This window comes from Phaethon aethereus (assembly GCF_964289735.1).
Source record: "Phaethon aethereus genome assembly, chromosome: 3".
In the NCBI taxonomy this organism is placed as follows: Eukaryota; Metazoa; Chordata; class Aves; order Phaethontiformes; family Phaethontidae; genus Phaethon; species Phaethon aethereus.
This window is the reverse complement of record NC_138576.1, coordinates 92,313,562-92,457,740: the sequence shown is the minus strand read 5'-3', so window position 1 is coordinate 92,457,740 and position 144,179 is coordinate 92,313,562.

Below are 144,179 nucleotides of genomic sequence, written 5' to 3'. Positions count from 1 at the left end.
GAGCTGTTCACAGGGACTGAGAGTTTAAATTCACAGTTTATACAAGCACATTTTAAAGAGGCAATTTATTTGAGTGCAAAGTACAGTACCTTAGGTTAAACATTTCTCGCTTGTTATCATTACCAAATGCACATTACACTAAACAAATTATCATGCTAGACAGAAAGGGTATTTGCATTTTGTTAAGAGACAAAACGAAGACAAAGAAATCACATTCCATCACATCTGTGATGCCTCCATCCTTCTCCCAACGCACACCGAAAACTACTTCTATGAAATTTCTCATGGGCTGTTGATTATACTGGACAGATCAGCCATTGCCATTGTTGTGCATCGGTGGGGAAAGCAAACGTATGTAATATATGTTAAAAAATGCAAGGCAGATGAGAAGGCTAAAAAAATTGTCAGAGAATCACGCTGTGCTTTCATGGTGAGATTTCTACTCCAGACATATATGTTAATGATACCATACAAACTGTACAAAGGGCTACAGGGAACCTACTCCTGTTTTCCAAAATAACAGCGTGCCAAGGAACCGTATAGACTATGTCATGCATTATAATTCATAGGCTGCACAGTGGGTTTCTGAAGTAAGGGTAATAACCTATTCTTCAGGATCTTCTCTTGTTTTGGTTTTTTTCTTTTTTTTTTAATGACTAGTCAATTTACGCTATTCCACATGGCTCACTGATAATGACAGATTTTTTCACAATCTACTACACCCTTAGGGTTTAGTTGTACAGAAGTGTTAAAGAACCTCTTTCAGGTGCACCAAGAGATAGCTGACTCCTTCTGGAGCTGAGAGGGATGATCCTGGAGATGCTGAGTGCCTCTAATGCTGCTGAAGCCCTTCAGCTCCTGATGAACTCGGTAGCAGATGAAGGGACTCAACATACCGAATGTCATGCTCTTTCAAATCTCTAGGGAGTTGTGGCCCAGTTGTGATCATCATTGCTCTCCTTGATCATGCCAATAGTCACATTGACTTCATGATACTATTTCTGTAAAAATTACTTGCCAGGATAAATGATGTTTTTACAGGCTGTTAGAAAACTGTCCTTGAAAAGGTTTTTCTTGGGTAAAAGCTTTGATTTTTGCACAAGTTGTCAATACAACTCAGGCAGAAGGTATTTTGAACCTGAAAAGAAGATGGTAAGTCGTTATTAATAAAGATTTTTGATAATTTAACAACAGAATAAACATAATAGGATACCATATTACATACAGTGTTCTCATGCTATTGATGCTACAAAACTCTATAAAATCAGTGTAAACATGAAAAAAGAAACCGGATGATTTTTTGAAACTGCAGAATGAAACTTCAGGTCATTTGAAATGAAAATCTAGGCAATGTCAGTGTTACTTCTGTAACTAACTTCAGTACTTTTTGTTCAAAATATTACTGTTTCAAATAAATCCAAAGCTCTCAGACTAGACCAGCTCTGTTCTCAAGCTGGTCAACGAGACTGTGATACCATCGGGTGGTGACTCTGACTAGAGATGCTGTTAAAATACTTCATGCTAACATAAGATGAGAGGGCTCACTGAGAGCCATGGGGCCATCTGCAATGGGCACAGGATGAATGGGCTTTGGGAGGCAGTGGACTGAAGAGCGGGGTCAGAAGGACAGCTGTGGCCTTTTCCATGTCCCTGAGATCTTTCCACCACCAGCACAGGGTCCTGGAGTGAACAGCTGGAGAACCTCATGGACCTTGGCACAGTTTGTCTCTCCACAGTGACTGGGGAGGGAACAGAGGAGTACCTCTGTCTTGGTGAAGATTAATTTTATTAATTTCTTCTTCCTCCTGAAGCAGATGAGAAGCCTGTTGTCGACATTACTGAATACAAACCCTGTAGCTAATGGATGCCCTGATTAGGTTTTTCTGTATTTTCCCTTTTCCATGCCTCTGAGATTCTTCTAGAGATTCTCACCAATGACCGAGATTTTGTCTTCTCAACGAAGTGTAATTATGTAGTTTTTCCTGAAATGATATTTAGGAGACTTCTTCCATAGCCCTCATTGCATAGTAAATGCGTCTGAGAGTCAGAAATGTCACCCATTTATTTAGTGGAATACAAAGGAGAACAAGGCATTTAGGTCTGTGGTAATATAGACTGTGTATTCACTTTCTTAGCAGACTATATTCGTGACTTCAGTCCTTTGTTACACTTAAAGATCATCTAAGCCTTGCTAATTATTCTTTTCTGCTTAAAATGCTGTTGTAATTTTTCTTCTTATTGTGACCAGAATCACTGATTTCAGTGAAGGCCACTGTATGAATTACCTTCCTTGCTCCATCTTGTATTATTAAAAAAGTCTTTCTAAAAATATTGCATTTAATCTGTTTCTCCATGTTTATCAAAAAGTAGTAAAATAACTTATTTAAAGTAACACAAATATTTCCCTCAGTATTTGCAATTTCCCATTTATGCTTATTTCCCCAGTATTTCTTACTTAGTTTTACTTCCATTAGTAGCTTGATTTTCAGTATTACTTTCTCAGAATTTAGTATATTTTTCTAATATATTTGATACCATTTTAACTCTTCCTTCTTGGAGATTCATACCATGTTTGGATTCATTGATCTGATGACACCTCATACATAGTGAAGTTAAAAACAGACCTCTGAAGTGCCAGAAATTTAACATTTATTCTTGTCACTTCTGCTTAATGTACTTTTGTTCTTCCATAATTGCCATTTATAATTACCCAGATCTCGGACTTATAGAAATTCTCAGTTTACTTAATCATGTCACAGTTCAATCATTTTTAAATACAGTAGGTGGCCTATCAATCTACTACACTGTAGCTGATTCACTCTGTGCAACATTTTCAATCCTGGGCCATGTGGATTACCAGCGGACCATAAATCAAAAGTGAACAGCGGAGCAGTGAGTGAGGTGAGTGTGTGTGTGTGTGTGTGTGTGGGCAGTGCATCTCTAGTGGATGCAGCAGGACTCCTTCTTACATACATTTGCATTCAGTATACCAATTTATGACCTGATAGGGAGAGCCAAGATGGCCAGACAGGAATCGCAGATAACGCCCCATGACTCCCACTGCTGCTTTCCTAACATGTAAACAAACATGGGTAACTCCTCTCTAGCAATCTAGGTCTCAGGCTTATACATCACCATGAAGTTTATTGTTCTCAGTGATCTACCTTAGCTCTAGAGTGCCACTAATTGTCCTGGCAAGAGATCGGTAGCCAAGGGGTCATAGGCCCATGTTTGCTGGGGATAGCAAATGGTTGCTTAATTGGCAATAATGAGCTAGTAGAAGATGCAGGTGCTGAGCAAACAAGTGCACGAATACGAACTCCCAACCCTCTTGACCCCGGGCCAGCAGTGAGTGCATTGGTGCATCTCCCAGACGACATTGCAGCACTTTGCAGACCACACCAGCACCAGCCAGGGAGCTCAGCAAGCCCCCTCAGAGCCGAAGGACCAGCCAAACAGAAGGGCAGCCTGTCCTGGTCACTGAATTTGGTCATATTCATTTGCTGGCAGCCAAGAGGCAGCAGTGTGGAAATTATGGCACCAGTCCTGTAACACCAAAAGCTTTGCCTACACCAGAGCGGTGCAGTGGACACAACTGCAGTGCAGGATGCCATTGAGACTGGTTGTTGTTTTCTTTAATCCAAGGTATTTCTATTGTTGCGCTCGCTGCTACAGCAGCCAAGAGACGATCACATCAGTATCTGTATTATGGGTCACCTGATACTCCATCTGATAGACCTAGGTGTGTTTTGTGGCTTTCCTGGTGATGTTTCTAGGAAGCAATTCCACAGAGCCTCACTATATCTTTCCCAGCCATCGCAGATGGCTATAGACTAACCCAAACTGTCGTTGTGACCTTGCCAGTCAAACAAGATGAATCTTGTGTCACTCTTCATTGGCACATCATTTTTTCTATGAGAACCTCAGCAAGAGGAAGGTACCAAGAGGTCAAATCACAAATTACAGAGCATCCTGCAAGCCTTAGGAGTCTGACTGTATAAGCTATGATCGATTGGCTCATTTCTCTGTTGTCTCTTGCTGTAACACAGAAAGACAAAAAAGTGGACGATTTCCACTGTTTTTTGAATTATACACATTTCTACATACAATTTTAATGTATGTGTTATGTGATTTCATCTGTTATTAAGAAGTCAAGTAGGTGAGGTCCTTGTGATTAAATATGTAATGCATATACTAGTTTCAACTAGTTTATCTGCCTGCTACACTCTTTTCCAGAAACTTCATTCAACATCCAAACTTTTGAGCAGTTTCAAACTGATGTCTTTTTTCCCCTGTTTGTTGCAATCTAACCTGCCACGCATTTGTTTCCTTTCCTGAACAAACACCTATATTTCTCCCTAATGGTTTAGTAGTCCTAGTGCCAGAAGATCAAGAAAGAGTCCTGCAAAACTGACAGATTGCTTATATATAGGCGCTGAATAGTCTGCAGATCGACAGAAATGAAACTGGGTATTTGGTATGACAGGAAGGGGATAATCCCAGAGGGACCCAGCATTCACTATTAGCCCTAGAAGGGCCCAGATCAGAGAATTTTGCAGTCATGAGACTCATATGCAAACTGAGGTTTCTAAGCATATACTCCTCAAAAAGTTATTTTTTGTGGCTTTCAGAATTGCTCTTTTTTCTCACAGCTGTGCCCAAGACATGACAGGCGTAGGAGTATCACCATCACCCTGCTATGGTTGCTCAGCATTAGGGCCCTAGTGGTAAGAGGTCTCTGATCTCTGCCAGCACCTGGTGGAGTCAGAGGAGACAGGTAACCATCCCGTGGAGACAAATCAAAGCAGAAGCCCAATATGAAACCCAGTATCACCCATGCTCTCCAGGTTGTCTAAGTGAGAAGCACACGTGCTGGCTACTTCTTTTTCAGAAATATGTCTCACTATTTTTGTACATGTGTTTATTTTTTTCAGTGTATGGATGTCTGTAGACACACATGCACGTGTTCCTGGCCAAACACTGATGTATATTTACACAGAATATGCAGAAAATATAGAAGTTTTGCTTTGTCAGAACTCACTTGGATGTAACTGTAACACTCTTAAATCTTTGCTGCTTGTGATAAATATGATGTCCCAGATGCTAAAGATTATAACTATAATGTGATATACTCCATCATTCTGTATATTCATAAGTCATGCTTTGAATAGCAGTAAATAAAAAGAAGTGATCCTTTTTTTTTTTTCTGCCAATTAAGAATGTTAATATTACCTCTACAGCAAAACCAAACCTTTTAGGTTTCATTTATGCAGTCTTTAGCATAGTAGTTCAGGAAGATTTTTCTTCCTAAATGTACCCAACTTTCAGACCATATGAATAAAAATGTATAATGCAAAGGTAAGGATTTTTGAGGGTTGCGATACCTGAAACATTTACATAGCTTAATTTATGAGCAGAAATCTCTTCAGTATATTTAACCTGCTTGCTTACTTTTATGAGAAACTAGGTTAGACTGACAATTTAATGTTCCCATAAAGGACAAATTATTAAACAGATTTTTTTTTAAAGGTAAGTAATTTATCCCAAATTAAAAGAAAAAAACAAAAAATAACCACAAAAATTTTACCTAGCTTCTTCATACATAATGTTCTAACAAAAGGTAACCTTTAAGCAAGAATGATTATGGAAAAATAGGGGAAGAAATGCTTTTCTTCCTTCGCATAAGAAAATAGCATGTTTGTGATTTTTTTTCTACATTACAACCCATTTCAAGAACTAATATTCAGTTGAAATTCAGACATATCTTAGTGTGAAAAAAACCCCAAACATTTAACTGTGTCTAACAGAGATATTTTTCAGACTTGCATCTTGGCAAAATCACCTCACTTTAAACCTTGTATATCTTGCAGCTTCATGTTTAAAGGAATGTAGAAACCCAGCCAGTTTAGAAGGGGAAAAATCAGTAATCTGCCTTGTCTGACCTTTGGCTCCCACGCTAACTATTTATTCGTCTCTGTCTACAGTAAATTTCTATCAGTTCTTTGAATTAAATCCGTGCTATTGATGTTGGGTTTTTTTCTCGTTGAGAAAAGATATGTTCTTAGGGATCTGATATGATTTTCTTTTGCCACTGGTTTGTTTCTGGTACATTCCTGGGGACACTTGTAGGCTTTCCAGTTGTTGTGGTTTAGCCCCAGCCGGCAACTAAGCCCCACGCAGCCACTTGCTCTCTCCCCGCAGAGGGATGGGGGAGAGAATCGGAAGGGTAAAAGTGAGAAAACTCATGGGTTGAGATAAAGACAGTTTAACAGGTAAAGCAAAAGCTGTGCACGCAAGCAAAGCAAAACAGGGAATCCATTCACCACTCCCCACGGGCAGGCAGGTGTTCAGCCATCTCCAGGGAAGCAGGGCTCCGTCACGCGTAATGGTTTCTTGGGAAGACAAATGCCATCACTCTGAACGTCCCTCCCTTCCTTCTTCTTCCCCTTGCTTACACAGAGTCAAGGAAAGGCCTTTTTCTCTGTTTGTTGCAATCTAACCTGCCACACTTCGGTTTCCTTTCCTGAACAAACACCTGTATTTCTCCCTAAAGGTTTAGTAGTCCTAGTGCCAGAAGATCAAGAAAGGATTTGACTGTGTGTGAGCACTGCTCAGCAGCAACTAAAACATCCCCATATTATCAACACTGTTTTCAGCACAAATCCAAAACGTTGCTCCATATTAGCTGCTATGAAGAAAATTAACTCTATCCCAGACAAAACCAGCACACCAGTTTGCCTGTAATTAGCCCCTGTTTGGCTGATTGGTAACACTTCTCTCAGTAGAGGTGCACCCCTTTTCTGTTCGCATCCTCCTAGCTTTTGATGTACAGACAGGCAGGACATCAGCTCTTTTTTCTTGTCACTTGTAACACATGAAATACTGTGCCAGATCAGATTATTTATCCAGTGTTTTCTTTCCAGCAATAGCCATTTTCAGGCATTTCATGAACATTGGTGGACACATGCTTAAAGCTGAAATGTCTTGCTGTACCCAAGAAGGAAATAGTTCGGTGATATCCTGCACACTAAGTGTTACTGTCCTCCAAGTTATTTTAAATCAGTGTAAAGTTAGTTATTAACCTTGAGCCATCTTAACCCCAATGGAGACACAGACCCTGAAATATTTTGGTGCCTTACTCAATGCTGAATTTTCTTTAAGGATCTGGACCAAGGGGATGAAGGTTGGAGAGAGAGAAGATCCGTGTAGATATAATACACTTACATAATCATATAAGCACATGTTTTTATAGGAGAGCATGAGCAACAGCAATCCCCCACCCCACAGGATCCATGTTTCCATGAAAGCATATGCAAGGATAAACTAGGACAAAAGTATGCTCAACTTTCCTTGGCTCCCTTTGGTCGCGGGGGAGGAGCTCATTGAGCATCTGCTGAGTATGAGGTTTGGGTCACCCTTTTGCCCCACCAAACAGTGAAGGAGAGATTGGCCATGGCCTTCTGGGGTCATTCAACAATGTGGTTGTCCCTTCCTGGACAGTGCAGATGCCTAGCCTTAATCTGGGGGTGAACTAGCACCTTGTAATTTATTTCTTTATTTTTTACTTCTGGCAACTGCTTTGTCCCCTGTCCTCCATCTCAAGGTCCTAATTCCAGGAGGCAAACTGTTCCCTGAACACCTGCAGGTTGACCCAAAAATTAACTATCCCCTAAATGAGGACCAGCAGACTCCTCCATAAACTAATCCAGTCTCTGGGAGCAAGTCTCCAGAAAAACATCTGCCTTTCCTCATAGATATCAGCTACAAGTGTATTTATCCTCTGGACAGAGATGACCAGCTAATCTGTTTATCCATGCAGACAATAATGAAGTACTAAAAGAGACAGATAGTCACAATAAATAAGGGTCTGGATCCTCCCTGGATGTAAACTAGGGTTGTTCCTTTGAGATCGAGGTGGTGAGAAACTTTTATACCAGCTGAGAGTCTGGTCTGTACAGGTCCTGCAGCAATATGGATACAGCTTCTCAAACTTCCTGACCAAATAAAAATGATTTGCTCCGCAAGGTGTGGGATTGTAGTCAGATAATTGCTTATATTTGTATGGTGCCTTGACCTTGACTGGATGCCAGGTGCTCGCCAAAGCAGCTCTATCACTCCCCTCCTCAGCTGGACAGGGGAGAGAAAATATTACGAGAACCTTGTGGGTAGAGATGAGGACAGGGAGAGATCATTCACCAATTACCATCTGTGGAATTATTGCTGGGGGGCAACTTAGAAATTAAACTTATATTCACACTCTAAGAGCAGCATTGAAACAGGGTAGAACGCAGCTAATGTACAATGAGTCTGTACCACGGCAATTCCCTAGGCAATCCCAGATGTTGGCACCGTCAGGGGAACTTGGTGTGCTGACTCTGGGAGAAATTGCGTGGAGGGTGGAGCGGAGCGGAGACGTCGCAGCCACGCTCTGTGATTACAAGGGAACCTAAAGGTACACAGTATAATTAATTAGCTGCACATTCGATACCCTGGGTCAGCAGTCTGCCAACTTTTGATGAAATGCTGTACTCAGAGTGAACTTTGCTTATTATAATATCATTATAAAACCAAAACGCACACCTCTCTCAAAAGTCACCACCTCCCAAGGTGCGACCACCCCTCAAGGAGCATGTGCACTGAATTTTCCTTGGTCTGTGCCTTTAAACGCGAAGCGAGAGAATTCTGCACCAATCCTGATAAAGGTACATACGGCTGGAGTCGCTCAAGCTCCACCTGCAAAATAAAACACTATAAAATAGTTTGAAAAGAGCTGGATGTCAGGGAAGATACCGTTGCTCCTGACCTCTAGGATCTGCCGACGGGCTGATCCTCTCTTCCCCTTCCCCCCGACTGGGACGCCTTTGGGAAAGAGTCGAACACTCGGCTATCCCGAGTGAATCCCCGGGAATTTTAGGAATATCTATAGAGTTGCTTTATTACCCCACGGGTGTGTAACCCGGGTGTATTTAATTTATTGCACGTGCTTTGCAGACAGTGAATTTATCACCGGCAATCTAAAAGAGTCTGTGCATCTGTTGCTTCAATAAATCGCACTATTGATTGACTCAGCCGCGTGTGTTGTCCCTGAACGCGACCGCACCTCTGAGCGCGGCCGTGTGAGTTCAGGAGGTGTCCGGCCGAGCAGGTCGTGTGTCGTTAGTAGTGTTATCCGGACCCGTGAGAGTCCAACGAAGGTGTTGGGTGCGACCAGACTACTAACGCTGACTTTGGGCATCACTCAGAACCTAAGCCCAGCTGCCCCCAGTCCCTCTGATACCTGAGGATTGACTGGAACGCAAGGGGGTTTAGTTTCTGCCAAATTGCTCTGCCTCTTAACGCAACACCGTCATGGGCAAAACAGATTTGACTCAGGGAAATGAATTTAACTTATTGCCAATCCAAATCAGAGCAGGATAATGAGAACTAAACCCAAATCCTAAAACACCTTCCCCCCACCCCTCCCTTCTTCCCAGGCTCAACTTCACTCTCGATTTTTCTCCACCTCCTCCCCCCCGAGCGGCACAGGGGGTTGGGGAATGGGGGTTGTGGTCAGATCATCACACGCTGTCTCTGCCGCTCCTTCCCCCTCAGGGGCAGGACTCCTCGCACTCTGCCCCTGCTCCAGCCTAGGCTCCCTCCCATGGGAGACCGTCCTCCATGAACTTCTCCAACGCGAGTCCTTCCCACAGGCTGCAGTTCTTCACGAACTGCTCCAGCCTGGGTCCCCCCACGGGCGCCGTCCTTCAGGAACAGGCTGCTCCAGCCTGGGTCCCCCAGAGGGTCACAAGTCCTGCCAGCAAACCTGCTCCAGCCTGGGCTCCTCTCTCCATGGGTCCCCGCAGGTGCTGCCAGGAGCCTGCTCCAGCGCGGGCTGCCCACGGGGTCACGGCCTCCTTCGGGCATCCTCCTGCTTCGGCGTGGGGTCCTCCCCGGGTGCGGGTGGAGATCTGCTCCCCCGTGGAGCTCCATGGCCGCAGGGGCACAGCCGGCCTCCCCGTGGGCTTCCCCAGGGGCTGCCGGGGAACCTCTGCTCTGGCGCCTGGAGCCCCTCCTGCCCCTCCTGCTGCACCGACCTGGGGGTCTGTGGGGCTGCTCCTCCCACGTGTTCTCGCTCCTCTCTCCGGCTGCAGTTGCAGTTGCCGTGTCATCCCCTTAAATGTCACCCCAGAGGTGCTGCCACCATCGCTGGTGGGCTCAGCCTTGGCCAGGAGTGGGTCCCTCTTGTAGCCGGCTGGCACTGGCTCCATGGACACAGGGGAAGCTTCCAGCAGCTTCTCACAGAAGCCACCCCTGTGGCCCCCCCGCTACCAAAACCTTGCCACGCAAACTCAATATAATTTGCTAACAGTATCTTTCTACCCTGACTTGACTGGATTTAATATAACAAAGCAGGTATCGGGCTGTGTAAAAAGGGGAGGTGGTAATAGTGCGCATCTTTTAAACCACCATCTTTTATTATTGCTATAAATACTACCTGAGTATTATCTTTCATGAAAGTGTCCACAAGCCTTTTGCTTCTTTGAAGTATTTCCTTTTGTTAAAAAGTTTTATATTGGCCCAGGAAATATATTTTGTGTGTGGTTTTTTTTTCCCTAAGAAGTGAGAAGCCCATGAAATGTAACAAGATGACTGTATTTTTGAGTTGGATAAAAGCCATTTTTACGGGGAAGAGGTGTTTCATTCTAATGACGTGCCACAAGCTGATTCATCATTCACTTTTGTAGTTTCAGTGACAAAATACTTTTCTGAATAGCTTTTTCCTTTTTCATGAAGAGTTCACCTTTTTGTTTTATTCCTGATGGTTAAGTATGATTTCTTAAATTGTACCTTTCATATGTGTAATTTTCAGCACGAAACTTAACACCTGCTAAGTATTTTGAGTTCAGCTCTGCCTTTTGTTTCAGAATTTATTGTTACTGCTGTTATTATTATCACTGGAAGTGTGTGGGGTGCTCAGCACTCAAGAATGAAAAAAGGTTAAATGCCTTACAACCCGAAGACCAGATTTTCCTGCCTTTTTCTTTAAACTGGCATTTTTTTATCCCTCTTGGGATAACGTGTTTTCAAAACCCAGGTAACACTTTGCTGGTATTTTGCATGGCGTTTTGCAGGCAAACATCAGCTCTCCGTGCTCACGCTCTGGGCCAGCTGGATGCTCCTGCGCGGCGAAGGGGAAGCCACGGCATTGCGGCGAGCACAGCCCTGGGCCCGAGGGCACCACGAGGCTGAGGTGGCTACGTGGTTGTGGGCTGAGGCTCAGCAGGCGAAGCCTTCCTGACCTCTCTCTGCCAGGGGTTGTAGGAACGTACCCGCGGTCGGTCCCTGCCCAGCCCAGGCGTAACAGGCTCAACTCTGCTTGACTGAAAACTATGGTTTTGCAATCCATTTTGGAAGGTGGAACCCCAAGTTCAGGTTGAAAGTCCAGGTCTCTCTTGGCTTCAGCAGGCACCTGGAGGGATGAGTGATGCATGAGTCTTCACTGCGGAGGGCCTAAGCCTCCATCACGTCCTGCACTGCTGTTGGTGCAATGTTTGGGAGTGCAAGAAGGAAAATGTGCTCCTCTGTTAATGAGCTGTCCTGCCCCAACTTTTCCCTGCAATTTGAGCATGATTAATTGAATAAACAAACGGGAACCAGTCGTATATTTTTGCTTTCTGCATTCGTCAGATTATACCCGAGACTGTTGTATTCCCAGCAAGACAATTGCCTTAAGGTCATAAGTTTTATTTACAGAAGAAAAACAATGTCCTAAAAGCAATGAAAAATACTCTGTGCTTTGGCTCTTTTAAGATAACTACAAGGTAAGCAGACATCTAGGCTGCACTTGATTTCAACTGTTTTAACAGATTTCTACAATGAACACCTTGCTAAGCACAGAGTAGTTATTCAGCATTAATGAAGTTATACACAATGAGATTTGCAACATTAACTTTTTATCTTGTTTTCTGTAATGATTTTTCTTCCCTAATGGAAACACATGCTTACATAAGCAGATTTTTTGGACTGTTATTTTATAATTAAACTATGAGTTCCACTTGTGGTAACTCCAGCCTGAGCAAGCACTAATATATCTGGAAAGAGTGGATGCATTCTTAAAGCTCTCTTAAATGTCTAACCTTGAATAATTTGTCTCTGATGCTTTTCTTAATTATAATCCATTCAGAATAAAAGAGGATGAATTTTTCCCCTTGAGCAAAGCCAGGCTAAATTCTCACATATCTGCTCTATATAAAGATTTCTTTTTCACTCTGCCAAAGTGGATACTGCATGCTAAACTACTTCATCGTTCATTAGTGTACAATTAGGCCCACGTTCACTGGTATGTGCTGCCTGCTTTGAGCCATTCTAGTGATGCAAAGCAGCTGTAAACTCGATTTAACAGCCTGGTTAAACCAGGTTTACAGCTGTTTTGTGTGGCTGGAGAGGAGCGACGTATCCGGGGTGTACTGGTAAATCTGGCCTGTCGAAAAAGAAAGAACTTGCATTATTATTTTATCAGATCTCAAACTGTCTCTGTCATAAAACAGCCTTTGCTAGTTTTTGTTTGGTAAAACCTGGCTCTCTACTCTGTTGCATGCCATTATGGCATTTTCTAATTACAACAGAGGAAAAACACATCATAACGCTATGTGTAAAAACAAACATAAACGCACCATGTTAGAGAAATAGGTGGTAGTAGAGAGCATGTATTAGGAATTATTCCTAATTATGGCAGAGAGGCAGAAAAATTAATGGCAGTGAGATTACATTACAGCACAGGAAAAAAAGACGCTAACCCCCACACCTCCCAGATTTTCCCAGTGTAACAGCAGTCTCCTTGTCCAAGGGTCACTGGGAGGCTCTGCTTCACCCTGGCAGCCTCCAAGCAGGTGCCAGCTCCTCTGGGCTGTGCGGACCCATCGAGATAACCAGACTGTGGCGATACACCAGCAGGACTGTGCCTTCTCAGACACGGCTCATCACACCTCTCCTACCAGCCAGTGTTGTCTGTGCAGCCCCTGAAAGGGATGCTGCCTTTCTGCCCAAGGCCTCCTTCCTCGTCCATCATGCACGCTGATGGAGGGTCACCCTAGGATCGGGTGAAAGAGGATTTCAGTAGCTGTCTCCAATCAGGTGAGAAATCCTGCTGTGCTGGTCTCACGTTAGTGAGAAGCTTTAGAGCCCTCTTCCGCGGCTGCAACATCGGGCAGGACTACAGTGCAGATAGACTGACTTTACCTCAACCTCTCCAACGCGTGACACAGTTTGAAAGACAACCGCAATCAAACTGCCACTGAAACCAAACCAGGTTACGTCCTTCCATGTTTTCCCTTTCATTCTTTCTCCTTCTGTGTTTGCTTGGGGCTTTGTCACACTGGGTTCCCTGCCCTTCTTGCCGTACCGTGTACTTTTTTTCCATCTCAGTCCTTTCTTCATGCCTTTCTTATCTTAGCAAACATCTCTAAGCAAAATATGAGTATACCTAAATCAAAAACTAATTCAGAACAAGAAGTTGAAAAAACTAAGAGCTTTTTTGGAATTAAATTACTTAAAAATCAAAGGGAACTGGCAATATCAGTGCATCTAGCTATGACCTTGGTATCAGTATGCCTGGGCTTCTTCAATGCCTCTTTGTAATATGGTTCTAGGTTTCCTTTTTCTTTCATTCCCATTTCTGAGTTCAGCTGGCACTCCAAGGATTCACCAGAGTAATCATCAATGGGAAGCTCTGGTGCACCAGGTAGATGCAGATCAAACAAAAAGCTAGGCTTACTGGGGAGAATAAGGAAGAGTATCCTATAGATACTATAGATATCCTATCAGGTACAATGCTGGCCTAATTGGATGCAGAAATTAATGTCAACATAAAATAAAATATTTAATTTAGATTATCATGATGGGAAAATTCCATAAAGATTGATCTTTCTCTGGAGATATATTGATTTACATAACCTCTACCTTCCCAACAAAAAATCTTTCTCTAGAAATTGTTTCCATCAGCCCTTTTCATGCCTTTTGCAATGAGCAAACAGGTTTAAAATGCAGAAGTCTTTTATTTTTGATTAACATAAAGTAGTGAACTAAACCATGAAAATAGTCAATGCTGTCTCTCTCTCACCATCCCTTTGTGCCCAAGCTTACATAGCAATGGTGTGAATTGGGCTAAAATCTTTGGAAACCCGTGCTTTACTGGTGCATGCCAGTTTTGGTGGAAAGGACACTTCCAGTAAGTTATCTGGAGTGACGGAGTGCTGTAAAGGCAGATTAGACCGAAATTGGGCTCTCCTGTTTCTCAGTGCGCAGACGGAGAGGAAGACAGATGCTGCCTTGGCAAGCGGTCTGTCTACACACACCAGCAGGCAACTGGCAGCGAGGGCAGCAGGCGTTTAAGGAGAGGTTTGCTCCCAGCAGATCAGACCGAAGCTGACTTCTGGTAAGAGGTGGGGCACCATCCACTCAAGCACCCGGTGGCTGCCCCTGCAGTGCCCTCGGCTGGCATCTCCTGGCTCTGCTACCGTCCCACCGCAGCCAGCGACTGCGGCCGTCTGAGGGAGATGGAGGGGGAAAGGGAGGAAAAAGAGCTTTTTTTTTTTTTTTCTGTTTACAGAATTAAAAACTAAAATGAATGTTTTTGTGCCTACCACCTTTTGCAGTGTGAAAAGCACCCGTAGGGCTGAAGGGCCGAGCGAAGTGTCCATTAAGGCAGTCTCCTGGAAAGTGCATCCCAGCCGTAACCAGCTGTACCATGGCTGCCAGGGAGGTAATTTGGCAGAGCCTCATGCTTTTGTGCCTCTGCTGTCTTTTGAGATTCACCAGCTGCAGTAATATTTCCATGTAATTCTCCTTCAGGCCAATAAAAATCATAAGCATTTTCATTTTCAGTAATTACATTGCCATCAACTTTGCTTCCAGTGCCTTTTAACCTTGCTGAACCCTTTTCTTTTGGTAGCAAATGGTCAATTATCTCTCCCTGTACCTCTACAAAATGTGTAACTACTTCTACCATTTTCCCTATCCTATATTTTCTCCAATTTCCTTTTTATTTGATAAGGCACCATCAAAACCCTCATATATAGGCATAAAATGCAGTGAAAAAAAGAAAATCTCTGGACCCATATGTAGGTTTCTTTGACAAGCATGTATTTGGTCTCAAAGAAGAAGTTATCTGAATTCAGTTTGACATAAAAGAACCACACATTTCTCCTCACCTTAAAGAGCCACTTCGCTCATATTTTGTGGCACTGGTCAGTCCCTCTCTTGCGCTGTAATGCAAAGGGTGCGTACCTGGTTGAAAATTTGGTAAAAGAAAAGGAATTCAAACAATGCTTTTACACTATGTCACAAATATTTGCCTCTCATATTTGTCCTGTCACAGACAAATCAGTCATTCACTGAGAAGCAGAGAGGAATTCTCCCTGCGGCTGCCCCAAGCTGAGACATATACATTTGTCCGTCAGAAGAAAATAATACTGTCTTTCCCTTTTCATCTGAATGCTCTGTAAAACATTTCTTTGGCTCTCTTCCAGTACGAACAAGAGAAAAGAATCTAGCTACCTGGCTGTTTATGGATAACCAGGTCCTTTTTCTTCTTCATTTTACTTCAGTGTTTCTTCAGATCTGATTTGAAATGCTGATGGAGAAAGACATAACTGTGTCTGTCATACAACTGACTGAACAGTCTCCCCAGGACAGATAAAAAGAAAGAAGTTACATTTTCACCAGTACTTTTAATAGTAGGACAGGTATGACACTAGGTTTCGCAATAATCCCAGTCCTTAGTCACAACACCTTTTCCTCAGGAGTGGAAAATGTGGTCTACCCTGGCAACATCATACTGTGGCAATCATTAAATACATGCAAAAGTTCCAGTAACAATGCCAAAAACAATGGAGTGTAGTTGCACGCTTGCAAGCATCTTACTGTCCGTCTGTCCCGGTTAGGACCGTTCGAGGGGCAGCGTAGCTCTGTGAACTTCGCATGGCTATTCAGGCGTTCGCAGCATCCTCCCTACGCTTTCTGACATCCACAAAGAAGTGCTTCTTTTCTAGGCTTCTGTATGAAGACACCTTCTTCCAGGAAGAGTTTTTCAGAAACGTGTCCCACCCCACTCTTTCCTTCCTCTCCCTATCTCCAGTGACTTTCTCCCACGTGGTATGTGGCACTACCCCCTCAGCATTTTGCTCCAAAGCTTATTGAGCGTGTTGAGACCCAGTCCCGTGGCCAGAGAGTGGGACCGTCTTGCCCGTGTGACACTGACAGGCATGCTAGAGTGTCCGTATAGAAGCACTGCAAACCATTTGGTTTCCTCCAGGCAAGTGTTCAACAGGGTGACGAGAGGCCCAGGAAAGGTGTTTCTGTGATGGGAAGGTAAACATTACACCCTTCCTAGGCAGCTGCCTTTGCCTCCCTCCTTGGCATGTGCCAAGGCTGTGTTGCAGCATGTTAAAACACAAGAGCTCTTAAGAGTTTTTACCCTTCTTTTTGCTGCACATTGCACACATTTTATAGGCTGATATGTATTGGTCATTTTTCCAAAAGCCAGAAATAATCAAGGGCTTGTCTCTGTCATGCTGCAGTAGATGCAGAGAGAACTGTGTTTTCTGTATCTATCTGCAGCTCCGGTAGCAGTTTTGTCGCTTCCTGAGGGATAAGGAGGGGAACCCCCCTGCAGAGGGAAGGATGGTATGTTGGGTTGTTTAAGGGTTGGTGATCAAAGGTGTTTGGGAATATTCAAAAAACTTTACAGGACAATCTAAAAGACTGAAGTTCCTTTAGTACTGATCTGCTTTATCTTGCTCTTTAAATCTTAGTAAGGGATAAAATTTCCAAATGTCATGATGACCAACAATGAGATGTTCAGAAGAGACCTGCTCTCTCTCTCACCAAGTTATAAAAGTTAATTGTGTGGAGTTTTAGAGACTCCCAAAGCTCTGGATGTCACAATGGGAAGAATGGATCCATGGAAAAACCCATTGCAGTCAACAAGTGAGTGCTTGGTGGCATTGTGATCACAGTTCCTTCCAACACAGCATGCCATGTTCTGGAGAAGGATGAAAGGCACTAATTCAATTCTAGGACCTTCACATCTTTTTCTTTTGTTTCATTCCAGAATTTTCCATAGCCATAGAGAACATCACATTGTCTTCAAGCTAATTTTAATAGCTGAAAGAAAGGGTAACTGGAGATTTCCAATAAGGAATTCCTAATTTATACAAAGCGTTAAATTTCCACCTTAAAGTTTATCTTGGGTATTTTTTTCCCAATCTAATTATTCTTTGTGTTATTAAGAAAAATGTTGTTAGACAATTTTGGCATTTGCACCCTTTTAATGTCTAATTTGGCATCATTCTCTCCCACAGCAATAACTTAGCCAATCTCTATACGTTAATTGACTACTAGCCCCCTAGCCACATTTGTCATTCTACTCTAATTTCCTTTTTAATTATCCTTATCTTATGTTATTAAGAAGCACAGATATGTTTGCAGATTTCTGTGTGGAATCATAATAAACAGACTCTGCATTTACCTCCTAGATAACATCTGTAGCTTGATGCAAAGTCCTCGTCTGTTTGCCATCACCAGTCATACACTTATACCTGGCTTGGAGCATGGCCCAAGGTCTGCTGATGTCAGTAGAAATCTTTCTAATTATCCTGTTGATGACCTGTGTTATGCTTCAGGAATTAGCAGCAGGACATGTTAAAGCCCCATAGCTGTTAAATGTTCCCTCATATACCTTTACGTGCCCGGAGCTTTGCCCTATGTAGGGTTGCCATTTCTCCTTGCAGGATAAGACAGTCCTTCCTTGGTGGAGGTTTGCAGATGCCCTGAGGTCCTGAGTGGAACGAACCTTTACTGCCTGGCTCCCTGCCTGCACACACTGCTAAAACTCTCCCAGTGTTGCCACCCGGAGATCTTCCTCTTCTTGAGGAGCTGATTTTAATTCTTGTTACCCACCTCCAGCTCACCTAATTAGTTATTTTGATTTTTGCTTGGTTAAATCTAATGGGGGATTTTTTATTATTATTTTTCTGCTGTTGTTTCCAGTATTGCTTGGGGAATGCTTTTCTTCGCACTCACAGGAATCCAGGCAATTAAGAACAGCATTTGTAACCCCTCTTAATGAATTTTACCAACATGCATCCTGTAGGGGAGTAATGAAAGGAAAACATATGACATATACCCCTAACTTTCATCCAGAGAGAGTAAAGAGACGACTGTGTCATAGCCAATATTTAAGACTGAAAAATATCTTAACGATCTGGAAAATTGCCAGGCTAAAATGAATGAACTAGACAACATTTATGTAGAAGAGGGTTATAATATCTACTATCTTAATGAAGGGAGATAAAATTCAGGTAAAAGAGAAAGAACAAAATTATTACCAAAGATAATTAAATGAAATACTAAAACCTTCTTTGTTATACTTCAAGTTTTGGAACAGTTTATATTGTTAAAATGTACAGCATTTGGTGGAGTCCATAAAAAGGGCAGTCTTCAGTGTTGTGTTTTTTTTTTTTCTTTCTCTATGGGCCGCAGCGTTTTCCAGAGACCTTGGGATTGTGCAGGAAGAGTTGGCTACAGTGGCCGTCAGCATGGTTCTCACCTGGACAGTGTACGTCACCGTAATGGCCCTTCTGCAATGCGGACAACACAAAAATGTTAGGAGAGGGTCCAGGAACAGCAAGAAATTATTTCTTTTGTTCCTATAAGAGTGCAGAGAGTACACATCATTACAGACAATCTGCCTGTTGTTTCTTCGCAATTTATAAATTGTTAGTACGTAAATTTACTTATATGGGTGAGGTGCCATTAGTCCTTATAATAGGTATCTGTGGGCAGAGAACTTCTGTGTGACCTGGTAATGTCACTTTGTCTCACACAAAATATTTTGAAGAGTGAGGTCTTCTGTTATCTTTTTGTTTCGTGTATATTGATTCTCTTCCTACAAGCTCAGCCAAAGGACAGATAAAAGGACAGAAGGGGAAAACAATATCTTTGATCTTGAGGCCTTTTGTTACATGGAATCGTAACACGTGGAGCCAGACTGTGGCCATCATGCTCAGTGGTTAAAGTATTACGTAAAGTCCTCAGTGTCGGTGGGGATCGTTCCATTGGTGTAGCTGAAGCCTGGATCAGAGGACAAGAGTGACTGCACGGCTCACGCCATTTTTACGTGAGAGTCTAGTTTTGTCCCCAGGTTCCGCGTATAAAGCAAAGCAACCCACCCACCCTTCAGCCATGGAAATTTGCAACTGAACTAAGTGCACAACCTACACAGAATAAATGTTGCACTTGTGCCAGAGCAAGTGATGCTGTGTTCATACTTGGTATAAGAAAAAGTGGAGCAAGGAAGGTAAGGAGAGCACATACCCACAGGAAGGCTACCTAAGGATTTAAACAATTTCTGACATGGGGAGAATACAAAGTGTCAAAGCTTACTTGTTTAATGAACCCACATCAAATCCCAAAATACTTTCAGCGATAATTATTTTGTACATTTTGAGCCAGAATTTCAAACGATAGTCCCCAATTTAACACCTGCAGTTACAATCACTTGTATATGCAGGTACCTGATTGCATCTGTAAATCAGAGTGTTACACGTTGAAGTAACTTCAGCTGTGCTTGAAAAAGTGAAGATGCAGAAGTGCAGGCCTTACTGAAGGCATGCTGGAATTTTGGCCCTGTATTTCTGTTAGGAGCCTTTAATGAGGAAAAAAAAAATGCCCACTGCTATGAAAACTGATAAATTCATTCTTCATAATGACAGAGTAGCATGAACTCAAATAAGAGGTTCAGCATGACAAAAAAGAAGGCATGTGATGTTTTTTAATTTTTAGGGGGTAAATCTTCATTGCACCTAATAGTTGTGAGTTGTGTTCAGAGTGAAAAGAAAGAGAGTGTGCAGAAACTGTAAGTACAAGAAAAACAAAGCTTCTGAGTTTCTCAGGATATTATAGTCTTTGTAACTTTGCATTACTTTTTATAATGATATTTTCGCTACATATCCTCAGCTAGTTTTCCAACTTAGTGAAACTTAAATTTTCTCTATCAACGTTCAGCCTTTGTTGAACAAGGACTATTAATTTATATGCCATGTTCTGGAGGATGTACTGAAATTTAAGTTTATCACAGAAAAAATTATTCTTATAATACCTTTTCATATCTTACTTAATTTTATTTATTAACTTTTTTACCAGAAAGACAAATGCTCTTTTTTTCTGCTTCTCTAATTCTAAAATGGATGCAGGCATTTCTCTTATAATTCATCTTGTACTTGAATACATTTCAAAGCATAAGATGATCTTCATTAAGAAAAACTATGAATATCAAGGTTGAAAATGAGGTTTGAGGAAAAAGTATTTCATGGCAAGATTTTCACTTTAAAATGCAATTATGTGCAATTAAATTCATGAGTGTTTCATGGCAAATTGATAACTTGAGCTACACGTGATTAATTTGCGTGACTCACAAGAAAGTCCTCTGCAATCAAAGATGTTACAACAGTGCGAACTTTGTGTTTGGGGTTCAGAGTCAAGCTGATAAGGTACAAATGTTATGCTGAGGAATATTCCAGTTTCACCAGCCATTTCTGTGTGTGTGTGTAAGGATATTTTCTTATGGCATGTTCGGATAGAGGCGTTTATTTTACTGTTTTTTCCCTCATCTAAGCAAGCTGCTACAGAGTTACTGACATGTGCATGCCTTCTTAAAACGTCACAGCAAATAATTTTTCCCCATACATTGAAAAAGACCTTGTTGGCAATATACTCCAGGGTTTGTACTCTGACAGAAATCTGTAACTACAAGGAGCTTTCAGCTTATTAATGGTGATGCAGTCTTTGTTTATTTTTCATACCTTTGGTCTACAACAGCTGCTATCAAACTGTGATCTGTGGATCATTAGGAAACATATGGCCCAATATGATTAATTTAGTCAGGAACAATTGTAGCTGGTGACATTTTGGCTGAAAGGACAAGAAATAAGCCTTAGAACCAGCTCCTCCAATGTGCTGGAAAACAACAGCAATAATTTCACAGTGTTGTGTGGTTCTGTGTTACTGCATTGTATAATGACTCTTCCCCCCTCTTCTCTTTCTAAGATCATTGTACACCTGTAAAGCGTATACATAGTAGAATATTGCCAGCCCATATGCTGTGGGAATGTACAATTTTTTCGCATTAATGAAAGTTTGAATTAGGAAAAGATTTTTTGTGCAATTACATATTCTTAGCTATAACACGGACTTTTTTCACTACACATATTTTCGCATAAGGCAAAATAAAAGGAACAATTACTTTAAGGTACGTGCATTTGTATATAAATATTTGTGAAAACAGCAGTTTAGTGAGGAACAGCAGATGCAATGGCAGGTTATCTTCGCTAAGGCAGTTTGGCAGAGGGAGCAATACAATGAGGTTTCACGCATACGCTCTTCAGTCCTTTTGGTAGCAGGTGACCTTGAAAGTGTGAACTAAGCACAGTCAATGCAATATTGTCTTAATGAGTCTACAGACAACCTGAAACAGTAACTCTCAAAGTCAAAGTCAGCCCCATCGATTTCACTGGGCTGTTAAGCTTGAGACATAAAAACGAACATTTGAATGTCATCGTCGTTAATTATATCACCAGTGATTATTTTACCAGGAAAATCCAGCTAGCTTAGGGTCCCAACGAGTTTCCATGCTTTCTGTGTACTAAAATGTCAATAGTAATCCCTCCATCCATGGTTCCTCTGCTAACTTCTACAATGCTGTGAATTATTTGGCCTTGCCAAAACATAGATGAATTAAACAATTATAAAGATCGTGACAGGGAAAATCCAGACAGATTTAGTACTCGGAGAAGCAAACCAGTTCTGCTACTTTGATTATTTTACTCGTCCCTATATTTAATTCACTACAAAATGGAATTTTTCAGTGCTCACACCAGAAGAATGTGGAATCCAGAAAGAATGGTGCAGAATTTAATTTCTACTTGCTATAGAAAAGTCAGGATCTTAACTACACAAGCTTTTTTACTGCACCAAGCAAACATCTTGTGGTTATTAAGCAATGGTTGATAGCAGTATACATATTTTAATCAGAATTCAGTGCAGGAAAAGAACAGCTTGTTAGTTACCAACACAGATCGGTAGGTGGGAAATCCAAGTGTTTGCCTGTCAAAAGCTCAGCATTTAAGGAGAGGAGGAAACACTGGATCAACTTGGCTGATGTGTTTTGCAGACCCTAAAATTTCACTCTTCCTTTTTTGTTCATTGCAACCAAACTATGCTGGACTAAAGTATGTTGTTCATGAAGGGGAAAAAAAACCCCAGAAAAAAAAGGGTTCTGGCAGACCACACAGGTGGTACTTGAGTGAAATTGGAAGGCCAAAGCTGGTCCCACCTCATCCAGGCACCCTATTTTCTAAAAAGAGTTGCCTGCCAGGAACAGAGAAATGCCTGAAACGTTGCAGTGCTTAACTTGGCGTGTTAAGATAGGTTGAGATCACAGGCAGAGAGGCCACTGTGGAAAAGCAGACTTTTTGTTAGACTTCCCCTTGTAACCTCTTTACATACGAGATGTAATGTTGATGAATAGCAGTTGTTGCGTGTTTTTCTTTCAAAGGTAACCTGTCAGTAGTATGCATGAAACAACAGTATTTCCAAAGGAGGCTGAGATTTGTGGGACAAGGTATTGGTCCTTGAGAAAAACAACTTTAGAGCCATGCCCAGACTGTTCTGAATCTCCAGATCTGCCAGACAATTCTTAAGCCAATGCAACTTATTGTTATTGCACCTTGCATCATACTAATAACACACATTATTAACTCTCTAATGTTGAGCATCTTGTTCTGAGGTTCATCATGTACCTAGCCTTCTACAGGTCTACAAATACACAAGGTTGCTTTAAGCACCTGTATTCATAGCTGCAGTTGTCTTTATCGTGTGTTTGGAACAGAAGAGGCCAGAATGTATTAGTACTGTGATATTTTTTGTCTTGTTCACTTCATATAAATGCTTTCATAAGTTTTTTAAATCTTATATATACATATAAGATTAAAGGCGTGTATATATATATATACACATGCAACAAGTCCCTTCTTTGTTTTCTAGACTGAGCATAAAAGTTACTGAACTACAGCCATATGCATTGCCATGTCATGTAACTGTGTAGTAGCCAAAGCACTTCAGTCAAGAAGTTTCAAGTTCCAACTAACTGTCGAGATAACAAAATTTTATCGCTAAAACCACATTTCTTTTCTGTAAGACTATCTTGTAAATTTGTTGACTATAGTGCTTGGATCCTTATGGCAATTGCAGTGTTACTCAATTACGGGTAACAGAATAGTGCAGAAAATTTAATTTATCTGTACTTCAGTAATGATCTTGTCTACTAGTAAAAGCTATATTCTGATAAACCCATGAAGTTACTAAATATTTTTAAATGCAGACATAAAAGCTTCTTAAAGTTTCTCTTCCACCTCTTCAGTGGAGTTTTGGATTGAGCAGCTAATATCTACCTATCTGTAACAACACTGTAGAAGCACTGGAGCTGGATTTGACATTGTCAGCCATTTCCAAAGGTATGCAGTACTTCTGATCCTGGGATAATGTCTGTGACAAACTAGACAGGATGTTTAGTGACGTTGTTAAAAAAGCTTATGTCAGTAGAGACTATTCATTATGGAATCTATCATCTGCCTTCCTACCTTCACTTTCTTTGCACTTACATTTTTTTCTATCAGCTTATGAGAGATTAGTTTTTTTGCATGTTCACAATACAAAGTAAAGTCCTAATCTTTCAAAACCGGCAGAGTATTTTAAGTGTAACTACTGGTTCTTATTCCAGGGTCTGTCTATTTGTGGGAGTGCCTTGCAAACTGCCTAGGACTCCTCTTTTTTTTTGTCTGAAAGAGTGGCATACCTTGGACCAACCCAAATACTAGAATTAAGGGTCACAGCTTGTCCCGGCAACGGGGGACACGCCAGTTCAGGGCTCTCTCCTACCTGAGGAGGCTGAACTCACACCGTGGCCGCAGGCCCAGTTACCGAGCCTCTGACTCTTGCGGTGCAAGTTCCTCCCAGTCTCTGCCCTTGGAGCTCTCCCCAGCTGCATGGGCTAGCGGCTGGTGAGGCCGCGGCGGGGCTGAGCAGGTCCCCAGCTCGGTGGTCAAGGTGCACCCCCGGGACGCGCAGCACCAGCTCCCACGCTCTGCTCTCGTGGGGGGCCAGTTAGTTGCTTGGTTGCTCAATTACCCAATGGAGGCCAGGTTCAGTAGGAAGAAGGCTTAATTCAGAAAGCCTGCAGCATGGCATATGACCTCCTGTCACGTAGGTGTGAGTTCAGGGAAGATCAGCTGAATGTGGGATTCGAACATGCACGCCCCGCATTCAGGTTGAGCACTCTGAGCGCACAAGGGGATGTGAAAACACGACCCCATGTTATGTCCCACAGCAAGACGTAGGCACCTTCTAGACTTGACAAATGGAAACTTGGCCTGTGCTTATGTTGTTTTTCAGAGCTATGCTCGAACAAGCTTTTGTCTAATGAGGTGCAACCGCTGTACCCGTGAGGAAGGCAGGGATGATGTCCAGGCTGCTCCCTTGCTTTTCCCAAAAGCATTTTACCTGAAGCTTTACTACTGTTTTGAACCGGAGCAGGATCCGATGTACAGGTGGTGTGAGCTGGGGAGGGATAGGGACCCAAGATCACACCTGAGCACCCAGGTAACACCCCAATGCGGACACTGTGGGTGCACCTCTGCCCAGCCGGGCAGAAACCCTTGGTACCTCCACCCGCTGCCTCCCTTGCGAACTGAGCCAGACATGCTTGTGTGATCTAAATAAAGTTTGCTTTTAAATGCACTCATGTGAGAGAGACTGGTATGTATTTTGTGAAGAAGACATGAGTTTCATATGTTTAGGTGTTGATGTGATAATGTTAGGTTTAAATATCCGCTGTCTTCGAAAGACAGATGAGATAAAAGGCATCTGGACGAGACTGAAAAAATCTTGCCAAGGCAATACCATTTTACACTATTGACATTACCAGACATTCCTCACCTCGATTTCAGAGTTGTCTGCAAATGATTTATTGATGCCAAAATCCACGTAGTTATTTTTAAATTCTGGTCCATGTTTCCTTAAAAAAAAAGATAGTATGTTTCATATCTATGTCATATGTGGGTCATGTTTCCTAAGTTGCTGGGCATCCCTATGTTGGAAAGAGTTCAGCTTTTACTGAATAGCTGGAAGAAGTTATTTGAGAGCTACGGAAGGACTATGCCCTACTTCTGTGTAAACTCAGATCACTAATAAGAGTTGGTGCGGAAGCAACAGATAAAGTGCTTGGACCAAAGGCGGCCACAGACCAAAAGCCTTTCTCCTCTGCTACATAAACCAGAAACCTACCAGGGAGTGATGTCCCTGAATATCATATATCAGTTGACACAACCTTCTAATATTATTATCCCTGTACATACCAAACAAATCCCACCTAAATATGTCCGATCAGTAAAGGTGACCTTTCAGGCCCCCTGCAGAAAGCTGAATTAGCTGGGCTGTGTGCCAGGGGAAACTCCACGGCAGGGTCCTGGCTTCAGACAGCTCTGATGCTACCAGGCTGCAATAGCTGCTTCAGTTCTTCATTTCCCCGTGCACAAAATCTCTTCAAAACTTGTTTCTGATGACTGCCTGCACTGAAACCATCTCTTAGTCTCCTCCACCAAATAACCTTGAAAAACTACACCTGAATTGTTTGTTCGGTCTCTTTATCTGTAAGTTTACAGCAACCTAAGCAAGGAGAAAATTTCTTATAGCTCAGAATCCCACAGGGGTGATATCCCTAGATGGTATTTTATTGTTGCTTAGGGCAAGGCCAGTGCACTTCATGGAATTTACTGCAATTTAATTTATTAACTTCATTTATAAGAATAACTACAAATGTGTGCTTCACTTCCCATATAGTTCTGGCATGCTGATGGTCTTTAATATCCTCTACTAAGGAATATCTGGTGATCGATACAGAAAGTTATACAAAAACAAATCCTCTGACTGTCTTCAGCGATTGTTTTTGGGCAAAAATGTTTGACTTTCACAGTGGTCTCATTAAAAAAAGCTGAGCACCGAAAGAACATATTTAAAAGGTTTAGCAACATTGAAGTTTTACTAATTTCTTGTATTATTGAGCCCAAGCATATTGCCAAGTTACCAACAGAGAGTACGGTCAATACACAATGAACGGGTTATGGACATAAGCATCCTGCTCCCTAAACGAGCGGCCAAGTAATTAGTAAACTTTTTTTTTTTAACTACTTCTCTTCATGATTTTTCATGTGGAACAAGATCTTTAGACCCACATGAGGACTGACTGTTGGCCTAGCAAATTTTGTGAGTTGTAATTCGTAAAGATAAACATTTGATTTACTGGTGGAAGAAAAGAAGACTGTTCAGGACTGAACTGTTTGCCCTTTCTCAGTCTCTGCTGTTCAGAGCTTCTGGGATGGCTGCCATTGCCTGTGACAAAGAAATACCCGTCCATGTTACTGGTGTGAAGGGTATAATACCTAGAAAAATTGAATAACTAAGGTATTTTGAGATTATACCTTGCAGTTAGCCTCCTGCTGAGACAACATGTCCCGGGAATAGAACAAAGTGACGTCGGCACAGGCACTTTGTTTTTATGAGATGGAAGATGCATAAAAGAATGTGACTGCCCATTCATCCCGAAAATATACCTTGAAAGGAGGTGAGATCCTGTGGATCAGCGTCGGAAACTATAAATTTTAAGCTCAGAACTTAACAAATGAATTTCAAACTAAGAAAACTTCCATTCCAAAATAGTGACGTGCTCATCATTCCTTTGGGGTCACTCCAGAGTAATACATTAACTGCCACCAATTTTCAAGCTTCCTGCTTTTACTTCATTATAAAAGAGATTGGTTAACAGCATAGATGATTTTAAAATGCATATAATAATTTTTTTCCAGGATTTTTTTTTAATTTTATGGGAAAATATCAGCAAAACTTTTAACTTTAAAAAATTAACAACAGGTACAAAAATAACTAATTTGTGTGAAGTAATACCAAGGACATTTTATAACTGTACTTCATGCCTGATATTGGGATCTGATGTTCTGATAACATTCATCCAGTGGTTGCTAAGATCTCAGAGTAAAATGATACCACCATTTCTGTCATATAGTAAACTTCCATTGATTTTCATGGGGACCAGGGTTTCCCTCTTACAAATCTTTCAAACAAATTGAAGGCCAGTTTTGGACAAACTCTAGAAAGGCTAATATTTTTTTCCTAAAGAAAAAGTATAAAAAATTAAGTTTTTTAAAATACTATTTGCGAGAAAACAATTGTATCATAGGACTTTCTTTGGGTTTCTCTTTGCAATTTTAGATACACGGAGACACATGAATTGTTTTCATCCTGTACAGAGGAAAGATTTTTTTCCTGCCACACTGACTTAAAAGTGCAAGCAGAACTAATAAATAGAAATTTTGGGGAAGTAAAATTGTGAAAACAATTCTGTCACAAAGGTATTTTCAGAAACATATAGGTGATAAATACGATCCAGATGATATAACTGATTGCTGAACACTTGTGCTCCCAAGAACATCGAGGTGGTTGTTTAAAGACTCTCAGCTCCTTGGACCATATCTAAAAGAATCATACTACCAGAAAAGTTTTTAAGTTTAGAGTTGAGAGATACTTCAAGAGGTTAAGAAAGGCCTTCTATTTCTAAGCTGCTTTTAGAAAACAAATAAAGTATTCTTTTTGCACATACCTACAGAAGAAATGTACTGCTGGTAAACACAGTTGGCTATAGACAGGGTTAGTGGTACATCCTTTTCAACCAGAAAATCAAAGTTTCTGACCTAAAGACTACTCAAAAGAAATAAAAGAAAGGTTAGATACAAAGGCTGTGCCTTTCGAATTTTTCTCACACGTGCACACGAAGGTAGAAATAGTTTTTTTGGACAGGACTGCTGTCTGGTGTTCTGCAGAAAAAGGAAAAGCACCAACTCCACACGCTGGATAATAAAGCTGCAGTGTACTGGATATTCAGCGTATTCAGCAAGAGGGAGTATGGACCTAATTTGCAATGGCAGGTCCCGTGTGGTTTGATTGCATTCTACACACTTAATGTCCAAGCCACATTTTCGCTCCGTTACCAAGGGAAAGGCCTCTCCAACTCTGCACGTTAGTGTGCACTGTCTTTGACTAGCTTGAATACCATCTACAGCAGACTCTCGGCAGCCACCCTCTTCAGCTGACTTCCAAGTCTAGTGGCAGAAATTCTGCTGGAATTTCTCATTGGAGACCTCCAAGCAGGTAATATTTGCCATGCCAAAATACAAATGTTAATGATTTTTCTGTGCACCATAAGGAAATCTGTTTATTTCCTCCCTCAAGAGTTAGTCACCATCACGATTGTTCCAAATCTGTTGTATTACATTGTTTGCACCTGTGGCCACAGGTGAAACATGCTGACTGGGACCACAACAAAATGCATTTTCCATCTGGTTGGTTCCAGATTTCCCAAATTCTCCATTTGCTTGTGATTTTGGGCTGTATTGGGCTGTCTAAGCTGTTGTGAGGTCTTTGTATGTCACCAGCCAGAATATTTTCTCATCACTGGGTGGAGCTCCTTTTGGGAAAGCACCTGCTACCTCGCCTCACCTCACCTCACCTCCATAAGAGCTCCTATTGATGCTGTCGTCACCACTCACATCTAATGGTGTTCCCTGGTGAAAGTAGTGGCAGAGGTGGTCTTTATTAGAAATTTAACAATCATTTGTTGGCAATTTGGGGATTTGCAATCCCTTCACCTGTCTCCTATGTATGGTATTTAGATTTAATTTTTGGAAAAAAGTCAAAGTTATTAAAATATGCAAAAATATTGGGGTTTAATTATTTCTTCTTTTTTGTCTTCTTTTGTTTATTTTTTCTTTAATTACTAGGAAAGTCCCTAACAACACATAGCTTAAAACCACAAAACCAGCACAAAATAAGCCACAATATACTACCTGACAGATATCAGTATCCAGTTCCAGGCTCAGACCATGCTTGCAACAAGCACCTGGCCACTGTTGCCATCATCACACCCAGATAATTTCAAGTCTTCCATTTGTGGTGTGCCACAGAGGCCAAAGATCCTGTTACAAATCTTAGTTAAATACATGCATTTCCAAAGACTAGAATTTGAACTTAAATGTATTTACTTTGGGCTGAAGGTTGCCTTTAATTCTCATGTACAATTGGCGAGGTCAACAGCAGGAGTCTGCCACATAGAGGAGTCATTATATGGTTTATGGCAATTACCATGCTTTTACCAACTTGACTCATCTTCAGAAATTAACCATGTGAAAAGAAAATTACATGGGGAACATTATGGTGTACCAGATAACACACTGATGCTGCATTTCATAGAGACAATGCCTGTTTAAATTACTTAATTAAGCATTTGTAGAGAATGTGGGTCTTCTAAAAAAAATTAAGTAATTTGTTTTTTTCACTGACCTTTTTTTAACTGGGCCAAGCTCATACTGAGATTTAGTGTTGTGGTGGGTTGACCCAGGCTGGATGCCAGGTGCCCACCAAAGCTGCTCTATCACTCCACTCCTCAGCTGGACAGGGTTGAGAAAATGTAATGAAATGGTTGTGGGTGGAGATAAGGACAAGGAGAGATCATTCACCATCACAGGCAAAACAGACTCAACCTGGGGAAATTAATTTAATTTATTACCAATCAATTCTGAGTTGGGTAATGAGAACTAAACCCAAATCCTAAAACATCTTCTCCCCACCCCTCCCTTCTTCCCAGGCTCAATTTCAGCCTCATTTTTTTCTACCTCCTCTCCCTAAGCGGCACAAGGGGTCGGGGAATGGGGGTTGTGGTCAGTTCATCACATGCTGTCTCTGTCGCTCCTTCCCCCTCAGGGGGAGGCTCCTCGCACCCTTCCCCTGCTCCAGCCTGGGCTCCCTCCCACGGGAGACGGTCCTCCATGGGCTTCTCCAACGTGAGTCCTTCCCACAGGCTGCAGTTCTTCACCAACGGCTCCAGCCTGGGTCCCCCCACGGGCGCCGTCCTTCAGGAACAGGCTGCTCCAGCCGGGGTCCCCCGCGGGGTCACAAGTCCTGCCAGCAAACCTGCTCCAGCCTGGGCTCCTCTCTCCATGGGTCCCCGCAGGTGCTGCCAGGAGCCTGCTCCAGCGCGGGCTGCCCACGGGGTCACGGCCTCCTTCGGGCAACCTCCTGCTCTGGCATGGGGTCCTCCCCGGGTGCAGGTGGAGATCTGCTCCCCCGTGGAGCTCCATGGCTGCAGGGGCACAGCCGGCCTCCCCGTGGGCTTCCCCAGGGGCTGCCGGGGAACCTCTGCTCTGGCGCCTGGAGCCCCTCCTGCCCCTCCTGCTGCACCGACCTGGGGGTCTGTGGGGCTGCTCCTCCCACGTGTTCTCACTCCTCTCTCCGGCTGCATTTGCCATTGCAGGTTTTTTTTTCTCTTCTTAAATCTGTTATCCCAGAGGCACTACCACTGTCGCTGACGGGCTTGGCCTTGGCCAGTCACAGGTTCATCTTGGAGCCGTCTGGCATTGGCTTTATCAGACATAGAGGAAACTTCTAGCAACTTCTCACAGAAGCCACCCCTGCATCTCCCCACTAGCAAACCTTGTTACGCAAACCCAAGATAAATTTATTCAGTGGGTCAGAGAAGTGAGACATGGGTGTGGAATAGGTAGGCAAGTCTGGTTGATATGACTTAATGGTCAAGGACAGAGAGTTAGTTGGAGGTAGGCTAGATCACCCACTGGGTCTTTCCTCTCAAGGAGTGGCTGACAAGACAGCCAGAAGATGTAAAATCAGAATAAAGGCAGTTTAAAAAAGGATTTAATGTGCTGGAAACTGCAGCAGGAGCTCTGTAGCCCAGGGAAGTGAAAGAGATGGAGAGACATCTCGAGTATGCTGGCAGAAAGAGGTGAGTAATGCCAGCGGGGCTGGCCTCTCTGGATGCTGTGGTTTTCCCTTCTACACCAGAGTCCTTATGGTGCCTTATGTCACCAGGCAAATATGAACAGGCCTGTTCTGAAAATGTCTGGTCTTTGTCACTGAAAACACACAACCCTGTCGGTAGTCTGGCTTCTAAATTTGGTAAGCCTCCAGGAGAAGGCTTATGACTTCTTGGAACCATTTGAAAGAAGCACGGTGAGAAATGAAGGTGTGGAAGCAAGTGATAATCTTGGAGCTGCAGACTGTACTGTTGTAGAAGTGCAGTGTGACTGGTATTACCAGCAGCCTGGTATTACATGGGTCCCCTCTCAGGGTGAGCGCGTAAACACTGAAGACATTGCATGGCCTGTGGGTCTATGATGACGCTGTGACCTCTAGTAGGAAAGATATCTGCTTTTATGTTATATAGAATATCTAATTTTCCAAAGAAGTGGTACTGTGTGTCATAAGAGTTTAAATTACATAGTATTTGGAAACTGGCTGGTAAAGCTGCCTGGTGATGAAAACAGACTTGTTAGTAATTTTTTTAAGTGAACAATATGTAGGACAGCACTGGCTACCTCCACATTGCTTATTGTACAGCTGGGTGCTGATTGTGTATGACAGGTGACAAAAACAGGTCTGCCAGCCAGACCTAATTCAGTTGCATGCTATAATTCTGTCATTTGTTATATGCTGGTGTTTAAAAGTTGTAATTTCTTCCACATAAATGCAGGATTGCATTTCTTGGCATTATAATGGGGAGAGTTGGGGCAGAAGCCAGAAGAAACTTTCACAACCAACATACTGGAGTTTAAGTTATGCAAAAGATAGTGTTGGAGGCTTCAGGGAATACAGCTGAGATCATGCAGAATTATAAATTATATACTCTATACAAATAGCTTGGGGCCACATGATAATTAATAACTACTGTATTTAAGTAGTTGGGAACTCAGTATCATTTATTATTAATTACAGCTTTGTTTAGCAAATGTTCTCTATGGTAATTGCCTGTTTATCTTGTCTGTGTATGATGTTAGCAGATAGCTTGGATGAACAAACTGATTAGTAGGAGACTTAATTGTATTGCAACAGTTGTCCCTATTCTAGCAGGTAATAGAAAAGAAAGCTGTAAAGCAGATAAGAAAAGATAAGTTGCACATTTCCGACAACGGCACACATCACTGGGTTGTCTGCTAGAGCAGTTGGGTTTTGTGAACAAGTAAGAGTAAAGGGTAGGTTTAGAATAACTTAGTTCTTAAAAAACCCCAAACAAACAACCCATAAACTACCCAGTGATCAGTGGGGAGTAACTGTGATTATGTAGGAGATGCAATACTGGTTTTTTGTAATGTAGTCCTAACAGTAACTCATGATCACGTCTATAAACCCAGAAGGAATTCTCTGAAAGAGGACAAACAAAAGAAAGCACATTGGTAAGCAATTATTTTCTGGTTTGCCATCTCTGCAAATAACTACATCTGTACTCACAGATAAACTAGTTTCCTTCTGCAGGAGCAATAATAAAAACTGGCTGTATGAGCAAACAGAAGGAATACACTAAAACTGTTTTACAGCTATTTGGAAAAATAAGAATTTTTATAATCAGCTATCAAACATCCACTTCTTGGTGCAGGCTTAAAACACTGATAAAGGGCTGCAAGAGGGTTTAGGTAGTGATTAATCAGCTCTGGATCAGGTCTGCTTTTTCCTACCCAAATTCTCCTAAAAATATGTTTTTCCACTGTCCTTTACTGCCTTGGGGCTTTTATTTTTTTCTGGTTGGGGATGTTTGAGAAGAAATTAACATTTGTAGGAGAAACAATAAAAGTGAATGTAGTGTGCACCTAGTCAACTAATAATCTATAATTACTTCAAAACAGAAATAAAGATAACAGACTTACCAGAAACTGCAACTCCTTCTGTGTGCAAAAGCAGAAATGTTGCTAAATGTGAAAAATATGGCCATCCCCTGGAATTCTTATAACATGATATTGTGTTTTTAAATATTATTAAATTAAGTAGAAATTAAGTAGAAATGCGTTGAGTGTGTGATGAATCTGGTTGGCTTTGGGGGCACTGTGCCCCTACAGAATCTTTCCTCAGATCTCGTTCTGAGAAGTATTTTGCATCTTTAATATTCTTCCATAACAAAAACCAATCCCAAACCCAAATTAAAACCACTGCAATTGAACTGAATTTGGATTTGGATGTTGAGCCTGTGGTCCAAGAAGATTTGGAGCTGAGCTTTCTGATTTGGCTGATGGCAGAATGAAGATGTCTGGGCCTGCAGACACACTTCTGACCTGCCCAAGGGTGAGTCTGAGCAGACCTACAGCAAAAACTAAGATTTAGCCTTTATTGTTGGCTGAATGAGGCCGAGTGCAGTGTATGCTCTCAGCATAGCACCATGATGGGTCATGGCCACCTGAGTCCCATGGAGCTGAACACTGTCAATTTCAACTGAAGTACAGACTAGCTGGAACACATCTGAAAGACTTTAAAAATTTGCCTTTGCCCCCTCTCTCTAATCTTTCAGTCCTTTTGGTGAGCTTTCTACAGAGTATCCGTCAGAGCACTGGAATTTATGTGAAGTGCATCATTACAATGTGACCACCCCTCCTCTGCAGAACTGGCAGACACACCTTGCCTCCTTCAGCAGTTCTCATGTATCTCTGAATTTAAGGGCTGGATGGCTGTAATTGTAAAAGAGCCTGAAGTCACCAAGTGGCCTTGAATGTCTCCGAGACTGCAAAGACAAAACTAGATTTTCAATCGCAGTTGAGTAGTGGCAGGAAGAAAGAAGAAGCAGTGGGTATAGAGGTTATGGAGGTACCTGAGGGCAGTCAATCAGCGTAATTCAGCTTGCAAGTTAGCATAAAGTACATGTACATTCTCCTTGAATGTCCATAATGTTTGCATTTAGCAACTCCATATATAATTTTCTTTGTGTAGACTTTACAATATTTTCATTTCCTAAACTGGTCAGACTTTTGTTCACACCTCTCTCACATTCTGCTCTTATCTGCCTGCCATTGGCAGCTTCTATTAATTTTAGCAGAATCTAAAATGAATATATTTCTGTGTAGCTGGGACCAGCCCAGTGAAAAATTTTGTGTAGTGTATTCCAGATATTCGAGACATGATCCATCACCTGTATCACTTAATAATCACTGTGAACTTTAAGGAAAAAAAAAGGGATTGTGGCACTTCTCCAGCACAAGTTCAGGTGCTTTCTGCCTTTTCTGAGCAAAGAATCATTGAAGATATCTCATTTACTGTACGAATGCTGCACAAAGTGTGTATATGAATTAGTGTCTCAGAAATCCTTGACACCTAATAAACCTATCTATCTGCCACTTTTTAAATCTTGAAAGGGTATCTGTTTCGTGGAAAAGCTGCCATCACCTTCCAAAAATGACCATGGAATAAGTTGCTGGAGGAAAGAGGGGGACAGCTGATGTGTTCATGGGACAACAGGAAGGGTGAGATGTCTGGATGACAGTGGAGAAAGGGAAACTCTCCTCACACTTCCTCTGCATGACTGCTGCCCTTCACTCGGCTCTTGTCATACAGGGGCTGAGCCACTTGATGAGGTTATAAGTAGCTGGGTCGTGCAGCTCAAAGCTTTACATATTGGGTGAAGCTTAAGCTATGTGGAGGATGTGTGCCAGTTGTGATCCTGGTTGGCAAAAGCTGCTCAGTTTCTGTGTCTTGGTCACATCTCTAATTCCTAGCTACAGGTGGCTAGCTTTGAGGCACTGACTGAAACACTGACATTGATTTCTGATACAACTTCTCTCTCCGTAAGTCCTTGAGCAGATGTAGAGGAAAGCCAATGGAAGCACAGAAGCAAGAATCAACTCTTCAGCTAGATCCAAGCAGTTTCTAATTCAAGGAATCAGCAAGTCAAGGTTAAGTTCTTAAAACTACTCAAGTTTTACAGTAATTTCTGTTTTAGCATTTACATTACAGTACCATCCAGAGCCTTACCTAGAATTGAAGCTCCATTATCATAGAATCATTAAGGTTGGAATATGTTGAGTAGTTTGAAAATAAATACCAGTGGGTGTATCCTGATTGGGAGTATCTGCAGGGTCAGAAGTAAGTTAACTAGGCGTATCCAAAAGCTAAGTGGCCAGAAAGAATAAGGCATTTAAGCAGGCATAATGTATTGAGTGGTGATTGATACTGTCAGTGGAATATTGGCACAATTAAGACACAGTTTGACTGAAGATCCAGATTATAGGGACTAGTAGAATCTATTTTAAATTACTACAAACAATAGCTCTTGAAAATTGTGTAGGTCTTGAATAACACTGGAAATAAATAAGTGGTAGGCCTTAATATTCTCACTTTATGTTTCTACTTTTTTTTGTTTCTTTGCTCCTGATTGTTATTCAATGGGGAAGTGCAGTGATATAACCATAGAAGAGCTGAATTTACTGACCTTTGTTTTAACTGTGATTTAAAAAAAAAAAAAAAAAAAAAGCATTAAGTGTGAAAAAAGTAAATGTTTTAAGCAACGTTAAAAAAAACTTTTCCCAGAATCTCATATGTACAATTGAATGTTTTTTACACCATAAAATTATAGTACTTGAGAAACGATGCTTCAGTTCCTGAAATAAAGTTTCAGGGAGGCAGACTTTGAGTAAAGTAGATTATTCCAGTAATCAAATTCTGCCTGTCAGTATGTACCACGGTTGTTACTGTATTGTTAATGTATTTGGGAAAAGCTCATATGCCAGATTTTTACTCTTACAATCAGAAAGTTGTGTTTTAATTACACAAAGAAAATTTGTGCTTGTAAATCTAAATGACATGGCAGTTTTCATTTGTCTGTAATAAAATTTTAGATTCCATAAAATGTGCCTTTATGGACTAAAACCTCACCCACTTTTTACACAGCTGATCTACTGAGTGCACAGTTTCTAGCAGCAATAACTATGAAAATCATCATCGCCTTCTAATTCAATGCAAAACCAAAAAGCATTGTAATATGATGCAGTGTTTCTCAAAGCTTGGGAAACACAGATGAATATTCTAGGCGTGCAACCTGCATCCTTTTCTTTGCTGTGGTTTACTAGTACAGCAAGGCTCAGGGCTCACGGCACTGAAATGTTTAACACCTCCTTGATAGTCCTGTTGTAATGTCTAGAAAGCATAATCAGATCACAACGGACTTTACAGAGATGTTATTGGACTCAAGATGTTGATGCTGTATGACTTACATTCCCAGAACCAGAGTTGTAAATGTACTTCTGTTGTCCTGGATGCAGAGATTTCCCTCTGGAAATGGGACCTTGTGTAAGCATCTGTTTAGGTTATGGCAGCAAGAGGCAGGATGACGGACAGGCTGTCTCTACACATCAGTTCCTAGGATGTTGTCGATATATGGCACTGGAATTTAGGAAACTCAACAGCACAGTGTCATTTCAAGAATATGAAAAAAATAATTTAAAAAGAACCAACAAATTGCAAAATTATGTTTTCCTTTCCTTGAGCAACTGCATCTGCAAAGATAAACCCTCTAGTTCATTCTGTGCAGAAGCATAGCTAATTTATCTAGTTGTAGAAGTACGCATAGAGCACTTCGCTGGGTAAGAAACTGGTTGAGCCCAGAGACTTGTGGTGAATGGAGTTAAACCCAGTTGGCAACTGGTCACAAGCGGTGTTCCCCAGGGCTCGGTTCTGGGGCCAGTTCTGTTCAATATCTTTATCAATGATCTAGATGAGGGGATCAAGCGTACCCTCAGAAAGTTTGCAGATAACACCAAGCTAGGCAGGAAAGTGGATCTGCTCGAGGGCAGGAAGGCTGTACAGAGGGATCTGGACAGGCTGGATCGATGGGCCGAGGCCAACTGTATGAGATTCAACCAGGCCAAGTGCCGGGTCCTGCACTTCGGCCACAACAACTCCATGCAATGCTCCAGGCTTGGGGAGGAGTGGCTGGAGAGCTGCCTGGTGGAAAAGGACCTGGGGGTGCTGGTTGACAGCCGGCTGAACATGAGCCGGCAGTGTGCCCAGGTGGCCAAGAAGGCCAACAGCGTCCTGGCCTGTATCAGGAATAGTGTGACCAGCAGGAGCAGGGAAGTGATCGTGCCCCTGTACTCGGCACTGGTGAGGCCGCACCTCGAATCCTGTGTTCAGTTTTGGGCCCCTCACTACAAGAAGGATGCTGAGGTGCTGGAGCGTGTCCAGAGAAGGGCAACGAAGCTGGTGAGGGGTCTGGAGCACAAGTCTTATGAGGAGCTGCTGAGGGAACTGGGGTTGTTTAGTCTGGAGAAGAGGGGGCTGAGAGGAGACCTCATCACTCTCTACAACTACCTGAAAGGGGGTTGTGGTGAGGTGGGTGTTGGTCTCTTCTCCCAAGTAACTAGTGATAGGACGAGAGGAAATGGCCCCAAGTTGTGTCACGGGAGGTTTAGATTGGGTATTAGGAAAAATTTCTTTAGTGAGAGAGTGGTCAGGCATTGGAACAGGCTGCCCAGGGAGGTGGTGGAGTCGTCATCGCTGGAAGTGTTCAAAAAACATGTAGACGTGGCGCTTCAGGACATGATTTAGTGGGCATGGTGGTGTTGGTTTGATGGTTGGACTTGATGATCTTAAAGGTTTTTTCCAACCTTAACGATTCTGTGATTCTGTGATTCTGTGAACAGATAAAAATAGATATCTATCTTAAAATGAACAGATGTAAAGGAAATAAAATAGTATGTGGAAATTTACGTTTTCAGGATTTAAAAATACATTGTGTAATAAATCCAAATTAAGCAATTTCATGCTATCCTATAAAATGTTTTCTTTATCTGAATGCAAGTGGGAAATCCATGATCCTTTGGGGAGAGGCAGAATAGTTAAGATCCACTAAAGTGGAAAAAATAGTTGAATGACATGAACAACCGTACAATCAATACATTATTTTACAACTTCATGTATGTTGGACCTAAGTAAAATATTATTGTAAAAAAATTTTTTTAATGCTTTCAATTATTCTGAGACTCAGGTCATGTAAGACAACCCTGGACAATCAGGAGACTTAAGTTATGTATTTGTTATTTTTTGACTGGAGATGGACACAGGATCAGCTGTGTCCTGACAGAAATATCAAGTTCCATTGCAGCATCCAGGACTGTCTTCCAGTTGTGGTAAATCCCGTGGTGTCAAGTCTTGTCCTCCCAACAGTGCTATACATATAGGAGTAAGGATGAAAGTTAACCCTCGCTTGGCATTTTTGCCACTTAAATAGTATACATACATTTCCAGCCTACATTTCCCACTTCTATCACCTCATTCAGCAAAGCACTCAAGTTCTTGAATAATTTTAGAACCTGCTGGAATATTATACCCAAATCCATCAAAACAATGTAATTAAAGATACATATGCACTTGCTCAAGTAACTTGCTGAATACATGATAAAAAGGGGGAGAAATCAACTTCTTCTGTAGAAATTGGTGCTTGTGGAACATTCACAAGGCAAAGAATGTAAGAAAATTCACATTCAGCCCTTTAATTTGTCCTCAATACCTCAGTACTAAATTCAGGAAACACAGGGAGTGATTAGGGTAGCTACAGTAGAGTTAATTTCTTTGTTATAGGTTCTGTTTTTTCCAAAATTTCATTCTGTCATAGCTTCAGAGCCATCCATCTTGTATCAAGAGCCTTTTCTCCTTATTCCTGTAGGTCATCTGAAAAAAACCCACAACCCCCCAAAACTCCACCAAAAACTACCCAAAACCAAACAGACAAAACACCACCACAAACCAATGTGGCCAATAATTGAGACATTAAAACTACTGGGCTCATTGCTAACATTCTAATAAAATATCTGCCAATAAAAAGAAATTCCAAGTGTTCAAAGCTGGTTTCAGTGTTTTATGGCATAATAAGTGGCTTATGATCTCATTAATGCCATTAGGCTTTTATCTCCAGAAGAACAGGGAAAAGAAAGGATGTAAACTGTGACCAGGGACCGTGTCAGAGTAAGCGTACAAGAAGAGGGAACACTGAGTGAGCAGCAGCAGGTTTATTCACAAAGCGATGACTCCAGGCTTTACCTGCAGTTATCATGCTTTGGAAATTTTAATATTTTTCTGTCATTTTCTATAACTTTCAAACTTCCATAACTTCTCTTCTTTCAGAGTCAGTAAGTACCTCCGTGATTCACCATAAACTGCGGTACTTTCTGTTCCTTGCTACTCCAGGCTTCAAGACTCTCCCCACGCAGCCTCGCGGGGCACCCGGCCATTACCGATGGCTCATCCAAAGCAACCTCTCTTGGGAAGCAGCAGCAATCTTGTTTTATACTCCAAGCTTTTCAAAAGCCCAAAATACAACTTAACCAGGATCTGAAATGTCATCAAGTTGGTTTAAAAACAAATAGATATAATTGTAAAGAAGTTTTTGCTTCTTCTTATTTGCCTTTTTCTTATGTGGAAGCTGCCAGGATTCTGTTTCCTGGTTTTTCTTTGTAACCTGTCAGAGCTGGAAACTTTATTCATTTTAAATCTAAATCAAATCTAGGAAGCTGACAATATTATAAGAACCGTTCGCTGAACTAACCTTTTCTCAACAGTACCTAATGCAGAAAAAAGACAAGGATAACTGAGACAAAGGTAATGCCATTTCTTGTTGCTCCGCACATCCTGTTACTTGAACGTGCAGTTTAGATCTTGAGCTGTCAATTAAAGGAAGTGAATCTACGTATTGCAAACCAACCCACAGAACTGTGGCCACCACAATAATAAGCCAAGGTCTTTACATACGGCTGGTTCTTATGGATGCTTCAGTTTTTGGATACCTAATACGAGACCTCTTCCTCCAGACATTTTTTACACCCTTTTAGAAAATGGGTATGGTATCTGAGATGAACATCGAAAAATGGTAAAACTCCAATTTTTTTTTTTTTTGCTTATGATTGAAGATTTTATTTGTTACAAAGAATTATAATAAAAACTGGGACAACAATAAATCTGCAATTCTCAAAATTCCTGAAAATGGATTTTTTAGGGATTGATTTGTAATTTAATTTTCCATATGCATGTAGATACACTTTAGACCTTCAGTTATGTGATCATGATAAATACCCTTGGCTCCAGATAGCCTGTATAGTGCTTGCCAAGTTCCCTTCTTCTCTCCCAGCCAGCTTGGAGTTCTTTGCAATGCACAATGTAGCTGCATAATCCCAATTTTGTTCTCCCAAATTGCTGTTTATAGAGGGACGTTTGTTTACCCTATAAAATATAGTCACATTTTTACCATGTTCCAGGACCAGCTTCCACCTTTCAAACTCTAATTTGTTAGGAATTCCAGACAGCTCTTAGAGAGTGCCTCATTACAGAGTTTTTGGCTGGAAAATGACTATCAAGAAGCACTTTCATGGAGACTTCCCATTGCAGGGGATGTACTGCTTATAAATAAGTTTGCATTGGTTTAGGATTGGGGCATGTACTATGACAAACATGAAAACTGACACTTGAGTCTTGTTATCAAGATGCCTGTCAGTGTTGACTCTGAAGTATAAACTTTTTTGGACTGTCCATCTAATGAAAGTGCCACCAGTCTTATGTGGATGACCTGTATAAACAGCAGAAGTACCAATGCAGGATACTCCGAAGTCTGACAAATAATTCTTGGGATCTGTAGAACCAATAGAAACAATTGTAGATGCACTTAGCTCTATACGGCAGTCTTTGAAGAGCTGCTGCCAGCCAAGAAGCTAATTTCTTTTATTCAAGCTGTGGAAGTTAGTGCTCTTAGCGCTTAAAATCCTAGGTTCAAATCTTTCTCATGGACTGAGCATGGTCTGCTATGCTGTCTTTAGGGAAATTTTATGTGCTGATACTGGCCAGGTACAAGGAACCCTGGCAAATGGCACCAGGGTTAAACTCTGCTGAGCAGAAGTCATAAATTTGTAAAGTTTTCACTCAGCTCTTTCAAGACTAAGTTTACATTAATTGTTATTTGAAATATTCTGGTTCTTGTCTGATTAGCTGCCATGCTCCAGGTTTTATTTCCCTCAAGTTGTTAGTTATATCCTCAAAGATTTTTACAAGGTGTAAACTGCAGGAAGATGTAAATTCAGTCTGGGCAGAGAACTTGTCAGCTTCAATCCAAGACAAAAAATGGAGCGGAAAATTTGGGAACAGCATTGATTGATTTTAAAGATAACTGAAAACTTTGGGATAACCTTTTTCAATAGGTTTTTCCTATTGACCCCTAGACATTAACGCTTCCTCCAGCACAAGAACATGTTGATCAGAACTCTGATTTCCCTAACAACAATGTACCAGAGCTTCCAGATGTGCTCTGAAGCAATTCTCTCTTTGCTAAAATAGTGTGGGATATTACAGGGTAAGGGCCTATTTTCCCATCTAAGCAGGTCTTCTCCAGAAGAACAGTAAACCCTTTATCCACTGATATCTCCAGATCTGGACGAAGCAAACCCTGAGGTGTTTGCAACAAAAGCAACTTTAATGTAGTGAGTACCTAAAACCCAAGAGTCGGGAGTCAAAGTTATCACAGGATCTTTTTTTGTGCTTTAAATATAATCCACAAGCACTAAAATATTTGTCTTCTTTCCTTTCCATGTTTGGGAGGATAGATTCATGGCCCATACCTTTAGTATTTAAACACCAGAATGTCACTGGTTTGTCTGGGAATTAGCTGTCTATGACCCCTTCGGAATGTGGATTTTTGTTTCAAAAAACAGTGTGGAACGAGAACATGCTGTACTATTTCTGTAACAGCATCTGCCTCCGTGGTACGTGCCTCCTTCTGAGTGGAAGTGGCAGGTACCTGGAGGAAAAAAATTTGTCTTTGGAAATAACGACTTAAACCACTAAAAAGACTGAAAAGTATTTCCCAAGTCACAAATGAATGCCTCTTTTCACATAGCTTTTAATCTTCTTGTGATGGATGGCCCAGTTACGGCAACCAATTAATACATTTTTAAACTCCATTAACGGGCTTTCTGTTCAGGGAGTTTGAAGTGCGTGCTTGGTATTACACATGTTCTTGTGGCAAGAAAGGTGATTTATGGAAAGAAAGCAGACATTGGGCTTTGCTTAGGCAAGAAGTAGAAATATTAAGTGCATGCTAATATTTGTTTGTAAAAATCTATTATTCACAACCAAAAAGAATAAAGTTCTTTCCTGCAGGTAGCATTCTATGTTTTTCATCTTTCTGCCTTCTTTCCTGTCAGGAGGTTAATTAACCATCCAAATTTTCTTAGATTTTTTTTTTAAGTTATAATTCTGAAATAATTTACTTAACAGAACCAAGTCAAAGCATTCAAGCTGAATGACAACACCCTCAGAAATAAAAACTTTTCTAGCAAAATAAGGTCAAACCCAAATTTAGTTTCCTGGATGTGTTTAGGTATAGAACTATAACATACTTCCCTTCCAGGGAAGGAAAAAAAAAAAGGGGAAAAAATGGTGGAAATAAAGGCAATAGGTAAATGTAGCCATGACTTTTGCTCCCAACAAAATGTAAATAGAGCATGAAGGACATGAAGATTCCCCTTTGATGATTATTTTAATTACTTGCTCAATTTTAATGAATCATGATAATTAAATTAATCAGGTAAAAATATGTGTCAATGTGTGGGTAGATGACATCTTGTTGAGCTGTTCAGTGTTCACTAATGGAAACTATTAAAAGTTGTATACAGGTAATTTAACCTGAAATTAGAGAATGCTCTTGGCATGAGTTAGAGATGCAAATTTACTTCAGTTTTAATTGTTGGTGTTGCTGTTTGTTGGTTGGGGTTTTTTGTTTGGTTTGGGTTTTTTTGTTGTTGTTGTTTTTTGCTTGCTGGATCATCTCTGACTTTATTGTGGGCCATTAATAAATTCCAGACTGGAGGGCCTAAAAAAGGAAAAGAAAAATGCTTGGAGAAAGCTCCAAGAGTACTACCAAAACATTTAAAAATGCAGCTTCTAAAAAGCTGACAATAATTTCCTCCATATTTTTTCAGACCATAATTGTTTATGAGTTTTTTCCCCAAGAGGAATACTTTGCCTTATGTGTTATCATGCTTTTTTTCCTGGGATGCATAAAAAATGACAAGCCAGAGAACAGCAATCTGGAGCATGACACAGTAATTCTCATTTACAAGCTGTTTTATATTCTTCACCACACTTTCCATGAGAGAGGGGACAGTTCGGATGCTTGTGGGTCTTCTGCTGCTGCTCTAGCACAGGAATTAGGACAAGTTGGGGGTAATTAAGTGTGCCTATTTTTTTTTTAAGTATGCCTAATTAATTAGTAAAAATACTAACTTAGGCTAAGATGATGATTTGGTCACAGGTCTCTAAATACTTTGTGGAGACAGAAATAAAATGACGTGACATGCAGTCCAGGCAATATAACAACCTTCAGTGGAGGGAACTTGGAGACAGAACAACTCAGTCCAGAATTGCCCTACTTCAGATAAAAATTAAAGCCCTGTGATATGTCAAGGCTTCAGAGACTTGCTTCCTCCGAGCTGGCTGATGCTACACTTGGAGTGTAAAAACTCTTCAACCTTCCTTCTCCTCTGCTGATAATTGCTTATTGTCATTATACGTACACTGTTTTTCTGTAATTTTACTTTGACTCCTGTATAAATAATTTCATATTACACAAGACAGCATTCTTGTAGCAGTGAGGGAACCAATGGACAAGTTTTATGGCTTATGAACTGCTAAGTACCTTTTTATTTTAAGCATAAACAGGAACAGAAGATGAAGTTTGTTTATACACGGAGGGAAATCATCAAAATTTGTTCTTGGACTAGATGACCCTTCCAACCCAAAGATTCTATGATTCGATGATTCACAGTGCATGTTCCATTAGGACACAGGAGGATTACTACTCAGTTTACAGTTTTTTGCCTGCTATAGCAATTTTGAAGAGGTAGGGATCAGGAAACTGCATCAGCTGTCCACCCTGATGTCTTTTTTTTCTTTTTTTTTTTTTTTTTTCCTCCCACTAATTAGGGTTACTTGTAGCTGTTAAGCATCCTTGGAGAGCACTGGTGTGGCAGCCCTCTCTGAGCAGGTAGATGCCTTACTTTCAGGAAGCCTGTCGGCTCCTTTCTAAAGTCAAATCATGGAGGGAAGCCTAATCATTAACATTTTCATGTGGAGTATGAGCGAGGACAGGGCGTGGGTGCTGGAGAAACTTATTGGGTGGAGTAAGAGTGAGCTGCCAGCCTAAATTATCTTTCCCAGAGTTTACCCAGGAAGATTAGGGGAGTAAGAAAAATGGAGCCAACAAGCCAGAATAGAGATGCAGTTACTCACAGAGCCAAAATTTAGAGCATGTACTGAATTCTGAAAATCACAAGGGAATTGTGATAGAAAATTGATATCCTCTGGGAAGGATTGTTTATAACTTGGCATGAGTTTTCAGCAGGCTGTTCTCATAACACTCAGTACTGAAATGCCTCTGTTAAAACCCTTGTAGGATAAGGTTTGAGCCATCAGAAGTTTATCCCCATTCACGTTGTAAGTACTTTAAACAAGAATACTGAAGAAAAGGAATCAGAAAGATGAATTCTCATCAGGTGAAATATCTTGGTTTAAAAACATAAGAATCCACAGAAGACAAGATAAGACATTTTTAAATCATAGATTTATTATAATCTAAAAATTCTGGTGGCATTAAATTTTAAATTTTAACATTAATTTTAATTTTACATTGCTATACTCATCTCTTTCAAATCTAAGTAGCAGCAGACAAAATATAAACAAAAAGAATGCTCATGTCTCACAATATGCAAGTAAAATGAAGGAATTTTATCAAACGTTACATTTTTAGTCAGTCATTGCAGTCTTCCTTTTTAATTTACATTCTGCATATTATTTAACTGTTACTGAGTATGTCCTGTTGCTTTATTTTCACTGGCATTAAGACTTAGCGAAATAAAAATGTAACCTACTCCAAACAGGACATATTTTAATATATCAGGTTTTTACTACTCTTAAGATAAAAACATTCACTGAAACTCTTAAAAATGCATTACAATGTGATATTCACCACGCTATAGCAATTTTTGTTCCAAAGGGCATCACTGTGCCATATTTACTCCCTTCTACCGAGCAGCTCCACTCAATCCTATTTTGCTTTGGTGCAAAGATGAATGAAGTAATCTCTCAAGATCCCCTTTAGGCCTATATTTCGGCAAATTCCTTTTGTGTTACTTGGGGGAAGGACTGTAAGAATCTATTCCCAGAATTATACTCTGTGATACCACTGCACAACACCTATTGTAAAGATCCCATGGTATTATTTTATAAAGGCATCCTTCTTCTTATAAAGCAAGAATTGTGAAAAGAAAGAAATGGACTGGGGATGGTTCCCTTTATGAAAGCGCCAGTGTGAAACTCTGGGCTCGTTTCCGCTGAGTCAGCTGTTACGCTCAGCTGTTGTGGAAGAAAATAGATATATTTGGTGAGGTCTTTACTCTGGTTAAAATCAAGTTCGTGGGTCTAAACAGCTGAATGGACAGGGAAAGAGACCTGGAAGGTTTCCCTGCTACCCTGTCAGCTGAAGCGGGTCCCACAGTGACAGCAGCAAAAAATCGTATCTTCGATGCTCATTTGTCTCTGCGCAGTTAATTGGAAGTCCCAGTAAAATGTCCACGGGGACGACAAGTATCATTGGAAAAAAAAAAAAAAATCAGATTGGGGGCTGATTATCTTGTCAGATAGCTGTCCTCCGTGTACATAAATTTGTGAGATGAATTTTATTTTGTTCATCAGAAAATCCAGTTATTTCGGTTCTGACATGCGGCTGCGGGGTGGCTAAAGCAGTTAGGGACAGGGCTGCGAGGCGCAGCCTCCCGTCAGCAGTGAGAATGACTGCGCCAACACGGGGACGCTGCTAAAGGTCTAAGTACGTGCCGCCGGCTGTTTAAACCTCGGCAGCGCCTGCTGCGAGGGCTGGGGAGCTCCCGACACCCCTGAGGAAAGGCCCGTGCGACGCGTCCTGGGCATCGTGCTCCGGGTTGTCCCGGGGTTCGGGGCACCGCCGGTGGTGCCCAAGGGGCCCGGCTGCTCTGACCCGGGGGGTGTTTCTGGGGTCGTGAGGCTCCCGCCCCACCGCCGGTGGTGGCACCCGAGGCAGCACGACGACCCGCGCCCCACCGCAGCGGGCGGCGGGCGGCCGGAGGGGGCTCAGCGCGAGGCGGGAGGGGGGCAGTGGGGGGGAAGGACCGGGAGCGGCCGGGCCAGCGCTGCGCTGTCGGTGAGTCTCCCCCACAGCTAGAGGGGAAAAGCCGGCGGGGTTTCAAAACGGAGTCGCTTCCGGAGAGGTTGCGCTGCTCTGGCGGGCGCACCCCCCTTGCTCGCAGTCAGACGGCGAAGCACGGGGAGCTTCGCAGCCAGGCTGCAGCGCCGGGCTGCCGGCGCTCCTGTGCCCCGGGCAACTGCTCCCAGCGAGCACCGGCAGCCCGAGCAGGCTTGTTAGTGGGATTTTTTTTCTTTAGCCACAGTGAAACGAAGATGAAGTGTCACAACGTACTGTTTATGGAGGAACACGCACGGATATCAAAATAAATTATTTGGGGGGGATGTGAAACAAAAGCATATGTATATCAAATCTGTTGCTTTGTTTTCCCCCGTCAGGAATGAAAACAAGCAACTTTACAACAACAACAGATGAAACACAGCGTCTGAGCACCAAGGTGATGTTCACTGAAATCAAAGTCATCAGCTTCTCAAGGCAGGAACAGCCATGCGCTTGTGCTATACCTGTCACAGAGGAACCCTAGTCCACAGTATTTCCATACAGTACATAATGCAGATAATAAAAGAGGTAATGATAAAAGTTACAAAACCCCTTGACTTCAGGAGGCCACAAAGCTCTTTAAAAATATGGTGAAGGAAAAAGAACATTTTAAAATGGATTTTCTGTACTTCCCTACCCAACCATGTTGATGTTTTGTTTCTTATGTATTTCCAAACTAGAAAAGAATCAAAGCCTCAAGAAGTAATCAGTCTCCTCTGTTTCAGAGAAACCGGTTTCATTGTCTGGGTAAGTTATCAACCTATTCTGGTAACGATTTATATGATCAGTCTTTGAACAGAAAATGTTGTGAATCAGTTACTTTGGGTATCAAATTTATCCCCCAAAACATTTGTAAAAAAATTAGTGATAAGAAAATCGTTAATGAAAAATCACTTTTTTATTCATGAACAAGTTTTGCATGGAAAAGCAGCTCTATTCTTCATTCCTGGAATATAGTACTAGTCTTTAGCATTACTGTGAGCCAAATAATGCTTTGTGACTGGTTCACCTTTGTTACCTTCAAAAGTACTTGTCTATACAGACAGACAACTAATCTAATTTGATATATTTAATTTCTAAAATTTTAATAGAAGCTTTTTGGACCTTACCTGAAGTAGAGGTGATCTAATTGATAGGTTATCCTTTCAACAGTCCATAATGTATCGGTGTGAGATATTAAATATATTTCACACAGCTTTAAGGACGTATCTCTGTTTTCTCAGAAAAGCCAAACACCTCCTTCTAAGGACATAGTAACCCAAATCTAGTTTGATTATATATGCTTCTAGTCATCTCTACACTCGTATCTTAGTATATAAAAATGATAGTCTAGGTAATACCTTGTATCTGTCCTATTCCTGCTAAATTACAGCACCAACAGGCTCCACTAAGGCTTCATTTTATCTCTGAGAAACTGACTTCAGACCGCTTTGTGAATTAACCTAGGACTCCAATACCTAAGTCTTATCATCCTGTCAAATTTTCTGGCCACAAATTTTCTTTTAAACCAGTCACAGCAAAATGAAATCCTCAGACGACTGAATCTTCCTGAATCCTAAAATCTATAGGTTTAAGGAAAAAAGTGTGGAGGAAGGGGGGCTTTGTGAATGAAGTTGGAAAGCAAATGAAATCCAACAAAAGAAAAAAAAAAAGTTCTGTCTTCTGTGTTACTGTCTTCTGTTTCCATGGAAACCGAGGCTGGATTGTCAAAAATGGGTTAAGTTCTTTACAGCAACAGAGATTAATCACTGTTATTTTATAACACTACTATTGCCAGTGGAAGGGAAGGCTGCATTCTAAGGGGACGTAGGTTTTCAGTGAGTCTACTCCTTGCTGAAACTATCAGACAGCAAAAACATGTGGCATGAGAAATTTTGATTAAATTTATAGTAAATCAATACAGACTATACAAAAGCCATAAGAACCTGAGAAATACTGTATATGAGAGAACACTTAATCCCAAAGTCAATGAATAGCAAAATCCAACCATATAACTACTTGACTTTTCTAAATACTGAGAAAACACTCAATTATTTGATAAATACAGAAAAATTAATCTGTCTGTCTTCTTTTCCAATGTGTGCGTTATTCTCAGGGGGCCTACCTCAGAGAATCTGCAGCAACAGATATTCTCAACCTGTATTGTTATCTTGAAAATAAGTTCTATCCCTCATGCTTGAAAATCTAGACTTTCACGGGATGGAAAAGTTCAGTATCCGTGTTAATTTTCCAGAGCTTTACTTATGGCTCTAAAACACTTTCAGCACTTATTTTCTTTTGAGCAAGGTAAAAAAAATGAACCTAATTTCCCTCAGAAACATTGTTTTCTGAAGCCAACAACATCCTCAGATTTTAGGTGGATGTTCACAACTGCTAAGAAAAAAACAATGAGCAGCATTAGTGGCTGAAAACAGGCGCTCATTAAATGGAAAGCAAACCGTTTGTCTTATGGGAATATTGCAAAATGTTAATTGTTCAAAATCCTATTTAAAAGTGATAATGACCATGCCAGAAATGGCTTACTTTAAGAGTCTTACTGTGGATATCATCCCATAGTTGAAGTTACATGCTTTCTCAAGTATCCCTTGGTATCCTGGAAAACAGGCCATCTTTGTGAAATAATCCACATACAGGATGTCTGTACCTACAAGCCAACGAAGGTGCCTAAGGACAGCCCTTAAGCACCATCAGACTTTTTCAGCCCCTGTGCGATCCCATAGACACCTGGAGGCCCCACACCTGAGGTTTGGTGGGTGATCCCGTCCTGACTGGGGTTCCCAAACCGTTCCCTGCCCGGGGCTGTGCCACACCGCTCTGGCTTGCCCCTGGGGTTTAACCCGGCATGAGGGAGGATGAACAGGGCAGGATGGATGGGGCTAGGTGAAGTTCAGGCATTTCTACCTTAGGAAAAACTCCCTGCTAGGGAGTGGCAAGCTAGGCTGACGTTCAGAAGATCCCTGTCTGAGTTTTTTTCCTCTGTTTGATTTATTACAGGTATCTGGAACAATGTATTTACCTCATTTTTCCAAAAACCTAGGCTGCAGGGTACTCAAAGGTGGGGTTGCCCCTTTGAAGTTGTCCGCGTGATGAAAATGCTTACCTGCTTCTCAGGCTGGAGTGAGAAGAGCCTGTGTCTCAGGAGGTGTCACCGCCAGACCTGGGCTGCTGGCCGGGCAGGGGGAATGCTCCCCTTCCTGCCAGGCCCCAAGCAGCAGATTCCTCTGAGAACACATGTTAAATCAAGTGAAACAGGGACAGAGATGAAGAGTCTGTGACTTCCGCTGGGGTTTAGGGATGAGTAAAATAAACGTTAACTTTTCATTCAGTCTCAAGTCTGACAATCCTAGGGGAATCTCTAGACCTGTACTTAAAAAAGCCCAAAGTAGAACAAATCCCCTTCTTCTCCTCAGTGTCAATTGTCAATTCATAATCCTGTGAGCCTGAATGGTTGAAGCACCCTTTTTCATAATAAAATGAAAAGATACATCAAGATACTCTTTCATTATATATCAAACTCCATATGCTTAGTGTATCTGTTAGAAGTTAATCCACAAGATGCTTTAATTTGAATTATATTTAAGTAACAATGAAAAAGATTTTTCATATCACAACTAGTTGATTAAAATATTTTAAGAGGTGATACAAGAATAAAGATGTTCAAAGTTGGTATTAGAACTTGTGGCTTTGGTAACTGGTACATGAAGGTAAAATATTCTGAAGAAAGGACAGAGAATGGAGGTGAGGGAAGATAAAGCAAAGTTTGTGGAAACAGGAATTATTAGATTGAGTAAGAGACATAGGACAGGACTGCATAATTGTGTTAAAAGAGGTCAAAAGTAAAGCATGTCAGGAAGGATTTGACAAGTTGTCCTGGTTTCAGCCAGGATAGAGCTGGTTTTCTTCACAGAAGCTAGTGTGAGGCTGTGTTTTGGATTTGGGATGAGAAACTGTTGATAAGGTGCTGATGTTTTGGGTTGTTGCTGAGCAGTCAAGGACAGTCCAGCTTCTCGTGCTGGGCTGCCAGCGAGCAGGCTGGGGGTGCCCGGGGAGCTGGGAGGGGACACAGCCGGGACAGCTGGCCCAGGCTGGCCAAAGAGATATTCCCTACCATACGACGTCATGCCCAGTACATAAACTGGAGTTGGCCGGGGGGCAGAAGTCACTGCTCAGGGATGGGCTGTCGATCACCAGGTGGTGAGCAATTGCTGTATTGGGCATCACTTGTTCTTGTACATTCCTTTGTCGGTATTATTATTGTTGTTTCTTTCTCTCTTTCTGTCCTATTAAACTGTGTTTATCTCAACCCACGAGGTTTTTTTTTTCTAATTCTCTCCCCCATCCCACTGTGGGAGGGGGAGTGTGTGAGCGGCTGCGTGGTGCTTAGTTGCTGGCTGGGGCTAAACCATGACACAAGTGAAGTGGAGGGCAACTTCGACTTTATCCCCTGTTTTTGTTTGGCGTAAGTGCAAAAACAGTGTGACATGTGGAGCAGAGGAGACACACGATCAGGGATTGTTAGGGCAAAGAAAGTAAAGAGAAGAGGAACAGTCAAATAAAAAAAGTATAAAAATAAAAAAAAGGTATAAAGCAAAGAGAGTTGAAAAGATAAAGTATTGCAAGCCTGGAGACTGAAGAAAAAGGTAGGAGAGTCAGGACCCCAAAATCATGGTTCTTGGAAATGACATTTGTTGTAGGAATGAGCACTTGAGATCAAAGTACAAGAAAATGAGCTGAAATACTGGTGTGGTATGCAGAGTAAATAGAGAGAAAGAAGGCAAAAGTGGTATGTGTGAAGGGCAGCAAAATAAGTCAAAAGGAAAACATTCAAGAAAGAAAATGATATTTTCTTTCAAGAATTTCTAGATGGTCTCTGAGAATAGAGATATTCCCAAAGTAATAAAATTGTAAATACAAAAGGGATGAGAAAATACAGACTCTAACTGGTACATGAGGAGGAAGGACTTATTCACCGGTCTGTACTTGGGCTGAGGGATGAAGTAGTAAATTATCCAGGCAAAACAGGTCAAGCTGGTGAAGGAGAGAGATGCCACCTGCCTGGATGGTCCTGGACAGGTTGCAGTTTGCCTGGAGCAGGCATCCCCGAGCAGCCAGACTGCTGCCTGACTACCACCCACCACCCATCACCCTCCTGATGATACTTTCTGCCCCACAGCTGGACATGTGTGGGGACCCCACAGAAAGCACCCCTGTACCCAGTCCTACCCCCATGGAGGGGCCTGGGTCAGCCATCACTGCCCACCTCCTCCTGAGAAACCTCTCTTCTCAGCTCACCACCCCCGTAGCACCTCTCAGGCACAAGCAAACACAGCCCCCTTCTGCTTTCTCTCACAGTGGCCTTTTCTGTTTGGATTTCTAAACCACTTAGTGGATTGTATTGCTAATTACTCCTTCCTTTCCCTTTCCAGCATGCTTTCAATCCTTGTACCTCCAGCAATGCAGATGTGTATGTCACACTCAATTCAATGAGACTGTGCTTATGTGACAAGCTATACAAAGGTGGTTTTACTGGAAAATAAATTTAAAAAAACCTTTAGCAATCTTCCCTAGAGGAGGTAGATTATCTGAGGTTAATCCCATGCATATTATCCTGAGGTCTGAAATACTGAGCCCATTTATATGCACTTCTGTCTGTTCAGTTGTATGCACGATTGGACTCATGTATAGTCACCTATTCCTCTGTAATCTTCACTTTTTAAATCTGTTGTGTATTGGATCATTAACTCAAGGTGAGACTTCTCTTGCAGTCGTTTCCTCCTACCTCACTGCATAAACTGGTCTCCTGGGCAACAGTGCTCATGGATGATCTGAACATCCCTGTTTTTAGGGCAGACTTTGTATTGCTCTGCACCTGTGTAGTCATTTACACTGGCACAATGAGAAATACACATATGGTTTTAAATTAAGCCCCGTGTAAATGAGAACACAGACTAATGGAGAATTAATGGGATTTTGTCAAGTTTTTTGTTCCTTTGTCACACCTGTGAGCAAAAGCCAGCAGTAGGCAATGTTGTTAACAGACCCACACTGAAGAAACGGCAAGAGGAAGAAATGGGGAAACTATGACAGAGGAAAAATACTGAAGACAAATAAACAAAACCCAGTATTAACAGACACAAGAAGGCCTGTAATTGATGTTATCTTCTTCTAGGGTCAGGATAACAAACGCGCTTTCATCAGAAGTTCTTTCACACTTGTACAAGTTGTATTAGAAATGTGAAATACAAGAACTTCCAAGACATATCTATAAACAGAGGATGCAGGAAAGTGAGCTGAGAGGCACCTTTATGGAAGTTAATGTTTCTCATTAGCTCGAGGATGACATGCAGGTTACGCATTTTTGGTTAACAGAAATTTCCATGTGGTATCAAGTAGAGGTACTGACCTTTAAAGGCACTGCAGACACTGCATAAATAAGTATGTGAAAGTTTGCATTTGGTTGATGGCTTAGCCAACACCTGGCACTGGGCTACATGTTTGTTCACACACATGGAGGCCTGGCTCTACATGAGGAGAAAAGAGACATCACACTCCAGATTAATACTTCCCAGGGCATCACATGCTGCCTTTCATGTGGTAATGTCCAACAACAGCACCAGAGGGGATCCTTCCTTCCCCTGCTGGCACTGAGATCAGGGCTGCTTTCACCCATGACCAACCGCCCCAGACCTATCCAACTCAGAAATGGAAATTTCAGAGCTTTGTTGGGTTTTATTGTAACAAATGTGCAGATGAATTATTTTATAGAGATCAGGGGCCAGTATCTCAGTTGGGATAAACTGGTTCATTGACTTCAATAGGGCTTAGCTGATTGATGCAGCCTTTGGGACTCCCCCTGTTTGGTCAAACCTCATTCTGGTCATTTCATCTGAACGAATGAGGGAAGGGCTAGGAAGCATTTTAAGTGCAGGAACAGTGAAATAGTCCTGCGTAAGATCCTGTGTGGACCAGCTTCCCACAAGCTCTTTGCGGCTACCAAAATCTGTGGCCGTCCAGGGAAATACCTTACTGAAATTTCTGAGTAAATTTACAGAAGGAGTTTCCTGAAAGTAGAAAAGCTAGGATCAATGCTGCATTCCTAATTTTTTTAAATAGTAGAATGTGGTATACCAATTACATAAATTTTATAGAAATAGTTATTTTTTTGGATCAAATAGTTCTCAGAAGGCCCAGTAGAGACTGAGCTCCCATGATGTGAGATGTCAATTACTGCATCCTGCTGGAAATATGGATGGGTTGATTTCTAATTTGTTTGTTTGGGTTTTTTTGGATAGTTAGTGTAGAAGATAATGTAAATTGATGAATAAGCACACTAACTGGTTGTTACCCGTAGGAACATTAACTGAGGTCTAATAAATACTGTTAAAATGAGGTTTGCACAGGTACTGCATGTTGAGACTAAGTGAAAAGTTCTTTTGGAGGTGTGTTTCAGGTTATTTTCTGACTTGGGAAGAGTACAGAATCTTTTTACACTCAGCTAACCTAGAAGTATTGTTTTCATTGTAAAGAAAGAAAAAGTAGTGCTAAAGACTCAACAATGTAAATGTACACAGCTCCACCAACGTTCAAGATGCTTTAATAATTGAGAAGAGTGGGAAATCTTGGCGCCTCACCTCTTCTTTCTAAATGAATCTCTACATCCTAAATTGAAGGAAAACAATGTATTTTGAAGCATCTGCTGTATCGCCATGGTTAATTCTGCCCCCCTTAAGTTAGTTATCATACTTGCATTTTAAGACTAGTCTCTAAACCTGTAGCAGTAGCTGGCATTTTTAAAAGCTGCCGGGTTTCTCTCTTGCTATTTAAAATTAAGAAGATAACAAAGCTAAATCCAAAGTGATGTCTAAAAACAGTTATAGTCACATTGGTATCAGGAGGAACTGGCGTTTTGCAAAACTCAAATGATCCTATGATAGTACAACCAATTCCTGTTTTAAGTGTCCTGGTATATTCGGCACTAATGTTAGGATATTACGGAACAGTAAATAAAAGGGAGATAGCCTTGACTATAAAATTAAAGTAAAAATATGCTTTTAAAATATTTTGAGTTTATTTGGTGTGGTCATTGGTTTTTTTTCCCTGTACTTGACTTTTTCTTGTGTCTGAATTTTGAATTGTTATGATGCACATAATTATAACGCACAGGCCTTTGTTATTATTTCATGTCTGTTTTATGCTCATTCCCTTGTGCTGACTTCTAATAATCGTGGAGCAGAACTAGTACAAATTGTTGTTAAAGGGGATAATTTTTGTCTCTAATTTTGCTTTTGATGACTGAGTACGATTTCTGTGCTGAATTTTTTTGACCAGAGGGGTAACGTTATTTAGTTACAAAGCCACTGCAATTTTTAAGGGCAAGAACTCTATCTGGTGTACTGTGAGAGATCCTTAGCATTGTAAGAAAAAGCTGCACCTGAAAATAACAAAAACAGCCCCTTTCCTCATTTTCTCTAAATATCTATTGAAAAAGAACTGGAATCCACTAAGCCTTCAAGATTTTATAAAATTTGGTGAGGAAAACCTCCTTTCATAGTATTTTATTGCCTCAGGTATTTCTGCTACTGTTACAGAAAAATTATTAGTATTGATCTTAATTGGAAGGGATTTCCAAGGGGACATTTAAAAAACATGTGTTACAGTTTGTTCGGTTGTAGCAAAGAATTCAGACTCTAAGACAGCAAAGTGATATAATTAACTGTTCTGCATCTGAAAAAAAAATCTGTATTTTTTTTTGTTCTTATGCTTTTCCTAACATTATTCCTGTTAGTGATCTGCATGGTGGCATTAGAGATTGCCCTTCTTTTGTAACTGTGTTACCAACCAGGGCAAGATATAGCTGTGGTGAAGGAGAGAAGTTGTGGGTCCTTCCCCAGCTGGCAGTACGGGTGGAGGCACTGCGGTGACTTACGCCCCATGTGCCCTTCCCAATAACATTTCCAGTTTTCTACATTCACATATTTTATTCATAAACATTGAGGAGAGTGTTGCGGGCTAGAGTGCGGCGTGCATTTTACACCTCTGCAAAGGAAAGGGAGGAAATAAGAATTCTTGCTGTGCCCCTGGGACCGGTGTTGGGGTGAGCTGACATAAATAAATGCTGTGAACCTGCTTATTTGTCCTCCCTCAGTGCACAGGAATAGGAAGACAAGAGCAGATCAATACACCAAGTAGAGCAGCTGAGTCAGGCAAGAAATATTGATACTTACTGTTGGTTTGGGCCTGCAACAAAGAGCCATCCCTTTCCTTGAAGCCTGAAAGAATAGGAAGGGACTCGTGCTGCGGAGGTATGTTGTCTCTCGAGATTTCTGCAGAAATGAGGTAGTTTACGCAGTCTTACAGGTTAGAGTCTCCTGAAACCTTTTGCGCGTGTTGGGTAACACTGTCCTCCACCAGCTGCCGTGGAGACCTGGAAAGATTAACCTGGAGGCACTCTCCCAAGGTAGGTCTCTTTCTTAAAAAGGGTTTGGAGGAACTGCATGGAGGAGTTCCTCACCCTCTCAGGGTGGGTTAGGACTTCCATATTTCTGTAGCGCAGGGCTTCTCTGTGTGAAGTGACTTCTCGCAGTGCTCCTTCCTTGGAGCGGGGAACGGCAGAGCTGACCAGCGCAAGTTGGTGCACAACTGAAAGCAGCAACAATCTCTGGGAAAAAAAAAGGCACACCGGATATCATAGAGCTGGAAACATTTTTACTGGCAGGAGAAGATAGGGTGTTTTTTAAGAGGCTGGGTTATTTAGACACCTCTGGATCTAGGGGGACAATAAGGGAGTTTTAAGTTTGTGCGTAGGTGTGGTTAAACATGCAGAAGCCCTTCTCTGGATTTTACTTTGGTAGCTAACCTTCAAAAGACTGGTTTCCTCGTCTGGAGGAAAGGGAGTAGGTAACAATCCCCTTTCTGCTGATTGCAATTGCCCCTAAAAATAAGCATTAATTATTCCGGTAGTTTTCACTGTATTCAAACATTTCTGTGTGATTAATGAAGGCGAATAAAGGGGAGACTGACGGAATGACATATAAGTAGCAGCAACAGATATGTTTTAAACATCCAGGTCTTTGGAGGCTTATGTGGCCAAACTTCCCCTACGTTTAGAGGTAAACCCATAAATTCTATGAATGTTAATCAGCCATGATCTAAATCCTGCTCCCATGAAGTCAGCGGGAGTTTTGTCACCAGTTTTAGTGGGAACAGGACTGAGCTGTGTAACTGTTATTTAATGCCACTGCCTATAGGAAAACTGAACACATTTATTTTGATTGGAAATAACATTATATAATAATTCCCCCAAATTCTGAGCTTAGCTGGCTGGTAGCAAATATAGTTCTTGGGGGAAGGGTTGCTCCAACAGCTGTCATTTGCAATATATCACAATGTAAATGTTAATTCTAGTTAATGTCAAAGGAAACTGTCAAAAATAATTTAAGATGCAAAGAATTGCATTTAATGAAAGGGAACTTAAACATGACATTATGATATACCAACAGGCTTATGTCAAAAAGATTGGCTTGCCAGGGAGTTGTTCACATCAGGCTAAATGATGCCATGGGTAATGCCCAAAATGAAAACTGTGGTGGAAGTACCCAAACCACTGAGCCTCAGAGAAGAGTTTGCCTGCCCTGCACACAATAGGAACCACCACTAATTTGTGACACTTCATTTTGGTGGTGAAGCATCCTGTCCTCTTGCAATGCACAGGCTTTAATTCCCTTCACCAGTGCATGAAGGTTGTGGAGGAGGGTCTACCAGTTCTCCAGTCGCTCTCACCCTAGTTGGGCCGGGGGGAGCCCTGCTGCCATGCTGGAACAGGCCTCGTGGCCTCCCCCAACACCTGGAGCTGTCTTCCTCCCTCCTGGCCTCTAATACAGATGCAAAATGTGTCACTTAGAGCAAGTTTTCACCTTGAATATATCCTCGGGGCAAGTACACAGGCTTATGCACAAATATGTAAAAATAATTCCACAAAGAGTAATCTGAGACCACTCAAAAATGTGTATTCAGCAGGTACTTGCTGTAAAGCAGTATGTGTCACGTCTTTGGCTAAAGTTGAAATCATTTATTTCAAACTGGGACAACTGTGCACTGGTACAATTGTAAAATTTATCTTTGTGTCCAGAGATAAATATCTGACTGAAAGCTTTCAAAATATCAAGAGTGCTCAGTCACAGACAAAATACTACTGTGCTTACCTGCGTGATGAAAATTGCTGTTGGGAGCCTGATAAATCTCAGTAGATCTTATCCAGGGTAATACCCTTCAGCAGATGACTTCTTTCTGACATGGTGCATTCATATTTATATGGGGTATATCCAGGATATCGTTTGGACTATATCCATTCACATAATGAGAAAAAAAATTACAGCCTCTTCAAATATTATTTATCTCCTGGTGCTTCATGGACAATGATCTGGGGAAGGTTGGTGGTGCACAAAACAGATACGATTGCTACGAGCATCTAAGCCTCTCCTCTCTTTCTTCTTTCTGGCTGCATTTCTGACATAAGGCCCGTTGCCCACCGAGGCACAGTGCTGCTGTGAGCGGGATGAGCTGGGCGCAGGGCAGGAACGGCCCCAGGGTGAAGGCACGGGCATGGAGCTCCTGGCATGGAGGTTAAGGACTGCAGCCCACCCTATCTCCAGTGGGGCTTGGTGTCAGTGGCTCAACACTAAAGGAGGAATCGTGTTGTCTGGTGTCCTCCATATAATCTGCCCTTACATGCTATGCTACAAAGCTGTTTTCATGGCAATCTTATGATGCAGTTATCCTGGTGAATCACCATGTCTCAGGTGTTCCCAATTATATTTTTTAAAGTGGTGGAATCTAAAATACTTTTCTTCTTTGCACTCTGCATTCCCCCCGTAGGTGCCAGAAGTTTTGAGCTGCACCATTTAAAGGCAGGAGCATTTTCACTCTGTAAGAAAAGGACTAATATATAACCATACTTGGAAATTCTACTCTATAGTTGCCTACATGACAAAGTAGGTGACTCTGCTGAAACGCTTTATTTAAATTCATCATACAACAATGATAATCCAAGAGCAATCTTTAGAAAGTCCATATACAACAGTCTATATCTATCCTTATATCCACAATCTATAGTCTCTCTCCCTCTTGGAGGAGACTTACATTTCTAAAGGAGCCTGGAGAATATTGTTTGCATAAGACAGTCATCATGAGCACGTCATCTTCCAGGTTCTTGGCCATTCATCCAGCAGATAATACCCTGCTTTGAAAAATAAATCTTCATGTTTCAACACAGTTTTTGTTACACACAGAGAAGAGATATTTTGCATACGCACGTTAGCAGACACGCAGTCTGCTTTCCATCGTGGTACTTTTCCTACCTTGAGGCAGATTACGGAGGAAACAGCACTGATGCTGGGCTGAGATTCTGGCAGAAGGTGGAGCCCTACATGACACCCTCCTCCTACAAAACTGCTGTACATGTGTACGTACGAAACAGCCCCATTTATAACACATCTCCTCTACTGACCTGCAAGGGTTTTAACTCAGTGAAGGAAGAAAGATGTCATGTGGGGTGACTAGTGCCTAAGGAAGGGGCAGTAAGACAAATGATGAGTATTGTCTTCCTTGCCCACCCTTGAGGATGGCTGCCATCGAGAAATCGATGTTTATTGTGGCTGTAGGGGGGATCCTGGGCAAATCCAACCTTGCACAGAGTTCTGCCCTGCTACCGCTATGACAGCTGTTCAGTCAGGGCTATCCAGGAAGCAGAAGGCCTTAAAGACTTTGTTACCTCCAAGGTTTTCCTCTTCTTTTCTTTGAAGCCAGAAAGGCTTAGCTTCCGTAGCCAGCAGCCTTGGCAGGAAAAAATGAATACTTGTATTCGCATATGAATACTTCTATTTGCACATGAATATCAGTATCTCTGGGAGGGACAGCACCTCTACAATACCAATGATATCCAAAATCTCCCTGAATGAATAATGGCAGAGGGAAGATCAAGACAGAGAGATGATCATGCCAAACTGAAATGCAACGAAGAACATACAGAAGCGTTTGTGAGTAAATTACTCCTTTCCTTATATAGCCCAGCTGCACTGTGTTTTCTGTCATGCGTTTACTATTTACAAAGCTTTGTAGAGAATTCCAGTTTGTGTTATACTGAATCCTCTGTAGTCTGAGAAATAATTTATAAGAGCATAAAGGCAGACTATATTTTAAGAAAGAGGCAAAGAGCCAATGGAAAGGTTGAGCCTTCAGCCTGACCTCTGCATTTCATGACATTTGAGAACTTGATTTATCAACCTTAATGTTACATTAACATAAGCACATAATTTCCTAGGATCTTCTCATCAAATTTAAGAAGAAAGAAAATAAATGAAGGCCTGAGTACAACAGCATTGTAAATTCTTTCCTCTGTATCCTGCATTGCTTTCACAAATACAACTGGATTGTTGTAGCTTTGTAGCTTCATTGTCCTACGAGCTTGCAAGGAAGAAAAGATCCTCTGTTCAGCAAAAGGCAATTGTTCCCCTGGAATCAAATGAATATAATGATTTTCTCCTCAGTACATTGTGCCATCTGCAAGAGGTGAGAAAAGAGAAATCTCCATGCTCTAACTAATTAACCAGAGGAGGTGGACAGGCACTTATTAGCAAGGATTCTGGGTGTAGTGTGTGGCAGGCTTTAATGTACCAAGGATGTACATGAACCTCCTCAGTCACACAGGTCAGACAGGTTTGCTCTTAACTGTGGCTATAACTGTGCATTAGTAACTCTTACAACTACTGTGGTTTCTAACATGGGGTCAAAGTTTACATTCAAAACATAGATTCATTGACGTTGTAACCCTTTCTGATTTTGGTTTGATTTTATCAAATTCTTCCTTCAGGAATAAAACAAAATCACTAAGTACAAAGACAAAAATATATGAATAAAATCCACAGTTCATTTTGAGATTTCCTAGGTTTTGATTTCTCAGTTCAAATGACCTTTTTTTTTGAGGTTTATTTTGACTGTATTTAAAAATAATAATGTTTAAAAATCTGTTAATGATCAAACTGGCATATTTTCATTCACAGTTAATGAATCATGGCAGCTTGTAGCTAATCTTCTGGACTACTGATCTTCCTGTAGAAGCAACCGAACATTTTACTCGCCAAGATAAATGGGATTCCAGAAGGTTAAATACCCCACAGGAGACTCCATGTTCGGTTCAAATTTCAGCTAGTAAACCTCAAGCAGAAAAAAACTTTCCAACTTTTGTGCCAGATTAATCCACTTATCTTCTAGATACATCACAGCCATTTCTTACTTCCTATTGATTCACTGCATATTTGAGTTTTTCCCTATGCTTTCTTGTAGACGTGTTCTTGGAGTTTAAATGCTCTGAAGAAGAGAAGCCAGGAATTTCTGATAAATACTTAGATCCCTGACTACAAAGTCTGCAAGGTAAATCTGTCTATTTTACATTTGTTTTATGAAATTTGGCTTATAAATAACACACTTGCTTATATGCCGGCCTTCTTAATAATGGGTTGGGGGGCAGCTTCATTACAGTTTATGCTGGATGCATTCTTATAACGCAACAAATATGAAAGCACAAAAATATTGCATTTCTATTTAATCATTTATGTATTTCAGCCCTATTTTTATATTTAAAAATAATTTTTTTGCCATTCAGCACCAACTCTTCCACAGCAGTACTAGACACTGGTTATAAATGTGACATCCTCTGCCAGCTGCAAGAAGAGCCTCCTACATATTCCTGAACTCAGCAGTGGTAAACTGAGGACAGCTGTGCAAAACTTCTGTCCGAGACAAGCCAAGGCAGCCATGTAGTTCTGTTGCACTTCTTTTGTCTTGGAAATGGCTCTTTTGCTTGTCACCTGCACAACCTCAGGCCAAAGTAAATATAGTACTGTGAGCTCTAAAACCTGATTTGCTCCCTGTCTTATTTGCCACAGTCAAGGTAGACCACCTGTGTGTGCAGAAGAAGTCTATTGCTGGCAAGAACTGTTCTACTTTTAGTGGAAATGCATTGATTAACCTCCCAAAGCTGCTGGAGATTGATTTGCCCCCCCAAAATGAAGCTAACAATTAATATGTACACATTTTCACTCTTTTCCACTAGATTTTATGCAAGTGTGTTGGTACCTTTAGGGGTCTTTAAAATGCCAGAGGTCTTGTGTTGCAATTACACATTCTGGAATATTTCTACAGTCCCTCTACATCCTTTAGTAACCACTTCCATAAATCCTGCCAGCATTCCTCAATATAACCCCCAAAATGTTTCTCACCTTGTCCTCACTGACTATACAAAATTTTCCGAAACACTGTACTAATTCTTTTTTTGTACTTTCTATTGAAAGAAGGAACGGGCAGTTTCTCATATTAGGCATATTCACAGCGATATGGGTAAGTAGAGACAGTGGATGTTATTACTGTTGTCTTGAGGAGATAGATAAATATTTAACTCCATCACCAACCCCACAGTGTTATTCTCCCATTTGATATATCATCCTTCCAGCTGCTGCCCCATCTATATCCTCTTTACCTACTGTCTTCTCCTTTATCAGGTTGAAAAAAGATTACAACAGCTTCAGCAGAACATCACAGGCTGTCTCTCACTTCTGTTTTCATTGAGGGTTACTGTAAGGTCTTTATGAGGTGTGTGTTGAAGGCTGTCAGAGGAAGGGATGGGGATGGGGTACAGAAGTACAGTTCTCACAGCTGCAGCTGCTCTTTCTGCAATAATTAAAGGGTTAAAAATCATAGCTCCTTAATTTCACCTCAGTGGGGTTGGGATAGGGCGCAAGTAAACTTGTCTGCCCGGCAAAAAAAAAGCTGAAGTCCATACTGTGTTATCACAACATCCCTTTCAGGAATTGAGCCAAAAAGATTTTGGTCAGATGGTTCCCAAGAATGCAACGCAAGTGTAAAGGACTGACTTTACACTTGTAGTTATTAAGTCTTTGTATTTATTTTAGGCTTTGCTTGTTTTCTGCAGTAGCAGCTTGCTCCTTTCAAGCTTAGCTATCAGACACTCTGCTCCGCGTTAACCTATATTCTCACATCCATTTTATAACAGATAGGCCAGAAACTTCCTTTCTGGAAAACAGAACTAAAATTCAGCATAGTGGAAGTACAAAGGGCAATGCTGTTATCAAGGGATTCCCATGAACTTTTGCAACTCATTTTGGGATGCGCAGCACCTCCAAGTGACCCTCTCGTAATAAAGTTAGTAGGAAATTATGACATCCTTAAACTTCCTCTACCCTTGCATGCAGAAAAGCTATTAACTTCTGCAGAAAGCAAGTATTTATATCCACAGTTGAAGATTTTAATATAGGTCTATTATTTCAGAGGTGAATTAAACCACTCCAGTTTTTGAAGTGAAAGCAGCAGTATTACGTAATGCTTATTCGCCTTCTAATTTGTGTTGGAAAGACGCATTCATGACATCTTTTCCCTGCTCTGATTTATTCTAACATTGGTGTCTCTGGATTAGCTTTAAATATGTCCTTGGCAGCTACGTGAACAAAGGTTGCTCCTGCAGCCTAAATCGTGCAAGTTGCTGAGCGCTGCTGGAAAGAGGCAGAACACCTTCTGCTTCCATTGTCTTCAGCACAAATTGACAATGACGTGTCACCCCTTGTGTAACTCACTGGGTTGCAGGGCTGGGTTTATCATGAATTCACAGGGGTTTATCCATGCCTTGGTCTAGATCATTGGTAAGAAAAATATGTTAAAAATTGGTGAGAGGAAAGAAAAAACAGTAAGAATAGCACAGGTTAAATCCTGAGCTTGTGTGAGTCAGCACAGCACAGCTGATTCCAGTCAATCTATCCCTGCTGAGGCTCTGCTTTGAAAATTTTAATGGCTATCAATTCAGATGAAATATTTTTGATATATTGCTGAATAATGGCTTAGATGGCACTGCAAGAAACAATATCATGCCACTTATTATTCCATTTAAAAACAATATAAGCCATGTGTGAGAAATTAAATCTGTCACCCTGGGAAAGAGTTCAGGCTGTCAAAATGGTAATAGAAACAAAATTCAATTACCTATTTTCTGTGTTACCCATGGTAATTCCCCAGCAAATATTAAAGGAAATTGAAGAGGAGATTATCTTGTAAAATGTTTTCCTAATATAATTATTGTTTTAATTGCTTTAAGAAAGATCTGTACAATTCTGCAGAAAAACAGATTAAAGTTATAAGAACTGCAGTTGTTTGTCAGACTAAGATTAACTGTCATTGACCATGGCCATCACTGCTGTGACGACAGCCACATGTTTGCTTCTATAGATCTTCCTCATGCTCAGCCTCGCTGTGACAATAATCTGGGAGATTGAAGGCGGCGATGAGACTGATGGGCTTTCGGTAGCTGTACAGAAGAAGGAAGCTTGCAAGGAAGTACCTCCAGGCCCTTTTTCTCTGAGCAGCCTGTCGTGGTTTAGCCCCAGCCGGCAACTAAGCACCACGCAGCCGCTCGCTCACTCCCCCTCCCACAGTAGGGTGGGGGAGAGAATTAGGAAAAAAACCTTGTGGGTTGAGATAAACACAGTTTAATAGGACAGAAAGAAAGAAGGAAACAACAATGATAATACCGACAAAGGAATGTACAAGAACAAGTGATGCCCAATACAGCAATTGCTCACCACCCGGCGATCGACAGCCCGTCCCCGAGCAGCGATTTCCGCCCCCCGGCCAACTCCAGTTTATGTACTGGGCATGACGTCGTATGGTAGGGAATATCTCTTTGGCCAGCCTGGGTCAGCTGTCCCGGCTGTGTCCCCTCCCAGCTCCCCGTGCACCCCCAGCCTGCTCGCTGGCAGGCCAGCACAAGAAGCTGGACTGTCCTTGACTGCTCAGCAGCAACCCAAAACATCAGCACATTATCAACAGTTTCTCATCCCAAATCCAAAACAGTCTCACACTGGCTTCTGTGAAGAAAACCAGCTCTATCCTGGCTGAAACCAGGACAAGCCCCATTCAGCTCTGTAGTCTTTCCCTGACATGGCTGGCCCAGTTCCACCGTAAGTGTCAGGGTCCCTAAGGGGGCAAACATTCATTGAAGATCCAGTGACCCCTGGACTAGGTAGGAGCTGGCCTTCATTTTCCTGTATAACTTTCCCAGCTGTGCAGAATAGACGTCAGAGCCTCTCCTTGGCACTGTTTCATCATACCATGCGTGGAACAATTCAGCAGGAGGTACTTGTGAGACACCATTTCCTACTGCAACTCCAGAGTGAGCTACAGCCCACAGGTTAACACTGCAACCAGAGGTCACAAAGACCTGAACCTCAATGTGTTTGCTAATCATTGAGATATTGCGTAAGGGTAAAGAGGGGCTCCATATGTGATGCAGAATGGACAGTCAGCTGGGACTTAGGCACCTTTGTAGATTTACCCCTAAAATAATGCATAAGTATTCTGAAAGTAAAAGTCAAGGACAAGCTATGCTTATTCCAGAAAGAAATTAGAATTCCTCAAGGCGGAAATTTTTAGAAGTGCATGATGGTGTCAGGTGTTTAAGTTATGGAAAAGTTCATATTTTTTTCCAGGTCAGGTTCATACAAGAGGAAAAAAAGGCAACACAATCAAAAGGAAAATAAGATCAAAAAGAGGCCATTACATGATGGTGCTCTTGAAGACTGATGATCCTAGCACAAGTAAATAAGTTAAAGCCAGCACTGAAAACTGATTTTATTCTGCACACTGAGAAAAATAGCAAGAACAATGAATGCTTCACTAAGTGTGGGATGGAACAGGCTGGTGTGAGTTTATGGTTATATATTGACAATCTCCTTAATCCACCACAACCTTTTCTGTTTCCTTCCCAGATCCTTAACAGTAACAAATTGGAATTTGTGGGAGAGATTTTAAGGGTACATTGTGAGTTGTGTGTGCAGTCCACGCAGTGCAGAGGCAGTGTTGGGTGGCTCCTGCTCTCAAGAGCCTGGTCTTTTGGGCATAACCTCAACTGGAGGGTACAGAGCAGCACAGAGGGAGGCCAAGCAGCTCACGTGCCTGAACCTGGTTTGCCTTTGCACCATGGCCTGCTAGAGCACCCGACCTCGAAGTGAGCCTGTGCTGAGATCTGCAGCGCTTGACTCTCTCTTATACTTGAGCTAAACTGTTTACAGCTCACTTGCTGATTTCTCTACTCCTCCGAAGCCTGCAGCATAGAGACACCCTGATTATTATTTGCCTTCTCAACACCATCAAGAGGTCTTGGTGGTACTTGGAGCAAATGGGTAGCGTTCAGGGAGCCTGAGTCCTCATCAAAACTAGATGTGATTGACAGGAGGTATCTGTACCAAGAAATGAAGTCAGATGCATCCCTTATCCATCCTGAACAGGCCAGCTCTGGTAGCAGCAGCAGTCTAGCCACAACACAGTGTCTTATCTAATTAGCCTTGCAGACTGGCTATGATAAGAAGCCTGAGCATAGCTCTGACAAGGCTGACTTCGGGTTCACAGTTAGTATCTCTGAGCTCTGCCGCACAGTACTGTGTAGATGTATTGTTTGCCTGGGGCTAGCTTGGGGCTAGCCCCACCTGAGACCGCACTGCACTAGTCAAGTACTCCCTCTCTTTCCTTTGCGGAAGTTTCTGAACTTCTCTGTATCCCAGTCGCTTCGTAGATGAGACGGAGGCTCTTGGAAAAGGGTCTAATTTTATCTTCGTTTGGTTCTTTTCTAAGCATGGTTTGTGTTTCCCTGTTATGTGGTCTAACAGATAGATTTTGAAGGCTAAGATCAGGGAAAATGCATCAAAAGTAATAGAGAGGCATGATCAAAAGCATGATTTTGGGAGTGGGAAAAGATAACATTAGTTCTCTACGAAATCCTATCTTACAATCAAAGCAAAATCTCCCACTAAAATGCCATTTATAGTTTTTGTTTCTTACATATTTTGCCAACTCTAAAAGGTAAAGCTAACACTGAAATTCCTATCATTCAATGATTTGCAATACATTGAGTTAAAAAAAAAAAAAAGGAAGGGAAGAGATGGAAGTTAAATCTGCAAGCAAGCTTTGCCATCTGTAACGCAGCCAGATCTTCTACCCTATCACTTGTCATCAAACAAAACTGTACATGCAGTATAAATGCAACTAGGGCTTTACTGATAGTTATTAAAGATAGATCTGTTTCGTGCTTTGTTCACAGATATGGACTTTCAACTGAAATGACTTATCAAAGTTGAAATTATATTTTAAATTAATTCTAAATGAGGTGTTATTTTATCACAGAAGTGTGCTTGCAAGCAGAATTAGTTCATCTGTGTTCCCTGTTTTATTTCAAGTTGCTATGAATACGTGTTTATTTCTTGATTCACATTTGGAAGCAGGGGGTGAAATAGTCCAAAATGAGTAACTTATTTAATGAATTTCACTGGTCTTTTCTCTGCTGCCCATGAGTTGCCACAAATATATGAATTTTAAAACGCTTTCATGATTTGAAACTGTTTGGAGATTTCAACAGTTTACAAAAGTAATTCTTGATCTGTGTATCAGTAAAAACAAAATGGCAGTACGGATTATAACTGGCATCTGTAAAGAGGAGTTAATTAAAATGTATTGGATGACTATTGAACACTTTTATGTTTTTTCCTAGGGTATATTTATATCTTGACTACTCTGTAGTGAAAAATATTAAATGCAGTCCATTTAACCTGAAAGGAGCTCAGGTATTGCTCTGACAGTGTGGCTGTCGTGGAGCCAATGCCAACGAAAGTCAGAAGCCCAAAAGTCTAGAGAGAGGTCTAGGCGGCATTTCTGAGCTTTATTGCCTTGCCCTTGGAAGTCAGGCTAGCCAGGGTAAGGCTAGTTCAGATAAACAAGGTATAGACTTCGTGTGCACCACTTCACATAAGGTCACTCTGGGCTAGATTTGAGCTCAAGCAACAAGGAATAAACACCCGGAATTGCTCTGTCCCAGAAGCAGCCTTGTGTCAAAGTCTCAGAACAGCTGGAGACTAGACTGAGCTTGCATTTTGTGCTAGGCTTATATCTTAGTCACATGGAAACTATTACTGAAAATTATAGGCTTGCTTTCAAAGAAATCAAGAAGTACAGTTAATATTTTCGTTGTTAAAACTGCTGTTTACTTTTACACAGGCAAAAGCAGAGTAGCACAGAATCTGGAAGCATCCCTGAGGAAAGTGCTCTGAAGAACCACCTCCTTGAACACGTTTTCTGTACCTCTTGTTTAACTACTTCACATACTCGTTTTCCAGTCATCATAGCCACATTAGTTAATAAATTAAAACATAGAAGCATAGAAGACTTTTATCAAACTTGTGCAGACTGTTATTAGCATATTTACCATGGCCAAATTGTTTCACTTGATTTATTTCTAAGTCAGAAACAGTTTCAGCATTCATCAAATGAGCTGGAATGCTCATCAAAAAACATCTTTATTTGCTCTTTAGCCAAAAATCAGGTTTATAATACTCTGAATAATACATTATCTATATCCATCCATCCATTCATGCAGAACTCAATTCTCTTAGGCTAAGCAACGTTTTAGGTTTAAATTTCCCTGTTTGCATTTCTCCAAAGGTAAAAAAGATCTTTGCAAAACACAGTGAGTCAAAAGGGTCTATTTTCATCCAGCATTGGGAAGGGAATTCTTGCTCCCTTAAGTAGGAAAATTTGTATATATGAATTTACGACTTAGATCCGTGTCCCTTAAGCTCTTCTTGCAGCACCTATTTCAGTATTAATCTTATCACTTGTGTTTTGCCCGCTAGACCTCCTACTGCTTTGCTTTTACAACACTTCCTATTTTTCATATTAGCACTAGGAATTCCTACTGCCTCGCAGTGCATTCAAGGCTTTGGCTTTTATTTCACTAATGGGCCCTTCTTGAGAGTGGGATATTATTCAACTTTTAGCTTTGTCTGTTGTAGAGCAATATGGTACTCTATTTTTCATCCATGTAAGTATATTCAATGATGGAGGCTTTTTTGTTTTTTAAATGAATTTAGTTTACTGGGCTTTGTGGTCTTCCATTGCTTCAGAGATTACACTTCATCACTGAAAAGCAAATCAGCAAGTGAAAATAACAATGAGGTGTAGGGGGACAAAAAAAGAAAACAACCCACCGGGCACTCAAGATATTGCGGGAAAGATTAGGGGGCAGGTAAGAGGAGTGAAAATACAGGGGATAAAAGAGAGGGTCCTGGGGCAAAAAAAAAGTAAATTGAACCTCCTCGCAAGGTGAGATATTTGATTTACCAGCAACCATGGCTGGTCCTTTTACCACCTTCAACATATTCTCCATAGCATCAACAGAGAGCTCATGCATTAGAAATGCATTCAACTTCACTCCCTGTTCAGACTGGGAACTTTCTTTCTGTTTTTAGAGGCTTTTCTCATGTGGCTGAAACTAAGCACATGCACAATAGCTGGTTGCTTTGAGGCCTGAATTCTGAAAGGAGCAGCACTCTCTTTTTTTATATGCAAGTAAGATTGAAAAGTTAGGGCATAGCTATTATCCAGCTTAGGTATGCAGACAAAGTCATTACTCCTGAAGTGTGTGAACTCCTTACACCACTGCAAGAAGGACTCCTCACAGGGCACTGCCGGGTAAAGAAATCACATCGACTCCATGGTAGCAGAAGGAGGTTACAATGCAAATAAACACGGGTAGTCCAACGGCTCTTATTTTCTATCTTTTACCTATCTTTTTCTAAGCAAGTGTTTGGATTTTCTTAATGTTTCATGTGTTTACACTGTGCTTTGGAAGGCACAAGTGTGCGTGGGTAGCAGGGACAGCTTTAAGATGGTCTTCTCCATCCAGACCATGAGGGACAACATCCACCTAAGGTATCTATGTCATCAGCGTGGGTCGGAGATGAGTCTGGGCTTGCAAATGGGCTTGGACCACTCAAATGGGCAGCACAGGCAAAACCAGAAAGGCCAGTGAACTTTCCCAAAGTCACAGGGGGAGCTAGAGGTGGAGGAGGAATAGAGCTGAGATCTTCCGGGATATCCAGACCCTGTTACTCTTGGATTATCCTTCCTTACTGCAACAGGAGAAGCACCAGGGTCTGGTACGCAGTGAGAGAAAGAAGGGATTCAGAAAGTTCAGAGACCTAAAATATGTGTGTCTGTATGCATAGCCATATCTTCCAAAAGTTACAGAAGTAAGTGCATATAAATTCCTGACTTATGATAAGAACTTTTCTTCATAGAAGAAGGACGCATAAATTTAAAACTCCAATTTTCTTATGTTTTCTGAAGATAAATGAAAGCAAGTTAAAATGTAACCATGCTGTAACAACAAAGAATTTGCATCCAAGGAATACATTAGTAAGTGAATACAGTTTTCATGTGATTGCAGTCATGATGAAGAAAAATGCACTGTGATCCTATTGTAGCTTATTTCTGCAACAAATCACAAAAGCAGGTTTTCCATCTTTATTTTTTTCCTCGACTTCGTTTTTTTAAATCTTTGGGAACATTGTACATATAGCTAGTAAAATGTAAAATATATCTACATTTATCCACATAATGTTGGAAAGCTTTATTTTTCATCTTTAAACAATACTAAACCTGGTCATTTATAGAAATTCATGAAAATGTAGTTCTTGTAGACTCTGTAAGTCATGCTCCGGAGATGCTTATGAATTATATTGCCACTCTCTCATAGCTCTCCTAAAATTCTTTACTGTTTTGCTTCACTGTGCTCTGGCCTGCAAATTGTAGCCAACTTCAGTTTTTATAGGTATACATTTTTATATTTAATGGCAGACTTTATTGTTGTGTTTATTTTATTGTTGCTCTATATTAAATCTTATTGTACTTAATTTTTCAAATGCTGTTGAAAGTCATCAAAACCATCTCATTCAATTACTTTTATTTGAAAAATCTTTGAAAAAGGGAAAGGTGATATTAGCAAATATAAAGAAGTGGACTTGATGTTTATCTTTTGCAAAATAATGAACTAATTTATAACGGCTTTCCATACCAAGACTACTGCCTCACTCTAAAACGTCCTACTAAAATTTGAGGAACTACTGCTTATAAGGTATAGTTAAAGCAAAAGCGAGTAGAAAAATATTCCAAGAAATGAGGTGATAATCCTAAATAATTTTAAGCTAAGGAAAATTAATTATCACAGGTAGGAGTAACAGAAGATTAATTTATCATTCATTCATTTAACTTCTTTTTGAATATTGAAGCTAAGGCTGAATGAATTTGAAACTCAAAAGGCAAAATCTTTTTTTCTAAAACCTGCAAATTCTGAGCATGCCCCAATTTGTGTGTGCAAAGCTAGAGGATCTTGCACACAAGTACAAGTATGTAAGTATGCAAAACAAGCACTGGCATCTGTCATTTGCCATTTCTATTAACAAGTGCTCAGAAGGCCAGCCTGGGACGCCTTTGAAGATTCAGTCTGTGCAAACAGCAAATAAGTAACAAGCGTGACACTAATTTCTAGGAACATGCAAAGCTTCCCTCTGCCTCATTCCTTTTCAAGATATGATGGAAAGACTTTCAAGGTTTTAAAATGTCAGGGAAACTGGACTGTTGGAGCTGTTGGATATTTCATTGCAATAGGGAGTGTAGTCCTATTTATGCATAAAGGAATATAATCAAAGGAGAGTAGGTTTATGTGTTTGTATACATACATAAACTGGATCTCTTAGAAACTAGCCTTGCTACCTTCTTTCATTATCTCCAGACACCTCTTCTAGTTTCCCTGTATTTGGAAGAGCCTCACACCCCAGCTGTCCTTCACCAGGTCTCTACTTTCCCAATAACAATATATTGACAAAAACTTACTTTCCCTTGTCCTTCAAACATCCGTCTTTGCCCAAGGCAGAACGACCATTAGCCACGAAGGGAGGGCACAGCATGTGACCCAGTACATCAAATTATACTACTGCCTTGAAAAAGGCCCCTTAATAATAATCATCCTTTTACTATTTAAAAATTCAAATTAATTATATACCTTTGTGAAAGGTGACATATATAGAACCTATGTATGGAATTACTTAAAATCTTCACTATTTTTATCCTTGCTTGGTAAACTTGCTTGGTAAACATCAGTTTTGCTTCTCTTCTCTGCTGGTCTATGCACCAAGGAGGCATCCTGATTCACGGCATTTGTACATGTATCCATGAGTGCAGAAGATGCAAATAGCTCAGAAATGAGCTCAGCCTCCCTGCTAAGCCTACAGGAAGGAAAGAACAGCTGGGAAAAAGGAAGTGCAGCTTGAATCATAGCTCTCCATTTTGCTTGGTAAAACATCACAGAATATGAGGCTAACAAATGAGTGGCCCTGTCTTTGTATAGTAAGCATACAAGGTTGTGCTAGCAAGATTCATCCGTTTCCCGTTTGCCACCCTTTTACCGCAGTGTGCGGGCTCTGAATCGTTACGTACCTTCAAAACAAGGACACAACTGAGAGACCCAAAAAGCAGGACCGTTCTCCTGTGGAGCGCTTTCGCTGCCCCTTCCTTCCCCCTCTCTCGCCAGAAGCAAGCAAATACGCAGCGCTACTGTCTCATCCCCGCTCTGCTCTCAGCCCCCAGCAGCATTCGCCAGGCGCCTGACTAGGGGAGCAGCATCCCTGCGGGCAGCTCTGGCTGTCCTGCTGCCATTGCTCAACACGTTTGGGAAACCGCTTCCAAGTATCTGGCTTCTGACAGCTGATTCTCACCAATTACATTATGTCTCACCGTTAATCTACTGCTTGATCTATTTATTTGTCCATTTGCTGACTCATCTCTCTTCCCATTAATACTTATTTAATAACTTACCTCTTTCACTGATATCCTGCTGTCCGCTACTTATCTGCTGAAACAATTCATTGCTATGTGCTTTTTTGTTCCTCTAGGTAGCTGACTTAGACAGTAACTTAATTGATTCCCTTCCTTTTAAAGAGACATTGTTGCCAACTCTGCTTCCTCAGTTAAACATTTAATTTAATCTGTTACTTCCTTTTTGTCAGCTACTAAAGGAACAGCTTGCCCAGAGAGGTGGTAGATGGCCCACCCCTGGAAACATTCCAGGTCAGGTTGGACGGGGCTCTGAGCAACCTGATTTAGTTGAAGATGTCCCTGCTCATTGCAGGGGGGTTGGACTACATGGCCTTTAAAGGTCCCTTCCAACCCAAAGATTCTATGATTCTGTGAAACTACGCTCTTGACTGCTTGAGTCTCACTCTTCAAACTCACCACCCTGTACAAGTGCTCTCCTGTCATCATCCTTGTAACAGTTTTCATCTCTATTACTCTCTTCCCCCTTCTCCTTGGTCCTTCCTTTCCCATACTTTCTTCCATGTCATCTGTCATTCATACTGTCTTTTCATTTTCTCCCTTTCACTACCCATACCACATCACATTCTTGACTACCATTTTGGCACCCAAAGCCGTCCTTCTCCTCCTTTCATCATTCTATTATTTGTCATCACCATATGTAAAGATAATGCAATTACAAAAATTATACTTGTAATTACACTTTAAATATGTTTTTTTGATACCTGTAACTGTCCCCAATCCACAGGTTGGAAAAATTGCAATGTGACCAGTGGGAACTGTACAATACAGCTTAATTATTAAACCTGCATTGGAATGAAGGTTTAGAAGAGAAGCAGAAGAGCTGGAGGATAAGAAGTCAATAAAAGTATATGAATCCCTAGTAATAATATACAGAAAAGCAAAGCAAAAGCAAAAGCTAATTACTAGAGCTGATGAATAGATCATTTTAAACTTGTCAAAATACCCTCTTGTACCCTGGCTTCAAAACAACCAGCTTTTACTTCTGCACTAAAATAGAAAATTGAAAGCAATATTTTGCCTCTCCCCTTTTTTTCCATTTTGAATTTGCTTTTGTTACTGAATGTAAAGAAGGGAATGATCAAGTTTCTCCCTCTTTTCCCAATCTCTGTATAATTTTGCAAAATTCTGGTAAGTTGTAAAAGTTACCCAGACAAAAAATAAAGTTGGTAATATTCCCACTTTGAAACTTTGGCAAAAGTGGTAGAAAACTTTCAAAGTTTGGAAAATCAAGGGTCTGGCAGATTCTGAAGAATACAAAATTCTTTGTGAAATTGTATTTATTTAACATAAATTCACCATCTTAAAAAAAATAGTTATCAAAATGGTAAGAAATTATCTTTTTGAAATTATTGCTACTTTTACTCCTTTAATTCTTTACTGCAATGCAGTATTTAGAAAACTGAAGTCAAGCATGCTTTCAAACTTAAAATATCTTGAGTAACCTACTTCAGTTTTATTGAAATTTTCATTTCTAGATATCTTAAAACAGACAAGATTTATTGTCTTCTGGTGCCAAGCCTAACTATGAAATCTCAGTAATCTTTTCACAATACCTTCTTTTTACAGATGTAGTGATGCATATGTTTTACAGGTCATCCTTTTTGCCTTTCCCTATTCCAGTGCAAATTTATTTTAATTGAAATAAAAACTGTATTTTTCTTGCAAAAATAAACGTACTTTTTATTACTTAACATTCTACACAGATTTGAAATTTATAATTTTCTCTACTTTCTGAAATTGTAAAGCAGAATAAAAAGAGTTGAATATGGTCCTGAACAGTATTTTTTGTTTGGTTACTCAATTAACATCTAAATGTGACGTTAATGTGGTAGGACTCTTCAACCACTCACTGCCTTTTGGCATTCTGTCTCTTCTTACTCTCAGTCTGTATCCTTTCTTTCTTGACAACTCACACTTAATGTCATGATAATTTTGCTGGATGCCCCAGCTACAAATACCTTGAGGACAAATGGGCTTCATTTTTACTTCCTAGTTGTTTTCAAGACTGATAAAAGTGGCTGATAGCTGAGAGGAGCTGAAGTTCCAGGGAATCAATATTTTTCCACAGAACCAATAGCTTTTCAACAGAGCATTAATATTACTCATTCATTGATAACTTATTGGCAAAGGTCAGCATTTCTAAATATCTTGTTCTGTCATTCTTTTATTGTGTCCTTTTTGTGTTCTTTAAAAAGGCTCACTCTTAAATAACCAAGAAAATATGGAAACACTCAAGGAAAACATTTTCTTTTATTTCCCACTCAATTTCAGAATGCCTAATGATGGCTTGGGCAAACACATGAATGTCTGGCTTAGTGTTGATTTTATGTGTGAAAGTAAATTGAAGAAAAGCTGATGCAGTGTGAAGACATCCAGCAGAGCAGCCATTAATGCAGATAAGAAAGTCTATTATTGCACAAGAGTAAAACAAAGAAATGCGTGATTCAAATATAAATAACAGCATCTGAATTGTAATTAATGAGATAAACTTAATTCTCATAATACATTTCTGTATACATGTATTGCAACTTCGTCCAAGATGCCTGACTCCAAAATACTAAATCCTGCTTCTCTTACACCAGATCCATATCCGCTAACTCCATGGATACCAAAAGAGCTTTTCCTGATTTGTACTTGTGGGGAGAATCTGGAAACTCTTGCTTTAAGCACAAAACTTGTGAATAACAAGTCAGTTCTACAAACCAAGTGGACCGTTTTAGTGATAAACCATGGAAGCTAACATAGACACCTGCTGTTTGTAATCAATAATTTATAGGGTGTGATACAGTGTTTTAGAAAGAATGAATTAGAAAAGAGCCTGGTGGTTGCAGAGGGTTGTACCCAAACATGGATTCATGGTGGGTCAGAGCAGAAAAGGTGCCTACGGGTGCTCAAACAGGGGACTGTGAGTAGAAGTGGAAAAGTTACAATTATTGAGACCATTGATGTCTACTCCTTACGGAGTCCACAGTTTGGAAAATAAGTTAGTAAACAGGAGTGCGTATAAGCACAACACAGGAGAGTGTTTACAAGTAGTTTTCTGTTTCTGGAAGATGTGTCTTCCAGCTGGATGCTAAAGAAGTTCTATGTGTTTAGCTTAATACAGAGAAGGTTAAGTGAGAAATTTGATCTCATTCACGCAGTACCCTTAAATCAAGATAAGACATCTTGTCCAAAAAAGCACTTTTGTTCATGCAAAGCATGTGAGCTCAGTGGAAGAACTACTTGGGGAAATTTTGTGTCCTGTGTTATAAAGATCAGACAGAAGAGGTAAATACAAAAGGGAATAGGTATATCCCTATTTTTTCACTCTTTACTAGGATCAAGTATTATGTGTGTATTTAATATTATTGGCATTCGTGAAGTCTGGTTGGTCTTGTGTACTGGTTTCTCTCTACCTTTTTCATGATTCTCTAGAAAAGAACCTTCCCTGATGCTTTCTATCATTTCTGTATGGACAAACAAAATCAGAAGTATGTCTATGAATGTGCAAGTGAGGAATGTGAACCCTACCATATCTGTGAATGAGACTGTTGCAGAGTCTCTGATTCTGGGAGCCTGCTTTGTGATTCTTTTGCTGTTAAAACTAATTTCTATTCCAAGCTACTAAGTCAGCTTGGTATCATAACAGTTTCCAGCCACCGAGTTTCAAGTCACTGTACAGTAATACCCTGCTGTGCCTGTAACTCAAGCATAGCTTTTTGTTTTCAGCTGTTTTAGTCAATGGTAGGGAGGTAGACCTGCAAGCTGGCCAACAATTATTTCCTTTTTTTCTTTCCCATTGGGAGTATAGAGAACCAGGGTAAACATTTACATACATGGACACTCTTCTTTCTCTCTAATGTCATTGATACTCATGTGCAACAAACCTCTTCTGAGAGATGGGTCAGCTGTTTAATATGGTCATTTCAACTTTCAGGCTATGTTTGTTGCTGCAGATAAAATAGGTCTATTCTCTGGCTCAAAGGCCAAATGGCCTGGCACAGCTCCCATCTACAGAACCTAAATGATCTTCTCTTCTAAAATACTCAAAAACACTTCATTGTGCAGCCCACTGGGGACGGTCCTGCCATATGCAACTGCCCGAACGGTTCCTGGGTGCTGCCTGGAGGACTGGCAGGAGCCAGCTTGCAGGGAGCATGTGAACAATTATGCAATACGAATAGTCACGTTTCAGTATTGCTGTCCATGCCTTGGGCTACCATAGTAAGGTTGTAATCTTGGTGTCTTTTGAGCTCAGATATGCCTAGAAGCTTTTTCCTGGCTGTGGTTGCTAAAAAAAAGAAGAGAAAGGCCTGCTATTATCTGGTCTATACCTTCAAAGCAGGAAAGAAATGTGTTCTTTCAGCACAAAAATATCTGAAGAACTGCAATATACAGATATAAGGGCTCCTTGCATCTCTGCTCTATATTCTCTTGAGCCTAGACTTTGGGCCATGCCCACCTCTGAGTTCATTAAAAATTGTCCATGTTCATTAGATGTAAAGGAACCAGCTATCCAGCTGTACAGAAGACAAAATAAAAAACTGCAAGAAAGAAAATACAAGTCCTTCTTCCTGCCCCAATCCTGTGGGCTTTACTCATGAAAAAAATTCTACCAGCTTCCATTTTCAGCTTTTCATTTGTCCCTGTGGTATTCTACAGTCATATCAAACTTTTGAGGCTACATGGATCTACTGCTGATTATCAAGGCATTGCAACTATCTCTCCTTACTAGGATGAAATTGTGTGTCCTTGGAATCAGCATAACGTTATCATTGAGTGTGCCCCTAACTAAGAGAGGTCTCCAGTCCTGCTGTGCCTGCAGTGTGATAAAACATGCAGTGATGTGGTCCTGATGACATTTTGACACCATTTTCTTCAGGACATGTTTTAGTTCCCTTGGGTGTATTGGAGCGTGATTTGCCAGGGATGTGAGTAGCAGCTGCATGTAGGGTTGGGCAGTATCTTGGCACTTCTCTTAGGCCAGGAATACTATGGACAGTCAGAGATGTGCTGTCAGGGATGCCTGTGGCTGAGTTGTAATAGCTGCTATCAATGATACTTTGAGATCTTCTGATGAGAAATACTGCAGAAAAGCTCAACATTATTACTAGGTTTAGCTCTGTGAAGAAATGTGCACTGTCAAACTGTGATGGTGTGATTGTAATTGTTCTATATTTTGAACACTGGCTCCAGTCAACACACACATCCTCCAAATGCCTGTTTCCTTCTTTCTACAGTTTTCTGGCATGCTCGTAGGTAGTTGTGTAGCATAACAGACACATTGTTCTCCAAGTACTCTCAATTCTTAACATGTATTAGGGAAAAAAAAAAGAACTGAAGTTTTCTTTTTGCCACTGTCCTTAAGAGAATTTTCCTAGCAAAATTTTTCTAATCTCTGCACATCGGCTTCACATTTTCCCTTCTAGTCATTACTGGAAACAGTTCATGTGTTTATTGTCTAAAAGTGGGTATTTTACCTTTTGATTATTTTTGTTTTATTTAGGAAAATTATTTTTTTTTCTCAGCACTTTGCTGCTTTACAATCCTGTCCTCAGTGTTGTAGTTATTGGAAGGGTGTATTTTCTTATGCACTGAAAGAAAATCTTTAGGACACAATTTTAAAAAAATTTTGGCATTTACTTAAGCCTGCCTTCTCTGATGTTTATAGCAGAGAAGATTTTTGCTATTGATTCCTCCCCTTTGATTCATTTTGAATTGTGCTTGTTCAGTACCACTGCAGAAAAGACCTTGCAATTTTTTACTTTTTTTTCAGACTATTTCACCTGAAACAAAGGAGAACACTCACTAATGAAATAATCACATCCCATATCCTCATTTGCTGTATCTATATGGGTCAGGATGCTTTGAGCATACTCAAAGCCAAATTCTCTGGCTACTTGCAATGTTGAACTCAAAGAATGACTTCAGGAGCAAGATGATGTTATTTCATCTGGTGTGTCATACAGGCAAATGCCAGTCACAGCTGTACTACAACACCCAGACTGCTTGCACATAGCCAAAAAGAGATGATGCTCACTTGGAAATGACCCTTCCAAGGGTGCTCCCTGTTTACCTGTACCAGAAGGTGCCATGTCTACCTGCACTTACTCTAGAAGGACATTCAAGATAATCCCTGCCACACACCCTCCTGCCATGTCCCAACACCAAGAAGCTACTATACCCAGTGCATATTTCACAAATGGTATGTCCAAGGCAACATACTCAGCATCATTTTCATCAAGCTTCCATTACCACAATAGCACGCTGGTGCCTGTGAAAGGGTACCCGTACACCACTATATAATAGGATAAGGCACTCCATGTATATTCAAGGGTGTCACTGAAACCTACTTACAGAGACAACTGCAAGTGGAGGCACACTCAGATGGATCAGATACAGCACCCACCTGCAGAGGGTGACTCCTTTCTGCAAAGAAACACGCATCTTCACATACCCACCTCTGTTTCGATTGTTCCATGAGAATTCTTGATCAGATGTCACTGGGCTGGTGGGTGCTTTTATACGAGCTCCTGGGACAGATGGAGGCAGATGAGTAATGTTCACAAGCTGAATGAATACACGTCTCTCTTTTTAACCCTGGCAGGAACTTCACCACAAATTCATTACCATACTCCTGCATATGCAATGAGCTGGACAATGCTTTGACTCAGGCATCCAAGAAAGCTGGTCAGCTGAACCAGCTCCAGGTTGGCTAAGGTATAAACACGATAAGGAAGAGAAATTTTGGTTTCACACAAGTTTTCTTCTTCTGCTTCCCTTTATTTCTAAACGTGTGTGTTAGAAAGTTTTGAAGGATATGTTTCACAAACTCTGTATCAATCTCCCTAGCTCTGGGAGATTCTAGCCTGAATGTTCCTGACAGTTGCTTCATCCCTCTGCAAAGGGAGTCCTGCCTTAACCCCATCACCCTGCACTTTCTTTGGCCAACACAAGATGACGACTAAAATTTGGCCTTGTCAGAGAGGAAGAGAGGAGACAGTCGTTTCAAACAAGTACGCAGGAGAGCTTACATGGCAGGCAGTTGACCTTGCTGCATTTTTTATTCTCTATAGATCTTTATCTGGGTGTTGAAGATTTTCGGCCTACATTTAGTCTTCAGGTACAGGACCAGGACATGGTAGAAAAAGTTTAGATCACTGCTATAGTCTCTACATCATTTATGTGAATGCAAACATTAATGGTACAACATGGTTTTCTCTGGATGTTTTGTGGTGAGACAGTTTAATGAATAACAGAAAGATAGATCCTGATTTCCTACTTGACCCAAATCACAATCTGTTGAGCATTGTGAAGTTCTGCTTTCACAGGGCCAGGTACAGATGCCACAGAAGAATGCTAGTCTAAGGTTTCATTTTAAGAAACACAGCTGCAATGGGTTTTATTGGTGTTCTTAGCTCAGTGAGTACCCAGTTTTGATCTGCTTTTCATTCAGAGGTTAACTTACTGTTGCAGAGCATGCTACAGTGGTCCAAAATAAATTCCTCTATGCAAAGAGCATGGGCGTTTTTCTAGAACTGTGGTTGTGAGGCCACAGGAGTACTGTCCTTACTGTGATTGTGGCAAAGAATCCTCTTTCACGTGGGCTGTCATGGGGAAAAGGCCAGAGGTGTTTTGAGCTGAACTACATTACAAAGAGAATCAGATTTCCTTCACTTGATTATATGCCTTGTCAACAGGGGCTAGACCCTTTGTTTCTACTTCCCATCCTCCAAAGTCTCATAGAAAAGCAGAGCAGACTGAGGACTTTATGTGGGTAAGTGCAACCATTTCCAACCCTTCATCTTTCCATGCAACCACAGGCCTGCCCTGCCAAGGAGGAAACACAAGCAATACGAGCTGTTAGCCAAGGACCAGAAATGGTGTAAGCTGAAGGGCTGGCTGCTGTTGTCAGTGAGTGTGGCTGGAGCTCACTGTGATGCTGGAGAGATGGCAGGGCACAGTGATATCTGAGGTGTGACAATGGGAAATGTGACTTCAGGTAGTGCCAGTATTGGTGTAAGTATCACTGCTAGGCTTCATACTGGGATTGGGACTTTCAGGGTATGTGTATACCTCAGGCGAGTCTCCTTCCTGCAGTCTCTACCTGGCTACCCATAGCTGGTCAGCATATATTCAGGCTTTGAGACAATCATGGATGCTCAGGACCAGATGGTGTGGCATGTGTGACCATTGCTATGGGGTGGAGAGGTGTAGTGCATGGGAGCCTGCTGGGATATGAGTTTCTCTATAGCCTTTCTGGATCATGACCTGTGTGGCCTGTGGGATCATGGCATCCATAGTGTGCAAGAGGTCATGATCCCCAGGTGTTAGAAATCAGGAAAGGAAGGCAAGAGACTGGCATGCCCGAGTTGAGACCTGTGGTCAAACTAAAGGGCAAGAAGGAAATGCACAGGCAGTGGAAGCAGCGACAGGTATCCTGGGAAGAGTACAAAGACACTGCCCAGTTGGATACAGATGCTGAACTTGAAAGTAGAAGCCAGAAGCCAGAAAAGGAAGATCAAAGAAAGCTTACCCCTGCAATAAGCAAGACTGGTAACAACAGATGGGGAGGAGGCTGAGGTACTCAACAGCTTCTTTGCCTCAGTCTTCACCAGCAATCTCTCTTCCCACACCTCTAGAGTGGATGGACTGCAAGACTGGGACTGGAGGAGCAATGTCCCTCCCACTGCAAGAGAAGATCAGGTTCGAGACCACCTGAGGAACCTGCACATGCACAGGTGTATAGAACCTGACAAGATGCATCCTAGAGTCCCGAGGGAATTGGCTGACGTAGTTGCCAAGCCACTCTCCATGATATTTGAAAAGTCCTGGCAGCCAGGTAAAGTCCCTGGAGACTGGAAAAAGGGAAACATTGCACCCATTTTTTAAAAAGGCAGCAAGGAGGACCCTTGGAGCTACTGACTGATCAGCCTCACCTCTGTGCTTTGGAAGATGATAGAACAGATCCTCCTAGAAACTATGCTAAGGCATATGGAGGACAAGGTAGGTGATTTGAAACAGCCAGCATGGTTTCACCTAGGGCAAGTCCTCCCTGATCAACCTAGTGGCCTTCCATGATGGAGTGACCACATCAGTAGACAAGGAAAGAGCTACAGATGTTGTCTATCTGGATTTCTTTAAGGCCTTTAACATGGTCGCCTAAACATCCTTCTCTCTAAATTGGAGATACATGGATTTGATGGGTGGACTGTTGGGTGGATGAGGAATTGTTTGGATGGTCACATCCAGAGGGTAATGATCAATGGCTCAATGTCCAGATGGAGACAGGTGACAAGTGGTGTCCCTCTGGGGTCCGTACTGGGACCAGTACTGCTTAATATCTTCATCAATGACATAGACAGAGGGATTGAGTACACCCTCAGCAAGTTTGCAGATGACACCAAGTTGAGTGGTACGGTTGACATGCCTGAGGGACAGGATGCCATCCAGAGGGACCTAGACAAGCTCGAGGAATGAGCCTGTGTGAACCTCATGAGGTTCAACAGGGCCAAGGGCAGGGTCCTTCAGATGGGTTGGGGCAACCCCCGGTATCAGTACCGGCTGGGGCCATTAAGGGGTTGAGACCAGCCCTGCCAAGAAGGACTTGGGGGTACTGGTGGGTGAAAAGCTGGACAGGAGCTGGCAATGTGCGCTCGCACTCCAGAAGGACAACCACATCCCAGGCTGCATCCAAAGCAGCGTGACCAGCAGGTCGAGGGAGGTGATTCTGCCCCTCTGCTCTGCTCTGGTGAGACCCCACCTGGAGTCCTGCATCCAGCTCTGGAGCCCTCAACACAGCAAAGATATGGAGCTGCTGGAGCATGTCCAGAGGAGGGCCACAAAAATGATCAGAGGGGTGGAACACCTCTCCTATGGAAGAAAGGTTGAGAGAGTTGGGGTTGTTCAGGCTGGAGAAGGGAAGTTTCCAGGTAGACCTTATTGCAGCCTTCCAGTACTTAAAGGGGGCTTCTAAGAAAGTTGGGGGCAGACTTTTTATCAGGGTCTGTAGCAATAGGACACGGGGTAATGGTTTTAAATTGAAAGAAGGCAGATTTAGACGAGATATAAGGAAGAATTTTTACGATGAGAGTGGTGAACTACTGGAACAGGCTGCCTAGAGAGGTGGTAGATGTCCCATCCCTGGAAACATTCAAGGCCAGGTTGGACGGGGCTCTGAGCAATCTGATCTAGTTGAAGATGTCCCTGCTTATTGCAGGGGGGTTGGACTAGATGACCTTTAATGGTCCCTTCCAACCCAAACTATTCTATGGTTCTATGATTCTATGATTCTGTGATTCTACCCCTCTCAGCACTAGAGAGAACATGGGCATGAGCAGATCCTCCTAGAACTGTCTTAAGGGGTGGGGGTGCGGGTGCTGACGGGACACTGCAGTGTCTCAGGACAGACCTTCAGTACTTCTGAAATAACAGATAACATAACAGATGGCTTTTTGACTCTGCTAAAGCTGTGAAAATGGATCTTCACATGGGTGTAACATTTACTCCAACCCAAAATTTCACAGTGGTGATATCATGTCTCCTTCTAGAATACGATACAATTAATGGCCTGAGGTAGGCCATTAAATGGCATTTTTTTTGAATGTCTGATACCCTTGGGAGTAACCCTATGTTCTCACACAATTTAGGAGTTGGTCTCAACAAGGTGGAAGTGGGAGGCAGGGAGCGATATTGCATGGGTTTGCAAAAACTTGAGAAGTCATTTGGTAAAACAAGGAGAAACAGTAAAACAAAAGGCAATAACCACAGGTGGCAGCATGGAAGACTCAGTCTGGAAAAGAGGAAAAGCATTCTTGAAAATATGAAGTACAGCTTTGGGCCGTGTCACCAGGGAATTCATAGACTCTCCATCCATAGGTGTTTTCATAAGCAGCTGGGCAAAATCTATGCAAAATGCTCTCCTGACAGCCTAGAAATCCTGTTCAGAGATCTGATTAGATGAGCTCCAGAGGTGTCTTACAACCAGCCATAGAATCTCTTGTTACTTTGAAAAGGCTATGCAAAAATGTACCATGAATCCACTTCACCTGAAATATTATGACGCACTAATTTACTGTTGATTTGTAGTTCATCTCCACTGACAGTCAAAGCAAAACATATAATATTGAATATCCCCAAAACTTTTGACTCTGGTACCTTTCACTGTAAAAGGTCTACCTGGAATCTGCAACACATATTTTACTGCAAATGTAGTCTAAGTATTGCTCTTATTCCTCCATGTTTCCAGATTCCCCAAAATACTCAGATGCATATGGCCCATCTTTTTTCTCTCTACATCTGTAATTTATTGAAGAATCTGAGGCAGCATTCAGAAAAGAGATGGAAAGCATCATGTCACCTTTCCATTTGAACAGCTTTGAATTGCTTTCCTGTAATCATTACTGCAGACTAATGTCATCAAAGAGTGATTCTGCAGCAGATAAAATGAACAGCTTCTGATAAATTTATCATTATAGCAAATCACACCAAGTAGGATTTCTTTCTCAGCTTGCAGAATGTACAAATGATTTTTTTCCCTTTAAATTTTAAAGGTTTCTGTGGCAGGGAAGGGCAACCTGGAAATAAGTATGAAAGTCCTGAATGCATACTATTCTGGCCATGCTGGGGGAGACCTAATAAAATATATTTGTCTAAAATTTGGACTGTTGTACTGTATCACTGTGTTGAAAAGGAACTCATCATAAGTTTAATCTTCTTTACAGAAAATTTTGGTGCCTAGGTGATGATATGTTTAGGAGAAAATACCATTGGGGAATTATGTATCAATATTAGGTTTTGTTTTGCTTTATCCTAAGTCATCATCACTTGCATTAAGTAGGATTTAGCTGGCTTCCTGGTTGCACTGTGAAAAAAACCAGAGACACAGTAAGGGTCACCAGGTTTCCCTGCAGAGCAAAATCTGCTGCGCATGCTTCTCTGTCTTTTATCTCTTACCCAACCCTCTAATCATTAAACATTAATGACTATTGAGTGACTCAGAAGAAGGGCAAGGGGGCACTTCTGGAGGAAGTTCAACTACTCTATTGATGAGAGCAGTGCTAGCACCTGAACAGCATAGAAGATATGCTAAGATGCATACCCAGTCATATTCATCCTCCTACAGAGAAAAAGGAAAAAGAATGTTAATGCTAAATAAAGGAGAAGGAGTGATCATTTAGGCCGAGGCAAACATACGATGCAATCAATGGGATTGCAGGGCTAAATGCTATGGATCTAGCATGCAGCACTGTAAAGACAAAAGAAAGATACTGTGGAACTGAAATCTGAACTGAAAAAGAACACCTGAAACAATTCTTCTGCCTGCTTCTTTGCAAACTCAGTTATATGATGTGGTGGTTGGTGACTGTGGAGAAGTTGACCTGAGTGTGGAGGGGCCTCCTGCAGCCCATGCCAGCTTTCCCACCAGAAATACACAGCAGCTCCCCTCACCTACCATCTCACTGTGTTCCACTCCCTTTCTTCATGACTGCTTTCTTTTTTTCCCCGATATGATAGACAGACCCATAACATGCTGAAAAGTTCATTAATCTACATTACTGCCAAGTGATAAAGTTACTATTACATGTACAGAATCTTATGCTATATTGCTGTATAGTAACATTAAGGAGGCAGTAATTAAACATCACTTAACACCCTATTATAGCATCATAGTTTTAGATTTTCATTCCAACCTTCATTTTTCAGTTAAGTATAACTCAGGATAATTCTCTTTCAGTCTGACATTGGTTTAGTTTTGTCCCTGTCTATGACATAATTGAATTGGATCATTCTGTCAAAAATCTCTTAGCCATTTTTTGATCTATCCTCAAACATGGTTAATCAAAGCATGCTTCATTGGTTTCAGAGAAATAATCAAATAACTGTAAATTTTGTGACTAGACCACACAAATTCCTTTCATAGTTGGCAGGTATATTGTCTTCAAAGAGTGTATGTCATTTTTACATGTTAGATGATAATTGAGTTGCAAGGAGCTGAGGGAGGAAAACATTTCATGTGCACTCCTGTTGCTACACTTCTCGTATCTTCAGGAGAGGCACTGGGAAGCAATGGGGTTGAAGAAAGGATCCTGGTGTATAGTCTCTGAGTTCTAAATCCTGGCTTTATCATCGACTCAGTATACAGCCAGGAACAAATTATTTTACCATTTGGTCTTCATTTTCCCTCTGTAAAATGAGGATAATAGTATTTACAACCCTTGCCTGACTCTTTCACAGGAATCCCGGGGATGTTAATGAAAAAATATATAGCAAGGCACTATACTGTGAACAATTAAGGGATTGTAACAATGATATGAGAATATCTCTGAAAAGCAGGACACCAGTTTCTACAACAGAGTACACCTTTCTAAAGATCATATTTTCTTACTAACTGTTTCTGTAGATTGACATTTTGAGAGCATGAGGGTAACTAGGCAAAAGCAGACAGGGAGTTTTCAGCTCCAAGAGTGATCCCGGCTTGTCCCTCTTCCCCAAATCAGAGTTTTAGATGATCACACAAAAATTTGAAGATATGGTCCATACCTTTCTTGTGTTTCTCCATTGTCTGGCAATGTAAGGCAAAGAAATCTGGCAGGGTAAAAAAAGGTTTTGCAGTTACTGTGTTTGATTCAATTAATTTTCAGTTTATTTTTGTTTAGCTAATCTCTTGGCATGTTTATATCCCAAATATACTTATCTCATGAAATATCTCCCAAACTGTGGTGAGTTTAGGAGGTGAGGGAAGTTCAAAATTGCATGTTACTAGTCAGAGCTGCACAAGTTACTTGTCAAAGAATGATAAATTCATACTTTGCAAGTATCTGCTCTCAAAGCTTTGGATGTTTTTCTAATATGAGAAATGAAACAATGTGTGATGCCTCTTTATTTCTAACTGACCCTACCCATGTGCATATTTACCTCAGTAGCTATACCAAGTCTCAGTATTGGTGGCTTCTGTTTTGCTGTCATGTCACAGAATCACAGAATCACTAAGATTGGAAAGGACCTTCAATATCATCAAGTCCAACCATTAATCCAGTGCCACCATGTTCCCTAAACCATACCCTGAAGCACCACATCCACACATTTTTTGAACACTTCCAGAGATGGTGACTCCACCACCTCCCTGGGCAGCCTGTTCCAATGCTTGACCACCCTCTCGGTGAAGAAATTTTTCCTAATATCCAATCTAAACCTCCCCTGGAGTAACTTGAGGCCATTTACTCTCCTCTTATCGCTGGTTACTTGGGAGAAGAGACCAACACCCTCGTCGCCACAACCCCCTTTCAGGTAGTTGTAGAGAGCGATAAGGTCTCCCCTCAGCCTCCTCTTCTCCAGACTAAACAACCCCAGTTCCCTCAGCTACTCCTCATTAAGACTTGTGCTTCAGACCCCTCACCAGCTTCGTTGCCCTTCTCTGGACACACTCCAGCACCTCAACATCCTTCTTGTAGTGAGGGGCCCAAAACTGAACACAGGATTCAAGGTGCGGCCTCACCAGTGCTGAGTACAGGGGCACGATCACTTCCCTGCTCCTGCTGGCCACACTATTTCTGATACAGGCCAGGATGCTGTTGGCCTTCTTGGCCACCTGGGCACACTGCCAGCTCATGTTCAGCTGGCTGTCAACCAGCACCCCCAGGTCGTTTTCTGCCGGACAGCTCTCCAGCCACTCTTCCCCAAGCCTGTAGCATTGCATGGGGTTGTTTTGACTGAAGTGTAGGACCCGGCACTTGGCCTTATTAAACCTCAGAGACTTGACCTCTGCCCATCGATCCAGCTTGTCCAGATCCCTCTGCAGAGCCCTCCTACCCTCCAGCAGATCAACACTCCCACCTAACTTGGTGTCATCTGCAAACTTACTGAGGGAGCACTCGATCCCCTCATCCAGATCATCAATAAAGATATTGAACAAGACCGGCCCCATAACCGAACCCTGGGGAACACCACTTGTGACCGGCCACCAGCCGGATTTAACATCATTCACCACAACTCTCTGGGCTCGGCCATCCAGCCAGTTCTTCACCCAGCGAAGAGTAAACCCATCCAAGCCACGAGCCGCCAGTTTCTCTAGGAGAATGCTGTGGGAGATGCTGCCAAAGGCTTTACTAAAGTCCAGATAGACAACATCTACAGCCTTCCCCTCATCCACTAGGCGGGTCACTTGGTCATAGAAGGAGATCAAGTTGGTGAAGCAGGACTTGCCTTTCATGAACCCATCCTGGCTGGGCCTGATGCCTTGGTTGTCCTGCAGATGCCCTGTGAGCACCCTCAGGATGAACCGCTCCATGATCTTACCCGGTACGGAGGTCAGGCTGACAGGCCTGTAGTTCCCAGGATCCTCACTTCTGGGATGTCCCTCGGGTTTTACTCCTTCCTCTAACCTAGTCCTTGACACTGAAACCTAAACAGGTCTTAGGCAAACTGTTACTCAAGCAATTTGGGAAGTTCTGGGAGGGGTGTTTGACAGACGAAGAGTTTGCAGTGTTGGAGACCAGTGAATAAGGGAACAAGTCCCCATCCAGATGGTGAGATGAGCTAATTTTCAAGGGATTTATCTTGCTCTTGTGTACTTTTCTCTCCCAGTAGAGCATCTCCCATGAAATTAAGGTCAGGCCACTCTCCATGACATGACCTGATCTGCCGTGGTATCTTTTCTTCACCTTCATCTTTTATTAATGCCTTTTCCCCATTATTTTAATTAAAAAGAAAATTAAATTAAGACAAGTAAAACTAAAAATGAACCATATTGTCCTGTTAAGGGGAGTATAAAGTAGACCTACAAGGAAAAGTATAAACCGTCTTTTGGAACGGGCCATTGCATAAAGAGATCTTCCTCAGAAAACTGTATCAGCATTTTTTTCAGTGTGGTGAGGCACAACTCCATGTGAGCCTTTTGGTTCCACCAGGCATTTTCTTAACATCTCAGGAAAACCACAGGAGTATATCTGCAATGAAATACCATCCCCTTCATGACTACACAGTGAGTTGAACATGACATATCATAGTCCAATAGCTAATAAGTGCAAATAGCAGAAGGAAAAAGATGGAGTGGGACCTTATGTGTATTGCTTCATATCAGAGACAGTGGCATGATGTAGGTAAAGTATTGAAAATGGGGTACTGAGTTCCTAATAACTCTTTTGCAAAAGTTTCTGTGGTAATGGAATAAAATGATCCTGAATGCTCTTTATCATACAGGGCTTCCTGAAGAAGTCAATGATTCACAGAGCACTGGAAGTTTCCCTGTTGTGGGCTGTTTGAGCATCTGCTTCTAAATGTCAGGACAGGATGGCTGTCATAATTTATAAGTGTCCTTAGAATATGTATATGCATTAGTCATTGCCAGAAGCTGCCATTTCAAGTGTGGGAGCAACTAGTTTTAGGATTGATTTGTGAGGAGTGTTTCTTGTTCTTATACTATTTTTTAGCTACTGCCTTAATGATGGGCTTTGTTCAGAAAAGCATAATGCGACGGTGTACTTTTTGCAGGTTCAATATGAATTATAAAGAAATAATGCAATTGTTCTTCCTCCATCTACCTACAGGTCACTGACAAGCTATCTCAAAATCAGGTTGAGTCTCAGGCAAGTTTTGTGGTCATTTGTCGTGCATGTGGTTACAGAATATTTACTTCATCTCCCATTTCTAGAGGTGTTTTTCTTCTCTCCACATCTGTCTCAGGCAGAAGTTAGAAATACTTCCATTTTCTGTTCCTAAAGGGAGACTTGGTTATTTTCCCACTGGATTGCTTTCCACAGAGGGGAGGGGAAGGCAGAAGGAGACACAGAGAAACACCATCTTCCCCTGAAGCAGCGAAATTTGCCGTCTGGTTACATGCTTCTGAACTGGTTTAGACCATGTGCCCGTTCAGGTGTGGATGGCTGTGGGCAGCCCTCCAGGCCATTCAGAGGGCGGCAGTACGAGGGACACGGGAGGGGAAGGGGATCTGCCAGATCCCCCTTTGCTGCTGGAAGTCACCAACTTGGGAGGCATTGTGCTGCCTTACTCTGGGTTCCAGCACGTGTTTCCCAGCGCTCATGATACCTTTGGTGTACACGTTAGTTGGCGTCTGCTTCTTTGATTTTTGTTCTCTTCTTTTTTCTGTTGAGACTGGCCTTTAAGTTTGTTGTTCAAATATGGGACTGAACACTAGCAAAAGCTGAGCTCTGTTCCTGGATGAGTCTTCTTCTGTGGCCTTACCACAAGCAACTGAATTCACACCATTAACGCCCCCAGCCATCATGGCGCTGTGGAGGCTGGTGGCTTCCTGGGACAACAGTGGTAGAGTGCAGGCCTGTCCCATTGCCCAGCCAGGAGCAGGACAGCCAGGGAGGACCAGGGGGAGCCCCAGTCCCGGGCACCAGGTCCTTCACCAGGGACTGTGATGGGCCAGGCCATAGGCCCACGGGTGTGCCCAACTCAATGGGGCCCATGACCAGGCAAGGCAGGGCTGTAGGGAGCTTGAGACGGCCATGATGCGGCATCGTTGGGGCAGGGACTGATGACCCCAGAGGGTTGAGGTGGGGTCCTGGGTTGTTGGCAGATGGGGAGAGGCTGTGAGGGCCAGTGAGGCCTATAAATGCCCTGACACCATAGAAAAAATGCAGTAATAATATATAAAGGGCTTGCACAGACTGACTGGGTTATAACTGTGTTTATGGCCCTTCGGCTCCATCAAAACGGCCTCAGTGTTAGAAAAGCTGCCAGGAGTCCTGGGAGTCGGTCTGGTAAAGCCACAAGCTGCACCTGGCCCAGGAGGAGGGGGGAAGGTTGTTTGGGGTCATTTCCAAGGCCGTGCCGCCGAGGCAGGAGGGAGCACTGCTCCCTGCCCCCCTGCGCACCCGGCGCCGCAGCAGACCCTGCTCCAGGGAGCTGTGCCGAGGGGAAATCTGCTCTTCGTCCCCGGCTCCTCTCGTGTGAATGATGCAGCACTGTTTGCCCAGTGAGAACAAATATTTTGCCAGTAAGCCACAAAGTCGCTTCTCCAAGGCTTACAGCTTCCTTTTGCAGGAGCGCTGTAGTCACAGGAAGGCTCACCGCGAACAAACAGGTTGTGCGTACTGACACGAGCAACGTTGTGGCCTGCGCTGGTGGTTAAGCTAGGCAGAAACTCCTTTTATTATTCTTAACACAAAATGGTCATTGTACCGGTAAGCATGCTTGTATGGAAATCATTTGGACCCAAATGAGGATTTGCCTCCTGTTATTATGATTCAGTCCTCCAAGCTGGAAGCAGAAATAATGCCATGCCATTTAGGTAACTAATTATCAGTCTTTAATTATGAATAACAAATAACCACTGTGACTGCATAAAAAGCAAATCACAGCCTAAAATTTGTCTTCACAGTGTGTTTGTAAAAAAATAAGAAATAATGAATATAAACCAAACTGATTATGCAAGATTGCTAAGCAAAAAAGATGCTTAATTCATGTCAGTACTTTTTTCACAATGAGAAATATGAACTGCAATTCACCCTGGTCTGTGGTGGACTTCTCTGGGCCTTTATCACTGAAGGCTTTGCATTCACCATAAAGTTAAGCACATGCAAAAGCTTTGGAAGGTTTGGAAAGAACTAATATACCTGGGCACCACATCACAACAATAATAAATGAATAAGACACAAAACAGTAGTTATTTTGGTGATGAGGTCTGGTGACCTGGAGGAAAAGAAGAAAAAAAGAAGTAATTCAGGGATGATTGATTTATTAACAATTCCCCCAGCTGCAGTATGACATCTTGCTCTGTTTTCCTCCCTTTTCCCTCTTTCTTTTCTTCTTTTTGGTTTTTTCTTCCTTGTGTGCAATATGAAGTTTTCACACATAGAAGAGGTACTGAGGAGCTGGATTACTGCTTTGCTCGTGGTTGAGGTTTCTCGGTGCAGGATCCAGTCAGCACCAAGTGGCGTGGGGCCATAATGGCTGTTGGGCAGTAACAGTGCGTCCGTCAGGGAGCCACAGCTGGCACTGGGACACAGGGTCATGCCAGAGGGGCTCAGGATGTTCTGCCTCGTCTCTGACACTGTCCAGTATCAGATGTCCCGGAGAAGGCTAACATGGTCTCCACCATGAAAGGAAAGCGCAACTATGGGGAAATTAACACAGAACCCATAATGACTAACATTGTGAGCTTGGGGGTTTATAATCCTCCTGTTTAGCTTAACTTTTATGTGTTGATGTTCCTCTATCTCTGAACCTTTGTCAGTTCTGCAAAGGTCTGGGAATCAAGGCATAGGGAGGTTTCCTGTCTGAGCCTGAACTCTACCTCAAGTCACTGCTTTTAAATGTTATCAAACAGCCTCCTGATCTTGTACTATGACAAAGTTTCTCTTTTTCAGTAATATATCCTGAGAATGTTCTTTATTATTTGAATTTTATTTAGTCTTAGATCTTAGATCTTTATATCTTAGTCACCATTAATGTCTCTACAAATGATGCAAGTTTTCACTATTGGGGAGAAATAATGCACATTATTTCCTCAGCAGCAATCGTATAAATGTTTTCTCCTTTGAAATTACCCTAATCTCTCAGGCAAAGTATATAGCACAGCTGCAACATGGCTTTGTCATTGGATAACTGAATTTCTGAGAAGATGCTTGTGTGGATATGTGTGAAGGATTGTGAGTTTATTGGGTATCATGATCTTCTGGAAAATACTGGAAAGGAAAGGGGACATGCAACTGACCTTGCCTCTTACTGATGGACTGCAAACATTTTATTTTTATTACCTTGTTAGGAGGCAGGGACTCAGCTACTGGTTTTATAGTTAAACAGAGCAAGTGTAGTATATTAATATCCCACTTGTCCACACCAAATTAACGGCCTAGAGACTGTGAAAGCTTTATGATAGATGTGGGCTGTACAGTGCAATTTAAAGCTCCCTTCTCTTCGATCTTTGGTGTCGGCGCCTTGGCTTTCAGAGTGACTGAGGAGTCCGAAGTACCCAGAACACATAAACCCCTGAGTGAGGAGGATTTAGTGTGGTTAAGTAACATATGGCTATGCTGAAATGTGTGACCCTGAAAAACAGGAGAAGAGAAGAGAAGAGTAGTATTAAAGGCAATTTTCCCTGTGAGACATGTGCAAGTTCATACAGTCCTGCAATCACTGAGACGAGCTGTTCCAGCACCTCCATGAAAATTCACATTTCAAGCCCACATTAGTCTTGGATGAGGTTCTTTATGTTCTGCTGCCAGGCAATTATATCACTATGAGTTTCATTTTGTTTTGTTTTTTTAAGTACATACCCCTTAAATGAGAGCTGAAACATTAAGAAGTGAGAATATGGTCATTTGAAGGTAAAAGTGGAGACTTACAAAAATTAAATGTTAGGAAAATGGAACTATCTTCACACAGTTTTTAATATGCTCTTACCTTCCTCACCTTGTTTCCTATAACACTGTTAATGTTCAAACAATTTACATTCACTAGAGGTAAGAAATAGCAGAGCAGCTATCACCATGCACCACTATGCTGTCTATTGTCCACCTGGCTCCAGGTCCTTCGTATGAACAAGACAGGTTAACTGAGGACAGTATCATCCTTGTAGCCGGTCACAACAGTAATTGGTAAAATAACTCAGTGTTGTGCAAGGTAGAATAGTATGGTCCTAAGTTTTGAGCCTGCTCCACCAGTCATGATTTCTTCACAGTCATTTCAAGACAGTTTAAATTGGGAGTGATTTGTGCTCCTAGTAAAAAATGTAATTGCATTTTGTTTTAACTTAGTAAGTCTGAAGGAAACTACAATGAAAAGACGGGACTGCTAAATTAAAGGGATGGAGCCATCTGTGTTGTCTGAATGTGACATGACAAAGGGAATATAAATCTGCTATAAATGTAAATTCCTTTGCTGTCCTTCCCTATTTTTTTATTTCTCTCCTGCTTGAAAATTTCTGGTTGCGCCATGCTTTTGTGGATGGCGAGACAGGTGTAGATGCATACAGAAGCAGATTTTAAAAATAAGGAATATATTCTCTGCCTTGAACCCCAGTTGGATATGTTCTGGATTTCTCCCTCTCTTTTAATTTTTCCCAGTTACTTATTGTGTGTTCTTAGTGGTTTTTAAGAAGGAGAAATGAAACAAAGCTATAGTAGAAAGGTCCCACGTCTACATGGGACAGGTGTGTGTTTTCATATGATGTCATCTTTGCTTTTCTTTCCAGAAGCCTGTGCTCTAGAGAGAAGGAGGAAATGGATCACTATTCTATAGATATATATCTACATAGTTTTCTTATTAACAATGAGGTCGTGGAAGCTGACTTTTTCAATTAGTTTCCATGAGAAATTGCTTGACTATTCTTTTATGAAATATTACAGATATTAGGCACCTTAAAAGGAATCTGCCTTTTTGATGTCTTTCCTGAGAGAGAGATATCTATATTGCTGTATATGTTTCAGTAATTTGCCCCTGTTTGTCCATAATGAGATTAATTTTTTTTTCACCTTTTTTGTGATGTTGTTCCTTCTACTGGCTGTTACTTCTTAAAAAATTCTGTCCTTTCTGTTGCAAAATTTAGGCTGCAAGCTGCTTATACCTGCACATGCCTGTAATAGTAAATACAAGCCCTTGTTTTGCATCAAGATATGTAAAGTATAACTATCTTATATATAAACAAGATAATTTCAGATGCCTCTAAAATGAGTTTTTGGTTTTTGCAGCAATTTGCATGGAATACAGTTTGGTGTTTTGACATCCTTTTATTTCAATAGGAATTTAAATTCACAGCACTTTTAACAAAGGATCTGGGGAAAAATTAGATGTGTGTGATTGCTATTTTGACATTATAGAATATATATACACATATATATAAAAAAGTAAAAAATGCAAAGTTGCAAATTATAACACACATTGGCATTTAATTAGAAAATCTCTTTCAATGAAGTTGTGAATCCCATAGTCTTGTGTATTAACCCATCATGTGTTTACATAAGTTAAGCATAATATTTCACAGTTCAACTGGCTGAACAATTTAAAAAGAAATAAAGTAAAATTGATCACATAAATCTTTCTTCTGGGACTCAAAATGCTTTACATATGTTACAACTGGCTAATGGTTGTCTTTAGCATTCTTTTGTATTAGCATTCTTCTGTATGTGAAGACCACATTTCAAATGTTATTTCAAAAAGGGTCATTCCAGGAAAGATCATTGAGTACAAATTAATGAATTATTAAATGTTATCAAAACTTTTTTTTCTGTAAAATTAATATTAAACATGTTGACTGTATCTCTTAGACAAACATGTTGCCCTTTTAAAATATTAGATGGAGAAATATTTTATAAAAAAGAAATTTCGGTATGTCCTGAGTTACACTTTCTGTGACTTACTTTTATAACATTTATTTATTTATTTACATGTAAATGATATACAAATACGCACACAGAGGATCTATAGTGACAGAGACAAACACAGTAGGATTTCAAAATGTTCATGTTCTGAATGTTTTTGTTGCTCTTGCCTAATGATTTATTCAGATATGACTTTTAAATTGCTTGTCAATCCTATAGTGTTCATGTTGTATCACTTCTGCTTCACAGGATGAAGATGTTATGAGATGGTTTGGGTATGCACACTGGACATAAAACCTATTACCCACTTCTTTCTTGCTTCTTTACTTGCTGCTAAACAATGCTTACCTCATCTTCTTTTCCTTTTCATTATGGAAGTGATATTTATATACCCCACAGCAGAAAATCTGAAATGATGTATAAAATCAATTGGCTTTTGAATACTGCGCTAATAATTATCTGTATTTCTGCCATGCAAAGACATTTAACAAATTAATGACTTCTCAACAAAGCTATGTAGGATCTCTATGCATTCATACAGAACAAGAGCAGAGTCATGACTCTTATTTATCTAAGAGTTATATCCTAAAAGACACTTCTGAAAACATTTGAATTCATAATCCAGGCTTGCAATGAAGAAAGAATAAAAACACGTGAGACTGACTCATTGAATCACTGCAAAATTTCACACAGTATCGCTGTGGGGATTGTCTGAGAGAGAAACAGAAAGGTATCAAAAATACCTTTTCGAAATTGGTTAAATTTGAGGCCATGATAGAGTCACTCTGCTCCATTTAAATGCACAAGTAAGCTCAGAAACTTAGAATACTCTGGTCAGCTTTAAAAAAATAGTTCAGTCTGAACACGATTCATAAAACTAGAATGATTTGGTCTCAGTTATACAAGAACTTGCCTATGACAACATACATTCTGGAATAGCTAGCAGTTTACTATATAGTCAGTATTCAAATCCTACTGAGGGGACCAGGCGTCTGATAGCACTTGAGGGTTGGCCTTTGTAGTTCTACAAGGATGTTATCCAGATATTAAAACATATAGAGACAGCATATCGTCTTATGTAATTTAAATTGGTTTAGTATGTAAAATATGGAAAAATTCAGTTTGGCAGCCAAGCATTGCATGGCTACTTCAGAAATGTATGTCCACACTAGCCTGAAAAATACAGTATGACTTGCTTTGAAACAAGGCATAGTAGTTAAACCTCTTAAGTGTGTTCTTAAAAAGTCAGATATGTGTGAATGAGATTGTCCTCCACATTTGAAAAATTTCACTGAGAAAGATCACTCTCATGTAAACATCTGGGTCCAAAAAGGTTTCTCTCAGTTGCCACAGGCTATTCAAAGCTGAAGGAATCACAGGATAGGATAAAATCAGGAAGGATTCGTTTATCCAGAAGTGAAAGATTGTCTTTTATATGGGTTCTGAAAAGAACAGAGGTAATTTTCCTTCCCAGACAAACTACAGGGAAATTGCAGTGTTGTCCTGCAGTGGTGGTATGACAAAGGGCCAGATGATATGATATGGCCACCATAGGGAATTATCACTACATGCTTGCTCTGCTCTTATACTCCTTCCCAGGCTGGCACTGCTGGTCTCTGTTGGAAGTGAGCTGGTGGGCTGAAGGGACCCTTGGTCTCACCGAGCTCCACTTAACGTGCTCATTTCTAGTGCTCCTCATATAAATCCACAACCCAGGCAGGAGCACTTGGAGGCTCAAACTGTTGTCGCTACAGAGCTCTTCCTTACGCGGAAAGCAGCTGGGTTATGTACACAGCACTGGGGCATGAGCCGTAAACATCAGACTATCATCGGTCCATATCCGTGGGGCCGCTGGGACTGCAGGCCTGATCACACTACCTGATGGCCTTGTTGTGTTCGTTGGCATTCAGAGCTGTTGTCAGCACAAGGTGAATTCTTCCTGCAACAGCGCCCATCATGGTAGATTCCATGGCAGACTCCGGTGCTTTCTCTCCTCGTGCCTTAAAACACTCAGAGTGAGTCTTCATTCATCGTTATGGTAGATGATGAATCCAGCAATTTTGAAATCCAAAATGTTGAAGCTTTGCTGCCTTTCTCTTTAAACTTTGAGAAGTTGTGCATGAGTGTATGAAATGTGTCGAAAGCAAGGCAAATGCAGGCTGTTCAACAGTCAGGTCCTCGCACCAGCCCAGCACATTCTTAAGATAAGGCTCTGCAGCTGGATCTGGTGAATCTTGGGCTGTGCCATTAACTGAGTCCAGAGGGATGAACGTGCTGCGCTAAAGGTTATGCAGACATCCTGTAACTGGCTTTTTCACCTCTTACTAATAACAGTCAGCCACAATATTACCAGGCTTTAGAGAAATTCAGTGAAGGAAAATATTTTCTAGATGTAGTTTTAATCTTCTAGTTATAATAAAAAAGTCATAGCTGAATAACTTTGGGACAGGAGAAAATAGCAGCATGCTCCTAGAGGAGGAGCTCTTCCTCAGCAGTCCTAGGGAACAAGCAACACCCTGTTGTCTGCTTTTCCTTGCCCAGTAGTTACAGCATAATCCACACAATTTAATACTTAAATCAAAGTACTACGTTTTGCTAGTACAAAACAAGTAAATATATGTTTCGTTGGTTTTGGATTAACTATGTTCCCTTGCTGTGTACGTGTTTGTATCTAAAAGCACACATCTAAACTTGTGCTTAACAAATGTGTGGTGACTGTCCTAGATCCAGACTGCACTACGTTAGGTGAAACTTAAGTCTTGTAGCCAACAGCTTCCAAATTCCACAGTACTAATGCCTAGGAGCCATGTGACAGAGAAGATTTTAATGAAAAACATGTTGTGAGGTACTTGGTTTTTATTCCACCATGTTAGTTATGACCACAAAAAAAAAGAATAAATTTCCTTTTTATTCTTTTTCTAACAGTTCATTATTTATGACATATTGATTTTCTGTCACCATAGCAATCACTAGACAATTTGATGACATTTTAAAAACATTAACATTTATCTGCATGTAATGGTTTATCTGGAAACCATAGCTATACAGAGAAAAGGGATCAACATATTAACCTATTTATTTCCACTTCTACAGATTTTATTTTTTTTTTAAACTGGTAGGTGTATTGGTATGTTACAGTCTCAGATAGTTCTTCACGTACACCCAGGTAGTTGAAGGTCTGTGTGCATTATTTTGTTCACTGTATTGTTAACACTGTTTTCATCTGACACTTTATTGGACAAAATTAACATATCTGAACTTCTGATATCAACCCAATGTGAAGTTTGGATCCAGATTCTGATGTGAACGTCTCCCAAGGATGTAAGAATGGATTGAATGAATAAACAGAATGGATTATAAGCAAGAACAAATCAAAATGGCTCTCTTGTTATACCCATACTGAATCTTGCCTAGGGGTTCAGGAAAATGCTTCAGAAATCAGACCAATTTTCTGGTTTTCTCATTTTATATCTTGCTGACAAATTCCGTCTCAGAGCGTCTACATCGCATTGTCCATTTTTCTTCACTTCAGGGCATCCCTCGTGCTGTATGTGTTGAATGATTCCATGAATGAACTGAAGGATGAAATACAGAGAATGCCAATCATTTTTTCAGATGACACAAAGCAGGGAGGGATTGCAAATTCATGGGAGAATGAGAATAAAATACAGTTTAATCATCATACATTGGAGAAATGATCTGAAATCAATTAAACCAGATTCATTAAGGACACTGGCAAAGTGGTTTACATAGGAAATAACAATCAGAACAAAAATAATGAGATTAAATGCAACATGGAAAACCTTAGGTTTCAAAATAAGGAGAAAAATATGGGCTAAATTTTGAATAACATGTAATGGTTTCTTTGGATTTCATCCAGTTACTGCAAGGAAAAAAAAGCGATAGAGGTTTCCAAGGGAAGTTGTGGACTCCTTAACACTGTCTAATACTATTTAAAATATGAAAGCACTTCTAGTTTTTAATCAGAATTTACTCTGGTGAGATCCCTGAGTACTTGCATAATGAAAAACTTCGGAAAAAAATGGAAAATATGTGTGAGAGTAATTTCTATTCTTCTCCCTTTTTGAATTCGTTCAATAAACCCTTTTACACTGGAAGCCACATAATTAAATAGGAGCTAACTAACCCAAAATGTCTGCCTTTCATCCCAAAAGACTTTTTATGACTAGGGAACACAAAGCCTAATTCTGTACAGTGTCAGCATATTACAAGTAGCATTCTTCTTTCATCATTCACAGCCACACAGGACTCCCTGGCAGTCCTGCGTTATAGTCCTTTCTCACTGGAATTATATCTATGAATTAATTGCATTGGAGGTCCCAATTAAGCTTTCTTGTACCACAAATACTAACTGGAGTGGTATAAATAAAGAATGCTTTATACACATTTTAAAATGGTCATTAGAGCAATGAAATGTGTTGAAGGAGCAGATTTGCCTCAGGGGAGAGGCAGAGGGAAGGGTAATAGGGGATTTAGCCTTTCCCTTACCACTGCCCTGTGTGCCCTGTGTACCACGGGTCACATGGTGGGGTAAACTGTGCAAATGTTGAACCTCTCTCTTTTCTTTTTTCCCTCCTCGTTTCAGATTATGCTTGATTCCATCCCTCCATTTCTTCTAGGATTTTGGCCACTATAAAAGCTATAGAGGGCAGGAACTTGGGCAAACCCAGACATAAATTGTCTGAAAATAAATCTTTCTCTCAGAGAATCTGTTTGGAAAACTGAAAAAGAAATTTTCATAATAAAATACTGAATTCAAAGTTCTAAAAAATCATTAAGGTAGGTACTTCTTTTAATTATTTATTAGATTGCCTCAAAAATACAGACAAGTTTTTATGGCAGAAGGCCTTTTGCCAAATCTAGCTGGAGAAGGCTGGAAAGCATAATATAGCACTATAGTATTGCACTAATTACTTTTTTGAAAGTTATTGTGTAACGTGTTTGCATTCACTTCTGATGTGAGAGCACAACACCTACTGCTGTAAGGCCAAGATCACTAATTGTGGCATTTGGACATATTTGCAGCAAAACCATCCTTAGATGTTCTGTCATAACTTTTTAAGGAGCCCTGAAACCAAGAGCAGCACCCTTGCCCTGTCTAATTGAGATATGGGTGAGCCTTTCAGAAAAGGTTTTCCTCAAGTGGGCACCAAGTAACGCTGAGCATGCTGGAGAACAGGCCAGATATCTCTTGAAGTTCAGCTCCATTTTAGGTTGAAATTTTCTTTTTCAAGGTCAGAGGGAAGTGCCTCTGACCATCCAGGATCCAGAGCACCAAATCTTTTCTGAAGCTAAGCCCCATGCTTATGGGGCAAATACTGAGTAAGGACAGCTGGGAGCATCCAGTTCACGCTGCTGTCGGGTGCTGGTGGGTACACTTAGGCTGAAAGGTGCTATATAAAACTGAGCTTGATTTGATTTATGTGGGTTTTTTTTCTTTCCTTATTCTCAATCTCTCCCTTGATATATGTAGCCTGCGCAGGAAAAAATATGATTTCTGAAGAGCAGTGATTGAAAACTGAACTTTCTATGGTCTCTGCACAAGGATTATTCAGGGGACACCCTCAGGAAAGTGGTGGTGTTAGCTGAAACTACAAAGGGCTTAGCATTTAGGAGGTACTGCTGCCAACACAACCAAAAAATGTGGATAAATAGTAGTATTATGCCACTGAAGGTAGAACCCCGTCCAGTCATCTTGACAAGGAAACTAGAGGCAGAGGGGAGGCACTGATTCACTGGGTTATGTCCACAGGTGCTGCAGTCCTGTGTAACGAAACATTTGACTCTGAGCTGGCTTTGTTTGCAAACAGAAGGTCCTACTGGCAGAAAATATGGCATTTGCTGTGTTTGGTAGGATTCCTCTCTAAGCTAATCTTCAGTTGGCTTTTATGCTCTGTTGAAACTGGCCTATCACCTTGTTAGTGGGTATTATTGTTCCCTTAACAGATGGGAGTGAGTATAGGCATGCTGCTGAACCAGCCTATGGATCTATTTTAATTATAATTGCAGGATCCTTTCTGTGCAAGGCACCCAGACATAAGGTTCAGGGGAGAATACATCATTATGACTCTAGCAAGAAAGCTAGGTTAACCTGGTAAAATCAACCAGATTTCTAGAGGTGAGGAAGGAAATGGACGAGGATCCTTCAAAAGGGGATTACATTCAGCAGGAATGAACTGGGTTTCCTTTCTTCTCTAGGACAAAACCATCAAAGTCTTTCCCACAGCCTACCACAGTTCAGCTGAATGGTTAAGACAGGTGCAGAAATAGGATGCACAAATTAGCGTAACTGGCCATGCACTATCAGCCACCAGTTCTCCCTAAGCAGAGAAGCTGGGTTTCATGAGGCTATTTCTGCAGTAAGGTGCAAATCAGGGAGAATGATGCTAGTCCCTTGTTGTGTTCTCAAGCAGAAGACGACGAGAGGAAAATGGAGCAAAGAAAAACTTTTAAAAGTGAAGAGGTTTAAAGTACTGCTAGTAGTGAAGTTACTTTATTTACTTTGATTTTGTTCCAGTATGGATTTGCATTATATGTCCTGTTTTTTTTGGTGATGTCCCTTATTATATTTGTCTGTCTTGACTTTTCAAGTCTTCCTAGTGACACCTTACTATATACTTTTTCCTTAGAAATGCACATTTCTCCCATGTTTTAAAATGTGTAGTACTAAAGTGAGCCAAATTACATTCAGCCTGGAGGCTGAAAGGATAGATGGGGAGAAAGGTTAGTCATTTCCTTGGAAATGAGGTAGAAGATGGAGACAAGCAAAAAAAATAAGTAAAATGAAAAATAAATTTTATTTAGGCAAAGTTATATGACTTCTAGTTGGCTTGTGGGAGGATTTATGAATGGACCAATCAGAGTTTGCAAATCAGACTTTAAAGCCAGCTTCAAAAGTTAAAACATTTTTTCCTCCTTTGGAAATACCTCCCAGAAAAGAAAATATCTTTCATCTTCTCTTTTATGTTTCCTTAAGGAAAGTTTGATTTGTTTAGGGAGAAAAACTACAGCTTTAGAACTACATTTTCATTCTCAGCAGAGTACTGAGCCAGGTTCTGTGTGAAATCTGCCCTCAGAAGGACAACACTGTGATTCAAAATCCCTCTCTGCTTCTTTCCCCTCCCGAAAGCAATAGTAATTCACTGCTGACCGGTGCCCAAAGTCAGCTGGGAGAGCGGCATGGCCACCCGTTGCCTCAGCACTAGCCACCCCTGGGTGCCAGAGGCGGGGGGCCCCGGATCCTCGTTCCCCAGGGGCCGGCGGGAGCGAGCAGCCCGGCCGGTGCCCGCCCGCCGCTCGGGGCCGGGCGGTGCCGCCTGCCGCACCGCCAGCACGGCAGCGCCCTGGGCAGGGGTCCTCCCCCTGCCCTCCTCCGCAGTCCCGGTCCCCCTTCCCAAGTCACAGGCTGGACTTCACCAAGAGAGGCAGGGAGAACAGAAAAAGAAAAGTTTTAAAGGGAAAGCAGAGGTGAGCGAAGTAAGGCAAAGTACAGGTTTTAGCAAACGAGTCTAGTAAAAAGTACAGCTTCCACTGAACACCAGAAGGAAACTTTGTTTTAAGTGCGCTGCAGTTAGAAGACATAAAAGCAATTTAGTTGAGCAAATCAAACCCTGGCAACTACTTCCCCACCTGTAAAGGCAGTAACAGAATCAGCAGCACCTGAATGATTGCCTTTATTGTTTGAGGAATACAGCATCTCCTGTTAAGGAGCACACAGACAACAGGAATACATTACAGGGAAATAGTTAGGACAACTACCAGAAGAAAAAAAAATCATTTACCTACAAAAATATTTCATAGTAATTTCTAGACAGGTAGCTATTAAAAATACCTCTATGGAAGTGTATTTCCTGACAGTTATCAGCAAAGTAACTGGACTCTTCAGCATGTGATGGCTTTATGGACATAACTTCTGAATTTGAAGGTATGTTCATAGAACTATGCAATTACTGAAAGTGGTAAAGAGCTTTTAGAAGGCGTCATCTTTATTCTCTGCTGAAAGCATGAATGCAATGCAAAACACTGAAATAAAGAGAAACAACAGACAGAGCTAATAATTATGTTGTTGCAGCCTTGCATACATAATTAAAACAAAGCAGCTTCTGCAGAATTAAGTTTAGGGTTTTTTACCCCATAAACCTTTTCCATTGAAGTTCTGTTGATGTAACACTTTTAATGCCAGGTCACAGACCAAAGGTGAATGTTTCTGGGAAAGTTTCTAGAAAATCAGGCAGTCTACTGGAGCTATGGAGTTGCTATTGAAGGACCAAGCTATTTTTGCTTTGTTGAAAGTACTGTGGCTTTCCCAGAACACAAACACAGCTTGTTTTAGCACTTCAAAGTTGTTGCGCAGTTAATCTTCAATGAGGATGAGTACATGTGACATGTTTGGAAAGATCCATGCTAGAAATGAGAATGTGAGGCATGTATAAATTTGTTAACCTTTTAAGCTGCATGAGCTCACAGCAATGGATATTATAAGGTGTGCCAAGTGTTCTTGAAGGTTATAATACTTGCCAGGTACAGTTGTATTCTTCATGCTTATCAGTCCATCTGCTGATCTCTACATCAATTTTTACCTCCAGGCTAAAAGGGAATCTTGCAATTTGTCATGCTATTTAGATATCTTCTATAGGAAAGCCTGTGCTGTTTTGTTGAGTTTTTTTTTTAATTATACTGAAGTTTGCTCTTTTCGACATTACAAATGTGTAAACTCATGCTAGGATAAATTTGAGTCACAGAAAAGCACAGCTCAACTGTCTGCTTCAGAAAAAAGTAGTGTTAATCTGAAAAAGATGTGATTTGGGGCATACAGTAGATCACATAGGAATTTTATAGCTATATCTTTTTGTCTGAAAAATGTTGATTCATTGATATCAAAGTAGTTGATGCCCAAAGAGTATTTCAATTCATTTTTGCCTATTAAAAATGAAATTGAAAAGGAATTAATAATCTGATATTTTCTGCATGAAAATTTCCAGCTTGAATTGACATGCAATTTTTTAAAAAGTTTGAACAAACAATGAAAATCAAAACTCAATCCACAAAGATTTTTGCCTCTGAGTAGTTTTCTGAAGCTTGGGTTTAGCTTGATGTTGGATGGAGACAGCTTTCTAAATCTTTCTTGCTCTTCCCCCCCACCCCCATCAGTGGGAAACCAATTTTTCATTCAGCTGTAGTTACCATATTTTTTTCTTAATTAGGTGTGACATGACAAATAATTTATCAAATACTAGGTTCTTGGACTGTAATGGAAGAATAGTAGATGAAACCATGCAGATCTACGTAGCTATCCGTAACTGTCTCTCTAATGACCCATCTCAGTTTGGAACTCGGAGCCCGAGAATAATATTTTAACACTGAGACTGACATTAAGAAATTGAAACAGAAATTCCAGGTTATTTTGAAAGGAGGGTAAAAACTCAAAGGCAAGTAATTAGTAATTTACTCTTTCTGTGGTTTTTTTTTTTAATTCTCCCCCCCCCCAGCCCGTTTCTATTCAGGATGCTTCAGTGCTTTTTCTGAAGGTGCAGAAGATAGGAAGGTATTAAAATCTCTGCTACGGCTGCCAACCTACCCACCAGCTATGACTCCCCATGGATGTCTCTCCTCTAAAGTCTCGCTTTCAGCACTCCAGGTGCGGTTTGCCCAGTTCTGCCCCACTTTCCAAAGCCCCTCAGCCTCCATCCTTCTGCACCTTATCACAACATGCCCCAGTTCCTCCCAAAGCCCATCCCTGTTCCAGACCCAAGCCCCTGCCTGCTCAGCTCCCCACGCCTCCCACCTGCCAGCCAGCGCCAGGAGACACGCAGTGGGGCTGGCCCTGCGCAACCACGGGGGCTCCAGCTGCCATGGGGGGGCTGAGGTGTCCCCATGTTCCCCTCACTTCGGACACTAGCAGTGTGACCCGCCCAGGCTTTGGCCCCTCTGTCAAGTCTTTCCAAAATTGCTGGGGGTCTCACTGGGGGAAGGCAATGGGATTTATGGGGGTTAAAGTGTCTCAGCGGTGAGATTGCTTGAGATTTGCTTCATTTGGCTAAACATCTCCGGCTCCTCTTTGCATGCAGTGAAGCCTGTCTCTCATTTGGCAAGGAGGGAGATCCCCTCCATACAGTTTTCTCAGAGACCGGGAGAGCCTGGGCCACTTAGGCAGGACTTTGTTGTCTCCCTTAGACACCCCGTGTTTCTTTGCCGTGCTCACACGCTTGCTGTGGCTGCGCTGCTGGGAGGTCGTGCCAGCACTCACCCTCCCCATAGCTGCTTCCCATTATTTCACTGCTTCTGGGCAAAAAACATGCTCAGAGCTTTTGTGCATCCCCCAGGGGATCCTATCTTCCTCTCCCACCCCACAGCGCGGGAAGGGCCCGTGACTGAGGTGTCTGCACAAGCCCTGGCTTGCACGCCTGCCTCGCGGCGTTCCTCGGTCCGCGGCAGAGTTGCACGAGCTTGTCTGTGTGCAGCTGTCGGGAAAAATCCGAATCTGCAAGTCTTGGTCTGCAAGGCTTGGGAGCTGCAGGCGTCCCACCGCTTTTGATCAGCCAGAGTTGTTTATTCATTCCTTTCTCACAGAGGGCCATGTCTATGTGGTGCTTTCCAAGCGGATGTGAGCTACTTCTGCTCGCTCTCCCAGCTGACTTGCAACATGCAGATACGGCCGGTGGCATTCCCGGCCCGAGTGAGGAGCTGGGTCATGGTCACCGTGAAGACGTTTGGCTCCTCACTGGGACTCTCCATGTCACCCTCAGCACCTCCCTCCTGTGTCTGCGCCCGGCTCGGGGCGCGGCCAGAGGCCGCTCCGTGGGCCCTCGCGTCGCCCGCGTGCTCAGCTGGCCTTCAGCGGCGCAGGGGTGCCCGCAGCCGGGGCTCCGGGGACAGCTGGAGCTCCCGCCGGCGCCCTAGTCCGGACTCGGAAGATTGGATTCGGCGGCCTGGCTGGGCTCCGTACGTGCCGGGGCTCTACAGCTGTGGAAAAGTCTTTGAAAACCCGAGTATGTTACTGTCGTGGTTTAACCCCAGCCGGCAGCTAAGCCCCACGCAGCCGCTCGCTCACTCCCCCACGGTGGGACGGCGGAGAGAATCGGAAAAGTAAAAGTGAAGAAACTCATGGGTTGAGATAAAAGACGGTTTAACAGGTAAAGCAAAAGCCGCGCACTCAAGCAAAGGAAAACAAGGAATCCATTCACCACTCCCCATGGGCAGGCAGGTGCTCAGCCGTCTCCAGGGAAGCAGGGCTGCGTCACATGTAATGGTTTCTTGGGAAGACAGACGCCATCACTCCAAACATCCCTCCACCCCTTCCTTCTTCTTCGTCCCAGCTTTATATACTGAGCATGACACTGTATGGTATGGAATGTCCCTTTGGCCAGCCTGGGTCAGCTGTCCCGGCTGTGCCCCCTCCCAGCTCCCCGTGCACCCCCAGCCTGCTCGCTGGCAGCCCAGCACAAGAAGCTGGACTGTCCTTGACTGCTCAGCAACAACCCAAAACATCAGCACCTTATCAACAGTTTCTCATCCCAAATACAAAACACAGCCTCACGCTAGCTTCTGTGAAGAAAACTAACTCCACCCTGGCTGAAACCAGGAGAGTTACCCACGTCTGTGTGCAGTTCTGGGTTGATACCCACAGTGTCTAGAGTGATCATTATGGCTTTCAGGAACCTGAAGTCCCTGTTGTAGCTTTATAATCGCAGTCTGGTCCTTGCAGAGTCCCTCATGCTTAGATTTTTGGGCCTGAGTCATCTTCAGGTTCAAACTTCCTTGAAGTTTCACCTATTTTTCTTCACATTCTTCACATTCGTGTGACTCTGCTGACATGTATTATTTCTGCAGGCATCACTATGTTCTTTCAAAAACTAACAAATCTGCAAACACTATATGCTGAATAATGCCACCTTTAATAGTACACTACTAGGAGGTTTAAACTTGTCTGAAATGGTTTAAATCTTTGATACATTGTGTTACTCTAGAAAGAGAAGGAGATTGGCAGTTATTCATAATTTAGTATAATCCTCTTACTTATGTTTTTTTCCACTTAACAATTCGATAGCACAATTGGAAAAAAAAAAAAAGTCTTTACTAAAATGTTCACTCCTTTTAAATCACTTTGCTGTTCCAAGTCATAAAACTCCTGCAAACTGTAATAAATTTCAGTCCCTTATAGTAAGTGACACTGTATAGAGTGAGGTGTTACCAAAATGCAAAATAAGCAAATATTCAGACAGCTAATAGTGCAGAAACTTTGGCTTTAAAAGTGACAGTAGAAGAAGTAATCATTTGCACTGATCCAGGTTAAAATGATCCTTTGTTCTTTAAAATTATTTTTTTTCCCCCTCACTAACCATCAACAATCTTCTGATATCCTAAAAGCCTGAAATGTGTTTCCTCTGTTTAATATTACATAAAGAGTGTATTCTAAAGGTCAGAAATTATTTTTTTATGGATAAGTATTCACCCTCTACCTGTCTTCATCATCTGCCTCATTTCACAGTGCTGGCATATCCACATCAGAAAATACCTTTACCTGAGCATTGTAGTTATTCTTCAGCTATGCCTTTTGAATGAGTTCTCAGTAGAGGAACGGGTATATCTGTTTGTGAAGGGCTCCTGACCACCCCATGAGAAGAATTTTATCTGCTTTTATCTGAGAGACCAAGTCTTACAATAGCAACAACCAAGATGTTCAATTACCTGATGATCAGTTTACTTGATTTCTGACCCGCTTAGTGCTATTGAAAGAGAGGCAGGAAATTATAAGGCAAATTTCAGAAATGATGAAAAATGGAAGCCTAACAGGGTGTGGGAAATGTGCCATACGTGCTCTCTAAGATCACTGAGGGTCTGGCTCGCTTCAAGTCTAAAATGCTTATTCCTTTTTATAGGCACACCTGAGCCAGGCAAGGGGTTGCAGTGGAGGTTGCCTTCAAAACTCAGACCCAGCCGGACCTGTGCCTGGGATGTGTTGCCTAAGGCTCAGCTGGAAGGCAGAATATTGTGTGTTTGTTTCAAAGGGAATCCCTGATACTTTCAGCCCATCATCAGTATCATAAAGTCTTTGGGAATGACAGATTCTGTTTCTTTCAACATTATTTTGATGGACAGAAAATTATTCTAGGATGTAAATGCAGCCTATTGTTGACTAAAGTATGTATCATAACCCTATCTCCTTGTTCAGATGGCCTGTCTTGGCTGCAGAATTTTAATGAAGAAAAAGCATTTTAAATCTGGTTTTCTTCTGCCCCGTGACACTGTTATTACTTGCTTATAAAACAGCAAAAGTATCTGGGACCCAGGGGTGCCCTGTCAGAAGAAGCAGCTGCAAAGTCATAAATAAGATGCAGAGCCAGGTTGTCGGTGAGAGTAACTACCTTAGCTCCTTTGTCATTGAGAAGAATCTTTGAGGACTACATGTGTCATCGGGGCTTTATTCATGCCAGATAGTAAATACCTGAGGCCCTAGTCTGGTATGTCTTGCGACCTGAAGCTGAGTCAGAGATCCCTTCAGGAGGCGGATACTTTCAGGACCTTTTCTTTTTTTACATGGATTTTTGTTTCTTTGTGAGCCGCAGTCCTTGGGTTGTGTCTAAGCAGAGGGCAGGTACGTGAGACGGTGTGCTCTGCAGTCCTGGTGCCCGGCTTCCCTGAGCAGGGAGGTGGCAGCTCTGTCCCACCTGCCTGCCTGGGCTTCCCCCTCCCCTGCCCCCTTGCCAGGACGTGGGGGAAGTGGAGTGCGGTGCTGCTGGACATGGGATTTCAGATCATTCCTGAAACCAAAGTTCAAATATAGTCCTTGAAACTATGCGCAACCCTCAGATCATCTCCATGAATACCAAAAGCAGTATGCATTAAAAGCTCGAGTTTAGCTAATATCTGGCTAAAGCTTAGCCTGAAGCTCATTGTATCTGTGCTTCCACTTTCTACTGATATATCCAGACAAAACTTTTGAATTTCTTGCAGAATAAATAAAAATCTTGAGAAGAAAGCATATGTTATTATGTTGGTTAAAGCTTGCTATCCAGTCCATATACCGGCAGAAAAAAATGCTTTTAAAATTTGCTCTCCGCAGAAATTCCAGAGGCAGGTGCAATTAAGACAAGCATGGGACTCTCCTCTAATTAGCAGAGTAATTAGGGATATGGGACTTGTGAGAGTCGTATAAACTATAAACATACAAGAACATTAATACTAAATTATTTGAGACATTCTTGAAGGATACAAATGAAGATTGTTGAGATACCTAGCAGAGATCAAGCTTTCCATTTGAAAAATATGGAAATGATCAAAAGACACGACTTTGGAGAAGACGTGAGCACTCTGCCTTTTCAGGTGACCCAGTTTCAACAATCTTTGTCCACAAAAGCCGTAAGTTGTTGACACCATCTTCTACAGAAAGAGCAGAAAGAGGCAGGGAAAACTCTGACTAGTCTAAAATCGAACAGGGTAGGAAGTGTATGAATAAAACTGATAGAAACTTTTTGAGCCCAGTTCCTCGGGCTAAACATCCAACTCCGTTTGCTCTTTCCTCTGTCACATTATTGTTTTGTATTTAATGAAAATGCATTGTATTAACATACATAATGCAATGTGTAATTCTTCATGGAAAAACAAACAGGAACCAATCTGAAATAGTTTGCATACAATTTGGCAGTGCTTTATTTTCATTCCTTAAAACTGTTTTGCATTTATTCCTCTTGGGCAAAACATTGTTTTGACTGCATAACCACTAAGTGTTTATCGGTAATAAAATAAACAGCACAGGTGATTGAATGGGTTTATCTTACAATAAGAGATAAAATTCTGCCTTTGGGGAAAAAGGTCCTCTTTCTCTCCTTGCCTTTGGTTAATCTGAATTTCCATTCTCCTGCAGCACAACCGTGCAGTTAGTACCGCACGTAGAACAGCGTTCTGAGGGCCGATTCAAACACACTCTCCTGCCCAACCTGCGCCAGCTGCTGACCACAATACCGAAACAGCCTCCCACTCAGCCGCACTGCCCTGTTGTTCCTTGCCCCTCAAGCTGATTAAAAGCGTTCTTCAATACTTGCTCATCAAAATGCCCACTGCCTCCAGATGGTGCTTTCTGTTTATACAAAGAGTTTGAGGTCATGCCACAGAGCTGCAGCATCCTGAAACGCTATTAACAGAGTACTCTAATTGCTGAGAGAACACATGCCACTTTTTAAAGCATGACAACAAATTGTCAAGCAAAATGGACAAAAAATGTTCATTTTTTTTTAATGGGAGGGTGAGGACAGGAATTTTGTAGCCTAGTGATTACAGTTATGCAAATAATTAGAATTGCCCCTCATCCTTTCAAAGTACTGTGCCATTTTGAGTGCGTACCTTTTCGCTTCTATATATTTCTTCACTTTGCCAGAAAAGGTGACATCATTAGAAGTCAACATTTTGCAGCTTCTCAGTATTCAAATGAGGAAAGACAAAATTCAGGATCCTTTGGTTTTACCTGATGCAAGTCAGAAGTTGACGTTGCATCAGATGGTGCTGTGGGAAAGCCAAGGAACATGGCAAAAATACAAACAGGCACAGTTTGCGATATTTCTAGTGGCTTTCTGATGTGTATAGTCATGTGAAAATCTTACACAATTGCGGGCTGACTCCCTGGGGAATATTTGGTCAGTAGTGCCTATCAGGTTGCAAGTAAATAAGTGTGAATGTTTTTGAACACTTGGAAAAATGTTGAATGTTTAGTTCAGATGCCATATCATTCATTAAACTTGCTGGCAATACCTGTAGTGTTGGTTGGACTCGCTGATCTCAAAGGTCTTTCCCCAGCTAAATGATTTTATGATTCTATTTGCAAATTTGCAAAATTTTAAGAGTGGCCTAAATAATTCAGACAAAACCACCTAAACCAAAATGGTCTGAGGTAGACAATCTGCTTTTTGCAGATAACATACACTGGGGAGAAAGATCGAGCATTAAATATATACTTCATAAATAATCTTTGGTAACTCATGTGTTTGCTTGTAATGTAATTACTACTACAAAGTTTGGTTCCTGAGAATGTAGGAAAGACAAAGAAGGAAGGGAGACTATTCTATACGGTGGACACATGCTAGGAAAAACCCCCATGAAATGAAAATGGTTATGTCTGAGTGTAACCATTATACAGGCTGCGTGGTGCCGTACAGCTCCGGCTCTGGAGACACCAAGCAGTCGTTGAAGAGCGATCCTATTACATGGGTGTAGCACCCAACCCCTCCCCGTGCAGCCCTATTTATGACCAAAGGGAGCCCGGAAGAGGTAATAATGACTTTTCCAATGCATTTGTTTTCCTGGGGGGAGGATGCAAATACTGCCAGGCAGGCTGGTTCCTGTGTGCCAGTCACATGGAGTGGGGAAATGGCACCCAACTGGGCACTTGCAGAGGCCGTGAGCTGTGTTTTTGGGCTGAAACGCTACCATATTTACCTTGCCCACAGTCAGGTTACAGCAGTGTAAACCACGTGGGAATGTAGCCCAGAATTTTTATTCTGTTTCAGAAGTTTAAGCTCTGGCTCTTTTAGTGGGCTTTCCCTGCAAGAAATCTAGCAGATAACTTCAGTCCAAACCCTTCTATTCAAATGTGGATTAGCTAAGTGTGTGTGTGCATATGTGTGCAATCAAGATTGCTCACAGCTTTTTAAAGGTAATAATTTCTTGCTTTTTAAATTGTAAACTTCTTTAAATCCTGGTGCGGTTCCTATAAGGACTAGGTGACCGACCACATTAATAATCTCTGGGGACAGGTTCAGAGCACAGCGTAGCTGGAGATGTATTTGTGCAGAATATTCCACCTACATCTGCAAATCAAAAACACATTTGCCAAATCTGAAGTGAGAGTAATTCACTATTTGAGGTATGGGCTAAATCTCAAAGATTATTTATTCTTAACTTGAAATTAAATCTGCTGTGGATGGTATTCATTTAACATGGATGAAATTACTGGTTTAAATATCAAGGAAAAAAAATCAAGTCAGATAAACTGCTTTATTGCTCTGGAGGAGAGAAAGGTGAAGCTGAATATGGTGAAAGCGATTTTGTTTTTAAATACGCGTTACAGCTCGCACTAGGTGCTCTCTAAGTTCTGTTTGTGGAGAACCACTTACAGGTGGGACAACAGAGCACAGGCTGCAAAGCACCACGTGTCTGCGCCGGGGAGCAGCCTGCCCTGGCACAGAGAGCTCTGGGGGTCCCAGGCTGATCCCCACAGAGGGGTCACCTGGCTAGAAGTGGCTCTGCAGCCACTAGCTCCTTACCCCTCAGCAATTTCTGTAGGGAACAGCCAGGATTAAAATCTTTTACAGGCCACCCGGAAAAGGCACCGTGGGTCACCAGTGACCTGACTGCAGGGCTGTCTGGTATACAGCGTGTCTACTACTTGAGTCATGTTTTTAGAAGGAAACTGATTCAGAGGGGCTTTTCTTTTTTTGGGTGTTCACTCTGTCAAAATCAAGACATCATGAGCAAAAGGTGGCACGTGAAAACTGTGGCCTTAAAATCAGACAGCAAGAATTGCTTCAAGCCCATTGTGGAAATTCCTAACCCCACAACTATGTTTTTCTTCCAGGCACAGGTACTTACTGACCCCAAAGGCAGTGCCAGAAATCACAAGTCTGTACTCCCTTGTAATTCTCAAATGTTTCCCATTGTGAGTTACCTTTTCATTACAGTGAGAATTACATGACTAAATCCTAAGCAGTTGCATTTCTATCAAAATTTTTTTCGCATCTTTTAAATGTTGCCAGGTTGGCAAAATCTGTGATTGGTGGGACAAATGTATGCTTTGAAAAGAATAAACATGTTTTTGGAGAAACAGCATGGCAAGTAAAGCTTCTCTACAGTGTGTTCTATAGCACAGTCACTCACTTCATGTTTCTGTAGGATTTCCAGGGATTTAAAACCAAATTTAATTTTAGTTTGGCACCAGTGAACTCCAGTACCAGACATCATACAAGCAGTGATCATGAAAACAAATGAAGCTCTATGGTTAAATGGAGATTGAGTAATAAATATGGGAGACAGAAATCCGTACAGACTGCTATACATATGCGTTTCCTTGGGTAGGTGCCTGAGATATATTAATGAGTGATTGTTAAAACCCGGGAGTCTGGAAACTTCTCTGATCTTCAAAATGAAAACAACAAAATCCATCAGAAAACAAAAAAATAAGGTAATTCATACATTGAGGAAGGGAGAGGGATAAGCAGTACATTGTTTGTGAATTTCCAGTGCAAATAGGTCAGCTTTTCTTTCTCTTGCAGCCCTTCCTTCTCCCTTTCACTTCTAAGTGACTTGAAAGGCCTGTTTACGATTGCATTGATTTCCTTTCCTCTGACTCATTGCAATCTGGCTCCAGTCCTCTCCATTCAAACTAATTCACCAAGGTCTCAGATGACCTCTTTCTGGCTAACACGGGAATCTCTGTGTCCTCTTTGACCTTCCTGTCTAATCTGATACCCTGGATCACTCTTTTCTTGCTTGGCTTTTGTGGCAGTACCCCCTTGTGGCTCTCCGTCTACCTTCTTTATTGCTCTTTCAGCATCTTTTAGAGCAGCTCCTTCTCTTTTCTCCATGGGACTCTCTCAAAGTCACTATAGACTCCTGTTTTCTCATTGTACGCTCTTTTTCTCTTGTTTTCTGCTGTTATTCCCTGGCTGAATATTTTCACCTCCCTGTCCTGTCTGTTTCTGTTTTATTTTGTGAGTAGAATTGACAGTTTGGTGTATTCAGGATGATGCTTTGTCACTCAAAGCTAAAAAGATCACAGGTAATTCTTTAATTTGAACCTGCCACTCTTCCCCCTCTGCCCATCGCTGTTGACAGATTCACCATTCCCCTTCAGCTCTCAAACTCAGGGTCAGTTTTGACATCCCCTTGGATGTTCCGATGGGCTTAGATAGTCACGGCAGGCTTGCTGCAAGGCCTGTGGGAATTAGGGGAATCTTCCTAGTGCAGTCACAAAAGTTTAGACAAAGCTCTAAATAACATCTGCCCCTGTATCTTTTAAAAGCCCTACTCCACATTTCCTCTCCAAGAACCATACTTTGGCCACCTATGTGGCAATTTTTTCTTCTCTGGATTGTGCTCTTCAAGTATCTAATACTTCTCAAGAGCATCTCTCTGATATTCCTTTATCGGTCCTCTCCGGGGTTGCTAAGGGTTATGCCCTGCCAGCTGATGGACCAGTTGTTCAATCACTGTAGGGCCATGGACTTGACAGTTCAAATCAGTTAAGATAAATTTCTGGTTCTTGTCATCCTTTGAAACCTGAGATTACATTTTTCTGTGCCCTTTGGCCTGTCAGAAATGGTGGGCTGGATGTCCTGTCAGTGTCTTTCACAGCTCTGCCTGACATCACAGAATTCCAGTTGTTGTACTCCCTCTTACACAGAAATTCCCTAAAACCCCTCTTCTCTCATGAGACTAAGAGTTATCAAGTCTCTAAGAGTCTTCCTCTGAGGACTTCACTGTGAGCTTTTTGGGCTAGGCAACTTTATATAGCAGATAATCATACAAAATACGCATGGCTCTGAGCTCTGCAGTTGAGGTTTTACTCTAGCTGCAGACCTCAACAATCTTTGAATTCAGAGGTGGTTTTAATGGTCTGGACCTCCCTGAAGTGAGTGGTCATGTACTTAAGATAGTGACTCCCATTCCAAAGCGGTGTAAGTATTTGTTATCCTTTCTATACACAAGTCAATACTTTTGACCAAAATAAATACTGTACATGAAAATTTTAACACATCCCAGAGCTAAAAAGTGTATCTTTCAAAATGTGCCTGTTGGGATTTTTGTGTCCAATTTTTGAGCAAATTAAAGACTCTACACTAATTTTACTTTGAAGTACCTGAAAAAGATTTCCAAGACAAATGCTCCTCAGAGACTTTTGGTTTGCACTTACAGCATGGGAAGACAAAGTAGAGTCTTCCTTCTAACAACTTGGTGCAAAAAATGACTGGATATTTAAAAGATCAGCCCTTAGGATCAATATAATTTGTACCTTTCTGTAACAGAATTCACTCCATGGTGCCTTTCCCTGTTGTAGACATACATCCACTTTTTTGCCTGTGGTTACCCACCCGTTAGCAGTATTTGCTTCCAAAAGGTGCCCAGTGAATTCCCATAGAGAAATTCATCAGCTGAGCTATGATCTCATTTCCCTTGGCATGCCACACCACCAGACGCATCATGTTTTCATTGCTGCAACCTAACTCCCCAAAGTACAGCAGTTGGGAGATGCTGCCAGGAAAAATGTGACAACCATAGCATAATTTACAAAAAGCCAGCAGTGACATGAGTATTGAAATATACCACCTAGGTTAAGTGATACCATACAGCCCTGTTCTAAGGGAAACTCCTTTTTATATGAGTCATGTTAGTCTTTTTTTTTTGTTTTCTCATCATAATTTGCTCTAAAATTTGGTAAAGTTTGACAGTTTCCAGGAACATGGATGAATATGCAAGAGGCAAAAAAAAAAGAAATCAATGGATGAAATTGCTCACAGATCTGTGATGCATTTTCATAGATTTTCCCAAGATGGAGACGTATTTGTATTAAAGATTCCAGTGACATATATTGAAAGACTCTAAGTCGTGCTTTGTTCAAATCAGAAATGATTTATTGTTTTGTGCTAGTGTTAAGAAAAATCAGCAATTAACAAGCAGAAGAGAAAGACTTTAATTCCTAAGAGAAAAACCAATAACAATCTCATATAATATACCTATATGAAAAAATGGAAATAAAAAAAATTGGACACACATGTTCAAAAATTTCCTAAGTAATAAAACTGTATGTATTTAAGGTTGGACATATGCATTGGTATTTGTAGGACCAGTCTCTTAGAAATAAAGTCTAGATGAATCTGCAAATGCATGCAGGTCTCTAGATGACCAGAAGAAGAAGCAAGCAGTAGGTTTTAAACTTAATTTGTCATTATTCTAAATTTTACCTCTTGTCTTCATCTTTTCTAGCATACATAGATTGCAAATTAGATACACTTTCCTAGGAAATTGGGAGCGGCATGGTGTTGACATCACTGCTCTCAAACACACGCTTCCAGGAGATAAGTGCAGTGTGGTCTGCACTCTGTGCTCTGTGCTCTCAGAGCTGCAGTGCGTGTCAGAAGTTGTCAGGGTCCCTGGGATATGGCTTCCCTCTTTCTTGACAGCCTACAAGTTGAGGCTTGTGATGGGCATTTTCCTGTCCTCCAGCTTAGTAGCCACAATTGATTCACAGAGGGAACAAGTAGGCAAGGGTAAGCAGGAGCATCAGCACAGCAGTGGCAATTAGCTGGCATCTTGTCTGCTGCCTTTTGCACGCTGGACAAAAGCAGAATGGCTTCCCAGGTAAGATCAGTTAAATAGCAGTAGATTGCCATTGCTTCAAAAGGCACTAACAGTGGTGAGAAAAAACCAAAAAAACCCGCTAGAGTTACTATTCTTTATGGTATAGTCTATTGAACACATTTCTCTTTGAATCAGTAACCTGATCGATACATCATGTATTCTCCTGGACTTCTCTAGTTTTTGCTTACACAAACACTACAGCTCTTTCACTACATATGAACAAAAATTGTTCATGACAGCATTATAACATTCAAGACTGATTACTTTTAACTAACATAGTCATGCGGAAAATCACTGCTTTGAAAAGGTCTGCCTGGCTAAGGACATTAAGGTCTGTCTGATCAACAGCATGGCCTCATCCCTGCTGTCTCCGCTGGCTGCCTTTGAATACCTTCCTACACAGAAAGCTCCCACACTTGCCTTCAGAGCCCTGAAGCATGCAGGGCACCCAAAGGCACTTCCAGAGCACCCAAAGGATGGTCTGATTCTGCATGATCTTGACCTTAGCTCTGCAACCATGACAGCCTGTGGGAGTTACTAGCTAACAAAGGTGATGGGCATGAACTGAGTATCTCTTATTTCGCCTGTCAACACGCTGGGAAGTGGTGATGCAACAGAGCGGCAGCTCCTGGGTAAGAATCTGCAAAGATGAAGATTCAGAACTCGTGATCTCAAACTCTTAACTCTCCCTGCATATGGTTTCTTCGTCTCTCTTGCCTCCTTCTGTGCATCTTATTAGCCCTTCTGGGCTGACCAGCAGCTTCTAGCAAGGATGCGGAACCAAGGAGACCAGGCTCCCCAGAGAAAGTGCTAAATGGGAACATATATACTTGCCCAGGCTGGGAGGTCACTGGGTGTTGTAGTTTAACTCCAGCCAACAACCAAACACCACACAGCCCCTCATTCCTTCCCCCCGGTGGAATGGGGGAGAGAACTGGAAGGGTAAAACTGAGAAAACTTGTGGGTTGAGATAAAGACAGTTTAATAGGTCAAACAAAAGCCGCGCACACAAGCAAAGCAAAGCAAGGAATCCATTCACCACTCCCCATGGGCAGGCAGGTGCTCAGCCGTCTCCAGGGAAGCAGGGCTGCGTCACGCGTAATGGTTTCTTGGGAAGACGAATGCCCTTATTTTGAACGTGTGTCCCCCTTCCTTCTTCTTCGGCCAGCTTTATACGCTGAGCATGACGTTATATGGTATGGAATGTCCCTTTGGCCAGCCTGGGCCAGCTGTCCCAGCTGTGCCCCCTCCCAGCTCCCCGGGCATCCCCAGCCCGCTCGCTGGCAGGCCAGTCCTTGACTGCTTAGCCACAACCGAAACCAGCAGTGTGTTATCAACATTATTTTCATCCCAAATACAAAACACAGCTTCACACTAGCTGCTGTGAAGAAAACTAACTCTATCCCAGATGAAACCAGGACACTCTGTTAACAGCAAGTGGCTGGAAGGAGTGGAGACTGGTGAAGGAGTAGAGGGAAGAGGAAAGGAAAAACTGTCTGAAGGATGACTTCTTACAATTGTACCTTTCTCCCGAATCTTCACCTTCCGCACAGAAAGAGAGTGAAGGATTAAGTCTGTATGAGAATTTAAACTGAGAGTTGTTCTAAGTACAGAAATAAATAAGAAAAGTGAGAAAACAGTTTTAGTCTGCTTGCAACCTTTGAGCTTCTCTGTAAGTTGCAACTGAATAATAGTGACTGTGGAACAGCCTTGCATAATAATATCCAGCAGGAGCAAAAGCATCATGATAAAATCACCATTATTATTCATCGAGCTGTCATGAACAGTCTGCTTACTCTACACAATTCACCAAAGAAATACTGGTTTGCCATAGATTGAACTGTGCATTTTAAAACAGCAAAGTGACATTCAGTGCCCTGCCCTTTCAACCATGCTGTGTGTACATGCATAGCAGGGAATTATACTGTTTTGAAAGACAGTTGAGTGTGAGAGAGACCAATGGCATTACAATTTTTGCAAGACTGGACTTTTTCCCACACTGAAAAACATCACTAGTTGTGTTTGTGTCCACTGAGCACGCAATCGTCCCTCTGGAATCACTTTTTGATATTCAGCCTCATTAGAAGTAGGCAGGAATTTCCTGACAAACCATTTTTCATTGCAAAAATTCAGATTCATTGAAGACCTTTGCAGGAATGGGCCACGTTAGATGGTTCTTTCATTAGGAAAGATGTGATCGCGTGGCGGGTTGCGCAGCAAGGGTCTGCCCCAGAGGATGGACTAGTCCCATGTGGGAAGAATATCAGAGCCCTGCTGAAACATAGGTGCCCCTGGCAGACAGTCACCCACAACCTCTCCCTGCCCCACCTGGTAGGCTGCTCTGTGGAGATTATTCCTCTTCAATTCCTGAAGAAATAGCTGAGTATGATAACATACTCGCTCTAATTCTCCTTCTGTTGCAAAACTACTAACTCAGTAGTCAAGGACTCTCTGCACCACCCAAATGAGGATTTGCTTCATGTTGTAAATTATTCTGTGGGCCAGAAACCTGGTGTGTTTGAAGTGAATGGTTACACCATTATCTTCATTGGAAATTGGATCGGCTCAGAGTAAACAAACAAGGAATTATACCAAAGAATTAGGAAAATATCAAGGAAAGAAGGATGGAAAACTTTCTACATTGAGGAATTCAGTTAAATGTTAGTAATACATGGAGTTGGAAGCATGACCCACAATTCTCACATTAAAAAAGTGAAGGTATCCACAGGCTTTATCCTCTACATGCTAATGTTGGAGATCCTAAAAACAACTATCTGTCTGCATAGTTTAAACCAACCAGCAGAGAGCAAGAACCAACCAAACTACACCAGGGGCCAGAAATTCAGGTTATACTAGAGAAGGCTAGTGAGTTACTAGCTACACAAAAATATTCCCATTTACTATTAAAATGAATTTGAAAAATGTGCAATTATACAGAAATATTCAGTGAAAAAATGTTAATTTTGCTGGAGAGCCCTTCAAGACAAACGTGCATCATCACCCTCCAATGGCTTTTGCCTCAGTGCACCAAGCCGGGCAGAAACTGGAGTTTGGGGCCAGCAGTACAGTGGCTCTTGGAGGAGAAACCAGTGGTAGGAGCAGCACCTTTCTGCAGCGAAAGCCGTTCATTCCCAGGTGGGATATGTGCACACCACATTCCTGCACGGCCACAGAACTGAGGAGTTAGGCTCCTCTGTCTCCGGCAGCCAACAGCTGTCCTGAGTATTTCGCTCCTTGACTCAGACCCTCAGTCTCTCTTATTTTACATACAAACCTTCTGCTCTCTATTCTGTACAGCAAAGTCATGGCAGCTGAACACTCAGGAATTCACCCTTCCATTGCACAAGCATTTTTTAAATAATCTACTTTTTTCTGTGCGTTTGCAAGTTAACTACTTTGATAGGCTATGCTTGTCATTCATAATATCAGTTTCTGCTTACCTATAACCAAATATATTTATTATTTCTCCCCCCCCCCCCTCGTTTTAGCATCATTGCAAGATGATTCCAGTGAACATAATTATTTCCATGCCCTCAAGATAAGGGTCTCATTACAGTAATTAATTTACAGATACAGTGTGAAATGAAGAGTTTTCAAAAGCAAGATGGGAAATGTTGTGAGGAAAAAAAGAATTGCTGTATCCATTTTATAGACAAGCACAGCCACAGCGGGTATAGCTACACAGCTTTTGGTAGCTTCATTCCCATTTAGACTGAAATCCAAATTACCCCAGAACCAGCTGTGTCCACATTGCCTGTAGGAATTAAATTGGACTATAAGCTACCACACTGCTTCTGTGATTTTTTCCTTGGAAAACCAGCTGGTTCACTCCAAACCAGTCAGAACATGAGTCATCTGAAGATATAGAACTGACTGGGGATTCTGGAGTCATATGTGGAGCTACAACCATGGCAATATGGATGTAACTGGAGACCAATTAACTTGCAGACATATTCTTCAACTACAGAACTCAAGGATGTTTTGAGTCTATTAAAAATACACTTGCATGGACTTGGTAACAAATAGATCAGCTTCACTCAACCTTAATATACATATAAAATGCATTGGCTTACTCTCTTATTGTTGATGAATTTAAAAACTTTGCGGAATATGCTAAAATATTGAAAACCTTTCCCCTGAGCTTTCATAAAGCACACTTTCTGAATCAAATCAATGATACTTCACCGTAAATATTTGTATTACTACACACACAAAGAAGAATATATACTAGTAACTGAAAGGTAGCGCAGTACGGAAAAAAGAGCCAAGAAAAACAAGACATGAACAACAGCAGCTGAGAGCCTGGAGAGGAGAGAATATGATAGATACTGACGGTTATGAGTGTTTGCAACCAGCAGCGGCTGGGTCTGACAGTGCAACTGTCCTGTAAACAGTGCAGCTAATTATAGTACGTTTCCAAAGGTCTTTCCCAAGGAACTGGACGTCCTTGAAACATAAGAAGAAAGAAACAGAACACGTGGGTGAGCATAAGAAGCGTGCTGGCAGCGTAAGGAGCTATACGTGCAGCGCAGAGGCTGCCAACGAAACAATACTTGGGATTCCAGCTGCGCAACGGTGCCGAAAGCGGTGGTAAAAAAATCTTACTGCCTCGCGCCCACCTGGGAGGGGGATGCTACGGCCCCCCTTGCTGGGCAGCGGCGGGGCCGGGTCTGCGGAGGGGGAGGCGAAGGGCGGAAGCCGCCCGCCCGCCGGCGCGCAGCCGGCAGCGAGGAAGGACGGGGACCCGCCTGCCGCCGCCACCAGCTGGGGACTGCGGGCGGGAGGAGAAAGGATCCTCCGGCCGCATCATGCGCGAAGAAGGGAGGGTGGATCTTGTTCCCGGGCTTTAAACGTTTCGTGGCTAAAGCTATGGAGTGCTTCTCCCCAGCTGTCCTTTCGTTTTGCAGCTCCTCCACGGGCTGATATTTAAAGGTGTTCGAATATGTAACTTGGCACCTAAATACTCAGACCTCTTTGGTGTCTTCCGTTCTTCATCTATAAGACAAAGATGATGATAGTAATGTTTTTTGCCATCTTCTGCCTACCTTGTCCATACAGATTACAACGCTTTGAAAAAATCCTGCCTCTTGTCAGCTGTTTAGGGAGAAAATAACATGATGGATTCCCAGTCTTGTCTAGGAACTACAGATATTGTTGTGACAGAAGTAATAACAAACCTACAGGGAAGGGAAACAGGACTTTTAAAGAGAATAGTTTAATCAGAAATAAGAAAGGTTAGGGGCCTGTCTGTAAAAAACCCTCACCTTTTAATAATGTAAAAAAATTCCCACCTAGAATATCAAAAAAAGATGGAAAGTGAATGGACACGGTTTCTTATATAAACTAGTTTGTCTGATAAAAGGAAAGAGAAAAATGTCAGCTAATACATGTAAAAAGTGAAGAGGAATAGGAGGAGGTATTACAAATGGTTGGCCCACTGCAAGGCTTTTAAAGAGAACACTTTACTCACAGAATTAACGCACAAGAAGTAACTTGCATATTCAGCAGATTTTCTTTTTTATTTTGTTCATTGTTTGGTCAGTTGAAGGCCTGGAGGCAATAAATTCCACTTCTACAGAATTCAACAGTGATAAATAGTTTGGAAATCACTGAACCCCTGGTTGTGCTTGAGGCATTTGCATTTAGATGTTTCAAGTTTACAGCACCGTCTGTTTGTTCTGCGCTGGAAGGCGGGTGACGACGCCAGGAGGACATTTTCTATGAAAGTAGGTGAAAGCTGTTTCCCTGAGAATTATGCGTCCATCAGTACTGTTATTTATCCTTATTGCATTTTCCTTATTATCATATTTTTCAATTTATAACATCATATAGAAGAATATGACGTAAGACAACCTGCTAATAAATTTACTACACATCCATCTTCATACAATACCTATGAAAATATGGAGGATTTTTTTTGTGAGATTGATTACAAAGAGAGCTTTGTGAATGAATTTCCTTTTGAAATTAGGAAGTGCCTTAAACTGAACATATATTTTCAGGTTCATATAGGGTACTTGGAAGTTATATGTAAAATACACACCATACAAAATAAGTGGTATGGTTAATGTAATAAACCATGAAAATAAAACATAAACAATTTGTATATTTACCAGATAACTGGTAATACATTATAGCTTTGCAGTTTAGAGCTTATATTTTAGCTGCAATGCCACAGCAACAATTACGACAGGGGATAAAACGGTAAACAGTAGACTGTTGACTACTAGTCTTTATTTCCTCTGATTTCTTATTTTGTTGTAGTCAGATTTTAAAAGCATTTAATTTGTCAGGAATCTGTCTCCTTTTAAAGAATGACTGTTCCATTGGTTGGAAACCAATAAGTGGTAGCAGGGCAGGCAGTCTTCTACATTAAGTATATGGAAATAAATGTGTAAGGGGGAAGTGGGAGCTGTTCCTAAATGTAGATTGCTTAGCTATTTTCTTCCTCCTTCAAATGTTAGCAATGCTGGGGTCTGAAGAAAGAACTAACAATTTGGCAAGGTGACCATCCAGCAGCAGAAGGGATGCCATGAAAATGGCCCATAATATAATTTGGTTTTGCCTTTTTTTTTTTTTTTTAAGCCAAGAATGTTCCATCATGTTAAAAATAAGTTAAGGTTATCAAGCCAAGTACTCAGAAGTTAGGAAATGAAAATGAATGAAATTTTAATTCTTCCTGCTTGTGCATATGAATTATGATCAGTCTTTAACGTGATCAGAAGGGCTCCTCAGATGTTTTTCAGCTCACTAATACAGGCTGAGCATTCAGATATTAGGACAAAAGCTATTGAAAAGGTGATCAGGAAATCAGTATTAAATGTAATGTTCACTTAGCAATGCTGGGGAATTGTGGGAAGGGGCTTTCCCTTTTTTTGTTTCACTTGTTATAATGAAACAAAAATTAAAAATCAAACAAATGCATCATTTAATGACTCCTCCAACATTTAAAGAAGTGGGAGTGTTTCAAATATTTCAACAAGAGTTGGATCAGGATGAGCAAAGCTGAATGAGGCACCAATCAAGTAAAAAGAAAAAAAAGTGGGGGGGATTATCATAGTGTAATTAAAGGCTACCTCATTATGCTCAGGAAAGCTGTTGGTAAGCCAATCTTATTGCTGGCACTTCTTACTTTTTAACTGCTTGATCTGGCATCTTTAACAGCAGTCTTTTAACATCTTTTTTAATGAACTCTACCCATGCTTCTGGGCATGATGGTAGGCAGCAGTTCTATGTGTTAGAAGATTATTTTACCCACAGAGCCACCGGCAGAGAACAACATATTAAAAGTGTAATTCACGTACTGAAAAATTCTCTTCTTGTTTTTTTGCCACATCCGATCTCAGAATTAGCTTCTCAGCTCTGAGGCTTGTGGAAGTCTAATCTAGCAGAAAACACTTAATGCTTGTCATGGCCCCTGCTGAATACCATCTTTGTACCTTTGGGAGCCAGTGCCTGGGCCATATTGCCCAAAAGTACAGAAGCAATTTAAAAGGTGTTTAAGAGGCCATTTGGAAATCTCCCATGTCTCGAAGGAATCATGTCATGTTAAAAATTAATCATGTCAGGACATCACTTGGTCCCATCCCAGCTCAGTGCCTGGTTTGTAGCCAGAGTACTCCTGTTTCCATGAGCCCTGAGTGCTTGGAAGGGACCAGTTTGGAGCTGTTTTAGAACTGGAAGAGCACAAAGGCATTCGTATTCTGACTTTACACTCTCTACACTGGTTATGCCCTCGGCTGTCCACCATAACACAAACTGAGCTCAGTGTTATTGTAGATAGTTCTTTACAATCCTATGGAAGTGTACAAAACCCACACAACTGCTCAAAATTTCAGCTAGACAAATGGGAATAGGCAAAAAGCTTCGGCAAAAACAAATAAAAAGCTGATTTAGGAGTGCATCTCATAACTAGCGGGGGTGTAGATCAAAATAGTGGGTGATAGAAATAAAGCAGAGAGGTGCAACAAAACAACTGAACAGTAGCATACACTGTCACCCTGTATGGAGGTTTACACCAAGCACTGAAGGACAAAGGAGAAGGATCTGGGGTTCGGGAAGGCACTGGCACAACGCAGATCTTCACTATCTGATTTTGAGGGCTTCTCAGGAAAGTGCCAGAGAGGACCACAATGATCCTGATGTTGTTGCTGGTTTTGACTAAGCCCTGATCTGCCTGGAAGGCGAGATTCACGTTACTGCCCTAGTTCCCATACGCTATCGCTTCTTTACCAGCTCATTCCTTGTCCTTCCTATTTCTCTCCTTTAATATAGTTTTTTAAAAATAACTGACTAAATTAATAGACTTCAGCTTAGCTGCTCTGGACTGCATCTTTTGCTGCCGTATGGCCACAAGCATTTGACTGGCTCAGAGTAATGTTAAAACAACCCCACAATGGTACACATTTGCTGTATAGTAGTGTCAACTGTAAGATCATGTGCTGTGAAAATTGCACCTAAGTGGGGATCCAACAGGTTGAAACCTGAAGCAGCAGCTTCATTTTCAATCCTTCACTTGCCCTTTGTGTATTTTGTTTGTATCTTCTGCAGAGAATCTTCTTCAGACCTTAACAGCCACTAACCGTCTATTACATCTCAGCTAACACCTTGTTTTTAATAAAAATTACTATTAAGATCTTTAATATAATTTAAAAACAATGTCAGACAGAGTAGTCTCTTCCTAAAGGGAAAAGAGGAAGGGATATCTCTAAGTTAAAACTATCCTTGCCATTTCATGTTGAAATTGAAGTAGCAAGAACTACGATTTTTAAAGGACTTCACAGCTGTAACATTGTACTGAACAGGCTGCCATCTCTCCGTAATGAACACCTCCCATGTTGTTCAATTCTTTAGTGTTTGGGTGGGTCATATTAGCATTTTTGTCTGTGTGGAGCCATTTGCTCCAACAAATAGAAAAAAAGTAAGAAACAAAACAAAACCTCTTTCCTGCAGAGGTGGGTGCAGAAGAGAAAACCTGTAGAATCCTGTAAGGATGCTGGTAGGATGACCTTTTCAGCAAATGTTCTGGTTTTGTTGTTCTCTAAAATGCTCCAGGAAGAAGTGCTTCCAGCACTAGGAAACTCTAAAATCAGAGAAACTCGCGTCTGACAGCTGAGAGCATTGTGAGCTGGGGAGAGCAGGTGGGAGGGACAAGTCACTGCTGCTAATATTATGGCAAAGTAGACCTGTAAGCTAAAGTGTAAAATACAATCCCAGATCTGCAATTTGCAATTAGCTTGGTCCAAGAAGTTTTAACATCAGGATCATTATTTACTTCTTACTTTTTTGTAAAGGAGAAGGTTAATAAAGTCTGTACTTTGCTAAAGCTACTGAGGGACACATTCAATGTGGGAAGGAGTGCCTGTTCCCTGAAAATTTGAGCATGCCTTCTGGGTAATATTTTCCTGTAGAAATAGTTTGCCTAACCTGAGAAGAATGATTTAGAAAACACCTGCTGTGAGATGTAATTAGAGCATGAATCTGTGCAAAACTACGAGGCTGCTGAGACCTCACCAGGAGCAGGAGACGCCCCGTTCCTTTGCATGCCTGCAGAGGTTTAGGGTTCAAAAATGTGCTCTGAGACTCACATTCTGCAGGTGATTATATGCACTAAGGCTGTAAATCATTTAGCAAAAAAAGTGGGTGGCAACCTGATTAACACACACTGAGTAGGGAGGGAAACATAAATTACTTAAAAACTCTTTTCTGTCTGAGTCATGTATGCTTAAGGGTACAACTGCAATAAAGTTGAATGTGCTCAAACAAAAGTTCCATTGTTGGGCTTTATGAAAATTGTTTAAATGATTTCTGAGAGAGAATAATAAGGATTCTCTATTTGGCTACCTGCAGATGTAAAAATAAGTTACTTAACATAGAGTTTAATTCACCAGTTGTTACCCAACCTACACAGTTTCAGTTGTGCAAAGAAAAAAATAATCTGGAAATAATCACATTACTTACATTACCATTTGATTGAGACAGGTCTGAAGCTTCATAAGCCATAAGCCTGGGCTTTTAGTGAGTAGCAAAGACATCAGTTCCAGAGCTGAGTGGTTTTCCTCCAAAACAATATGCTTCCAGCTCATTAAACCCAATGTTAATATTACTTGGGCTGAGGAAGAAGAGACAGCCCTTAGGTGTGTGTGGTGTAAATATGGAGTTTCATCGATGAGCCTGAAGAAGTGATTTGTTGACTCTGCTGGCCAGTTCCTCAGCCCTAGCTAAGTCCCCAGTATTTGATCCTGCATCCAGTAAAAACAGTGGGAAAGCTGCCACTGCTTTAAATGTGTTCAAGCCTTAAGTATAGAGCTGGAGGGGTTTGGGTTTTTTTTTTGTTTGGGGTGGTGGATTTTTTCTGTTGTGTTCTGTTTTGACATGGTTCCAACAATTTTGAGGGCTGGTGAGTAACCTGGCCAGGAATGAGCTAGGGTGCAAGTGAGAAGAAGATTTTGAACCAGCAGAGTGGTGTAAATAACCTGGACGCACTGGGAAATAAAACCTCTTGCTTTTAACATTGAGCTTGAAAAAAGTGGAGAGGAATTTTATGTTTCAGTTTCTGCAGAAAATGGCTCACTTACCCAGGAATCTCCTACGAGTTAATTGTTTCTAAATGTGAAGGAATGTTAAATTTGAGGGAATTCCCCAGTTTCCAAAAGATTCCATGAAAAAAAGCAACCCAGTCTAGTTGAAGATATCCCTGCTCGTTGCAGGGGGGTTGAACTAGATGAACTTTAAAGGTCCCTTCCAACCCAAACTATTTTATGATTGGAAGTGGGTTTTGGATCAGGTGGGGGTGAGGCATGGTATTTGAAATTAATTTCATTTTAGCAGTGACCTATGTGTTTATAGCTCTATATAGGCTATATTCCCCTTCCAATTGCATAACTTCTACAAGACTAAAGATAAAAGGTAACTGTGTTATAGAAGAGATAACAACTAAACTAAGTTTTTTCTCAGATAAATGATTATTCAACATCATTGGTGTCAATTAAAGCTGATCTGAAGGAACAAAACTAATAGGACCTACCTATTATAAAGCTGCATTCAGTGCTCCATAGTAAAGAACCACGTAAATGTTTGAATTTTCTAAATCAGCTGTTTTATTTTAATCAGCCATGGGAAAAAAGTTTCAAAAATAAAAGCAAGAAATGGACACCTACAGAGGCTTCAGACACTTCTCCCTACATGCTCTGGAGCAGTACTGTCTTTCACACCCCTGTTTCCAGACCAGCTAATTAAATGCAGATGCGAGCTCAGGTGTTTCTCTATCTTTTAACTATTGTAATACATTCTAGCTGACAGGAGCTCAGTGGGCCCTTGGTGTTTTAGTTAACCCATGGGCAATTGATGGAGATAATGAACACTTAAGCTGCCAAAGCGTGCAAAACACTCCTAGCACCTTTTCCTGGTAAGCATACAGGCTGGGGACCATGGGCTTCCCTCCCTCACAGATTGGGACACTTCCTTCCTTCCCTTTTTCAGTCTTAGTCTTAAGTCATATTTTGGGGAAAGATCTCAATTAGGGCAAATCATTCATGGCACGAGAAGGCCAGATCCTCAGCTGCTCTAAATCAGCATAACTCCATTGAGGTTGTCCTGGCTGCAGTGGAGATGCGCCAGTTGAAGGGACAGCTTCACTCTTCTGCCCTACGGAGGCCTCTGGCAGGTTCAACGTCTGGCAGAAGCACTCTAACATCTGAAATAAAACAAGGCCTCCACAACCTGCAAGGCTAACATTTTGGCTTCTCCCCCCGGCCCTGAAATTCTCTCCACATGTGGTATTTCAGATATGACAGACTGAAAATGATTTACATGTTGTCTAATCTCTTAACCCCTTGCAATCGCAGACACAGGAAGTCTTTTATTTCTATTTTATTCCTGTCTTCTCTTATCTCTGCCTAACACCCGTTTAAGAGAATATATACCATCACTTCTTAGTTCTTTGCTTTCAGGGTCTTTCAATTCTTTATCTTGTCTTTTTGTTACAAATATTTTCCTATTGGGATCTTAACTCTTGAAACGAAATCTGATTGTGAGAAAGTGTTTCTAAAAGAAGTTATCTTGTCTTTTCTCTCTGGTTTGAAAAACAGCATAAGAAGAAAAAGAAGTGCTTCCTATCAAATGGCTTGTTCACATTTTTTTAAATGTTTTTTCTTCTTCTTTTGTTCTACTCAGCAGGTGAATCATTAAATTTCCCAGCAAATGAGAGGCGGGTTGGCTAAGGATATACAAACATTTTGCTGCTTGTCATTAGGAACCCTTACGCCTAAGATGACTCCAGTTGGTATGCCACAAACACTCTCACGACTATGCTGGCAGACAGCTGAAAGCACCTGAGTACTCTGAGCATGAATCCGTCAATACGGGCAGTACTTCCTTTTTCTTCTTCCACAACAGCTATGTGTGTTATCTAGCATAGTTTGAATGAAAGAAACACACTAAATTACAGAATAAAGATCCTGCAGTTTTCCACTTACCTTGTGAACTCAGTAATTCTTCATCCTGATCTAAATAAATCTGTCTTTTAATTACAGCTTTCCTTCTGATTAGTCCAGCGTGGACTTCACGCAGTTCTGGACATGACTAGGCTCCATGAAACTTCTGTGGTGCAAGGTGAAATCCTGAGACAGACCCCAACAAATCAGCCTGCTGTGGGTAGGGAGGTTGGAGAAGATGACCTACACTGTTCTTTATGACTCCGTGAGTTTCAGCCTTGTATTTCACACAATGTGCCTGACTTTTTTTAAATGCAGTACAGCATTTTTAACAGGCACCTGTTTAGCATTTTAAGAGGTGACCTGTTAAATCTCCACGTCTGTGGGAAAGCCCCTACCATAACCTTGCTCTTTAGAAAAGGACACAGAATTACTATATTGACCAAATATAATTTTAAAAAATGTGTAAGATTCAAATGAGAGTTGGGTTTTTGGCTGTTGGGTTTTTGGATTGTTTTTTTTTCTTGTAAAACAAGAAAGCTTTTACCTTACATTTTCAGCTCAGTCTGAAAGAAAAAGTTTCAATTGCTTCTTGGGCATAGTTAAGAAACAGAAGCAAGGTGTCATGTTGTCCTCAAACATCCTGAGTGGGTACAACCCCGTCCCAAAGCCAGGAGATCAATCTTTTTTCTGATGGACTTTGCAGCTTGCAAAAATCTCTCTGATGGTGCTAGAAAGCATTCTGTAGTGACAGAATTCCATTTAGCATTAAATTATAAGATATTTTTCTGGATTATGGGCTAGAGCTCTCCTCAGGGTGTGTTAACCCCTAGACTATACAATCATTCTCCTTTGCTCTTTACTAGTATCCTGCCAGATTTATTGAATTGTCCTAAGAAGGGCAATCTATGGATGAAAGATTTGCCCTCTGGTGATACAAGTTTGTATCCATTCTGGTAAGGCAAAGTGTGGATCAGAAAGTAAATCACCTGTTTCTTCCTTCTCCTCTTCTTTGATTTTACCTAGTCTTCCAAATATATATTTACTTTTAAAGCATCAGAACTATTCAGAGAATTCAATTCAAATTCAAGACTATTTACAGGGCCAACACACCATTTTTGAAGTGAATGAAACACTTGCTGTAAAGCTTTCACCAACCTTTACCTGTGGTAGCCCCCAGGCTAGTTCTCTGAATTCCCTTTGTCTTCATCTAGTATTTTAGTAGATACTGAAACACACTTTTCCTCTAAGGTCTTTACTGTGCTCGAGGCTGAAGAGTCATGCACAACCACACCAAGTCCTCTTTTCTTTGTAAACCTAACTTCTTCTGTTTGTGCAACTATTGCTGTAAAAATTGAGATGCCCATTGATATAAGGTCATTCTGTCAGTTTATCAAAAATTTTACGGTCCTATCATATATTAACCACCGATTGCAAGCTCACATTCTTTGGTTCACAGCAAAGGTGGTGCCTGCCTGACAGAGCCATGCATCTTTAGATTCCCCATCTCATTTCTTAAATGTGTAAGCTGTGTAAGGCATATATAGATGTATAAATGACATTGGTGTTAAAGAGGAAGGTAGGTCCAGAAATATAGCTATTGGGAAAAGCTCCTGCCTCTGGTGATTATAAATTCTGTGCTAGCAAAAAAATCCTCCTGGATAATTTATAGCCCATGATGGTGAAGGGTATCTGAGTTTAAACAGCAAAAGGAAAAGAACCTCTATTTCACACAGCGAGTGTGTGATCCAAAGAATATTGAAGTCAGTGGGCATCTTTCCATTGGCTTCAGCAGGCTTTGTCAATGATGTAAAAGTGGTTAAAGGGATTTTTCTCAAACGTTCCAATATTTACCCTTTGGACTTGAAAGCAGCTGGAAAATTTTAGGCTAAAAAGAGGATTTAAAAAAAAAAAAGAAAAAGATGGGCGGCTGAAAAAAAAGTATGAAAACATTATCTGTAGCCGAAACTATCATTACTGAACAGGCGTAACAAGAGAAGTAGGTGCTAACTCTTACAGAAAGACTCACTGAAAGCAAATACGACCATTTATATACGACTCAAAGGAAAACAGTGAAAATCACTCAGACCTTAATCGTGCAAGGATCTATACGATGGGTAAGGAAGGGTTAAGGACAGCTAGCTTCAAAGGTGCCAGAAGTTGACAGTAATTCTGCTGTTTGGATGCTTAGATTTCAGCATATACTTCTACCCCTGGTGGCTGGAGGCTGCATGTTGTGCTATTGTCCTTGTAGACTTTACATCAGTGCCCTGATTGACTTTAAGAAATTTTAGGTTAGACTCTGAATTAATTGTCCTTATGACAGTTCTTACGTGAAGAAGGAAAATACTTTCCTTTACTAAAGTAGCTCTGACCATAAACATTCCTAATTAGGGTGTATACTTTAGGCAAGCTTGCAATTTACAGTGAGAAACTAATCAGCCGTGAAAGAGAAAATAATACAGTCCACCTTTTGCAGATAATATAAATACTGCGTGACATACCTTTCAACAATATTAGGAAGAGTTAATTAAGATTACAAAAATATTTTCCAACCCGTTACATGATACTGTCATAGACATGAAAGATACTGATTCAGCAAAATGTGGTTTATTTTGAAACCACTTATAAAATAATTCTCTGAGTGCCAACAGAGAAAAAAACCCTTCCCTTCCCTTCCCTTCCCTTCCCTTCCCTTCCCTTCCCTTCCCTTCCCTTCCCTTCCCTTCCCTTCCCTTCCCTTCCCTTCCCTTCCCTTCCCTTCCCTTCCCTTCCCTTCCCTTCCCTTCCCTTCCCTTCCCTTCCCTTCCCTTCCCTTCCCTTCCCTTCCCTTCCCTTCCCTTCCCTTCCCTTCCCTTCCCTTCCCTTCCCTTCCCTTCCCTTCCCTTCCCTTCCCTTCCCTTCCCTTCCCTTCCCTTCCCTTCCCTTCCCTTCCCTTCCCTTCCCTTCCCTTCCCTTCCCTTCCCTTCCCTTCCCTTCCCTTCCCTTCCCTTCCCTTCCCTTCCCTTCCCTTCCCTTCCCTTCCCTTCCCTTCCCTTCCCTTCCCTTCCCTTCCCTTCCCTTCCCTTCCCTTCCCTTCCCTTCCCTTCCCTTCCCTTCCCTTCCCTCCCCTCCCCTCCCCTCCCCTCCCCTCCCCTCCCCGTCCCCTCCCGTCCCCTCCCCTCCCCGTCCCCTCCCCTCCCCTCCCCGTCCCCTCCCCTTCCCCCTTCCCCCTTCCCCCTTCCCCCTTCCGCCTTTCCCCTTCCCCTTCCCTTTCCCTTTCCCCTTCCCCTTCCCCTTCCCCTTCCCTTTCCCCTTCCCCTTCCCCTTCCCCTTCCCCTTCCCCTTCCCCTTCCCCACAGCTTCCAAAATACCTTTAAGCAAATTTTCAAAATATCCATACAGCATACAAGAAAAAAGTATGTGAAGTATCGTATAATTTTTTAATATCTCATTGGATTACAGAAAGTAATACAGATACCTCATGTCTTCACCAGCAGAAAAAAATAAGTTAATGTGTACATTAATGGGGCTGTTCACAGGATTGGACTGAGGGGGGAAAAAACCAGAAAAATAATCCAGAACAGCAAACAAAACCCCTCCTTTGAGGGAGCAGTGGGAAATGACAACATACTTTCATTTTCCTACCTCTGGGAAAAGACTTTCAAAACAGTTCTGGGCATGATGTCCAAAAACTACATTCAAAGTAAAAGTATATAAACCACTACATTCAAAGAGCATTAAGCATCTGTCTTAAACTCACCAAGGTAAGGAAATTCAGAATTAAGGCTGTAACTCCATACTTAACTCACACCTTTGTAGACAGCCCATATGGAATGACAGATCTCCCACTGTTAAGAGACCACGGCAATTCCAGCTTTAATGTTGAATGTCTTTGCTCTTTAAGTGCTGAACTGGATCTGGAATGTTAACCTATTCGCTAGTTTTCTTTTTCTATCTTTTTTTTTTTTTTTACATTAATGTGAATAAAAACAAATAAAATGTATGAAGACTGTATGTTTTGAAACAGCTTTTTAAAAAAATTTATTTTTTTTCCAATGATCAAATTTGAAGAAAAACTAATTATGGGAAAAAACATGTTTTTTTACTATGATCTTATGCCAAGTTTCAGTCCAGAGCAAAATTTTACAGTCATGTGAGCCCCTAAAAAGAGAGGTTTATAATGGAAGCATTGACAAACCCTTAAGTACAGCAGGACAAGTAGGGGTGTCTATAATATTACTCAATAAGAAGCTTGTAATTACAGCTCTCAATAGAAGGGGGAGTAAAGGGGGAATGAAGGATTTTCCTCCATGTGATATTTCTGGCATAATTTGTGCTGAAAATTTTCCAGGGTCTGTTGAGCCATAACCACAGCTCACTTCTCCAGTAACAAAATATTAATGATACAACTGTTTTTCACTAGACTTATAGAAAAAAAGTTCTTGTTTTCTTACCAAAACTATATTTTATTGTTTAATCTCCAATTATATAGAGAAAATAATTTTGAAAATGGTGTGATTTGTGAAAATGGTCCTTCTCTTCTGAGAGGAAAATGTGACATTTCAACAAAATCACACTTCATTCCATGGAAATGGATTTTGTGGGCTTTTATTGTTTAAGTTCAAAATCTCCAATGTCAAGTCCTTCAAAACTTCTTTATCAAAATTTAAACAGGTATAAAAAGTTTTCACTGATTCATTCAGTCAGGCTACCCAGCTGCAGTTTCATCTTTAAAACTTTATGGCTACGATTTTCCATCTGTAATTCTTTCCACGTTGCATTAAAGATCACCCTTGTCTGCTAGGATGCTACTCTTTCTCCAACATCAAGACAATATTCTTGTAGCATCCTCTGGGGAAGAATAACCACAGAACAGTCCTTCCAAACATCCTTTCAAGATGGCACCACATGGAATAATACCGTAACTGGGATCTCCTGCAGGATGTCAATCTCTAGGATAGGCACAGTGGAGGGGGAAGGAAAAAGAGAGAGAACATATAGTAATTTCATATACAGAGAGACATGGAAAGACAGGTTAAAATTAGCAGCAGAGTGAAAACGGACAGAAACATAAATTAAGGCACTCTGGTGAGGTCAAAGACTGTGAAGGAAAAAGGCGTAGGCTTTTGGCAACTATTTCTGAAGATGAAGGTCCTTTTTTCACTGCGTACTAACGGCCACTGTACTTGGCCCTCTCTCAGGTCACGTTCCCATTAACCTGACTTTGAGCTGTTGTTTTTCCATATTCTCTTTGATTTACAGCACTTTAAGTAAACTGAGACTAGCTCCCCTGAAACCAAGAGAGCTTTATGCCAGCATAAATCTATGTAGCTGAGAAGCAGCTCAACTTTGAGGACATTAGGATTTGGCTTAAAATGACAGTATTAAAAAACCCACAAAATTAATTAAACCTTGTATGAGAAAGACAAATAATATCCCTTCAGATCCTGCTCTCCAGGCTTGCTGTACGTGTCCATTGCTAAGTCCCACAGGTACTCCTGCTCCTTTTCCTTGCTGCTGAAACACTGACTTCTGCTCCCATTCCTCTGTGCTGGACGAAAGGCTGGTAATCATGTAAAACGAAGGCTAAATGCTTTTAATCCAATCAAAGACGCCCTCGGCACAGGCGCTGAAGAAGACAACCTCTTCCCCACCAGCCCCAGTCCACGAACGGCGCAGCAGCAGCCGCGCCGGGTGAGGCTCCGGGAAGCGCCGCGGTTGCCTTCAGAGCCGGTAAGGTTTTGCTGGAAAAAGCTGTACGCTCGGAGGGCTGGGACTGAGGCTGCCCCTTGATGGTGTGACACCCCCTTCACCTCCCAGCCGCATCGGGGAGACTGTTGTGGTCTGCACCTCGCACAACAACTGCATCGTCCTGAAGCCAGACGGGACTTACACTGACCCAGCTGCACTGACTGCTTTTGCCTGCACTGACGTTGAGGCCACCGGTTTCCCCAGGGCTGCCCCATATTGTTGTCCCAGTATTAGTATTTGTCCAAAATCTCCAAAATTGTTGCTGAACAATTACAACATGTATTTTACTGCCCATATGTTCTTCTTTTTGGACAATAATAGAAGAGCGTATAAAACCTCACATATGAATCACATGGTTGCAGGTGTATGTGGAAACATGACAGCTATATTATGCACAAAAAGATAATGAATGAACGTGCTATCTTCACTTGCATTGGATTAATGGCCCATCCACCTTTTTCGGTTGCTATTCCACCTAGCTATATTTATTCCTATGTCTAACAGTATATGGAGTTTCTTCTTTAAAGGCAAATGTTTTTTAGTACATTCTGTCCCATAGTCACAGATTGGGTAAGCTACTATGCAACTGGCCCAGCATCTACTACAAGTTTTGATCTGGCTTCAGTTAAAGCTTCCAGTGAAGAGCAACAGTCTGTCATAATATCAAAAGCATGAACAAAATGTACAAAAACGGTTCTACCTCCATAAGCCACCTGAGAATCCACCTGTGTGCTCACAGGCATACTTATATTTGGGGCCTGATGCTCATTTACTTCCAAGATGGCTAATACCTGCCATGGTTTAACCCCAGCCAACAGCCAAACACCGCGCAGCCGCTCGTTCACCCCCCCACGGTGGGACAGGGGAGATAATCGGAAGGGTAAAACTGAGAAAACTCATGGGTTGAGATAAAAGACAGTTTAACAGGGAAAGCAAAAGCCGCGCACGCAAGCAAAGCAACACAAGGAATCCATTCACCGCTCCCCACGGGCAGGCAGGTGCTCAGCCGTCTCCGGGGAAGCAGGGCTGCGTCACGCGTAATGGTTTCTTGGGAAGACGAATGCCCTTATGCTGAACTTGTCCCCCCCTTCAGGACATGGTTTAGGGGACATGGTGGTGCTGGATTAATGGTTGGACTTGATGATCTTGAAGGTTCTTTCCAACCTAGTGATTCTGTGATTCTGTGATTCTGTGATTCCTTCTACTTTCCCCAGCTTTATACGCTGAGCATGATGTTATATGGTATGGAATGTCCCTTTGGCCAGTTGGGGTCGGCTGTCCCAGCTGTGTCCCCTCTCAGCTCCCCGGGCACCCCCAGCCCGTTTGCTGGTGGGGTGGGGTGAGAAGCAGAAAAGACCTTGGCTCTGACTCAGCAATAACTAAAGACTCTTGACTGTTCAGCAGTAATGAAAACATCCCTGTGTTATTGACACTATTTCCAGCACAAATCCAAAACATAACCTCATACTAGGTATTATGAAGAGAATTAACTCTATCCCAGCCAAAACCAGCACATGCCATTTCAGCACAGAAATGTCAGGCAGTCCTGTGACAAGTCCAGGTTGGGTCCTGTGAGTTTAAAATGTCAGGCAATAGAAATGGAAAAGGGTAAATTCCTGAAAGCTATTTCAACTCAACTAGAATATACACCCTGTACAAGGGATGGCATTTATGCAACAACAAAACTGTTTAGATATATTTACCACAGTGCAACAGCAAATGCAATTTATCTGCAGTTTTGCCTTGAAAAGCTATGTTGATGATGCAAGAATAATTTTCTTTTAATGTGGAGGATTTAACTGTATCCATTAATATCCATTAATCTAATACCATTTAGATTTAAATTTCTAAAGCTGTAATTTCTCCCAAGTGTTTAGAGGAGAAAGAAGAGAGGGAAGAAAGACAAAGAAGATTCATGGTGGCGCTGGCACGTGCGCGTAACACAACCCGCTACCCACAGGACAGAGCGGTGGCCATTGTGCTGCCTGCCTGGCCTCCCGCTCTGGCTTTGCCTGAAAACGTCGGGCTGCTGCAGGTCGCCCGTGGTCCTCCGGCACGTGTCTGCAGTGCTGCTTGGTGCCTCTGCCCAGCTGCTGTCCCCACCAGCCCCGCTCTTCCTCAGCTCCCCGTGGGAGGACCTTGCTTCGGGATCCCTCCGGACAGGCAGTGCCTGTGCCTGTAAGGGACATCTGCTCTGGCAGGTCCACGGCGATGAGGGCATTGCTGCAGGTGACAGACCCAGCAACGCGTAAGAGCCCTGGTGGCTGTTTTGCTGGCCCTGGGGGGAAAAAAATGCAGAAAAAACCTGCCTGAGCTTGCTTGGACTCCTGAAATCACAGTTGTGATTTTAGACAAGCGTGGGTACCGATATATTTCAGATAAACACTTCCCCCAGTGACAAGAGCTGGTTTGGGGTGTGTGGGGATAACTGCCTTTGGCGGGCTGTTTCCTTCTTCTGTGCGAGGCCGTTTTGTGCCCAGATTGCGCCAAAATCTCCATTTACTAAACTGGCTCAGACCACCCCTCCCTGGGATGTGCTCCCCGGGACAGCACCGAGTCCCGCCAAAGAACTGTCTGGTTGGTAGTGATCCTTCTGCAACGTTTTGCACATTAGCCTAATAGTCCAGGAAATCGTTGCAAAACTCCCAGCCCAGTGTACAAATTCCTGCGATAATCAGGCCTCTGCTTCACAGTTTTCTTTCTGGGTTCATTAGCTTCCTATTTTGGGGGCAAAAAGCCCGAAAGCTACAGGGTGTTGTATCCCTTTCCCCTTGAATATTGTGCGCAGTTCTGGTTTTCCACATCAAAGCAGTTAAACTAGAAGAGGGAAAAATGACAAGGATATGGACAAAGATATTGACAAAGAAACAGAGAAATTCCTCAGGACTACTGAATGAGCCTGAAAAAGAGAAGTAGCACTTACATTATTAGTGCACGTGCTAAAAGCCTAAGAAAGCATAAACAGCTCAGAGAATATGATTAGGAAAAAGGTTATTTGCACTGTCTCAATATAAAAACGGGGGAGAAATCAAGTCAAAAGATCAGCAGTCAGGGTGAAAGCATATTAGTGGCGATGCTTACTCATAGCTGTACAGTCTTTGAGGAAATCGCTGCAGACAATGTGTAGCCCGACAGTTTTTTGCCGTTGGTGAAAGCCTTGGAAATACAACCCACCAAGGGCTGTTAAAACAAACCTCCCATCTCTGGCTCAGAAATCCCTGAACTGCAGGTCACCTAGATAAGGAGAAAAATCTATGTGAAATGTTGTTTGTCATAGACACTTGGGTGAAGGAAGGAGAAGCCAAGGCTAACTTCCTTACAGATTTATAAGCGATTTCTAATCTCTCTGGATGTTTCTATGATTGATAAAAAGACCGCTCTGACTGGCCTTACCTCAGGAGTAATGTTAACTGAGTTTAAAATTTCATAGGAAGAAGATAAAACAATAACAAACTAAAACACCTCATAAAAATAACAACATAAGAAATAAAATTAGGAATCCATAGAACTTTTGAGGATCAACATCTGCATTTCTGGCAGGGGAAAAAGGGAAGATTATTTGGAATCTCTGCTGGAATTTTTATATAAAAAAACTATAAACCTTGCTAAATTTAGATGATTCTTGAAATTAGTAAACTGGAAGAGCCCCTGGACATCCCGCGCCAAAATCCGCAGCAATTCCAGCTTCTTAATTACAAAGTTTTTAATATCTCAGCAAAACATTTTATTTCATAAAATAGCAGTGGAGAAGTCAAATCAATGAGCACTTGGTAATGCAGAGAGGGTGAAGTGTAAGAAATTTCACATCTGTAACCAGAGGAATGGCAGAGAAGAAAAACTACCTTATACGACACTTTGCTTTCTACAGGAGAAGAAAAAAGCCCCATGAGTCACCATGGCACTCCATTGCCTGCCACATTAATTGTTAGAGCAGGAGATATCACAAGGAAATGTGAAGAGCCAGAAGCAGCAGAGGCATTCTTGAAAAAGCTGGAAAGTGAATTGCATTGCAAGTTGGACTCCAACAAAGATAAACTCACTGAACTTGGAGAAATACCTTAGGACTGCTACCCAGTAATGAAAAAAGCTAACTGGAAAAAGATTTAAAGGAGTAAAGAGTCTCTGGAGGAAAAGAGAGGAACTAAAAAGACAAAAAGCAGCATAATATGCAACAGAAAAAAAGGAAAGCATTCCAGGTGAGAGACAGTTTCTGCAGTCAGTGGAATTCATGGTATTATTATCATTATAGTGATATATTGCACCATTGAAATACCTGTTCCTCTCAGGTGACTATAAAAGGTTTCTAGTTAGCTACCTCAGATGTAGGTGGTTTTGTGTCTAGAGTTAGGAGAGATAAATGCCATACTGGGTCTTCAGCACCCTTAAAAATTTATAACCACTGGACTCTGGTCAGATTCTGCAGCCCTAGGATTTCTTTACTTCACTTTTTAGTCTTTACTCTTTCTTTACTTTTTGCTGTAAAACAAATCCAAAAAGATGGTCTGAATAGCACTGTACTAGGTGTTAGTATTATTCTGTAGGTGTCACACATTACTTTATGATATAGAAGAACTGAGATCAAATTTTTAGTCTAAATCAGAGGACAGACTTGAATCTTGCTCTCCCATCATCAGAGTCTGTGCCCTCCCTCTTGGCATGTCTCTGGACTTGCTCATTCTCTCTCCCATTTTGACTAGAAACATCACCCTGGAGATGAAAAACACTGTCCAAATTATTTTGTGTTAAAGTTATGTCAAAACTAGCACAACCTCAAAAAAAAAATTCCTTTCAGTAAAAAGAAAATGTCCCAGAACAAAAAAACTTCATTGGAAAATCCATTCTTAGACCTATGGTGATGTTTATAAGACAAACAATGGAAAGATGTGTAAAAGGAAACATAACCAAGGGGAGATGAAACTGCTTAAGTTTGTAAATTCCTGTGGATAGTTCAATGCAATTAAGTCTGCCGAATTTAAGTGTGGAGCCCCTTGTGCTCCTAGGAACGGACTCCTTGGTGCTACAGACGGCATCAGACGGCAGCTTCAGCAGCACCCCCTCCTATGCTAGAAAGGAAGGTGACACCTTCGAATCCTAAATCTCACTAAAAGCTGTGTAACTGGACTTGCTATGTGCCGTGAAAGAAATGAAGTTCGGCTCCCAGGGAGGAGGAGCTGCTGCATTGCTAATGCAGAAGTTGGACGGATCGTGTGATCTCAGCGCTGCACTTACACTTTGGAGGGACTTTGGTAGGGCAAGTGCTTCCCGATCCACACTGTCTCTGAAGAAATCCTGTATTTACCTGTGAGAACAGCTGTTGTGCAGTTGGTGATATGGAGTCCTTGTCAGCTATGTTGCTATTAATATGTGCTTTTCTGGGAGTATGCAGCATTTTTCCTTTGGCTTCGTAACCTCCTTCTTCGTCTCTCCAGACAAGGTTTCATTTCTCCTACTAATTAACCTCTTTCTGGAGAACAAATTTATTTCGTAAAATAGAATGCATTACTGGGGAGGAATGAAGATTCAACTAATCTGGAATTACATATCGTGCTTTTTTTATGGGGACGTGGTAGACTTTCACTGGGATACTTCCAATCTCACACTTAAAGGTGGAGAGAACTAACTTTTCTAGGTCTCCAAGTCAAATAAATAGTCACAGCTCCTCCTGTTGTCTGCCAAAGCAAGCGCTTAGTACTTGAAGGAGAGGTAACCATAAAAGGTTCAGGGCTTACCTTTCCCTTCTTTTTGGGGTTTTTGTTACAGAAAAACAGTAATGATGTGAAGAAAGACTAAATTATGGCATGGAGGCCAGATAAGGTAACGGCTTAGGAGACAGAAACAGAAATGTGAGCCATGGCAATAGCTCTTCAGAATGGTGGAAGGGATTTTAATTACATGACTAAAAGTCTGGGACTTTGAAGTATGAATTAAAATTTCAGATCAGCGTAACATTAACATGGAACTGCCATTAGAGGTTAAGTCACACAGTTTGTCCCAGTGCCTTTTAATATTGCTAGAAAGATCATGCTTACTCTATTTTGTTTTGGTTTAAACCAGATAATATTTTGTCCATTATTTCAACAACTTTAAGAAAATTCTATATATATGGAGGGTGATGGTGTTTTTTTCCAATTTTTGTTTTGCATCTCTTGTCTATGTTCAGAAGGTTATCCCTCGGGCAAACTTTGAGGGGAACAGGAGGTCCCTTGTTATCACTTTGTAACACGGTAGTATTTAGCTTCAAATTTATAGAAAAATCCCTTTCTAGCATCTCATTTGCAGTAAAAGTGGGCAAATGAGTGTGTGGTAATTAAGCACTTAAAAGTAGAGACTTGTTTGTTTATAGATCTTCTGGCTCTTAGGTTTGAAGAAGTACTAAGGCAGAAGTATATTAATACCAGGTTTTTAATGCGAAGACATCTTTTCTTACAATGGGACAAAAAATGTAACAAGTAAATAAGAAATTGAAAAACTTTGATTTCCAATTGGAGTGTTACAAAACACCTTTAATAAGAGATGTGAGAGAAATTCTTTGAAAAGCACTTGTATGATGTTTGAGAATATGAATGTAGCATCTGCTTCTGAGAGCCTAATTTATGCTGACTCCTTGCAGCCATGATAGAAACACGAGAGGAAAAGTCAGTAATAATTTTCCTAAAAGGAGAGCACAGGCATACTTGCCATGTGGGAACAATAATGGCAGACTGAAATAATTTGATTAGTTGTCAGTTTCTGTCAGCTGAAGGCTTGTCTACACTTGAATTTTTTTTTTTTTCTGGTTAGCTTGTACTCTTCTATGTTAAAATACATAGTGTTCTCAAAAAATATTCTTGTTGCCAATCCACTGTTTTCATGTACGATAATAAATCCATGGTGGAAGTAGCTTTCAGTGAGAGGTGATGTTTTCCACAACAGTGAAGTTTATTTGTAGAGGGTGGCTGACCATATGCAAAGCCCTGCTACTGCCAGGTCATGCTGGCGAGACCAAACTATGCTTTTAAATGCTACTTTACAGCCACAGTCTATTCTGCATGAGTTCAGGTACCTGGATCAGATCTCCTGCCCCAGCTCATGCCTGAGGTTATGGACTTCAGTTCTCACGTGCAATCATGTCAGTGCTCAGCTTTCGAGGTAGCTATCTGAGCAAAACTGAGGTCAAGACCACGCCACAACAAAGGCACTCTAGATGCATATAGATGTGTGGAGGAAAGCAACATGTTTTACGGAAGGACTTCACTAAATTAATAACTACTATAGGGAGATGGACTGTACACTTGTGTGAGATCCCGTTGCTGAGGCATCGTATTCGGTTGGCCCCATGCACACCTCTGTGGCAGCCACCCACGACATGGGACAGACAGTTTGTCACTGAAATCCAGGATCTGAGCGCAGCACCGCGAGGTCAGGGGATGGCAGCCAGGAAGCCTTGCCTGAGCTGCAAGGCTAGCCCTGCCTTAGAGGAGAGTCACCCGCGGGAGCGAGTGCAGGCAGGCAGACACGAACACCTCGGTGCTGTGCTGTCAGGTGCCTGTCGCTGTAGGATGTGCTGCTTTGCTTCTTTTTATCTCCTTGCCTTCCTCTCCCCAACATTTGTGTTGTAAAATAGAGGCTGCGTGCGGGGAAGTGCTGGGTAAAAAAGTGGGTCAACTCCATTGCTTAGTGTACGTGAGAAATTAATGTGCTCTCTATTGCATCAAACTGAGAGGAAGCAAACCCTTTTACTTGCATTTTCCCGTGACATCACCTGGCATACACCCAGGAGCTGCACTAGAGATGCACAGGCTGTCACAGGTCTTTTCTCTGTGTCGCTACATCCGTGCCCCACAGCAGCGTCGCTTGCTGCCCGCTGCTTCCTGCTCCCCGAACTTTGACGTTGGCTCTTCTACCTCCTTCCTCTTCCTACCTCCAAAAGCCCCGAATTAGACTCAGTCAAAATGGTGGCACTGTGTGGATTAAGTACTAAGTTTAAAGGAAGTACCCTTTTCCCTGTTGCCGTAGTCACAGGGGGGTGGGGAAAGTGTTCTGAGCCTTTAACCAGCATCAAGTATGACACGGCAAACCAGCCAAGTCACACAACACAAACGTTTCCAGCAGAGAAAGACATTTTGGTTCCTGAAGAATTCTAGCTATTTTGCAGCACCCATTATATTGATCCATGAGTGTTTTCTTTTTAGAAAAACAAGCCAAAGAATATGCTTTAATTTGATGCACAGATTGTGTGGCAATGCAGCTCCCTTGGCACTTTCCATAGCGCCTGTGATTCCCTTTCACCCTGTTCCCAGCTCTGAAAACACCATCCTGGCAAATGACGTCACTACGTAGTTTCTCAGCTGGACTGGTATGGTATCTCTTCGATAGGTGACGTTTTCATTGCCGGAGGACACACCTAACGTGCTTCATTCTCCAAAGCAGGGACAGCCTGCCGGAGTGCCCTTGCAGTGATCAGCCTCTTTCAGTGGCACTGCCTTCAGAAAAAAATGGTATACGCACCCTGAAGGAGCAATAGAGTTGGAAGAAGGGAATGAAGGAAAGAGAGAGGGAAAAAGAGAGAAAGGCAAGGACCCGGTAAAGTCATCACAAACACAGCTGAGGAAGATAATGAAAGGGTAAAGAGGCTCCCTGGAAAGCATGGTGGATACCATGATGGGGCACTGTAAAACATCCTATATAAACCTCTCCTATTTAATTTGTGTTTAAGGTTTTAACTTGGCACATGATTGTGCATGTTCAACAATACTTTTTACTGGTCACAGTTGTGTGTATAATCCTTTTCTTTTCTACTTTTCACAGCATTTAATTTGGCATCCTCATTGTTATTTATTAAAAATTCATTGAAAATGTCCTCGCATTCATGGGTTCCAGTCTTGAGTGGTTCATTAAAATGCCCACCTTCACTCATTTGTTAAAGAAGTCATTAAAATGCCTGCATTCGCTGAACCTTCAGATGCTTTATTTTAATCTCCAAATGTGCACAGTGTTAAAATCACCATACACAGTACACTAAAATCCCCACACGAAGCGTGATAAAAGTTTTATAACATTGTACCTACCCCTTAATACACATATTAATCATAATCAAATCTTATATGGAATGTTGTGCACATTGTTCACAAGTGGCCTTTAAACTTTAGAAGAGGAGTAGAATAACGTTCCTCACTTTATTCCTACCATTAGATGTAGCATCTCAGAATAAACTCTTCACTGGGTCATGAGTCCAGCCACCTGCATGCTCCCTTCCTTGATTTCGCAAAAGTGAACAAGTCACAGCAAAGAGCTGTTGTAAGAGCTTAGGTTCCCTTAACAGCCTCTTCCTTTCCACCTCATATGTCCTTGCTTCCTATGTTCTGAAGTTAGGGCATCACCAAAAACCTGTTTGCATCCAACACTACAAAACTGCTCACTAGGCTTTCTTACACGTTGCCTCAAAAAATGCCAGTAGTGAGGATGGGATGAAACATGATACACACACAGTTTGGCCTCCAGCCCTCTGAATTTCTTTGTCTTCAGGTCAGCCTCGCAGAACTTGTAATATGCAAAATGCCAGATGCAAGTGCAAGATGCGTACAGCACAACGGCAGAGCACGGGGACTTTGAAGGCTTGAGCAGAAAAGGGAGGGCTGATTTCAAAATGTCCCAGTGCTGGGTGGATGTGAATGACTCCAAGCGGAAGAACGTTAGCCACGGGATAGCGTGGCATGCTCTGTGCATGGAACTGTCCTTGTGACTCACTCAGTGGAGGTTTGGAAAAGCTGGACCATGTTTCAATTATAAACATGTGCTAAGAATGGAGATGTCTCCTCCAGATGAGTGCCTGAATAATTTACAGCTGTTCTCTCAGTGAGATGCCCCTGTAATGTCTTCTTATATAAATATTAGTTTTTGCAAACATGGGGATTGAAAACCATCTGGCCAGCTCTAAATTTCTTTGCTTAGCAGTGGCGGTAGTGTAGCACTTCTTACAAAAGGCAGTGCCTCTTATAGTAAGAAACGCAGGTGTGAGGTGGGAAGGCTTGGCTTTCAATGTCCATTTCTGCTTTGTCTTCATTTGTTGTCTACCGGAAGATGCTAAAAAGACTTCAAAATATGAAGCCACAGAATATAATGACCAAAATGTTTGGGGTAGAAAGTTTGATTTTAAGGAATGCAAAAGGATACCTTCACAGAAAAAAAAAATAGACGTGACTAAAAAAACTTCGGTCTGAGAAAGGACCAGAGTAAATACAGATCTGCGATGTGTGAACAAACACCTGCTTGTATTTCCTTGCTTGGTGGTGAAATAAGAACAGTTTTGCATTTTGGAGGAAAGAATCTTCCATGTTATCAAATAGACCTAAGTCACAGAAATAATGAATATCC